The sequence below is a fragment of the Phodopus roborovskii genome, unplaced genomic scaffold (assembly GCF_943737965.1).
Source record: "Phodopus roborovskii unplaced genomic scaffold, PHOROB, whole genome shotgun sequence".
NCBI lineage: Eukaryota > Metazoa > Chordata > Mammalia > Rodentia > Cricetidae > Phodopus > Phodopus roborovskii.
In genome coordinates, this window is record NW_026125474.1 from 17,501 (window position 1) to 119,973 (window position 102,473).

The following is a 102,473-nucleotide window of genomic DNA, read 5'->3' on the forward strand; positions in this document are numbered from 1 at the left end:
TAAGACAGAGCTAGCCGACAAGAAATTAGTACCTGGCCAACAGGTTTATATCTAATATAATGTCTCTGTGTGTTATTTGGGGCTGGCACAGCTGTGGGACCAGACAGGCAGGGAAAACCTACTCCTAACAAGCCCCAGTTAGATGTTTTCTTTTTTAAAGAGTTACCAGAGTCATACTGTCTCTTCACAGCAATAAAACTCTAACTAAGATAGTGGCATTCTGTCTATTGTGTAGAATTTAAAAAACAGAAATGAAAATAAAAACAAGATACCCAGATTACACACACACACACACACACACACACACACACACACACACACACACACACTGTCTCTGTCTCTCTCTGTCTCTATCTATCTCTCTCTCTCTCTCTCTCGGTATAGTCATTTATTTACAATAGCCATCATTTTTGCCTGCTTTCTATTTTTGTAAAGAAACACCATGAGTAAAATTAACTTGGGGATGAAAGGGTTATTTCAGCTTAAGGCATCATGAAAGGAAGTCAGGAGAGGGACTCAAGTCAGAAGCCAGGAAAGAGTGATCTTGGAATAGTGTGGCCTAGAGACTTGCTTCCTGTGACTTACTCAGCCCGCTTTCTTCTACACCTCATGAGTAGAAGCCCAGGTGTGGCACTGCTCTAAGTGTCCTGGGCACTCCATGTCTATCATTTTCAAGGAAATGCCCTGAAGGCTTTCCTACCAGCAATCTGATGGAGGTATTTTCTTGACTGAGGTGCTCTCTTACCAAATTAACTAACTAGCTTATCCCTAGAACTGTGTCTATTTCTGATTATGTCATACATTTTAAAATATAAATCTTACTATACTATATAAGGAAGTAAATTGCTGTTAGGAATTTGTGATGGGTAGGAATCCCCCTAAGGTTGTCCTTCTGAATGTGGTAATTCATAGGGAAAATTACGTTGGGTTACCTGGAATGTACTTAATGAAATAAAAAAAATTCTTAAACATCTCAAACACTGAAGAAGTTTTATCAGATGATCAGTGAGTTTTATGATTATACTAAATAAGGTATTGATTGATGGGTGAAAGAAAAGGCAATTAGCACTCAAAGAGCTTATGCTAGAAGGAAAGCAAAGAAGCAGATTGTTATTACATTTCTCCCAAAAGGAATGCACTCCTAACAATAACCCTTATTTGACCAATAAGACCCAAGTCAGACTTTTAACCACAGGCTTGTAATACATTTGTGCTATTAATCTACTGAACATGTAGTCACTTGTCATCAGTAGGAAGCTAATACAGAACTTGTCTTAGCTGTTGTTCTACTGCTATGAAGATATACCAAGTCCATGGAAATTCTTATAAAAGAAAGCCTTTAATTGTGGCTTGCTTACAGTCTCAGCAGTTTAGTTCATTATCGCCATGGCTGCATACAGAAAGACATGGTGATGGAGAGACTGGAGAGTTCTACATCTGGATCCAGAGGCAGCAGGAAGAGACAGACTCCAGGCCTGGTTTGGGCTTCTGAAACCTCAAAGCCTACCCCCAGTGACACACTTCTTCCAACAAGGCCACAACTACTCCAATAAGGCCATACCTTCAAATCCCTCTCAAGTAGAGCCATTCCCCTATGACCAAGCCTTCAAATATATGAGTCTATGGGGATCATTACTATTGTCTATGGGGATCATTACTATTCAGACTATCACAGAACCCAAGAAAGTATTGTGTTCCTTCCATTGCTAACCAGTGCTTTCAGCAGGCAGTCCAAGAGCTTTACCACTGAGATGAAGGCCCAGCCCTTCCAAGAAAACACAGGGGAACCACACCTGAGCAATGTGACTAAAAAGTCTTAACTAAAGCTTTTCTTTATGCAGAGGAAAGAGGAGACTAGATAATTGCCCTGTACCAGATATTTGGTCTATATTTGTTGTGGGTTTTGTATTTTTCAGATTACTCGGAGGTTATCTAAGTCTTTCCAGGATCTGTGTCTGGGTAAAGAAGGGATTAGCCAAAGGTCTCCAGAATGGGCTATGCCTACTCCTCAGGAGATACAGGAAGATACAGCCATAACATGTTCTTCAGTAACATGTTTGTATAATCTTCAGACAAGAATGTTCATACATGATTCGTTCATGATCCTTTCTGGGTACCTTGGAAATTGATGGAGTGAACAAAGTGTCTGGAGGCTCCAAGTTTTACTACAGAATTGGACAGATAGCCCAGTCTACAAAGTTCTTGAGTTACAAATATAAGGACCCTAGTTTGATTGTCAGAACCCATGAAAAACCTGGGAGTGGTGGAATGTCAGCACTGAGGAGGAGGAACAAGGAAGATTCCGGATTATGGAGTTCTGTTTCCCACCACGAGATCATGTCTAAAAATCAACATTCAAGGATGACCTCTCACCTACACATGCATGAACACCTACACACACATGCACAACTACACACATATGCACAACTATATACACACCTGCACAGGCACAAAAGAGTGAACACACACACACACACACACACACACACACACACAAGGGAAAACAACTCCACAAACTGTTCTATCAGCAATGAGTAACTTTACTATTGTAAGTAAAACAGGTAATAACAAAAAGGAAAAAAAGCAAAATCAAATAGGTAACTAGGTAACTATAGATACAAGAAATGAAACTTTCTATCTTGGCTGTTGTCTTTTATTTTCATAAAATTTTGCAAAGACTGAGTGTCTGTTCTCATTCCTTGACTCCTTTACATACCTTAAAGTTATCGGAGAGAGAAGGTCACTGACATTATCTTAGATGAAATTAACTCTGAGTAAAGTGATGAGGACTCTCCCCATTCCTACCAATACTTTCCAGAAAGATAATGGATCCTGTCTCCTGCGTACTTTCTATTTTCGTGACCACTTAAGTCCATATATTTTACTCTTAGCTTGTCATTTTATTAATTCATAAATTGCCTAGCTTTCTATCTCACAAATTCCCAGCATCTCTGTTGATCATTTTAGAAGCTACATTTTCAAAACACCTTGCGCAATCATTTACCAAGGTCTAGGTAACCTCCCTCACTGCTTTGTTAGTTAAATAACTTAATCGTTTATTTTAAGGTGTATCCCAGGGCCTTGAGCATCTCAAGGGAGTAGCTGTTTCACTGCCCTCCTTATTACCTAGTCAGCTCCTGAATTCTCCACTCGACCTCTACTCCTCTGATGCCACTCAGTGATTTCAATGTTGATAGTTCAATACCCAGGGTCTTACCTCCAATAACTTACTCCATAAGCACAAATCAGCTGCCAACTAGAAGGTTATACTTGAGAACCCTGTGGGCCAATGATGTCTGATACCCAGCTACTGTCTCTCCAGCCCACTCTGCTAGCAATTCAATGGCTATAGGGTCAAATATTTTGAATGTGTGATTTTCTATCTCAGGCATTGTAATATTTCCAAATTTTCTAAAATTCATGTGTACTGGATCATTCACCTTATCCTATATGCAAGACATATCTTCCATCTCTAAAACAGCAACAAATCCTATCCACGCCTTCCCAATACTATCACATCATTTTTTTTTTAGTGTTCTTAACCACAAAAGAGGTCAAAAAACCTTCTCTGCCTTCTTTGTCTTCTCAAGGTTCCTGAATTTATTATTACTCTGAAATCAATGTTATCCTTAACCTCCATAAAATACATCCAGTGAGTATTTCCTGGAACAACTCTGACTGATATAGGTAGCATTTGGTATAGATATTTTCTTTTTCCTCTTTTTTTAAAACTTTAAATTAGAAACAAGCTTGTTTTACATGTCAATCTCAGTTCCATCTCCCTCCCCTCCTCCCCTGCCCCTACCAACCCTCTATCCCATCCCTTTCTGCTCCCCAGGGAGGGTGAGGCCTTCCATGGGAGATCTTCGAAGTCTGTCCTATTATTTGGAGCAGGTCATAGGCCCTCCCATGTGTGTCTAGGCTGAGAGAGTATCCCTCTATGTGGAATGGCTCCCAAAGTCCATTCATATACTAGGGATAAATACTGATCCACTACCAGAGGCCCCATAGACTGCCCAGTCCTCCCAACTAACATCCATGTTCAGGGGGTCTGGGTGGGTCCTATGCTGGTTTCTCAGCTATCAGACTGGAGTCTATGAGCTCCCCCTTTTTCAGGTCAGCTGTTTCTGTGGGTTTCTCCAGCCTGGTCTTGACCTCGTTGCTCATCACTCCTCTCTCTCTGCAACTGGATTTCAGGAGTTCGGCTCACTGTTTAGCTGTGGGTGTCTGCTTCTGCTACTACCAGCTACTGGATGAAGGCTCTAGGATGGTGTATAGGGTAGTCATCAATCTCATTATCAGGGAAGGGCATTTAAGGTAGCCTCTCCACTATTGCTTAGATTGTTAGTTGGGGTCATCCTTGTAGGTCTCTGGACATTTCCCTAGTGTCAGATTTCTCTTTAAACATATAATGGCTCCCTCTATTATGGTATCTCTTTTCTTGCTCTCCTCTATTCTTCCCCCAAACTCAATCTTCCTGCTCCCTCATGTCCTCCTCTCCCCTCCTCTTTCTCCTAACTCCCTCTGACCTCCCTCCATGCTGCCAGTTTGCTTGGGAGATCTTGTCCCTTTTCCCTTCTCTGGGACCATGCATGTCTCTCTTGAGGTCCTCCTTTTATTTATAAAGTACTATCTTCTCCAAACATTTTACTGCCCAGACACCACTCTCTTGATTTCCTATTTATCTCACCCATTCCCAGCTGCCTGCTGTTGGATTTAATAGTTCTTTCTATTGTGATCTGAAAGGGAAATGTCCCCCATAGTTTCATTTATCTGTGCACTTAGTTCCCAGCTGTCTGCAATGTTTGGAAAGGCTATGGAATCTTGAAGAGGTAGAGCCTTGCTGGGGAACCATCCCATTGGTGGAGGGCTTTGCATTGTAAAGTCAGGCCCCACTTCCTGTTCACTCTCTGCACCTGTGTGCAGATAAAATGTGACCAGCCCGATTCCTGCTCCTCTTGTCCCTGCCTGTTCCTATGCCTCCCCCCACCATAGTGGATTCTATCTCCCTGGAATTGTGACTCAAAAGAAACTTTTTATCATCTAAGTTGCTTTTTCTCAGAGTATTTTACCACTGCAATAGAAAGCGAAGCTAAGACACATCCTTGATGGGTTTTGAAGTGTTATGTGCCATCCTTCAGCTCTTGGCCCTCTTTGTCTGGTACGTTCACCCCTTAGATGAACTACTCCAGGCCAAAAACAAGGGATGGAACATTCAGTCATTGATCATGTCCTGATGTCTATCTCCAAGTTGCTTAGATATAAGACTTCAAACTTAATGTATCAAGGAACAAATGTGTTTCTTCATCTCAATAAACAGGAACTCTATACTTATAAGTCCTCAGCCAAAATGCCCGTGGTCATGTGGCCCTGGTTACAAATGGAAACAAAGAGCTATGAATGTGGGAAGGAGATCTGTGAAGAGATTTGAAGATTGACAGGGGTGAGAGGGAGATAATAGAATGTAGGAGTTTGGAAGATTAGAATGTATTATATACATGTATTAAATTTTCAAAGAACAAATTTAATTAAAAAAATTATACCACAGGTCTGGAAAGATGGCCCAATGGGTAAGGACACTTACTGCTCTTTCAGAGAACCTGAGTTAGTTCCCCAAAATCCTTCCAGGAGATCTGACACCCTCATATAGACTCCACAGGCACCTGCACACGTGCACATACATAAACACACATCACAATTCTGCTACAAACCCCCAAACAACTTGGAATCATTGGTTTCCCTTGCTTCTCTTATATACATTCAATGACTGCATAACATACATGATTAATAGAACTCAGTTGGGGATATAGAAGTTGATTTGCATTAAAATAAATCATCAGCATATGTTCTAGGAAGTGAAACTCCCACATACTGAGTCTACATCAGAGACCACTGTTGGAAACTGACAATAGTAGCTCGTACCCAGACAGCGTCCACTATAATTTAGAATTAGATAAGGGGAACTAGAGGTCAAAGACAGAGGTACCAAAGACCCAGAAAGAAATAAAAACGGCCACAAGGAGGAGACATAGGATGAACAGAGGATGGAATTCCTATAGAAACCTGGTTGTAAGCTATCTTGATTTAAATAAAGAATTATCAAGGAATACCCATTGTTTGAATGTGGCTCAAACTTGCATACCCTGTGACCTTTTGTATCAAATTGACCTCTCAGCTCTGTGCATTTTGGTTTTTGTTTTGAACAAGAGCTCACTGTGTTGCCCAGACAGCCCTCAAACTTAATATCTGCCGCCTCACTCTATAGTAATGACATCACAGGCATTCACTACCCAGCCAGTCTCATTTTCCTACTAGTAAAATTTGTATAATACAGCAATGATAATTGATTAAAAAACAAACAACAACAACAACATAGAAACAGTCATCACTGTTTCCCTGAGCTAAGATGGTTTAATGTGGATAATCTCAAAGAGGAAGAAGCCTATACAGCTAGCTGCTGAAGTGAAAACTGATTAATCCCCCACCCGCCCCCGGTCCCCGCAAGGAGTTCAACGAGTTACCGTCTATTATAGTGCCTTATTTTCCTTCTGAGCACTGTGTGTGCAGTTCTGTACATGGTATATGGGTGTGTTCGTGTGCATGGAATTGTACATACGTATGCCTACAGGGGGAAAGCCACAGGGTCACCTCAATAGTTACCCAGCCAATTTTTTGAGGAAAGAACTCTAATAGCTCTGTAGGTCACTGATTGGTCAGACTAGCTGGCCAATAAGCTCTAGGGATATGCTTGTCTCATGCCTGGTCTCGGTAGCCAGTTATCCTGAGGCTCACCTGTAAGGATTCAGGCATTCCACCTGCCTGCCCCTGTCACCTGGCAGAATGCACTCTGGTCAGCCCAGGGTTCCATGAGTGCTAGTCTGCAGGCAGGTGTGAAGGATCCCTTTAAAAGTCAGACCCCGCCCACATGCTCTTTTTTTGCTTTCTCTTTTGCTTTCTTTTGCTCTTTGCTCTTTTTGCTCTCTTTCCAGCTCTTCTCTCTCTCTCTCTCTCTCTCTCTCTCTGCTGCCTTTCCCTCTCTCTCTCTCTCTCTCTCTCTCTCTCTGCTGCCTTTCCCTCTCTCTCTCTCTCCTGTCTCTCTTCTTCCCCTCTCCTCTCTCATCTCTCTCTCTGTCTCTCTGTGTCTCTGTCTCTGTCTCTCTCTCTCTGTGGAACAAAAGAGCAATAGCACCATAGCTCTTGGTTTTTAAAGCAGGTTCTGGAGATCATGCTCAGGTCCTCCAGCTTGGACAGCAGGCACTTTACCTAGGGAGCCATCCTACCACCCAGCTGCCTTCACAGGGTGATGATGAGACGTTATCTTGCCCTCTGCTTGTTTATTAATGTGTTCACCACTTGTTTATTAATGTGTCCACACGCAACCAGTGTGTTTTATTGACTATTTGAGCCCAGAAAACAGTACAGTGACAGGCCCAGTCACAATGATGAGTTTCTCTGTTGTCCAGATGCATCCCATGTTTTTATGGGAGAAGGATGGGTAATAGGATCTCAGAATCTATTCTTGGTGATTTTTTTGCCTTTCCTTGGGATTTTTATCTACCATCTGACGTCACTTAACATTTTACTTAGATGGGATTTTTACGCATGCGACAGCTGCCGCAGCCACTGTGTATTCCTTTTCAATTTTTTCTCTGTTAGGCAACCAAGCGTTCTGCTTCCAGTTGACCTATAACTACCGTAAACTCAGCAACATTTTAATAAAACTCATTTAAATCCACATATTTCAGATTCCCGAAAAACCAAGGAATAAATGTTAATTATGCTTTGTTTCCCACAACAGGAAATCCTGTCGTTTTCCAAAGATAAGCAACATTTCGTTTGTGTGCACAAAGTTAAGAAGCTAAAGGTGAGCCAGCAATTTTAATGCGGCAGGCTAAGGGGAGGGCAGGAAGCGGAGCTGGGGGCAGGGGTCGATAGGAATGCATTGGTAAAAGGCCTTACACTTGGCAGTTAAAATACCTGATCTTCAGCTGCAAAGTACCCTTTCTATTCTCATTCGCAGGCTGTGTAGGAATGTCCACAGTGGTCAGTGCCTCCTGACTTACTGTCTGTCTTTCTCCACAACCCCACCATGCTGCTGCTGTATCTTGATTAGTCTTAGGTACAAGGTTACGCCATTCCCTTTCTGATCACATCCACACCTTGTCACACAGATTCTGAGATCCTATTACCCATCCTTCTCCCATAAAAACATGGGGTACATCTGGACAACACCGAAACTCGAAAGACACCTTACATTCATATTATATGTAAAAGTAAAATTAAATTGAAATGCCTTTGGATTCTTTTTTTGACCCTACAGTTCTCCTATTTGTGTTTTATGCTCATAACATCAAATGCTATGCTTGGAGGATGGAGGCTAGGATGCACATAAAGACAGGCGTATATTTAGTGTACTTTGGATCTACAGAGAAGAAGGTTGTGGCTGGAGTAACTAAGGAACCAAACAGCAGTGACAAATTAAAATGTGAAAGGGAAAAGAATCAATAGAATCCTTTAATCCTGGCTACAGAAAGGAGTGTCCCTATGGTCTGAGGCCCACTCCAGCTGTGTCTTCTTCTGATGCTAAATGTACAGTTCAATGTAGCAATGGACCTGTAATGTAAAGTAAGCCTGGACCCCTATTGAATTATAGGAATAAATAGGACTCTTTCATAACTAATCCAGCTGCCTAAGACTCAGAATATCTGGAAACTTAAACAAAGCAAGTTAATTATTATTTTTAATTACTTAAAGTTTACATTATTTAATACAAAAACCATATACCATCATTCCCTATTCCCTTGGAGCTAGCTCACAGTTCCACATTCAGTTTAATTTACCTGATTACATTTTTCAAATGTATTAATTTTATTTCTAAGAAAAATGGAGTGAAACTTTACTTGATAGGGTTTCTTTACAATTACAGCTCTGTATATGCTTTTTTCTTCATTAAGCTGAAATTATTCATTCTATTACATTGCATTGTTTCTGTATATATTAGGTAAAAACATTGAAGTAAGGCAGTAAAGGAAGAAAAACACCCTTGAACTAAGTTTGTAACATATATGGATAAAGGAAGGAAGAGCTCTAACTGATCCCGTATTTTGCTGGAAGATTGAGTTGTCTATCACTGTCTTCCAGGAAGAGAAAGACCCTTCAGCTAAGGTAAAAGCTATGCAAACAGCAGCAGCCATAACTGAATCATTTGCTGCCTTTGTGGAATCATTTGAGGAGTGTAGGGTAAGGTATTTCAAAATGCAACATCCTTTCAGTAAATTGACAAAAAATTCAGAGTGACGTAGACAGCAAGGAGGAAAAGAAATTTAAAAAGCGTAAAAGACATAAATGGGAACATGGGCAGGCAAACACCTTCCAGCAGGTCCTGTATGGTTCCCATGCCGAAATATGAAGACTGAATTCTCTTAAAAGCAGAAGGCAGTGACGCAATCACTTCTAAGACAAATGAAGGCAGAATGCTTTACTGACCACGGATAATTAGCATAATTACCTGCTCTAAAATTATGTAAGTTCTGCCCTAATGTTAAAACTGGTAACGTTCACACCGATATTCCTACAATAACCACCTAGTTAGTTCTGTATGGTGTGCCTGGAGCTGCTGTCAGCGTAAGCCAGTGCAACTATTTAAAGCCTATTTCTTCAGAGCAGAATGACGAATTGCATTCTGATTAAAAGGCTTTAGAGAACGCAGCCCACTCCTGCATGTGGTTCATTTGCTGGGGAAAAACCACACTCAAAATTAAAGAATGTCATTGAAATTTAGATATTTTTAAATTCAAGAAGTTCATTTTGAAGTGAAATATTACATCATGAGTAATTATTTGATTTTTTTTTCCTTCAGTGTCTAGGATAGGACTAAGCAATCTCAGGTTCACCTCACTTTTTTTTTTTTTTTTTTTTAAATAAACCAACTTGCATTAGATGCTTGAATTTGAGAGAATTCTAGGTCATTCATTGTGAGAAGTAGTCCCTTTTAATGGAAAATTATAAGCATCTAATTTAGCATCAGATCTAATAAATTGATACTGTATTTGCTCTCACAGTGTGACTTGGTATGTATTTACTGAATTTTTACCCATGAGTTTTTATGAGGATTAAGCTCACTTAAGTGATATGTTTTCAGCTTCCCTAGGGTTAAGATGAAGCGTGAACTTTTGTTTTTTGACAGGATACTCACAATGGAACATCCCTTCACTCAGCGTTGAAGATAAGAAAGCAGGAAATGAGGCCTGCATCTACTCTTTCACCACAAGTTATTATTATTTTTGTTTTTAGGTTCAAGTCCACGTATCTCTGAACATCCATGAAAGGGCTTCCTGGAAAACAAAGACAAAACAAAACAAAACCCAAGTGTCCCGATGGCATATGGCTCCACACGGCCAGGAGAGGAGGACCCACTCTGGCAGGCACTGAAATGGTAAGAGTGGACACTGGGTGAGTTCTGCAAGCTCACTGAACTCTGAGCTCACTTGCAGTTCAAGGGGGAGCCATGCAGGATGAAGACGGATACATCACTTTGAACATTAAGCCCCGAAAACCAACTCTCAGCTCAGGTAAGAAGGGTCATTCAGCAGTTGGGACTTTAGGAGGTCAACTCCTCCTCTCTCCCTCCCGCCCAGTGATGGGGCTTAATTTTATTTGTGTTTTCCTGAATGATGCTCTTTCTCTGAAGCATGTGAGTGGGGCCTACGGAGGCTCCCACAGGCAGCAAGGATGGAGGAGAGGAGTTTGCACTAAGACTGTTAGAATGTAATGCTGGGGCTAAGAAGTTAGTGGGACAAAGGGAAGGACAGTTTGAAAACTCGGATGTCTGGCAAATGTCTTCACATTTTAAATTTCATTGGTCGTCCATATGATGGAAATTGGGCATGAGTAGTCACTGAACATTTGTTGAATGACTTACTTAGAAAAAAAAAGAGACTTTTTTTTTTTTAAATTCTGGAGGGAAGGGATTTGTAATCTGAATTCTTTTTATTTTCCTTCTGTTTAAAAACCATATGAAATCTTTGGGTCATGCCAGTTGGTGGTGGCACATGCCTTTAATCCCAGCACTTCGGAGGCAGAGGCGGGCAGATCTCTGTGAGTTCAAGGCCAGCCTGGTCTACAAATCAAGTTCCAGGATAGCCAGGACTGTTGTACAGAGAAACCCTATCTTGAAAAACAAACAAACAAACAAACAAATCATTGGGTCATAGTGTTCTTTAATGTGTAAACATTCTGTAAGTAAACATTTATGTAAAACATAAAATGTTTTTAACCTTTTTCAAAACAACCTCAAATTTCTGAATACCAGAAGACACAGAGTTCTCCACTTGTCTTCTATGAAAGTCATTGTTTATGAGAATGAGGATGCAGGAGAGAGAGAGAGAGAGAGAGAGAGAGAGAGAGAGAGAGAGAGAGAGAAATACATGTGGCCTTGGCAGTTGTATTTCAGAATGTACAGAGAGTATCGAGAACAATCTGTGGGGAGCAGAGATGACAGAGATGGGTGAATGGTGTAAAGCAGGCCACTCTCATTTCGAATGGTCACCAAGGGGATGAAGATAAATAGCCACCAATACTGTTTGTTGTTGTTGTTGCTTTGATTGTGTGTGTGTGTGTGTGTGTGTGTGTGTGTGTGTGTATGCTCACATTCTGTATGCATTGTGAATATGTGTGTGTGCACAGGAGAGCACCTCGCTTGTGTGTTTGTATGGGTGTGTGGTTGTACATGTGTCATGGTACCCTGGGGAAATCAGAGGACAGCTTTCAGAAGTAGGTTCTTTCCTTCTAGCCTGTATTTTAGAAGTTAGACCCAGATTATCAGGCTTATGTGGTGAGACTTTACCTGCTAAGCCATCTCACTAGCCCAAGTTTAGCTGGGTTTTGAGACAGGGTCTCATTTAGCTTTAGAATGGCACTAAATTTGCTTTGTAGCCAAGGCTGGCTTTGAACTCCTGATCCTTCTGCCTCCATGACCCAAGTATGGGGCTGTACATTTTCTCTCCCAGACACAGCTTACACTAGTTATGATGCTTGGAAAACCCTGAGAATCCCAGGACGGCTTAATGGTCTTTTATTGTGTATCTTCATTACTCCCACAGCTGACTCTGCTTCTTCCTGGTGGCGGGTGATGACTTTAATTCTGCTGATCTCATCTATGGGGCTGGTTGTTGGGCTCGTGGCTCTGGGCATCATGTGTAAGTATTGGCTCCTTGCCAGGGCTTTGATCTGAGGAAAGCAATACCCCGGAGTTCCTGGAATAGTCTACTAAGCTAACTAATTGTCTCATCTGTTTGTCACCTGCTACAATTTGTCCTGCATGCGGATGTGGATATAACCTCAGCGAAGGAAAAGCCAGAATGGAGAGCTCGCCCCTCCGATTTGAATCACTTTGAAGTTTTTTCTTAGTTAAATAACTTTCAGGATGTATTGCTGCCATTTAAGGAGCTCAGTATGGACCCAAACTGTCTTTCTGTCTCCCCCTCTCCTTGTTTAATCTAAGGCCCAAGCAATTTGGAATTTTCAATAAAGCCCGTGTCTTGCTGTGTGAAATCTTGTTTGTTCTCATCTCCAAATTTAAATTCTCTTCCATCCCATTTTATTTACTGACACATTGGTTTTCTGTTCATGAATATCTAATCATAGGACTTTATGAGGTCATGCTGTAATTTGTGTTGCTAGTTCATTTATTTTCTTGTTTTTAATGTATTTTAGAAGCCTTTATTCATCATATTTTATGTAAAACATTTTAAACACCATAATGACAATATGTATTTTTTTCATGTTTTAATTAATTACCATTTAAAATTTAAAACATTTTCATAAAGAACTTAAGAATCCACGTAGCCAAATTAAGCAGACTGAAAAAACTATGCATCTCAATGAACGTCTATACAGTTAGAACTGCCATCCCACCATGCATTCTTAGGTGGGCTGATTCAGTGTTATATGTAGAACAGAATAAGAATGATAGGCTTCTCTGGTCTCTGTGAAACCCACTGTAGAGAATATCAGATCGGGTGCCTTCCACACATGTTTTCACTTCAGAACTTTTTCGTCATCAGTCGATTCACGCGCTCTTTTATGCAGCTCTCACTTGATTCTTTATATTTCATTTCTCACTATCCATTGATTTTTGTGTGCCTAGTGAACCCTTCAGCTACTGGCAGGTTTATAGAAATGAAAGGCCACTGAAGAACCCTGCCGTCATCTTTCTGGCCTTGAGACCCAGGAGTAATTTGTCTCCTCTCTACATTTAGCCGTTACACAGCAAAAGTACCTACTAACCGAGAAGGAAAGTCTCTCCGCCACTCTGCAACAATTGGCCAAGAAATTCTGCCAAGAGTTGATTAAACAATCAGAGCTCAAGACAAAGAGCACAGTTGGTAAGTCTGACTTGGAAATTCATCTCTCCATACCCTGTGTGTCTGCCATGGTAACAGGAGGGAGACCCACCAGAGCAGGAACGCTGCACCGGGGGAAAGCTTTGGCCAGACTTTGACAGCCCCAAACTTGGTCTCCCTTTCAGAGCACAAGTGCAGCCCCTGTGCCTCAAAGTGGAGATACCATGGAGACAGTTGCTATGGGTTCTTCAGACAAAACCGAACATGGGAAGAGAGCAAGCACTATTGTGCTGAGCAGAATGCAACACTTGTGAAGGCTGCCAGCCAGAAGACTGTGGTAAGGAGGGTCCCATGACAAACATTTGGGAACTGAAGGAAAACGCTCTCAAAGGAAACATGGAATCTGTTTTTTTTTTTTTTTTCTTTCTTTCTTTTTTAAAATGTGTTTCTTAATGGCTTGCAAGTGGTGCTCCTCTGAGAAATTTAGGAAGCTTGATAACAAATATAGAGCTTAAATATTTAATGTAGCTATAGTCCAAAATACCTCAACAGTGTTTCAGTAAGACTCTATCACAGCAAGAGTGGGTGGTTGGGTCGGACAGGATGAGTCAGCATGGGATGCTCCCATTATATTTACTCCAGTTTGTGTGAGCTTCTGCCCCTCAACTGTAATCTCAGGTTCATAGAGAAGTTTAAAATTAACACATAAATTCACTCAATCAAAACAGGGGAGTGCCTAGCATGTCAACTCCAGTATAAAGAGGTTAAATGGAGATGTGAAACATGCCATGACTCTTATCACTCCAGGCTGACATTACTTGAAAATCTGTAACATAACAAAGAAGTAATATCACTGTTTGTGAAAAAAAATGTTAAATATCAATTTGATTTTTCCATCAACTTCAAAAATGAGGCATCTTGGGCAATATGCATCTATATGGACATGTTCTAGAGAAAAGTGATTGATGAGTTAATGGAAAGGTGGTGGGTGGCTCACACTTTAGGGAAGAGAGAAGCCCAAGTGTCTCCTGTGCAGTGTTATTCTGAATGTTAAACTTCTGTCTACAAGCTCAAACCATTTTTTTTTGTTTTGTTTTGCTTTTGGGTTTTTTTTTTCTTTCCAAGAGTAGATTCTTGTCTGCTCTCCTGGGATGCATGAAGGTATAATGAATATTTGGCTTACTTTTGCTTTTCTTTCCATTCATCACATAGTCAACCCATATGTACTGGAACCACTCTGGGACCTGCATCTATGTACTCAATTAAAACCAAAAGCCATGAACTTAAACAAAATAGCTGGGCAGCCTTTAATTCCGGCACTGGAGATTCAGAAGCAGGTGAATCTCTTGAGTTTGAGGTCTGGTCTACAGAGTGAGTTCCAGGAAAGCCAGGGATACACAGAGAAACCCTGTCTTGAGAAACCAAACAAACTAGCAAAAAGTAAATTATAACCATGCAGGAAAAAGTAAACCAGAGCCAGATATGGTGGTACATGCTTATACAGTCATAGCTCAGGCTTGGATCACACATTTGGGGCCAGCTGGGGCTACACAGTAAGAATTTATCTAAAAGGAGAATGAAAGCATAGAAAAATGTATATTTCAAAAGGTAGATGCATGTTGTTTACTAATTTCTTTGAGAAAGACATTTATAGTTCTCTTTATCCATGCTACTAAAACAAATTAATGTTTCCATGTATAAGACAATCAACAAAGTCCAAGAGCTTAGTCTCAGATACTGTAAAACAGATAACTGTTTCTTGTCATCTCTAGTAGCTGAATCATGTTTAGAGGTTTTCCTGAGTCTCAAATCTCCAATTGCTAGGAAGCATAAGGATACAGTATAATAGCCTAGGAAGACTAGAAAATTACCTATTTAATCCAATTTATCTTTTTAATGTCTTAAAACAAACCAGCCAAATCCTAGACATGAACTGTAACCCATCAGTATCAACACAGATGCGTAATTTCAGATGTTGGCTCAAGGCTTTGTTGGGAAGTTGCGTCACTGTCATTGCACAGTGCTGTGGAGACGTTCACCATTGAATGGATCTGTTTGCAATAGGAATACCTCACGAGCAGGATTACTTCCATCCGTTGGATTGGATTATCACGTCAGGACTCTAATAAGGATTGGATGTGGGAAGATAGCTCAATTCTTCCCAAGAACGTGTAAGTCTCTGGTAGCTCAGATAAAAGGCTTTACCCAAAGCTTTGAGTCTCATATTTCTTGTTGAACACAGGCTGCCTGAAGGTTGAGATGGCTCTCTGCCTCACGGTGGGTCATAGCTCTCAGTCACACATCACTAATCTCTCCCTCTCTCTCTCTCTCTCTCTCTCTCTCTCTCTCTCTCTCTCTCTCTCTCTCGTGTGTGTGTGTGTGTGTGTGTGTGTGTGTATGTAAATTGACCTAATTCCTTTGTGCTTTGAGAATAAATGTATATTTTTCATTATTTTATGGTTGGAGTGATTACCATCAAGATTATTTCCATTATCTTTTTGTCCTGTGGGTCTCCACAAACCAGGCAGATTGCAGATCACAAGGCACTTCTAATGCCACACGATGGGTCTCCACCCTTCTCGGGGGCAGGCAAATGACCTCATTCCATTGAGTTGTGTTATTCAATATGGCTCTGTCGCCCCTTAATTTTTAAAATTTAGTATATGTGTGTGTGTGTGTGTGTGTGTGTGTGTATGAGAGAGAGAATTCCCATGCCACATTGTATGGGAATGTAGGTCACAGGACAACTTGGAGGAGTTAGTTTTCTCCTTTCACCATGTAGGTCCTGGAAATCAAATATAGGTCAGCAACCTTGGGAGCAATTACCTTTCCCCACTGAGCCATCTTGCTAGCTCTCAATATGGCTCTCTAACCACTAGTTTCAACATCTTTTGTCTATTCTGGACAACATTGCACTCTCTCCGTCCAGAATTTTTGATCAAAGCTTATACTTTCCTATCATTATTTAAATAAATAACTAAGCTGGCATGTATTTATTATTTACCTTGTATAGAATCTCAGGACACACAAATACATACAAACCTCATGCAAACCGTGGCCTTTATCTCTCATTGCTTACTGCCTTACTCACAATATTGCCTGTCTGCCTATGTAAAACTTACTCTTCTTTCAGTTCTGACCCGAAGTGAATTTCACATAAACCTATGGTGTGTCAGAGCATGATTTGCCTTCTCCTCTGGACCTTCCTTGTACTTTCATCTGACTTAAACATATTATATCATTATTGGACTTTGCTTGTATACAGCGGACAAAGAGTTTCTCAAAGATAAGAATGCTGTTTCTCCCCCCACCTCAAGTCTCTAGTTTGATCAGCAAAACATACATGTCCCTTGCTTCCTTATGTACTTGTCGTAAAAAAAAAAAAAAACCTGTGCCCTCTGCCTTTTCCATTTGCAGGATTGATCTTTCTGGGAATCCAAGAGAAAACATGAATTGTGCTTATCTTTATAATGGGAAAATCCATCCAGCTTCCTGTGATGACAGGCATTATTTAATGTGTGAGAGGAGGGCCGGCCTGACAAGGGTGGACCAACTGCTTTAATACAGAAGGATGGACAGGATGCCAGATAAGTGCTTGGTCATGCAATAAAAGATCTGGACAAAAGAATTTCCCAGTCACAAAAGTGTTTGTTTTTTTTTTTTTATATCATGCCTATGCCACATATCTGATCCTTTCTCTGTATATCAAAAAGCAGCGTGTGAGCAATCACTAGCTGTTCAGTACTTCACTTTCCACTAACTTTCTTTTTATTTCCTATTCCTGATTTTCTTAGCATGCTGTATGTCATCCACTGCATCTTCAAATGGACACACATAAAATTAAAATTAGATCAAGGCATAGGGATAGTAGAAATAAACAGATGAAGTCTGTAAAATAGTTCAAATGGTATGACCCCTTGACAGAAGAGCAACCATGAAGCAAACCTTGTTCCTTCCTTCCTTCCTTCCTTCCTTCCTTCCTTCCTTCTTCCTTCTTCCTTCTTCCTTCCTTCTTTCTTTCTCCCTCCCTCTCTGACTTGTTTAATCTACATTCCAAGCAATTTGGAACTTTGCTAATTTCATCAATGAAGCCCATGTCTTCCCATGTGAAATCTTGTTTGTTCTCATCTCTAAATTTAAAATCTCTTCCATCCCATTTTAGGTACTGACACATTGGTTTTCTGTTCATGAATACCTAAGCATAAGACTTTATGGGGTCATGCCATAATCTATCTGTCTTTGAAGCTGGATCTCACCACGTAGCCTTATCTGTCCTAGAACTCACTTTGTAGACCTGGTGCCTTCCGATGCCTTCCAAATGGTGAGATTAAAGGCATGCTCCCAGCTAATAAAGCAATTTTGTATTTTGTTTAATGGCAATTTTCTCATACTCAAAATAGGATAAACCAAAATGTGTGTGTGTGTGTGTGTGTGTGCACTAAAATAAAGTAAAATGGGATAATATTACCTATCTCATATACCTCATCAAAAAATAAACTTCAGACTTTTATCTTATCTGTACAGTGAGCACACAGTTTCAATTATCTATACCATTTATATGCTTACTAGAAAATTTCAGGCTACTGATACCAAAAACTCCGTGATAATGATCCCCATGACTTTATTATTCATTGTCTGTGACCAGCACGAAGCATGTCCCTGCCTCAAGGGAAAAAGAAATGTGATTTTCATCCTGGGAGACAACGGTTGCCTTCCTTACTCAACAGTGGTCATTCTCTGTACAACACGGGGAAACTGGAGTTGGGGAGAGACCCCACAGGGTCTGTAAAACCAGTAAGTGGCTTGTGACAAAGCAGTGTCCAGAAGGCAGAAGAAGCAGCAGAAGTGTTTTATCTGTCCTTTTCCTGATGCTCTATGTTTGGTGTTTGCTGAATAACTGAGAAGTATTTATAGGACCTGTGAGGAAGCACCTCTACCAGGATAAGAGGCAAAGTTGGACTTTCTCCCCCCACAGCTTCCTTTGTTGAACTGGTGAGAAAATAGGATCATGAATACTGTTCGTCTTAGATGAGGACTTTGTGGAAATGGAACATGCCAGACGTGAAGGTAGACAGAACTCAGAAGGCTGAGTAGACAATGAAATCTGTTCTTTTACACACATTGCCTGTGACCCTGTTGTAAGCAGTCAGCTCCTAGTACCTTTCGATAAATAGTACTTTAGCACTTACTCCCTATGAGGTTTGGGGCAAATGGTTTAGTCTCTTTAACACTGTTTCCTGGCCTATGTAGTGAGCTGGTCCCCTCATCTAGAAGAGAACTGTGATGATCTTTGATATAATTATATGACTTATTGGTCAGAGCATCAAGCGTGTGATGCTCAAAAAAAAAAAAGTGTTTCACAACTCTTCACAACTCTGTGCACTAACATGCAAATGTGCACTTTGGTTTATTTTAGACTGTTTGTAAGGGAATACAGTTCTGAGCTACACAACACAACAGAACTTCAGGCTCTTGATTGCAAATGTCTTGGTCTTGCAAGATAGAAAGCCTTGGCCTTTTCTCTTTTTCTCTGGAGCTGGGAATTCAGGGATGAACTTCTTGTATGTAACTTTCTAGTTGCAGAAATCGAGTGGGAACTAATAATTCAGAAACTATACAAACATCAACCCTATGCCTGGACTTTAGCGTTTTTCATCTCTTCAGCATGTGAAAGGACATATTTATTTATTTCTAATTTCATTTACTCTCCCTCCCTCCTCTCCCCTCCCCTCCCACAATGCCCCCACCAAACTAACCCCCATCTACTCCTCCCAGCAGGTAAGGGTTCACATGGGAAGTCCACAAATTATGTTGGGACAGAACCAACCCCTTCCCTCCTGTTCCCTTATAGGGAACAGGTTCCAACAAGCTAGCTCATGCATCAGGAATAGATCCTGGTCCTGCTGCCAGGGGCCCCTTAGATAACCCAAGCTTCACAACTGTCTCCCACATACAGCGGGCCTAGTTTGGTCCCATGGAGGCTCCGTAGCTATAGATCCAGAGTTCATGAGTTTCCATGAACTTGGTTCAGCTGTCTCTGTAGATTTCTCCATCATGATCTTGGAAAATTTCCAAGATTCCACAAGGATGTCTCCAGCTAAGACTCTTAGCAATAGTGGAGAGGATGCCCGAACTGGCCTACCCCTTTAATCAGATAGTCTAACTGTCATCATAGAGCCCTCATCCAGTAATTGATGAAACCAGACACAGAGATTCACAACCAAGCACCAGGCCAAGCTCCGGGAATTCAGCAGAAAAGAGAGAGGAGGGAATAGATGAACAAGGGAGGGAAAAGACATATTTGTGTATTACTACAACATATACAGGTTTAGAGGGTGTTATGATATGACCCATGAGGGACCATGGTGGATGGGAGCCAAGAGGCCCCACTATGAGTGAGAGACAGATGAGCCATGCAGACAGCTCTCACATGAAGAGTTTATTGGAAAGTGTTGTGGGGGAGGGGAGAGAAGGAGAGTGCAGAGTCTCCTCATAGGAAAAGGAGAGAGAGAGAGAGAGAGAGAGAGAGAGAAGATAGGCAGAGAGTTAGAGGGAGAGAGGGGGGGCACGGACTGGGGTGAGGGAGAGGAAGAAGAAGAGGGAGGGCAGGCAGGGTTCTGCCTTTTAAAGGGAGGGGCATAGCACATGTGCACAGAGACCACACAGTAGGCCAGGCTACAGCCTGTATACTGAGCATGGCCACACGAGGTGACCTCTGCCAGGTCTCCAGGGGCCGGCCAGGTGTGTTCAGATGCTAACAGAGGCAACATATTTATAATGTCCTGCTAAACATACACAGAAGGTGAATCCAATCACACTGTATCTACAAAGCCTCTTCTCTTCTTCCTAGTAGCCGTGCCTAAAGCATATCGTGGAATGAAAAACTGCCCAGATCCTTCAGTCAGAGCATTCCATCATTCCCTTTCAAACACTCAGTATGAAAGTCGCTAAACGGGCTGACTTCTCTGAGTCCTAAGTAACAGCTATTCTTTCCTCCTGTTTCACAGAACTGTCGTGAGGAAGTAGCTAGTTCCTGTGATCGGGCTTTAAAATCCTTGTTAGGGGTTCGATGAATGATAAACACAAATATTATCTAAAACAAACAACGGCGGCAGCAGTGCAAGCAGCACATGGACCCTTTGTTCGGAGAAACCAAGGACTTGTAGAAATTTAGCAGCTGTGGGTCATCCTGGGAAACACTGCATCCACTCAGGCTTGGGTGTCAGTGCTGGCGAAATGGGAAGAGAAACTAGAAATGAGCAAGGCGCGGATGGAGCTCTGGTTCCCGGGATTAGTTGCGATATTATTTGCTGTTGTGGTTTCTTCCTCTTTTCTCATCCTGGTAGAACTTAGCATATGCAAAGGTTTATCTGGATTTCAGTCATTCTGTTTTCAAACCAGACACAGCCCAGGAAACGTTGGCAGAATGTGCTGGACATTTTTTCATTTGTCTCTAATGATTCCCGCTAGCTACCCCCTTGTGTCTCGGAAAGCTAAATTCAAACGAGTATATTTTCTGGGCAAACTCAGCCTCTGAGACATGCAGGAATGTCAGAAGTATAATTCAGATTCTCTATGCTTCTTGGGGTTGGTAAGGACTGATGTTCCTAGCCCTTGGCTCTAGTGAGGCAGACCCTAAAGGTCCAGTGTCTGCAATTCCTGTTTATCTCCCCTGCTTAGGCTTTCCTATCACCCTTTCCCCCAACTGTAACCCTATTAGTGAGTTCCCTTATGTTACCTCTTGACTGTGCCATTTGTGATGAAGAACTATTGATCAACTGAGACTCTAAAATAACAAAGAACATGCAATTTTGCAAGTAATATGGACTATAAATTACCAAGAAGTGACCTTTAGCCATAAGGACAAGTGGCCTAGAGATAAATGATGTCTAAGAGATCAAATTTCTCAGTACCAGTGCTGTAGTCACAGGATGTGATGAGAATGGCCACCTGTCCACTAAATAATTCATCCCTCCTCCAAGAGGAAAATTACCTCTGGATGCTGATGCCCAGGCAAACCCAAACTTCATGACCAATAAGAAGATGCAATGGATGGGGGAGGCTGTGATTCATATTACTTCTTGGTTATGGCTTTCAAGAAACAAGTGTGAAGATGGAGGTTTCTGTCTGGCCTGGTCCCACAGACACTTTGTCCCAAATAAACACAAAAACGACTTATTCATTGTAAACTGTTTGGCTGATGACTTAGGCTAGCTTTCAATTAATTATTAACCTATTTCTATTAAACCATGTATCGCCACCTGTAATCTGACATGTTACTTCTTTGGCATCACAGTGTCTCCCTTGGCTCCTCTCTGCATCCTCTCCCTAGAATTCTCCTTGTCTGGAAGCCCCATCCATACCCCCTGCCTGGCTACTGGCCAATCAGTGTTTTATTCATCAACCAATAAACGAAACATATGTACAGAAGGACATTTCCCCATCACAAGTGTGTGTTCGTAGGGCATTCCCCCATCACAAGTGTGGGTTTGTCACCTTCTCTTTCCCTTTCCCATGACTCCAATGAATAAATAACCCAGGTCTCTTTTGGGAGAAAACTCTCTGTCAACCCAATCCCTGGGGACAAACTATGAGGAACATGTAAACATTTACAGCACTGACTGGTATTTTGAAGTTTACCTATCTTAGCAGTCAATATTATCCTAACCAATAGACTGGTTAGAAATGAATTAAGTGATGAAATCCTTTCCATGTTTTCTTGTTTGAAAATCCAAAAGTTATGTGCAAGTTGGTTTGCCTAGATTGGGCTGTGTTCATCTTTGTTTCCTGACTCATTTTTGTGCTTCATATCCTATACTAGATAGAAGTTCATCCTGTATACCTCATCTTCAGCGTCTGCTACCATATGGGAATCAGAGCAATGGTACAAATTGACCATAGTCATTATGAGTTCATTCTCATTTCTTCCTTTATTGCGTTATGTTTAAATTCTAGCTTTAATAGTTCCACTTTCTGGATGATGATACCTCTACCCTGCACCTTAATCCCCAGTGCCTTTTACAGCTATGAAAGAGTAGTCAGTTCCATTTTTTTTTTGTACCAATGTACTCCTAATCATGAGAAGGGTTATTTCTGTCAGGCTCCTATGTAGGCTGCTTTACTCTCCAAGAACCTTCAGCATGCATGAGGAAGAAATTTACTGCTCTCTTCAGTGGGACAATCCACCCTCAGAGGACTCTCAGAAATGTCTGTCTGCTAGCAAATGTTCAGGTAATAAATTCAAAATGCTTAATAGAAAACTAGATATATTTTTTGTTCTGTTGGTGTTCCGTGATGAACCCAAGGTGTTTCTTATAATCCGAGGTAACCTCTTTATAGTATTCTAGCATGATTGACATAGTCACTGGCATGGATGAATAAGTAAAGGCGAAAAAGGGCACTGGGCTCGGGAAATATGATATATTCTCTCTCCCAAATTTGTAAAAAGGTCAAATAAATTATACAATTTTAATTATTTTAGTTTTTGCATAAAATGCTCAGCAAATTATCTGACAAACACTAAGAAATCAAGGAAAAAGTTGAAAAACTTGATTATGCTGAAGCAACTATGGTTTCATTATTTTATCCCTATTTCTACATCTTACAGTAATTTTTATTTTTATAACTTTACAGCACAAAATATTTTCAAATAGATAAGCGTTTATTCATTTCTAATCATTTCTTTGATGATTCATCAACTAGATGTCACAAGTAATAGCATACAATCAATAGTTGGGTGAGCTGTAAAAGTGTTTTATTATATTTTCCCAAGTAATTACATGGTTTTGTCTTTAGTACCAACTTGTTACAAATTCACTAATTGAGGCTGACTTTCACATGGCAGATCTCCACTGCCTTCAGAATCTCTTTTGTCACATACAGGGCCATTTTAAGGTTCCAGGGATGACCCACAGTCATCACAGGCAAGGCATTATCTGGCCTATCACAATATGTGAAGATACATTTTATTTTTCTTTGATTAGTGTGGATAACTTAGTAAGCCACATCACTCACTTTTCACTTTTAGTTGGAAATTTCTGTTCATTTTCTAAATTGCTTATTAAAATTAAATAGTTTAGTGAATCACGTTCAAGAGATTCTGAAAACAGATAAGAGAGTCTCGATGTTAAGAATTTAGGGTTGCCTAGGTGGCGTTATTGAGATTATTGAAAAAAAAATAGGTATATAGATAGGTAAGTACATAGATAGATGTAATCGCTTATTAAACTTTTGACATTGTATATTAGGGTCACAGAGATATAGTATAAAGTTTATTGAATTTGGTATTTTCCAGGTCAGATACATCCCAAGCTAAAAGTTTAATTTGAGAGAATTTAAGCAAAGATTCCTCTCCTCCTGTTAGAGTTTGAAATCTTCGTATTTCTCTGGTAGGAAGGGCCACTCCTTCCATGCATCCCAACATCTTTGACGGCTAAGTCTTGTCACTGTTCTGATCCTACGTTTAGGAACATGGTGCGCTGTGACGGCGATTTCCTGTGTGCTCTGTGTGGGATTATTAGCAACATCCATTTTCTTGGGCATCAAGTGTAAGTAAAACAGCGTATCTTCAAAATGACCTGTTTACATAAATGGGTGATGAATTGTTTATAGCTGTATTATTATGTAAAAAGTCCATATGTGTAAATGGGTGAAGATCAATTAAGAACTATTTAAGTGCCCATAAATCTGATAAAGGTACTTTGATTTATATTAAGAGGAAGTTCACAAAGTGAGACAGAAGAATCTGGTAAAATTAATCACCTAAAAGAATGTAATAAATTAATTTTAAAAATGGTCTGGAACCACTAGTAAGGATGTAGAGATGTTGTTATGTTGTTTCTCATTAAAGCAGAAGAGCAACATGGTAAATAAAGGACTCAGAGACAGATGTTGGGTTCGGGCTTCAAGCTGAAGATTAGAAAAGCAAAGCAGCTGGCCACTACTAGCTTTTACCTCTATTGATATTCAGACCAAAGGGGCGATCTTCAAACTATTCTGGACTTCACTGCTCCCCAGATTCGCTCAGACAGCCAGGCTCTATTCAACATAGCTAGAGACTAACTCTCAGACTGAATGCCAGTTCTGAGTCCCTGCTCCTGTCTTATATACCTCCCTAGTGCTGGGATTAAAGGCGTGTGAATTTTTAGGACTAGATCAATTTGATAGTCAGTGTGGCCTTAAACTAACAGAGATCAATCTACCTCTTAACCCTGAGTCCTGGGATTAAAGGTGTGTATCACCACTGCTTGACTTCTATAGCTTCAGCATGAGTTTGCTTTCTAAATTGTCTGGCAAGCTTTAATAAATCACAAATAACATGTCACCACACAGAAGGTAAATGAACTATAGAGACATATAGTTTTCTAAAAATAATATGAAAATTAGATCATATATGCATATGTACTCTGTATATGTGTACACAGGGCTTCAACAAATATAGCCTGAATGTTAACCAGGACTGCTTTAGTGGTCATTTGCAAGGTGTATAGACTTACAATTTTCCCCTTTTGCATTTCTGGTTATAGCAAAAATATTTCCAGAGAGATCAATTTTCCTTGTGTCTTTTCTGTTCATTTTCATTTTTCAAACTCATCATTTAGGTACAATGTGTAGCATCATATAACCTTGTTTGGAAGAGTTAGAAGTATTTTGTTTCATTTCCTCAGGAAATGGAATTGTTCTGTCCTTATTGCTAACTTTTTTGCAAAATAATTACAATTCAAACACCAATAAAGATCAAGCATTTGCTTCCTATGTAGGATGAAACTCCAAGGAGAAGTCTCATTTCCCTTTCTCCTGTCTTATTATCATCTGATGCAGCCCATGCCACCCCGAGCTTAATAGGCAAAGCAGAAATGACTTGAAATCCAGTTTGCCCAGTAAAGTTCATCAGAATATTAAAATTATATATCAGCTTTCTAAAAAGAAGATTATTATATTTCAATCCCTATATGTACCAGTTTATTAATATAATAGAACAAGGAATGTTGGCTTTTTACTCCTAACACTAGGTAGTGCCCAAATCAAGAAAAGGAAAAAGGGAAGGGGAGAAATCCATTCTCTAAATAAGTGCAGAGTTCTTAGATCTAACATCTCATGGGTTATTAATAAAAGTAACAGCTGATGAGATGCACCTACTTCAGCATAAAAAAAGTGGCTGAACACATAAGGCAGAAGAGGGAAGTACTTGCGAACCAGATACCCAATGAAATAGTTGTACCTAGAGTCAGTAAAACTTTCAGAACCCCAAAAGACACCAAGCCATTCAGAGATAAAAAGGAAGAATGACATGACAACATATTTCTCCATAGAATTTAAGAATATAAAGCAAGCATAAAAACAGGGTTCAATATTATTAGCCATTAGGAAAAGCAAGCTAAAACCACAGTGAGACACACTACACACACCAGAAAGCAGAAACTACAAACCAGCGACATCACATGTTTGATGGGTCTCAGAAGCTCTAGCAGGACTGTACAGAGATACAGCTCTCAGAAGTACGGGGCAGTGGTGCTATCAGTGTTGATATCCTAGTTGTGATACTAAACTTCAGTTTTCAAGATAGTACCATGGGGTAGAAATTGGGCTAAGAGCTGACGGAATCTGTGGCTTCTTCTAGCTACATATGAAGCTTCGACTATATCAAAACAAAATTCATTATCTCGATTGCAGAGATGACTTATTACATGAATGTAGGCATGAAAATGAAGCCGATTCTATCATTCAATCGTAGAGATGTGAGGCAGCCTATTCGGTCTTTTATCTAGAATATGCGACCTAAAATAAAAAATGGCAGTGTGTCAAAAAAAAAAAAAAAAAGACTAAAAAATAAAATTCAGCTATGTAAATAAATCAAGCCAAATGTCAAACTATGAAGTGGTCATAGTAGCCTATAGCTTACCAAAATCAACCCTTGAAGCATGTGATATGCCAGCAAATATCTCTAGGCACAGGGCTGGTTGTTAACAGAGACTCACAGTACCAAAAACAACAGGCCTTAACATTTTAGTTTATTGAGAATTTTAAAAGAAATTTAGTTTTTTACATGATAAGAATACAACATAATGACACAGAAGTAAAGATATCGCTAGTAAAACCTCTTATTAGAAGGATCCTGGATAGAGCTAGGAGTAATGACCTAGGCCTGTATTCTTAGCAAATGGGAGGAGGAGAAAAGGGAGGAACAGAAGTGTAAGGTTATCCTTGGCTACATGATGAATCTGAGGCCAACATGGGGTAATGAGATGCTGTTGCAAGACAAAACAGAAAAAGGAAAAGGGGTGTTGTCTAGGGCCAGAGAGCAGGTACATTTCCCTGGCTCTCTTTTCACTATTTCACGACTTTCTGTTGGCTCAGGAATCACTGGTTTTTGCCCAGGATACGATGGTGTCAAGGAGCCCCAGAGTCTTTCTTGGAGATTTTTATGTTTTGCTGATCATAAAGACAGAATTTTGCTGAGACTAGGCAACCTGCCTCAGCATAAAGCCTCTCTCCTAAATTAGGGTCTCATTAAAACCAAGGGCAAATCATCTATCATGCTGTCATCACTAATCAATGCTGACAAGTTAGTCATATTCTGCTCCCCAAATTCTCAGACCCATAGTTACAAGCTGCACCATTAACCAGCTGGCATCGTGTCTTGTCTGAAGGTCATCGCCATGTGAATTTGAGATGCACTGCTCAGCTTGATTCCAGGCTTGATAAGTTAGTTATCACAGCACAAAAAAAGCAAAGCAAAGTACAGGAAAAGCAGCCAATGAGGCTTTGGTGTTTACAAAGGCTATAATCACACATTTCACAGACAAGAAAATACATCCAACTGTTTACATCTGTGAAGACAATTTTAATGTCAAACAGACAGCTGGAAATGCAGATAACTTTGAAACACTGAAAAACGGCATACATTTATAGAGGGTAACTTAGAAATACTGAATAATATTTAAATGTTCACAAACGTTTGATCTAGCAACTCATCTTAAAAATAGTTTACAAATGTGTAAAATGAGGCAAGACTGAGCTTTCCTTTATGTGTGTGGACTGCATGTGTGCTTCTGTCTGTCTGTGTGTGTGTGTGTGTGTGTGTGTGTGTGTGTGTGTGTGATTTGTAATACTTGATCCTTGAATAATTTTAATCTTAAACAAAAACCCAAAGCCAGGCAAATCATGCCCCCATCCTCACTGATAGTTTTCTTTGATCCTTGTTAGGGGATTACTTTATTGTAAAATGTCAGTGTTTTATGAGGAATGTACACCATTGTCACAGTCTTCCAGGTGTCCTCTCTTGCAATGAATCAGCAGGAAAGACTCATTCAACAGGACAGACAATTGATCAACCTCACACAGTGGCAGAGAAACTACACCCTGCAGATGAAAAACTGCCAAACCTTGCAACAAAGACCTCCCCGTTCAGGTAATTAATAAAGGATCGGTATGGTTCTGCATTGATTGTCATATAGGCTAGGGTAGCCAGAACTCATCATGGCTGGTTTCCAACTTGTGGTGACTCTCTTCCTTCAGCCTCCTAAGTGCTAGGATCCCAGTCATGAGGCATCATGCCCAGCTAAGAATAGGTGATCTCAGTGGAGACCCAAATGCATACAGTATCTATGCAAAAGAAACAATTTTGTGTAGCCTGTTCTTTATGGATTCCTAGGGTCTGGACTGAGTGCCGAGACAGATGTGAAAGGTGGAAAATAGTGATGACATGGAAAAAGAAGAGGTCCTTTCCCAGGAATCTGGTTATAACTCTCATCCACAGGGAAACGAGATTCCCAAGCCATTAACTACCACCTTTCTCCTTTCAGCTGGAAACCTGTAATTTTCTAGGAACTAGATAGAAATCTTAAAGGGAAAGGACGGGAACTGAACTCCTGTGCAGCCTTAGTGTCCTGGGTTTTACCTTATCAGATTGTAATTCCACCCAAGGCGTCCCCAGAGCTACCTGATGTTTTCACATAGCAAAATGCAAGGATTTCTTACAAACAGTTTGCGCTGTAATCCTAGAGCCAGCAGAACTGCACACAGGCCTAATGAGAAGGCAATTGCTGGTGGCTCTCTTTGAGGAGCCCACACCCATACTTGGGTCTTAGTTTCGACAGCTTAACCTTAGGGAAAGTGCTTTTGGGTGGCTTTTACTTTTTTCTCAGTGCTTTTCTTTAGCCTAACCCTCATGCTTATTTTAGTCTGTGTTAAAATATCTTTCATAATCTCCTCTGTCTCAAACTGTCCTTTTCTGTGCCCCACAAATCCCAGTTTTTCCAGAGTTCCTGTCTCTGAAAGATTATCTGAATGCTTTAGGTTGCTGAGAGTCACAGCCCTGAGCTTTCTTTGGCCCTCTGCAGCTGCCAAGAATGATGTAACTTTTGTTGCTCTACAGTTGGTTCAGCTTCATCTACATCTCCTTAAAAGTTCAGCTACAAATCTTACAGCAAGATCAAGTGGAATGTGTGTGATCCCTAAGCTTGGCTTTAAAAATCAACAATGTGTTTCACTCAGACACTCAAATCGAGGCCTATTTTCAATTCTAGCTTCAAATGTCCCAAATGTCTGCTTTAGACTCAATTATAGATAGCTAAGCATAAAAATTTGCTGTTGTAAAGACTGGCTTTTAGAATTCAGCAACTGAAGGCTACGGGGGTGGGGTGGGGGAGGGGGGAGGTTGAATAGATGGTGAGCTAATCATTCAATGGACTTTTTATCTGAGGGAGTAAAACTTAATTTTTGGGGCCAGTGCCAAAAGAACACACACACACACACACACACACACACACACACTCACATCTTCAGGATCTCTCTATTGTTTTATTTCTTTCATCTTTTCTGATGTATCCCTCCTATCTCTCTCCTGATGTCTTCCTTCCATCTAACTTTATTTTTTCCCCTTATGGATTATCTACCCCAGCAAAATCTTTCAAGTAATGTAAAGATTGCAATGTGGTTACATTCTACTTTTCAAGTTAATGATTACAATATATACAAATAAAAAAACAGCAAGGTTCTCATTTTCCTTACACGATTAAGCATTTTACATATTACAGGTAAAAAATATTTTGAAGGGCCCACATACATTCATCTAAGCAACTTACTCGATTAATGAAGTGTAAGCAAGCAAGTATTTTCCTCCTATAGTTCTTACACTTCCTGGCTGCATGACATCTCCCATCATTATGCAGTTACAAAAAAAAAAAATCAATCATTTTATTATTTATCTCAAAAGGTAGTCTTATAAAAATCTTTAAACTACCACAAATTTAAATCTTTATGTATAAAAATCAGTCATCTTTAAATCCTCAGGGTGTATACCCACTCATCAACAGTTTTTTAAATTAAATCATATCATAAAGCTGAGGGCAGCAATGGGTACAAGGAATTAATCATCCTCTTTGATCAACCAACCCATCCTAACAAGAAAGCAATAGCCAGGCTGCCATCGTTTTCATTTCTTGACCTCAATGAGTCCCTGGCTCATTAAAAGTGAGCCTTTCTAAACTTTAAATTTTTCCCCAAGATTTTCTATTTCAACCCATTAACAAAAGTGCATTAACCTACCCATACTAATAATTCTACGTATCTACATTTTTTCTAAGTGTGGTGATTGAATCATTAATCTGTTCTAATAGCAATGCTTGGAAAAGTCAATCACTATTACTTTAAGTACCAGTAACACTGCACAGTGAGTGGCTAGAAGCCTTCTTAAAGTTTTTACAAAATGGGAGATTATGAGCTATGCTTAATAACAACAGCATGAGGTCCTCAGGACATGTAGTCCTTAGGGCTCTGTCTCTCCAACACTTCCCGCTCCGCTCCCCAGCAGTGTCCCGTGAGTTCCAAGTGTTTTCTGTTCCTCTTGCAGGGCTCCTGGGGGAAAATTGACTTTGAAAATCAGAGTATCATAAAACTATTATAACATGAAAGGCTCACTTCTAAAAATTTATAGCGCTAATTCACTTTTATCTCATGACTATTTTAAGCCTAAAAATTTTATTACCACCTGTTAAATAGTTCATGGTGACTTAATAATTATTTAGGAAGTTAAATTGCTGCTAGAAGGTACCATTTGAATTTTGAATTAATGTGAAAAAAAAACTATCATTGTTTTCTTTAGAAAACAAGATTTGCTTTTTAAGTGTATGCATGCGTGTGGGAAAGTATCTGTGTGGGGTATGAACAAGTGAGTGCAATGCCAGAGGAGGCCAAAGCATCAGATCCCCTGCAGCTGGATTTACACATAGCTGGGAGCCATCTACCTTAGGTGTTGGGAACCTAAATTGGATCCTTTGCAAGAACGGTACGTGTTTTGAAGTGCCGAGTCACCACTACAGTCTTCATAGTTCCTTCTAATTGGACATTTAATTCAAAGAATTGTTGGCAGAGTCACCCAGTGTCAGGAGTGTTCTTAAATATATCAGGTTATTATAAGCATGAGTCAGTCCCTGCTCTGAACCATCAACACTGACTACAATGATAACCTAGTTTGGAGATCTGCTAATCCATCTTGTTCTCCAACTTTCCAAGCACCATTTCAACGCTAACAACCCCCATCCCACCCCTTCCCCCCACCCTGCCCATGGCTATCATAGCACTCAGCATGCTGATTAGCACTGATTCCAACACACAGGCTACTGAAAAGCCACAAAGGACTCAATATTCCATCTTGGAAACCACGTGTGAAGGGTTTCTCACCTCACATGAGTGCTACTCTCTAATAACCAGACTTCCATGTCACCCTTTATAAGATTCTGCTAGAACCTCTCACCAAATCTATGCTGCTTAGTTCCTCTGTGTGCAGGTCACTGGTTATCTTTTGTGAGTGTATTGTTTATAACACATGTTCCTTATACAACACATTGAATATTGAAGCCTAGGTTTTAGTTATAGTGAAGCCCTAAGACATGCTTCTTTATATGCCCTGTACACACCTACTTGTTTCCAAACCACACTTTTCATATATTAACTGATTTCTCTCTTGTACATGAAATTTTTTCTTTCTTAAGTCTCAGAATTAAAACATCAACTCAAGGCTTACTTCTCGTCCTGGCCAATGGCTCAGTGGTGGAAAATAGACCAGTTTAGATGAAGTTATCTCCACGCTGATCTTTAACTGAAACTAATTATCAGAGAGCTATTTCAGGTATAAATTATATAACTGATGTTGTGCCCAGCCTCAGAGAAGCTGGCTTGGTTGGTGTTGCATCATGAGCTTCATTTGGTTATCTTGAGGGAGTCAGTTTTCCAGTTTCATGCACTGACAATTAAGGAAATGTTTGTGTTTTGAAGGTAGTAACTGCAGCCCTTGTCCACACAACTGGATTCAGCATGGAAAAAGTTGTTACTATTTCTTTCAACTCTGGAAAATGTGGAACGACAGTAAGGAGAATTGTTTAAAGGAGGGCGCCAGTCTCCTTCAAATAGACAGCAAAGAGGAAATGGTAAAGACTCTTCTATGATCTGTGTCATTCTGCAAACACCATGCTATGCATTAAAATGAAGTACAGATTCTCATAAGATAGGATTCCTTAATTTTCCATAGCAGTGGTATATTTGCAATATCCAAAAGTAAAGAGACAATGTAGAGATTCATATAGTTTACTTTCCCTTCAGTTAGAGAAGTGAAAACGAGTTTGGTTTTCCAGAAGTTGAGGAATACAGGTATTTTATGCACAGACAGTGTGTACATATACATCCCAGCTGTAGATTTTTTTTAAATGCATTATGTTCAGTGCTACAGGGAACAGAATAATCATAATTCTCAGAGAGAAACAGAAGTATGAAAACTGAAGTCCCACTCTGCATGTGATGACTCATGCATGTAATTCCAGTACATGGAAGGGTGAGACGGGAGGAGTTCGAGTTTAAGGCCTGTGTATCAACTATGACTCAAAAACAACAAAAGTTACAAGGAAAAAAAACCTGAAGTGATGTCATGAAAAGAACTGGCTTGTAAGATTGAGCACTGGATAAGTGAAATGTTAAGCTTATTAGCCTATCTTACTAGGATCTTGATAAATAAGCAATGCAATGTCTGCTGAAGCCATTCCACCCTTAAATAGAATATCTGACGTAGAATTCTCAGATGTTTCTCATCCTAATAAAAATGTTCAATAGCTGAAGTTCAGTTTTTTAAGAACAATGGGAAGTGTTAAAAAAAATACACAGTAAATAAAGAAGATTTAAACTACATTACAATTATATAAAAATAATTACCCTCTCCAAAAATTTGATGACAAAATAAAACACACTTCATCTAACAAAATGTGTTCACAGTGAGTTGGGGCTGGAATCTCCAAAGCTGCACGCTAAGGGAGAAATTGACTCACATGGTGAACGAAGGAAGTGAAATTTTTACTTTTGATTATAAAGGGTTAATATTAAGACTTGCTTTGCTTTGACACATACTATCTGCCAGACTCAGAATCTATGAAAACTTGAATTCCAGATGCACATATTTTCATGGTATTTAACACACCATATTGACTATACAACAGAAGAATTGTGTTTGTGTGTGTGTGTGTGTTCCCACTTCACTTTAATATCTACTATTTTTTCCCCCAACACTCAAGTTCTCATTGATTTCTGGTTTGGCAAAAATCGTGCTTTATATTGCACAGTAATTTGGGATTTGTATTTACTTTTCTGAATTTATAGTTTGTGTCTTGTTTTTTTTTTTAATAGGATTTTATGATCCCCAGCCTGTGGAATCTCAAAGAAAAGGAGTACTGGGTGGGAGTGTATCAAGATGAACTCAGCCGATCTTGGTTCTGGCTAGATGGTTCCTCTCCTCTCTCTCTGACTTGTAAGTGTATGAAGGAGACATGACAGGGAAACTAGGAATGTGAAGAAGTTTTAAATGTTTACTTTGTACCTTGTATTTCTTCTAGAAGGCACAGAATCATGACACTTTAAGAGGATACTGATTAGAATTATAACTGATATACTTAAGACTTGGCTTTGTTGTTTCTATTGATGAGATGAAACACTGAAAATACCATAACCAAAAAGCAAAGTTGGGGAGGAAAGAATTACTTTAGCTTACACTTCCGTATCACTGTTCGTCATGGAAGGAAATCAGGACAGGAACACAAACAGGGCAGGGACCTAGAGGAAGGAGCTGATGCAGAAGTCATGAGGGGTGCTGCTTACTGGCTTGCTCCTCATGGCTTGCTCAGCCTGCTTTCTTATGGAATCCAGGACCACCAGCCCAGAAATGACACCATCCACAATAGACTAAACCTCCACCATCAATTCCTAACTAAGAAATGCCTTACATTTCTTGCCTACAACTGGACCTTATGGAGATATTTTCTTTATCAATATTCTGTCCTCTCAGATGACTTTAGCATTTGTGTCAAGTTGACATAAAACTATTCAACACAGCTTCTAAATCTTATCCATCAGTTCCCCCTATCACCATCTTCTAGAAAATTCTTGTCATAATTCAAGTGCCTAAATGAGTAATCAAGTGTTAAGAACATTCGTTATATAACAATGCTGAGAGAGCCTTCTGGTCAAGAGACTATAATGACTACTGAGCAATTTCTATATTGAACTTTCCAGATGGTAATGGAGATTGGTAGACATAATCAGGTGCCTTAGTATTTTGAGAACTGAGTCAAGAGAACCACACTAGCTAGAACCTACCTTTATGTAAATGGCTTGGGTTTCTTTATAAGCTGTTTGTTCAAATTATATCAATGCATTTTTATTAAAACTGAATAGCTGTTATTTGAAGGAAGATAAAACCACCATAAAAGAATGCCACATCCAAGCAAATTAAAAATAAATCCAACAGTATCTCTGGAGTATTTCCTTGTCAAATACCAGTGTTACCTTCAAATGTAAACTCTAACCTGGGAATCTAACTTGCTTTTTCAGATTGCCAACAACACAGAAACAGTTATCTGCCAGCCAGATCTGTGGATACATCAAAGACAAATCCCTCTTCTCAGATAACTGCAGCAGATGGAAATATTTTATTTGTGAGAAAAATGCACTTGGATCCTGCATCTGAAAGATACAGCCCAGAGCCATCTCCGTTGCACGAAGGTTTGGGAGAGAGAGGTCAAACAGCAAATGATGTGTGGACCAATAAGGCAAAATTGCTTTTAAATTTGTCTTGGCAATACTCTTGAATGTTTTGCAGATTTCAACTGACCTTGTCCTATAGTATACCAAGAAGAAAATTGATTTAGGACTACAGAAGACCTAGCTCATTGAGAACAAAGAAGAGAAAATCATTTCCTGATTGTTTGGAAGTCCAAAGTGACTATCCATATGACAAAGAAATCTAGTCATCATTGGCAGAGTTTGTACAGTAATTCCTGATTTTTTAAAAAAATAAACTTACCACTATACTTAACAACTGATAGATTTTTCTTCAGCTCAGCTTCCAGGAATTATATATTGTATGCTCACACCTAGAAAGAAGGCAGAATGATTTCCAAACTGTAGTGTTACCACCAGCCATTTCTGGGGTCCCTTGGCGCTAGATAGAAATGAGCAGGATGGGGGACCTCAGAGGTAATTCCTCTGAGGGCCAAGGCCTAGGGGTGGACCTAACAGATATAAAGGCCTGAGGTTCCTAACCCTTGGAGCTTGGGGTCTATTACTCTAGGATCTGCCTGTGCAGGCTGGAGGCTTATTTCTCTGGGATTTAATTACCCATGGCCTCAGCTCTTGACAGCTTTTGAAGTCCTTGACCTTCAGCAGAAGCAGCAGATAGCAGTCAGTGGCAGCAGGCTGCTCTCACTGGTGTTACGGTTCTTGGATGGCTGTTCCCTGAGCCCATTGTTTATCTTCTCTGCTGTCTATACTCAGCCTTGCTTTTCTGCCTTTTCTCCTGTAATCTGGATGTCCACATTCCTCTGTGTCTCTCTGCTTCCGCTTGCTATCCTTTCTGCCATGGCCACTTTCCAGAATTCTTCAGCTGTTCCCATGTCCATCTCTACTGCTCTAGTGATGGTGACAGCTGTCACCATCACAGCAGTAGCCGCTTCTGCCTTTGCTACCACCTTGTGCTTCTGCAACTTCCCTTGTGTTGCCAGCTCAGCCCACTCTTCTAATGATAAAGAGCAAAGGAGGAAAGAAAGGACCATTCAGGGAGTCTTTTACTGGCCCTAGTGTTGCAAGATCAGGAGTGTCAGAGGAGGGGGTCTGCCGGCTGACTCTAAAACTAAACCAAACAACTCAATTAACAGACAAGAAGAGGGTGTGATGGTCTGTGTCAGTCATGCAGCCCCTCAAGGGCTGTGTGTGCACAATTCACAGTGCATACACTTCTTGACACATCCACGGGCCTCCCCTCAGGCCCACAGGTTGGAAGTGCTCCCTCTCTGGCCAGAGTGTGAATAGCTGCAGGATAGACCTGGCCATCTGCAGTTTGCCAAGGAGTATTACTTTCCACAGGCTGTTCCAGCTATGGGTGCAGTCACAACTGGACCCTGTCTTAAGCCATGAGGTAGTGGTTCCCTTCAGTAGCGGGTGTGTCCTCAGAGTAAAGTGCCCAGAGTGCTGGACTGCCATCAGGACAGTCTGGTCAGTTGTTTGTAAAGAGGCTGCTTGGCTGATAGCTTGAATCATTCACAGGCATTAAGAGCCTGTTTACAATAAAGACTTAATGAAACCCAATATATTACAATTCTAATAGCACTTAACCATGCCTATAAAAAATTAACATTTAACAAAGTTTAACTCATGCCTTAGAGATGTAGAGTCATTGACTCCATCTGATCTGTCTCAGAAGGGATGAAGGCTTCTTTATATGTAGAGTTGGACTGTGCTTTTCAGGCTGCAGAGTTCTATTGGGAAAGGAACCCTTAGAACATCAGTGTCAGCATATCCTGCATTATAGGCGGGACCATCCATCTCACCACTCACCAATCAAATAGTCTGCAAGGCCAAGATTAACAACCTAGTGGTTTCAACTGCTGGTCTTCGTGTCTCAACTTCCCCACTACAAAAATCACAGTATGATTCACTTCAAAATACTGCTTAAACAAACTAGGCTCCCTGAACGTGGGTGTCACTTGGACAGTCTATGGGGCTGCTGGCAGTGGAACCAGTATTTATCCCTACTGCATGAACTGGCTTTTTGGAACCCATTCCCTATGGAGGGGAGACTTTCTCAGCCTAGATACACGGGAGAGGGCCTTGGTCCTGCCCAAAATGATGTAACAGACTTTGATGATCCCACATGGGAGGCCTCACCCTCGCTGATGAGTGGGTGGGGGTAGGTGGGATGGGGAGATTATGGGGGGAGTTGGAAGACTGGAGGGAGGGGGTACTTGGTGGGATTGGTATGTAAAATAAGGTTGTTTTTAATAGTAAAAAGTTAATAAAAATATTGCTTAAAATGCAACCCTAATGTTATATACAAACTAAAGAAAATGATGTTTTATGTAGGAAAGTTGGAAGGAAAATACTTGCCATCTAATCTACAGGAAGGAAAGATTTTATTATTGTTGTTATCATATTCCTGTCTGCCATGTGCAATCTCTAAACCTTAATGCACAGTAAGCTCTCAATAAATAGCTGCTAAATTCAATGTGATCGAATTTAGTCTTCCATTCTGACAAGAAGATGCTGAGAGGTACAAGATTTCATCCTTTCCTTCTTATTAAAGTGACATAACTTAGATAAATAATTTTTTTAAAAACCTGATTTACCAAGGCAGCAGAAATTATTAAATTGAAACTAAGCATTCTTTAGCCTGAAGTTCATTTCTTAGTGGCTACGCTCCTGTAGCAAGAAGATGATTATGTCTTTGTCTTGTTTTTGTTTATTTACCTTGACATGACATTTAAAGTCTGCCCCCCCCACACACACACAGGGAGGAAATAGAAATTTCTCTAGTCTTCTGCTGACCCTGGGAGAATAAATACCCAGAGACCTTGGAAGTTGTAGGTTGTTTGGTTTTCACAGCTGGCAGCTGGTAGCTAAATATACTAATCTGGAAAACAGAGAAACAATGGTGATTTTTAATAGTAAAGACTGTTTGTCTCTGAGATTCTTCAAAGGCTTGTCATCGAGCTATGTTTAGAAAAAGGATGGGAAGCATTGATGATTCTTCTCAAAAAAAAAAAAAAGTACAAGGAAATCATATGCAAACATCCTCTGGCTGATGTTATCCAGCGTGTATATATACGGTGCTGGATTTACAAGCCAGAGATTTATCTACAGTGCAGCTGTTATAAGAGTCTGCAATACCCCAGGCAGTCATGCTGCACCTACCAGATGCAAGGGTTCGGAAAATTCTCAGTACAGGTTGCTAGTGATCCAGGATCCTTGTCCTTTTTTATGGTAACTAGCCATAAGAGGATCAATTTCATGTCCCAATCCTACCAATGATGAATTAGGTATTTTTAATCCATTTCACCTCCCAAACTTATTAAAAAGAGAAAATGATAATTACTCTGCAATTGGAAACAGGTTCTGCTACATAGTATTGCACACTAAATGCACCAACTAAATACTGAAATAATAATATTGGTACAGTAATAAATCTGTTGTTAGAGTCTAAAGATCTATTCATACAGTCAGTTTTGTGTATCTTAACTCACCCAGTAGTCTTTGTGTGTCTTTGAAAAACTGCACTTGACTTCCAAACATGAAGGCTGGCCCCAGGACAACCACTCAGCTCTTGTACCTAGTCTGTAATCTGTTTGTATTCTCCAAGTAAAAGCTGGAGAATTACCATTACCCTTCTCAAACTTCCTGCTGTCACCAGGCCCCTGACCTGTTTCCTGCTGATAAGTCCTGAGAGTGTTCAATATCCTCAGGAAAAGAAATAGCTCATTGTGTACCCGAGGGACCTCAGTCTATGGGAAAAGCCATGTCTCCTGTTTGACTCTTCCTGCACTTTCTTCACAATTACCTACATAGTAAGAGACTAGAAAACTGTCTTCTCATCCTGAAAAAGCCAGTACATGTGGTTTCCATTTTTGATTTTCAGCAAACCTTATCTCAAAATTAATTTTGATTCTCATGTCTTAAATATTTGAGGAGGTGATATTGTACCATAGCCCCCCCCCACACACACACTTTCTCATTTTTTGGAATGTTTGTTTATGTCGTTATCAGTATTATCAGGTTTGGATACAGAAAGGAGGACTAAGGGCAAGAATGAAGAATAAGATCAAGAAAGGAACTGTAAAAAATAGAATTTTTCTCTTTTCAACTGAAATGACACTTTACTTGTTATCTCAGATTGTAAATGAGAATGCTATTCACCCTCTAGATAGTTAGACTCTTCCAATCAATGGTAGTTAGAGAGACCGATGTCTTCCCTCTGGGAGCCCAGAATGCCAGGAGTAAGAACTTTAATAAGAGCTGTGATCTTTGTTTACAATTAAGTACATTTTCGACTTTCTCTTGCTGACTAGTTCCTTGTGCAGTAGGTTTATACAACAATTGCTTAATGATGACCTTGATCTTTATTTCTTATTTTGTAGGTTATTGTATGAATTGCTTTAACTGAGCAGGGAAAACAGTTACCATTTTGTAAATTATGAGAAATATTTGAGAATATTTTTTCATCTTTAATGACTACAGATGCATTTGTTCCCCATATTTATATAAGAGTCATTAAACTATTTTAAATATGCTCTATATTTCCCTTGCATTTTCTATTGCAACCTACATTATGAGACTAATTTCACACTTCATTTTTAAGTAACATTGTAGAGAAATTTAAAATATTTCCACTGTTTAATCATCTATATGAAGTGATGTGATTTTCTTAATAAATAAATCAAACCAAGAGAGACCTAAACCCCTCACGTTTTAAAATCACAAGTACATTTCTGTTTGCTTGACACAGTAAACTTGCATAGAATTCATTCATTATTGAAAAAATCCCCTAGGTAGTTAGAAGGAAATCTAAAGGAAAACTTAAGCAGTCTGCCAGTAGCGTTTAGATAAGCAACCATTATCAAATTAAGTTCTATGAAAATACAGAATTGTTCTCATCACAAAAGGGCTAACTGAATGTAATTTCACAATGAAGTAGACGTTTCCTAGATTTTGCTGTTGAAAACTAAGTGTGTGAAGTCTGATACTGGTACTGTCAAACCCGTAATGCTGGTTCATCTATAACCAGTGAAGCCAGCTGACACAGTGCTATTCGCAATGACCCCTGGTGTGGCTTTGAATGTCATCATGCAGTGAAACTCATGTCTAGCCAAGAGTCTCTTTCTCCTCCAACGCCTGTTTAGAAATCATGTGGTCTACCACACCTCGGTTACTCAAAACACCAACTTCAATGTCATGATTTTGCCACAATCATTTCACTTTAAGAATATCATAAGTCCATCCTCTTGAAAATGATTTGCTTTGCACGCTTTCTTATCCTCAGATATCCCATAAGTGAAACCATCAGAGTGGCCCCACCAATTGCCAAGGTACAAGCAGTCGAAGCATTCACTGAAATCACAAATCCGTTCTAAAACAGCATCTGTTTCACATTCTTCACACTTATTATTATTAAATATTCAGTACCTGAAAAGTAGAAACACGGTTCAAACAGGATGGAGGAAGAAATCAAACTACTATCTATGCATGTAAAGGGAATAATTTTCATCTGTACTCCAGTCTCCTTGTTGGAGTATAGAGACAGCAACTCTAACTTAGATCAGAGTTGACATCATCTCTTTCCTAGGAGATCTGATTGATTAGGGAGAGAGACACACTTGATGAAATGGAGACTGACATAATGAGAACCATCTCAGTTGAAGAGGTGGCCACAGCATAGCAGGGGAAATCATTGCTGAGAGCCTGGGAAAGGCAAAGTGCAGTTGGTAACAAAATGGATTAGCTGTGTGAACACCACAGCAGGGGGACAGCCACTAGTTCTTTCGAACTGCCTGTTGGGAAAAGGGACTCCTCTTCAATTTTTTCTGTTCTCTGTGTTGCTTTGATCTTCTCCTTTCTTCTTTCTTTTCTCTCTTGTTCTTTCTTTCTGTTTGAGAACTGGTTCTCATACAGCCTACAATGGCTTCCGACTTGCTACGTAGCTGATGTGGCCTCAAACTTTTCATGTCTTGTCTCTACCTTCCAAGTGCTGAGAGACAGAAGGCGCCAGTCCTTGCGTGGACATCACCACGCACAGTTAGTGGCTTCCTATCAGTGCCTCTATTTTCTTATGTGTCTCTCTTTTCCTAGTGTAAGGGAGGCATGGATAAGAGGGTGAAAACAGACACCGAGAAGGGAGACAGCTGAAAGGCTTCTGTAAATCAAGGAGGACGACTATCTTGCTTACCGGGGCTAGTTGGTGGTTCGTGGGTAAGAATCCTTTGACAGGCACATATGTGCAAGAACCCGGAACTCAGTTACGGGTGATGCAGAATCAGAATGAGAAGAACCTCTCAAGCAGCGGTCCCAGCAGCTGCCCCAGTGTTTCTCAAAGCTTTGAATGTCCTTTGCGGTGGCCACACTTGACTCGGCCCCTTTGCTGGCTGGCATTTGAAGCTGACCTGTTGGCCCGCACTGCTCAATGGCTCATGCCACCTGCTGAAGCACCTCGGGTACCACTCTCCCTGCCACCCGCTCACAGGCACACCTTCTCAGCTCTTTGCAGTCCTTTGAGTAAGCCTTTCCATTGAAGATGGTCATACAGTCCCTGTTTCTCAGGTTGGTGGGATCGATTATAATCTCAAACCTTAAAGAAAAAGAAAACAATTCAATTTAATCAGAGTTTATTTCTTTTTTAAATTATTTTTATTAAAATTGAAAACAATCTCATTTTACGTAATAATCCCGGTTCTCTCTTTCTCCTGTCCTCCCATTCCCCCCACCAGCCTCCCATCCTTCCTCCCCATCCACTCTGCAGGGAAGGTAAGGCCTTCCGTGAGGGATCATCAAAGTCTGTCACATCATTTGGGGCAGGACCTAGGCCCTCCCCCATGTATCTAGGCTGAGAGAGGATCCCTCCATAGGGAATGGGCTCCCAAAGTCCATCAGTGCACTAGAGGTAAATACTGGTTCCACTGTCAGAGGCCTCATAAACTGCTCAAGTGCACCCTCCCCAATTGACACCACATTCAGGGGTCTGCTTCGGTCTGATACTGGTTCCCCAGATGTCAGACTGGGGTCTGTGAGCCCCGCTTGCTCAGGTCAGCTGTTTCTGTGGGCTTCCTCAGCTTTGTCTTGACCCTTTGCTCATTACTGCCCCTTCTCTACAACTGGATTCCAGGAGTTCAGCTCAGTGCTTGGCTGTGAATCTCTGCTTCTGCTTCCATCAGCTACTGGATGAAGGCTCTATGCTGGCATTTAAGGTAGTCATCAATCTCATTATTGGGGAATGGCATTTAAGGTAGCCTCTCCACTATTGCTTAGATTCTTAGTTGAGGTCATCCTTGTGGATCCCTGGAGATTTTCCTAGTGTCAGATTTCTCTCTAAACCTATGGTGGCTCCCTCTATTAAGGTATCTCTTTCCTTGCTCTCCTAGAGTTTATTTCTAAAGTCGTATATTCAGAAACCACAGAAAACATTCCTCAGGTGACAAAGATCATGATCTATATCCCCAGGATGTCTTTGCTGGAGAGATGGGGTCAATGAACTCAATTTTCAGCCACTCAGTCACCATTTCATTCTTAGAAGTAACCTACCACTCAAAACAATAAAAATTATTCTTAAAAAAAAAGCAGAACCACACTCCAAGTTCACTGATAATTTAATGTTAAAGTTCAGCTTACTTAATTAAAATGCAAATGATTACATTACTATGCCTTGTTCTACCACACACAGAGAATGGAATTTGCTCTAACAGAGCTTTAATTGTTCATCCAAAAGACATTATCTCTCCCTCCTTATTACCCTGCTTCTCAGAAAAATGACTCCTAGACACTGCTGAAATCAAGCAGGAAAGCACCTGCTGATATGCGATGACCCTCTCTCTCCCTCTCTCACCCACTTTTCTAAGTCATTTCAACACAGGCACCTCTGGGCATCCCCCTGCCAGCACACTGTGCAGCACAAAATAGGTTGTCCATAATTACTGCTGAACCGCTCTGCTCATCTTGCTTTATGAAATGCCTCTTGCACAGAATGTTCTGAAGGCTTACAGTTCAAAGGAGTACGGTGTCCCATCTGTCCACAGCCAGGCTTTGCCACTGCCATTGCGGGAGAGCCCTGTCCAATAAGAGTAGAAAAACTCAGAGTAGCTCTGAGGCATGGCAAAATCCTGTGAAAGGCACACAAGAAAACGTTTAGCTTTGAGATGCTTCAACCAGGAGTACGGGGACAAATGGGATTAACATAGCTTCGGGAAGAATAACATGGAGACCTCTTAGAAGGCCAGAGAGAGAGAGAGAGAGAGAGAGAGAGAGAGAGAGAGAGAGGCAAAGAGACAGAGATACAGAGACAGCATTTTAAAAAAGTGGGTGGTCTGAGACATGGCTCAGTTGGTAGAGTGCTTGCCTAGCTTGCATTGAGCCTTGTGTTCAATCCCTGTATCCAAATATAATTAAATGCTAATTACTTAATTAAACATTAAATGTTATTGCCATTACTCTTGATTGATGAGTTAAAACAGAACAAAAACAAGTGGGAAAAATATTTACGAAATAAGTGAAATTATTTTGGAGATACTTTAGTGTAAAAAGAAGTAAAGGGGATTTAGAAGGGTGACATGAAGCCCACACTAGGAAGAAGGAAAAAATGTAATTTTTCATATATGTATATGTATATCATCCCTACACATATAGCCATACACTAATATATGACAATTTTTCCAATATTCTGATGAAGAGACAAGCATCATGTGTTTATTTCATATTTGAATGCTAGCTCTGAGTTGAAATTGGGATACTCAGAAGGGAAGAAATGAGTAAGCGGCCAAGGGGAGATTTCAAGCAAAAGGAGATAGAAAGCAAGTGATATGAAGGAGAGAAATAGAACAGGAAGGGTTAAATGGGATGCAGGTGGGGATGCCAGGGGAGAGGACAGAATATGAGATGGATAACTAACATTAATGACCTTTGAATATGCCGTGTACTTCTGTAGAATACTATTTTTTAAAATGTTACTTTTGCTTATTCTCTGGAGTATTGGTTAAATGATAATATGTTTGATTAAATGCACCTGCAGTCAGGAGGCTGAGTCAGCAATTAGCTGACAGGAAGTTGTAGGGAGGATCCAGGTGGAGAAGGGTTTGTAAGGATGGGTGAGAAGAAGCAAGAGGACTTCTTGGAGACTCTAAGAGGTGAGTTAGGGGAGCTGCTTGCTATTCAACTTCTCTGCAAAACAGGATTCTACCTCAACCTTTGACTCTTGAGTTCTTTAGTGGGACAAAGATTTCAGTTAAGTTTCCTTGGTAGATTTGAAAGAGTTGGTGCTGGTAGCTGTGGAGATGCTGAAAAGGATAGCTGTCACTTAAAAGACAGCAACCATTAAAATTAAACAGTTAAAAAAGAAAAATAGCAATGTACAAATCTACTACTTTAGTATCTTCCTAAATACATGCATGCCCATACATGAAAGAGTTTAAATGGAGTTTAAACCTATAATGGGGGGTAATGCCTCTGCCAGACACCATAGGCTCTCAAACAAAATGGCAAGTATCAACAAGACTTGGAATGTAGTTTAGTGGTAGATTATTGTCTGCCCTGCATTCATGAGGTCTGAACTCAATCCCCAGCACTGAAAAAAAATCCTATTTCCAGGTCTGTCACCTTCTTTTAAGCTGTTGGTCAATGAGGTTCCAGAGACATCTAAATGTATGAACTATTGTAACTATACTTGTATTTGCCTTGGCCAACCTTCTGGAAAGTGTGTGTGTTTGTGTGTGTGTGTGTGTGTGTGTGTATGCGCACAGCTTACTATAATTATTTGATGGGATATTTTTTAATTAAAAGCCTTTAAATGTTTACAATGGAAAGGCAGGCCATAATATTATCACTTTTCTTAGATTGTACCAATATTCTTATCTTTCTACCTGATCTCAGGTAAATTATGACATTTTCTACCTGCCTGTTGACTGAAAGGGAGTTGAGCTGTTTCTCATATTTTTGTGTAGTAGGTATTTGGGGAGAACATAGCTTTTATCCATTTCAGGGGTCATTTGAAGTAATTGGAGTATGCCTTGGGCTTCTCTGTGAGCAAGTGAGAAAATCTGTGGGTCAGAAACCTGACTCCTTACAGTGTTCTTGCCTTGTTCTTTTAGGGGAGTCCTTGAAATACCAAGGCTCGGGAACTCACCAGCTCTTCCTGTGTGCTTATCTTCAGCATGGTGGCATTGTCAGTCAGGCAGAAATATTCACATCCCTGCCAGCTTTTACTCTCTTTATAGAAGTGGTAGCATTTGCCACCATGCCACTTCCATTTTTCAGGGCATGGGCTGCATCTGTGTTCTTGGAAGGAAACAAACAACTGTGGTCAGTTATCTTCTACCTGGATCTGCTGTGTTTCCTCTTTTGGAAATACATAGTGTCTGCTCTTCCAAAACTAATATATATCACCTAAGAATTTGAGTGAGCAACCAGGAATGATCTATAGCTGGTGTTGAACATTCAGTGAAAAGTAGAAGTACTGCATCTGGTGATGAATGGCTGAAACTTCTGTACCTATGCTGTACAGAATGTGGACAGAACATTCCATCATGAGGGGTCTCTTGTGACTATGCAATGGTTTGAAATTCCTCCCATAGGCTCATAAGCACTGGGAGCATAGTTTTGAGCTTTGGTGAAGTAATTGGATTCTGAGGGCTTTGATATCATTAATAGACTGATTCCTTGATTGGTGACAAATATGATGGCTTTAGTAGGAGGTGTCGAAAATAGGGGGCTAAGCTATAGATTGGTCACTGGGGCATGTTCTCGGGCTGTATCATACATATCACTCTTTATGTAAGCCCTTTTCTCTGCTTCAAGTATGACATGTGTGGTGTAAGCTGCCCTGCAGTGGTTTGAAGAGACAACCTTCATAATGGAAGAACATATGTGTAATCTACCCACATAGAGAAAACATTCAGAATATGTGAGAAACTCAACCCAAAAATAAAACCTCCAAGTAATCCAACAACAAAAAATGGGTAAACAATGCATGAGACATTTCCTCAAAGAAAGACATACAAACAGTAATGAAAAGCTGCCAATTGTGACTAAATCAGCACAAAAATGAAAATCAAAGCCACAATGAATACCACATAATCCTTGTGAATTAGAATGACAATCAATTAAAAACTGAAAAATAACAAATACTTAAAAGAAAGCATAGGAAGGAGAATTCTTATATAATGTATGTGAAAATGTCAATTAGTTACACACTATGGAAACAAATATGGAGATGTCTCAAAAAGTCCAAAGTATGACTAACATGTAATCTGATAACCAGACCATTATGCATTTATCCAAGTGAAATCCAACTATAATATTAAATATATATCTTTACCCCCGTGGTTATTATACTACTATTCATAGTAGTCAAGAAATGGACTAGGCCAAAATGTCCATGAGCTGAAGACTGGATAAGAAAGTAAAGCATATATATGCAATGGGTACTACTCAGCTATTGTGATATAAAGAAATTATGTCTATTTCCATGCAAGTTCATAGACCTAGATAATATTGTGCTAAGTGGAAAGAAACAATCACAGAAAGACAAATACTGTATGTTTTCATTCACTTGTGGGAATGAAAGCAATGATTTCATAGAAGAGATAATCAGGTAGAAAGGAGAGGGACTAAAGTCTGAAACTGTTGTGTGAAACAAGAAATGATAGCATGGAACTAAAGACAGAAAGAGACCTACACCATTACATCTGACTTAGAATTTAACACTACTTAGGTAACTGGAAAAGTAACAGTAAGGGGCTAGAGTGATGGTTCAGTGTTCATAGCACTGGTTGCTCTTTTAGAGAACCCAGGCTCAATTCTCAGCACCCTCACAGTGGCCCAGAACCACCTGTGACTCCAGTTCTAGAGGACCTTTTGACACCCTAAGAGCACCAGGCATGCACCTGGTGCATACACATACATGCAGACAAAATGCTCATGCACATAAAAATAAAACAAATCTAAAACAAATAACTTTTAAAAGTGCTTTTAAAAAGTTTCCCCAGGACCCGGCACACACAGGAATACTATAAGTACAAGCACGTATACATAAGCATGTTTCAGGGGAAATGCATGCTTTCGATCAGCTAGATGAATGCTCGCCATAAAAATGCATGGCTTTCAGATGTTTTGTTCACAGTGTGTAGTGTACTAGTGAAACCATATGGCCATAGAATTCCCAAGCTCACCGTGAGTGCTCCCAGCAAGCTCCTCCTACAAAGTCCCTGTCTATGTAGAAGGCTTCATGTGCCAATCGCAACAACATGGTCAATGTATCAAGAATGTACAGCAAGGCATCTCTCTCGGGCAAGTCAATTATTTTTTTTTGTTTGTTTGTTTATTTTAAGACAGGGTCTCCGTGTGTAGCCCTGGACATCCTATAACTCACTGAAGACGAGGTAGGTCTTGAACTCACAGAGATCTTTGTGCCTCTGCCTCCTGACTACTGGGATTAAAGGTGTGTGCCACCACTGCCTGGTTGAGACAGTCAGTTTTATGGCACATGGAAACCCTATAATCCAAAAATATGTGGTCACTTTCTGTTGTTTATTTTCACTAGGTTTTGAGCACATAGGATATTAGTCAATCTATATCTGTGAGCCAGACTATTTTTCTTGCATATTGAACTCCTCACAGAGCATTCATTCCTATCAACTTGCATTTAAACTGGGTATGACTTATTTGCATAATTTTGTAAGAGCTACATGAGAATTCCAGTATCCATTGTTTTCAGAGGTACCTCGATTAACTTTTTCATAATGTAGAATCCTAAAAAAAAAAAAAGAAAAAGAAAAAAGTCCACTGGGCTGGCAGAGAAGCAGAAGAGAGAGAATTACGGTAAATGAGGTCACTAGTCCTGTGGAAAGTAACCGCTTAAAGAAGTGCACCTTGAGACACTGTGTACCAGGAAAAATCATTCACTCATTTTGTGCTTAAGGGGAAGTGGTGTGGGGAGGGATGGTGATGAAACTGTGGTATTTTAGAGTTTCTAAAAGAGAAACCAACGAGGACTGCAAAATGTAGGTTGCCGCCTCTGCTTGTGCAGTGGAGAGGGCAGAGGAGGGGGCTGACTTGGATACAACGTACTAGGAGGAAACCTTCAAGAAGGGAGAAGAGTAAGACAGAGTGGGTCGCGGGGTGGGTGGGGCACTGGGGTGATGTTTGCAGTTGTCATCAGTGATGATCTTGGTTTGGCCATTACAGTCCTTTTCATTACCTTTGTTGTTTTGTAAGATTCATATTTTTGAACAGACAAACAAGGCATCGTGAACTAAAACAACCATGATTTACTTCAAGGTCTCTGAATTTTGAAACTAACCCCTGCATGAGTCTTTTAAAAAAAATGAAAATTAAAGTTAGAACATCCCCAACACTTTCATTGTGTTGGGTTTGCGTCTGCCGACATGATTAAGGCACATCCCTGTATTAGTTGCTGACAGTGTTGTTTAGGTCATTCTAAGTTAACTATTTTTCCTGTTTGAATGGCTGAAATTTGAAGAATCCCTTCCTGTATGGGGACACAGGTGTGTATAAGCAGTTATAACCCAATGTCTGATCATGATTAGGTAGCTCAAACTGTTTGCTGCCGTGGCAGGAAAAGTACTTCTAAAAGTACATGGTTATAGTTACCCAGAAGGATAATTCAAGTCCAGATAGAACAATTTGCATGGTCTGAGAGTCAGGATCTTGCTCACCTCCACTTTTATTGTAAAGTTCGCGACACAGTTTGACAGCTACATGCTGCAGAGTGTCTGTGAGTCTCCTGTTCTGGCTCTGGAGGGACTGCAGTTGTCGGGACAAGTTTCCCAGTCTTTCCTCCTGTTCAGCGATGTTCTCTTGCTGGGTATTGGAGAGCTGGTAGAACTGAAAAACTAAGTCGTGTGATCAAGTCAGACTGGACAGCTCATTTACCTGTATCTGTTTTCTACACATGGGGGAGGCAATAAAGTATATAATTTAATGTCTTAGTGCTGAGAGCTCACGTTGCTATTTCCAAGGGCGTAGTTAATTGCATCATCTCAGGCAAATTTGTACATCCACCTCTGTTGGAAAACTGTAAATCTACTCATCTATTGACTACTTATTATATTGAATAATGGAAGACTGGCACCATCCATTATTCACTCCATTATTAAAATGGTCATACCTGATTTCCATATTTTTGTACATTTGTAGTTAGGGTCTGTGAGGACAAGTGAAGTCTTTAGTGCCACTCAACTAAAAAAAAAAAATTCAACACAAGTTTGAACTTCAGTTTTCTAAATCTAGAGGAATCTGTCATGAGTCACATGAGTCACTTTACTTTCCGAAGAAAAAAGGCGATTGCAACATAGTGTTGTATCGGAGTGATGGAAATTTGGGAGTAGAGAGAGAAGTAATAGGACTTTTTAAATTCTTAAATTTAAGTTTGTAAATTTAACTTTTGCTTCAGAGAAACTCAGTATATGACCCCCTGATCTGCTTCCCTGTATAGCTTTTGCCTGGGTCACCTTCAGCAGTTCAAGAAGGGGCTGTACATTCTTACCGAGTAGATCGAGAACACACCATTGCTGCTTTTAAATGTTTTATACATGCAATCTTCCTTGTTTGACCCTCCCTTTTTGTAAAAATAATAATAATAACGGTATCATTTCCCAGCCTTTTTGATAAATACAGTGACTTAGCATGCTTCTCTGCTCCTTGTGCAAATGGTGGATGTGTACAGAAACCCTAACCCTGCACCAGTCCACTGTAACACCTGTAATCACAGCAGATACCAGGACTTGCACCAGTGGAGCAGGGGAGAGAGAGAAACGGTGCAGACTCTCTACAGTGGTGATTTATGTACTCACATGTAAATGGATACAATGCTTGTCTAACAGGATGTTTCCTTCTAACTGGAAAATGCTTGCTGGATTTCAACACACCAATTCCTAGTCGTTTAAACAGTTGCCTTCAGAAAGAGGACATGGCTCCAGAGTTAGGGTTTTAAGACACTCATAGCAAGAGTTTCTCCTCCTGGACAGACCAAGGGATTAGGGACCTCCTGCAGGGTCAAGCACAGACTTACACACAAGGCCCAGGGCGGCCAGGCCGATGAGAAGCACCACACACAAGGTCAGCAGGGTCAGGGCCACGGGACGCCAAACTGAAGAGGGAGTCTCATTCTCTGCAGGGAACAAAAAGAAACTAAAGGTGGCCTTTTCTTTCTCTTGGATTAAAGACACAGAGGTTGGGGGACCTTCTACATGCCAATTGAAGGCAGTCAGGACTTTACCCTCTGTCCTCAGATTCATGGCCACAAAACCCACTTAAGCCTTATTTTTATATCTAGGTCTTTCATAAGCCCAACCCCTCTGATGTCTCCCAGAGGCCACCACACAGAGTCACATTATGCATTACAATGACATTTAAATGGTTGTTTTTAGAACCTTGTGCTTGTCAAAATTCTGACTGTGGAGACCAGTTGTGGAGAGGCATACCTTTCTTTAATTCAAGCACTCAGAAGGCAGAGGTAGGAAGATCTCTGAGTTAGAGGCCAGCTTCATCTACATAGCAAAAGGTAGGCCTGCCAGGGTTATATTGTGAGACCCTGTTTCAAAACAAGCAAACAAACAAACATAGAAAAAAAGGAAGGAAGGAAGGAAGGAAGGAAGGAAGGAAGGACGATGCGTGTGTGAGTGTAAAAAACTCTTACATATGTCTAACATGAGACTGGGCATAATGGTAGACACCTATAATCCCAGCATCGTAGGGACAGAGAGGGGGTCTCAGGAGTTCAAAGTCATCTTTAACTGCATTAGAGTTAGAGATTAACTGGTATTAACAAAAACTCAAAACCTAAGAACCCCAAACCTTACCAAGGAGCAACTTTTTACTTCATCAGGAAATCTATGCAATTAATTTGTTCTTAATTTTGCAAAATATGCCCTGACTCCAGTGTTCCACCTATGTATCTTTAGGAAAATAAAATAAACATTCATCACCAGAAATGATGGTTTATTATTTCTTGGGGGGGGGATTCTTATATGAGAGTCCTAACTTGTAAGAATGTTACATAGTCATTTACTGGATTTATATCTTCCCCAAACTAAATTATAAAGGACCATGACCATCATCTCTCAAATGTAAGTATTGTAAAGTTCACATAAGTTAAACAATAAATGAAAACAGAGAAAGGAACACTAGGAACAGCATCCTCTTAACTTTTTTTCCCAGTAAAGTAGCCACAGTGCCACAAGGAAACCTGTCACCAGGTGAAATCATCTATTTGGGTTATGACCAAAGGCAGCTGACAGATTTGAATTCTCCTCCAGTGCAGATAACATCTGCGGTTTGTGACTAGAACAGAACAAAAGCAGAGTGGAACCAGAAAACTCTATACTCCCCATGTTCTATTTAATTAAAAATTCAAGTCAGGTTCTAAAACAGAAAAAAAAAACATATACAAATTCACTTCTGACTCACTGGAGGCCCACCAGCTACACCGGTCAGGGAATTAGGCAAGCCATCTTCATTTTCCAACCTGTCCTCAAATTATAACCCCCCAGCTCTGTAGCAGATCACTGACTGGCCCCTCCTTCCCTGGTCTCAATGTATTAACCCACATGCATTGATAGTGTAAGACTTAATACCTCGCACTTGCCAGTAGACAAGACATTCAGACAAAACTAAACAACCAAAAAATGATGATGATAAATGATGTCATAAACAAAATGGACTTAACAGCTGTTTTCAGAACAGTGCACCCAAACACACACACACACACACACACACACACACACACACACACGTTGAAGACCCAGATATAAATTGACACACCTGTGGACATGTGATTTTATAAAGTCAGAAATACACACTGGAAAAAAAAAGACAGCATCTTTAACAAATGGTGCTAGTCAAACTGGACAGCTACATGTAGAAGAATCCAAATGGATCCATACTTATCACTTTGCACAAAAATCTACTCCACTCCAACCAGGTCAAAGAACTCAACATAAGGCTGGATACACTAAATCTGATAGAAGAAAAAGTAAGAAATAGTCTTGAACTCATTGGCACAAGGAAAGACTTACTTAACACAACACCATTAGTACAGGCACTAAGATCAGGCACTAAGATATTTAGGATCTCACAAAACTGAAAGCTACAATCCATATAACCAAAGAAGTTGGGTATGAACTAAGGAGCTAGATGGGAGGAATGAATCTCCCTAGGAAAGAGAAATGGAATAAATAGGTATAGACAAGGTGGGGGGCCTGGAAAAGAATGGTCAAATGGGGATGGTGTGGGAAGAGGGGGCAGAGGCGAGAATACAGGGAGGGACAGTTAAAAATAAGTGCCATTTGAGGGGTCACATGGAAACTTAATATAATAGAAACTTCCTAAAGTATATATACACATGAAAGCAATCTAAATGAAATCACCACATAATGGGGCCATGGAGCCCCATTGGACATCTCTAGTCACCAAATGAAGCTTCCCGTACCAGGAATGGATCTTATCTGGTAAAGTTATTGGCCCTGTGAATGTCCCCCAAACAACCCAGGCTATTGCTAAGAATATTGGTTATTCTCTGCAACTGATGGTAAGGCCCTATTGCTGAAGACAATGCCTACACAACTCTGCTGAACACAGAAAATTTGAATGAAAAGGCCAACCTAAAGCCTTCACCCCTACTGACTAGTGTCCATGGTACTGGAATGTGTTCTTCAGTGTAACAAAGGACAAAGGTAAACACCAATAGCCCGGTTAAAAACCCTTTGATCTACAATGATGAATCTACAAGATTCACTGGTGCAATTATGGCCCAGAGCTGTGATAGTAACCAACCAATATCTGACTGGCTTTAAAGCCCACTTCATAAGTTAGAACCCCAACAATGCTCAGATGGCTAAGAACCTGAGACTAGATAGGTCAGAGATCGAGGGCAAAGCTAAATACTACTTTTCTGCTAAAGGGACACACAATAAAATGACTCCTAATGACATCCTGCTATACTCATAGATCTGTGCCTTGCTCAGCCATCATCAGAGAATCTTCTTCCTGCAACAGACAGGAACAAATACAGAGATCCACAGCGCAGAGAATGAGAGATCTTGGAAGAGTCAGTTCTAAATGGGATGCCTCCATCAAATCCCTCCTCCAGGGTTCAGGGAACCTTACAGGAGAGGAGGCAGAAAGAGCGTAAGAGCCTGAGGGGATGGAGGACACCAAGGAAATAAGGAATTCTAAACACTGCTGGACCAATGCACATATGAACTCCCAGACTGTGGCTGCGTGCACAGGGCCTGTATGGGTCTGCACCCAATGGGATTCCAGCACTGAGCTGACAAGTGGATACATATCCCCCATGCTTAACTCTCAGTGGCCATGTCAGAGGAGCTACAGTCAGCAATGGAACCTGTGGAATATAACCCACCAGATAGCAAAGCTGTGATGGGTGCATCCTAGAGAGGCAAAGCCCTGGGATGATTGTTTCCAGAGTGCCCCTTGCTTCTGTTAGGCCTCCTCCTGCTTGCTGATGTCACACTCCTGCTGTGTTTAATACAGTAATTCCTTTCATTACGTTGTGAAAGGATCCCCTGTATCTCATATAGTGTGATATTTCCATGGGAAAATCCCACTCTTCACTGAGCAATTTGCAATAATCATAATGAGGATGATTTTTATAAGAGCAATGATGCTTAGTCCAGTCAATGATTTAATTGAACTTTCTGAGTCAGCCTAAAAGATAAAGATGGCTAAGACAGTGGAGATGATTAGGAAAATGGTTTAGGTTATTCTTGTAATTGCTCCAATAAAAGATACAAATATGGCAAAAATAGACTGGCAGCCACCTTCCCCTTTGTTAGATGTAAGATTTTTCAGATGATGGAAAATAAGGACATTTCATGCATTATAGACCAATGAATTCTGCCTGTTGATCAAAGGCTAATGATCAAAGAAACCAATTACATCCCTACACCCAAGATTAGGCCTGAGTTCCCTGGTCATGTAGTTTACAGAATTAATAATAGGTTTAGATGTGCACCTTGAGAAAACAAAGTTGTGAAAGGAAATTAAAAGACCTTATTATCTGTAAAGAAAAATAATTGGCTAGCTAGAACACTTATTTAAAGTATTTGTAGGGTAGAAATAGGATAGGAATCTGCTACATTGAAACTGCAAACAGCTGCCTGCCAAAACAAAAAAGGAACTTGTTGAAATATATTTGTTTTGCTTAAAACTTTATTAATCAATTATTAAAGAATCCTTGCTTTGGGGTGAAGATGTTATGATTTAAAAATTAACTCAAAGAGAAGTGTTTATTTCTGGGCTTTTAAGAAAAAGATAACGTGATCATAATATAATTTCTTCCTATTTAAAAATTTTAATTTGTTTTGGAAAGTATGTAACTTGTAGTTGTGATATAATCTTTTCTTGCATAGAAATCCTTGTCTTGGGAGGCATAAAAGTGTTAAGAGCTGAAGAAAAAATAAAATAAAATGAAGACTCAAGCTTTACCCTCAGATAAACTGTGTGTGTGTGTGTGCCTAGAGTGTGTGTCTGTCCAGCAGTTCTCTGACTCCTCATTTCCTCTCCAGTTTCTCTGACCTGTTGGGAGCTGCTTCTCTCAGTACTTAACCCAGAAGTTGTCTCCAATTGATAATCATTTGCAAATGAAAAGTTAGTTTTCTACAGTGGAATCTCATTGGGAAAGCAAACCACTCTTAAGATCAGGCCCCATGCTCAGAAGTAGTTGCCAACACAAAGTGAACTTAATGGCTACTTTGGGAGTTCATTGTCTCATAATGTTTAGTTACAGCATTTATTTTGTTTATTATAATTATAACTACATTATAATTATTAACTACTATTACTTAGTTTACAGGTTCTTTGCATATACATTACAGCTTTCCAGCTCTGTGTTTTTATGTGATTCCTGTGTCTGTGAATATATGTTGTCTATGGATGTTTCTTGTACTTTTTCTTTGGATTCTATTCTCACATTTGGTATTTCCTATTCCAATTTGTTTGTTTCTGGTTTTTCTTGTTTTATTTTATTTTACCATTATTATTTAGATGCATGTTTGTTTTCTGAGAGACAGAGAGGGTGTGGATTCATATGGGAGGGTAGAGAGAAAGGCTCTCAGAGGAGTTGGAGGAGAGACAATTGTAATCAGTATAAGAAAGATCTATTTTCTTCTTTCTTTCTTTCTTTCTTTTTTTTTTTTTTTTTTTTTTTTTTTTTTTTTTTTTTTTGAGACAAAGTTTCCTTGTAACAGCCCTAGCTGTCCTGGAACTTGCTTTGCAGGCAATGCTGACTTCAAACTCAAAAAGATCTGCCTGCCTCTGCCTCTGCTTCTGCCTCTGCCTCTCAAGTGCCACCATACCCTGTCAAATCTATTTTCAATAAAATCAAAATAGAAAGAAAGAATAACTTCCTTCCCGAGTTGTCATCGAGGCATCGTATATATTTTAGGCACATGGTGTGAGCTATCCACTGTTGCCAAAGTAGATCAATAAAGACAGTGTGGAGACAGAAAATATGATTCCTGTCCTCCTGAATTTATATGGAATAAGGAAAATAAATCAAAACTCAAACAGGAGATACATGGGTTATTCTATTTTGTATTTTAAAATGTAACTTATGTTTCTTAACAACCATCTCAATAGATAGTTCACATTCTATTTAGAAGAAATTTAAAGGGCTTTTTGTAGATTATAGCAATTTCATTATGCTCCACCTGATTTAATGACTTGCAGTAGCTTTATTGCAATTGAGACAAAAAATCCCAGAATACACTCTTTCTTGTCATACCCTGCCCTGCTCTTCCTTTCTCAAGTGACCTGCTGCCCCTCCGATGCTCCACTCACAGAACCCTTCTGTGCGTCCTTGCGGCCCTCAGACTGAACTCTCCCTCATTTCCCCGTGTTCAATCTGCCCGTGTCTGCAACCAAATCCCCATGATGGAAGATGGAATGGCAATAAACTTTCCAGTTCCACTTTTTTTTCTGGATGTTGTTTTCCCTTCTGGCTGTTTTGCTTCTTGCTGTGAGTCTAAAGTTTCTGAACTCTGGCCCAAATTTTCCAAGCTGTGGCAAAACTTCTCTCTAGGGACCACTTCCTTCTTAAAAAGAATTTTTTTTTCCACAAGAATCAGCTGCCTGGGAGGTGCTTAATTTGGGTTTGCCTTTCTTGTAGTTTGGGGTTTTAGAGAAGAATCCCTATGCTCTCTTGTGAGGCATGTTTAGAAAGAGATGTGGATGGGCCAAACACTGATATACACATCACCCACCAGGAATGCAGAGATACAGAGAAGAGAATGCAACCTTCCTGTGTCCCTTGACACTGCTATGCTATAAAAACCTGGAGTGCCATTGTCGAGTTTTGACAAACCCCTTTGTTGTTCCATGAAACTTGGCAGATGAAGAGTATTGTCATACATGATTAGTTATTCTTCACCGGGCAGCAGAGGAAACCTCCACACTCCCACAAACGGAGAAGAGAGCACACCGGAAATGAAACAGACTTCACTACATGAAGCCCACAAGCAGAGCCCTGAAGGACAAGGGATCTTGAAAGCAGGGAAAGAAGCAGAACTTAACTTCAGCAGTTTCTACAAGGCCGTGCTGGGTACTTGTGGCAGAGCTGGGTGAGCTCATCGTGCTTAGTCCTGTACGTTGAGCATTCCTGGTTAAATAGGAATCCCAGGGAAACGGGTCAGCATGTCTGCTGAGGTGCACAATGTTGCAAAGACTGCTTTCTGAGCCGTTCACACTATTGTACTCTTGATGGATTTCAAGGGTGGATGGAGCATTTCTAGCCCTATCTGGCTGCTGGCTATATTTTTTAAGTTTAAATGTTGTCATTTCTGGAACCTCTTTTTATTTTATTTAGTTATTGTTGTCACCCACTTTACACAGTGACCACTTCATGGGAATCTATGAGGTTGAAGGCCCTTTTGTGTGTGTGTTAAATAACAACAGAGAGGCAATTAGTCTTATAGATCTATTTTCGTCCTCTCTGCATATAAATGGTGCTACCCTTCCTATACTTTACAAAGGCAAACATAGGGCCTACCTGGGTATTCAAGCCATAAGGATGACTGAAGAGTCCCGGATAGGAAGCAAGCCTAAGAATTTACATCTAAGAACAAATAGCAATTCCAGAATATCAAAGAGGTTCTATTCTGTAGTGAAATGCATTACGTTCTTAAGTAAACTATGAGTGAGTCCATTTTATAACCTAATGAAGTTATTTGGTTAACAAAATACAGTTTAAATATAAAATTATTAAGCCAGGCATGGTGGCATATGCTTCTCTTCTCAATCGTAGGAAATTGGGGCGAGAGGATTGTTGTAGTTTGTGGCCTACAGAGGCTAGGTGGAGAGCTCAGTGGCAGCTTGGGAGACACAGCAAAACCCTGCCTCAATAAACAAGCAAATAAACAAAAACTATTAATGGTGGCTGCCAAAAAATTTAAATTGCCAAGATAAACGTCTTAGATGAATCGCCTCATCTATTTTCAGGAACACTCTCTAGAAGGGATTATTATTCTGTTTTGCAGGGTTGCTCTAGGGATGTTTGCTATCCCACAGAGAAACACACAATAATAGTGCAGGCTTTGTATATATTGTTGTATTTCATTGGAAGGCTTCCCAGTTATTCAAGTGTATAATTGCACTAAATCCTTATTTAGATAAGAAAATGGTTGTCCAGGAGGTTCCTCCCACCCCAAGTGTGTGCAGAGAACAATGATGGTGCCTGAGGTACAAACCACTGAACACTGCCAACCATAACTGTCCTTCCAACTTCATACATTAATATTTAACCTTGTATGGAAATTCAATTTGGAATTACATAAAGACCCCAGTGTCTGAGGGTTTGTGACTTCTCATTTCTACATTATAAACTATCACAGCTAGGATTATAAGTCATACTTCTCCATTCTTCCAAAAAGATTTACTTTGTAAAATACGAATATAATCATACCTTGTTTTTCTTTACAGAAAAAAAGTGCTTTCCACCAAATCATTTTTAAATAAAATACATTAGCAATGGCTCCAGACTACTGGTTCTGTTTTTAAACCTCTATTCCTTCCCTAAATTCTCTGCATCCATTTCTTCCTCTGAGGACTTCCCATTTTCAGCTGTAACCCTTTGTAACAAGTTTTGTCATGATTCTCAAAGCCAATTTATGCTGGTCTAAATCCTAATCCAAAATTAGTACCAATAGTTTTCTTCCAAATTCTTATTTACCTGACATTTTGTACCAGGCTAGTTGTTTCTTTCTAATGTCACCTCCATACTGTCATCCATAGAGTAGAAAACCAATGCTCTAACTGGGAAAACTCACAGCTTCTTTTAGGATGCACAAAGCAAAGAGTCTTTCTGTGGTCTCCAATGTGTCTTCAACAACACTAAGGTCACTACTTTTCTTTTAACTGTTGATTTTGATTATTCTGTAGTTTCAATTGCCTCAAAAATTAAAAAAAAAAAATTCCCCAGTGGCTACTATGGTGTTTAATATTTAGTGGGTATGCCTAAAAGATGTATGAGATCATGCAAATGTGATTGTGTCTTGCTGCTTCAATGCAGATATGTTAAAATGAAACTAAAAAGCCAGAAAATGTGTGACAATATTGCAATAATAAGGGCAGGGCAATGCAGACCTGGTATTGATTTTTTAAATGTGTTTTTCAAAGTATCATTAATAAAAGTGTTTTTTCCTTATCCTTTTGGTAGAATAGCATTCCCACTTCAATAGGAATCTTGGTCCTTCTTCGAGATCATCTCCCTACCCTTGATGTTGTTCAGGTGAATGGCCGGCCATCAATGGCTTCTTTTAAATTTACAGTGTGGCTAGAATCTCTCCCTTAAAAATTAAATTAAATTAAAAATGTCCTCACTCAATCTTGTGGTACCTTGCAATAACATACTATATTTCTTTAAAGAAAAGAAAAATGGGGCAAACCACAGATAGGTCTGCTTCTTCGTCAGCCCATTTCTGACATACTGCTATAGAATAAACCAATAGCCTGACCAGCATGGTGGCACACGGCAGTGACCCCACCTCTTGTGGGGCTGAGACAGGATGAGTTTTTAAGTTCAGAACCATTCTCGGCTACGTGGGGAGTTCCAGCCTTTAAAAATCGACAATTAAGATGATAAATAAGCTTCCATTTTTCTCATTGTTGAGACAATAAGCTGTGTCGTCTCCACTGATCTACGGTGTTTGTTATTGTTAACATTCCAAGATTGCTTGCCATCAGCTTCCCACCTTTTTTTTTTTTTTTTTTTTTTTTTTGAGTTTACTCTCCAAATGTTCCAGAAGCTTCTTTCTGCCAGAGTCCTGCTTCCTCCTTCTCTGTTGCTCCTTCCTATTAGCCTCCCATTGAGCCTTCTTGTTCTCCAGACCCTGTGGCTGATACTCCCTGGATTCTCTCCTTTCCAGTCCATTTTGTTTTCTAGATTTCTGGCTATATATCCCCTCCCTTGGTGATCTGATTCACTCATATCAATGTTTAATTTCTATTCATATCACTTAAATGATTTATTCATTTATCGTGCCACTGATTACTACATATATATTTAGCTCAAATTTTTACCCTGAACCCATATTCTTCAAATATATGAGTCTTTAGACAATTCCAGAGGCATTACACTTGCAGACCTTTGGACTCAGGCTGAATCCCTCACCCTATGGTTCTTCCTGTAGTTTCTATTTCAGGTCATGACAACACCTCCCACACCACATCTGACAGTAGACTGACATCTCGTTCCTGTCTCCTCACAGGTAACCCAACCCAAACCTTGAAGCTCCTGTCTTCAGTATCCATCCAATTGCTCTCTCCTCCTCCTTCTAACTCTTCTTCCTCAGTTGAGGATTCTTACCTCTACCTAGAGTACTGGAGGCATTGGCTCTGTGGATTGTGCTCCAGTCCATCCCAGCATAGCTTAGACATACTTCTGAGAATACATTATTTGTCTCTCTGTATCTTTCTTTCCCCTACTGATTTCATTTTAACTACAGAACAGAACTAAAACATTTCAGATGGCCTAAAAGACACTATTTAGCTCTCCAGTCCTGCTCCTCAAGCCACCCCTCAGCTCTGCACCCCAGCCATACTTACTGCACACAGTTCTCTGAATACAGAGGTCCTCAAAGTCTCCCTCATGTTCCTTTCATAATTCTGTCTCTGTTGAGCATCCTCAAGTCTGGACACTCCACTCCTGGTTCTTTATAATATAGAAAATCCTAAAACCAACTCAATGCAATGCCCAATCTCTCCAGATCTTTCTGGGTCTCCTTTAGACCCTTAAATGACCAGGTTTCATGTGTCTCCTGCACATTCTCCAAGAGAGCATGTAATTATATGTGAAGCTGAGTTGAGAACCAGCTTCCCTCACAGCTCATGGCTGAAGATCTATCATACCTGTCACTGTGTGGCAGTCTTTTGCTCATCCTGATCTGAATGTGTGGAATTTGTGTGTATGGTTATTTATTTTATTCTTGATATTCTCTCTTAACAGTTTGGTATTTTAGACAAACCTGGTTTTTATATGATTAACATTAAAATCCCCAAAACACCTGCAGTGAAATGAAACAGTTAAAAAATGCCCTCTCCTATTTTGTCACAGCCTCATATCAAATCTGAAGTTGCCAGAAAACAGAAATAAGATCTCTACTGTTGTTTGTACAGCTAAGGTGTATCAGATATGTTTTCTTAAGAAATATTTGAATATCACAAGATGAAATCGACATAGCACACAGGCAGGCTAAGGAAACCTTTTCCAGATGTTTGACTCTGAGCCACTTCCTTGTAACCTTCTCTCCCACTGTTCCAATTTCTATTTCTTTCAAAGAGGCTGCCAAATGTTGTACCAAGGGCTTCATCTTGCCCCACCTCTGTCTCCACCCATTAATCTTGAGGGACTTACTTGTACACACTGTTCCTTCTTATGCAGGTCATTAGCCCATCTCTAGGCAAAGGTGAAAAACAAAATTGTGCATGGTCCTCTTGAGACCACGGCCCTGTGGACTGATGGCTGCAGGAAGGCCTTTCCATTCCTGCCTGAAGCATCACCCATACCCTGCCTCTTGTAGCCTCGTAGCTCCAAGTCAAGGAAGTTGGAAATCCCAATACCCTTTAAATGGCTCTCTGTGTAGTTTAGTGGGAAAGCAAGCAACCATATCAGTAGGCCTCAGGGAACAATCATTTACAAACAGAAGGTGTATGAAACAGCTTTATAAAGGAAAAGGAGGGACACTGAAAGCTATTTGATAAAAGAGAGAACAGTTTAAAAAAAATGTGTCCCAATTCACAGACGTGAAGAAACGCTGGATCTGGTCACAAGGCAAAGTAAATAAATGTCTTGAAGACACAGCCAGAGAGTAGGTGCCACTGATGGAGACTGACACAGAAGTGTTAAACAGAACACTCTAGGAATTTGCAAAGGATGGAATGTTGAGAGAAACATTTCTAGAGTATGTACCTTTGTCATTCTTTATACTCTTAGATGCCTTGTAGAGAAGTTGTGTTGCTTCTGTTCCCGGCTAAAGTTAATATGAACAAATGTGCAAAAGGTACTTAAAGTAACCCCAAGCCCAGAATATACATTAATGCCCATATCCCATCATTAATACTTTATAAACAATGAAACAAAAGCCTCAAGACATTAATATTACTTGGTATAAGAACCTGAACATGGCTTGCTATCTATCTGTAATATGGATTGGGGTTTTGCTCTAGAACCAAGTCACATGTCTGCTATAAGACAACCAAGCATCTACTTGTGTGAATTATAAAAATAAGTGGAATGGGAAAGTGCTATTCTATAATAAGGCAAATAATAGTAAAGAAACTAGTACGACACAAGCTAGATCAAATGTCTTCTAAATAAGATACAATCATGTCAATATTCTGAAACCAACAGAGCAAAGGGGCAGACTATGATAGTGCATGCCTATAATCCAGCTACTGGGGAGACAGAGTGAGGAAGGTTGCATGTTTGAGACCAGTCGGTAACTTACTGAGATCTTGTCTCACACTGATTAAAAGGAGTTTCTACACCGTATCTCAGTGCTGTTCTGTTGCTATCATGATGAAGACCCTATGTTCAACCTCAGAACCAAAAGAAAAGGCTTGGGGTCCGGTGAGGGACTAAGAATTTGATGCAAATGAATCTGAGCTCTGTATTTAAGTTAACAAATCACAGAATTTCAGACCTAAGGAGACACATTAGGGAGGCTTTGCTTCCTTCCATTGCCCTTGATATCACAGAGGATAAAGCCAATCCCTGGTGCTAACATGACTTCTCCAAGGTCTTGCAATTTGAGATGCACAAATTCTAACACATACCCGACTTAATTAGCCCACTTGGAAATCTCTCAAAGTCAAGAGTGTAAATGTGAAAACAAAAGGTCATTTTTATTAACCTAGATTTCTAAACCACATCACAGGTGCCAATCCGCACGGACAATGACAGGCCGTGAGAAAGGAAAGGGAAACAGATGTTGCTTTAAGGTATAGACAATCCCATCTTTCCCTGCTATACCTAATCGGAAAATCCATATCCCCCTCCTTGCAAACCAGAGACAGAATGTTAGGGAAACAAACCCCTGTGTGAATTTCCATTTTCAAATGTTACATGCCTGCAGACAAGTTATGGAAAGTGCAGTTACTCCTCAGTGTAAGCCACAGGAAGATTCCCTCCTTCTCTCTGCCTCGCACATGCCTAGAAAAAGTGCCTCATCTCAAGAATTTCTCCAGGGCTCTGGTCTGTTTGTGATCTAGGAGACAGGAGTAAGTACCTTGGTGCCTGGGCTCTGCACGTCTGGTGACAGTAGAAGCTCCAGAATACAGGCTTACAGTGGTGTCATCCTCATCGAGCATATCCCTCGTGCTGCTGTATTTGGCCTGCATCCTGATTCCTGCAGAGATGCGGGTGAGATGTGCTCAGAGTGCTCCGGGCCCAGTGTCTAACGTCAGATACCTCAGGAAACCAGGCACGGGGAGGCATTCCTAATGGTCTCTCCCTGCAGGCAGCAGGGGAAGCCTCTGACTCCAGTTCCTGCATGGAGAGGCCCAGCCCCTCCCCTGTGAGCTTGTACTCAGAATGCCAAGTTGGTCTGACTGAGGGGAAATCGCATGTTTTCTGGCTGGGCGGTCCCTGAACAGTTACTACACTATCTGCATTTTTTCAGACCCATGTGTGTATCTGTTTACAAGTCTTTCGATTGCAAGGTGGGGATGACATGCCCACCCACAGCAGCACTCAGGGTCCTCTGACTAAAGCATAATCAGAGCTGGACACAGCTTCTCACCCAGCATGCATTACGGGATGATTACTCACCTGTACCTTTGGGGACTGAGAGGACACTTCCTGTTTCCAAGGGCAGAGTGCAAAGCATCATTCAGGGGAAGTCCGAGCAGCGGGCCCCCTGAGAGAATCCAGTCGATTCGGTTCTTACATTTTACTCACAAAGAAATGAAAAGCTATCTAGGCGAAATGCGTTCTTTAGGTTCTTTAGAAGTCACAAAGCTGATCAGGGTCAGATTAGCTCTGAAGGGTCTCTCCTGGTGTCAACTTCATGCTCTTCCTTCTTAAAGTATCTGGACTTGATTTCACATTTTGTAACACACCAGGCACATTGTAATCATGAGCAATCCTTTGCTCTGGTAGCAGTCCCAACTTACAGCACTGTTACTAACCACTGTGCAATTCGGGGAAGACAACTAGCAATGTGTGCCCACACTTGGTAAGGCAAGACATGAAAAGAGAAAATTGTCTCAGTGTCCAGCAGCTCCTCCCGAATCAGTGCACTTTAATTCTCTTATTTGGCTGGTTTTTGTGTAGCAACAACAGAATCCCCTAAGAGCAGATAATTCATACATGCTAAAAATAATTTCTCATAGTTCTGCTTCAGGATCAAGATGTTGACACATTCAATGGTGAGATGAGGGATGCAACCTCTGAGTGCTACACTGCGGCCATCAAATGATGGACGGAGTGATGTCAAGGCACTAAACACTCTCTCTTTCTGTGTGTGTGTGTGTGTGTGTGTGTGTGTGTGTGTTTATGCAGGCGGGGGGTATAAATGGCTGGCAAAGACAAGCACACTAAATACCAGCTAGTGTTCAAACAGAGTTAAGGCTGCCGGAACCTATAAGAGACCATCAGAAACTACAGATGGTGAGTTAACATATGTTTCAAACTGTATGCTGTTACCCTACTGTTATATAAGATGAGTAATGATGGGAACCCTTTATTGAATAACAACTAGTTAAAAAGTCGCAGGGCTTTTGCATTGGGCTGAGTATCAGAATGCTGTAGAGGGAAGGAGGCAGTAAGGACTCTGAAGGTCAAGGTATGTGAATTGCAGAGGACGTGAAGAAGCTAGAGCGTTAAAAATTACAGAGCAGCTGTGGTAGTGCACATCTGTAACCCCATAATTCACAGGGATCACAAATTCAAAGTCAGTCTGCACTTATAGAAAGACTCTGGAAAAGGGGAAGACAGAGTAAAAGGAAGGGAGAGAGATGGGGGAAGGAGGCAGGGAGCTAGGGAGGAAGGAGGAAGATAAGGGGAGAGGAAGAGGGAGGCAAGGGTGTGGGAGAGACATTACAAACAGAACAGAAACATAAGAGGGGGTTCCACTAATTATGCTTCTCATGAAACAGTAAAACGGTAACCAGAACTGTTTGTCGAGTTGTGGTTATCCAAGTAGCTCCTTGCTGATTTTTAACCACACGTACTGACATTTGTACTATGTCCCTTAAATACTTATTTCAACAACGAAAATACTTTTTAAGCATGCTATGCTGTAGATACAAAGACTTTTGGATACAAACACCCCCGGCTTTTTTAGAGCTTATGTCCTATGGAGAAAATTCGTCTGCTGTAAGTGTTGAGGCAAATGTACAAAGGGCCAAGAAGTTCAAGGAAGGCAAAGGGAGAGGCTGATGGTTGAAAACAGAGTAAGCAGAAGATGCCTCATTGGCTTAGGAGGTGAAATGCGTGCAGACTTAGGAAACAAGACTCTGCAGCCCTCTCAGTGAGACTCTCAGTGAGACGGAAGAGAAACACAAAGATTTGAGAAGGAAACATGCAGATGGGGCCAAGAGAAGCCAGCAACCTTACTGGAGAAGTAGAGGGGTCAGAGGTACCGAGAAGGATGAAGGGACTTAGAGCACATGAGGTTTTAAGGCAATTAAAAAGGCCCCTTTTGCTATTATAGTTTTGCTTTCGCTCGGAAACATGTTAAGCGGTCAATGAGAGTTTGGCTTGGTTCAGCTGCCCCTGTAGATTTCTCCATCGTGATCTTGGCCTCCCATGCCCATATGTTCCCTCCTCATTCTCTTCGCCTGGATTCCAGGAGCTGGGCCTGCTTCTTAGTTGTGAATCTCTGCATCTGGTTCCATCAATTACTGGATGAAGGCTCTATGATTATAGTTGAGCTCATTCACCAATCTGATTATAAGGGTAGGCCAGTTCAGGCTCCTCTCCACTATTGCTAGGAATCTGAGCTGGGGTCCTCCTTGTGGATTCTTGGGAATTACCCTAGCACCGGGTTTCTCCCTAACTGAATAATAGCTCTCTCTATTAAGATATCTCTTTCATTGCTCTTCTACTTCAAGCTCTTCCCAATTTAGACCATCCTGTCCCCTCATGTTCTCATTTCCCCCCCCCCTTACCAGCCCCCACCAGTTTTCCCAGGAGATCTCATCTAATTTCCGTTCCTAGGGTGATCCATGTGTCCCTCTTAGGGTCCACCTTGTTACCTAGCTTCTCTAGGGTTGCGGATAACAGTCTGGTTTTCCTTTGCTTTACATCTAACATCCATTTATGAATGGGTAAATACTGTTTGTCTTTCTGGGTCTAGGTTAGTTACCTCACTCAAAGCTCATGGAAACTCATGAAGTCCAGACCACAGCTGTGAAGACTCCATGAGATCGAACTAGAACCAGCCCCCTCCCCCCCGTATGTGGGAGTCAGTTGTGAAGCTTGGACCATCTGAAGGTTTCCTGGCAGTAGGACCAGGATCTAACCCTTGTACATGAGCTAGCTTGTTGGTACTTATTCCCTATGGTGGGATACCATGCTTAGTCTTAATGCATGGAGAAAGGGCTTGGTCCTGCCCAAACTTAATGTTCCAGACTTTGTTGACTCCTCATGGGAGCCCTTACCTTTGAGGAGGCATGGCCTGGGAAGGGGGTTGCTGAGGGGAGGTGAGAGGAGGTGGAAGGAGGGGTGGGTGGGAAAACTTTGTTTGGAGTTCAAAATGAAATTAAAAAGTAAATGTATAAAAAGAAGTCAATGGGAGCTTTTAGTAGAGACCTAGCATGACTATTTTAATTTAAAAAAAAAAACAAAAAAACAAAAAACATTTTATAGATTCTTTGTGGATTCACGTCACGCATCCCAATCCCATTCATCTCTCCATCCTTTCATATCCATCCTCTGCCCTGTTAACCTCCCTCCCCAAAAGATACATTTTAAGGGAAAAACAAAAACAAGCAAACACAGAAGTCTCATCATGAAAGCTGTAGTGTGAACACACTGAGTCACACAGTATAACTTTAGTCCATACATACATCTTTATTTGTAAGTATTCATGGCTATGAGTATTGGTCTAGTTCGAGGCCTCTGTCCCCTCCATACTGGGCCCTCACTGGGACTCCTCTTGGACATCCTGTTGTTGCCTTGTGTCATAGAGACCCTGGGCCCTCACTGGGACTCCTCTTGGATCCTTGTGTCATAGAGACCCTGCAGCTTTGGGTCTGTAAGTCTGTCTCCTTTGCATTCTCCAGCAGTTCACAGATGAGATGGATGTTGGGGTAGTCCAACTCATAACCCTGGTTCTGGGCCTGGTGGTAGCTGTGTTGGCCAGCCTGTCAGTTGTCCATCGTTGACACCACCAGGAGGAACTCTCCAGCAGAGCCCTGGCTAGCTCATCTGCTGCAGTAGTTTAACCAACCTACCCTGCTAAGTTTGAAACACATTGTGCGGATATAAAGACAAAGATTATGGACAACTCCCCAAGTTATTGTGGTGTTCAAGGCAATTGAGTATAGGAGTCCTTCCATAGATGTTTCCTCAGAGTTAACCATCTGGAATTCATCCTTCAAAATTGAGCCCAGCTAGCAGCTGCTGTCCCATCTCTGTCCCTTGAACAAATGTGTGCATTTCTGTTCACATGTCCATTAACATGTAAGTGTTCATGTAAACAGTCTGTCAGCATGTCAGGTAATAGTACACCCTGGGCCCCCTAGAGCAGTGTCCTTTCCCCATAGCTCTGGTCCTACTTGACCTTTTACCTACATACTGGAGGATCTCTCACTGACTGTACTAGTTAGCAACCAGATTTATTTTCTTTGATGATGGCTTCTTGAATTTATCTGTCAGGACCCAGAAAGAGCCAATAATCAAATTGGAACTAATATTAAAGTATTTGCTCATTAGGCTGAGGAGGTGGCTCAGTAGATGCTATGTAAGCACGAGAATCCAAGTTTGAATTCTCACTGTTCACATGGAAGTTGTGTACAGTGCTCCACATCTGCAATGCCAGGCTTAGTGACAGGGGAAAGCAGGTGGGATCTAGGGACTGTTTGATCAGCCAGCAGAAGGGGACAGTGAGACCGTGTCCCAACAAAGAAGTTAGTGGACAGTGACAGTGGACAACATCAGATGTCTGATCTCCAAGGGTACACAGGTAAGTGAGCATGCATGCACACGTACATACATGGCCTTAAGTGTGCACGTACAAAGCATCCAAGTCTTCTTTGAGTCCCATCCTGTGCTCTAACAAACTACTTGAGCCAATTAATCACACTCCGCTCAGATTTATCTCTGTCCCCTCTACAGTATTTCCAGACTTTGAAAATTCAGATTTGAATATTAAAAGATGAGTGCAAACTTCACAACAAATGTATGTTCTCCTCTGACTTTTCAAAATGTTCAAGAACCCAAATTTGTGATTCAGTGTAGAAAGATCTTATATACATATCCCCTATCTAGCATCAAATTAATCAACCCTTTTGGGGAGAAGGCAAAATTTTGTTAGTGATTACTACAAGTAAGTAAGCAGGTTACTCAGAGGCCAGAGATATTCGAATAAGCAGTTTTTGTTATGTAAAATCAATAATTTTTCAAGTGAACAATTCAGCAGATTTAGCACAATTTCTGCCCACCTATTAATCAGCCTGAGGAAGCTACAAATGGCTCCCCAGCCACTTGGAAATCCCCACTGGAAGTGGGAGGGGTGTTATTGGAAAGGATCAGAAGCTAGCAAGACAGATCACACGGGGAAACAGTCACATTCCAATCATCCTTTTGTAAGGAAATGGCGGAAGAATTGGCTGTTAACTGCAAAATAGTGTTGAGAACAGGCAACAAGCAATGCCATTTTGACTTCAGACTCTATTTTACCTGTAGGATGAAACAAATTTTAAGTTCCCAAGCCCTAGGGGAGCTGGGAAACTTCCAATAGCTAAGCAATCTCCTCTGTGAACCATAGACATGGAGCTTTCCAGAAACATAGTTCCTAACAACAGAAGGAACAAATGAATCTGATTGGTTGGACTGAAAGCTTACATTATATATAAGTTGACAAAGATGGAACATTCAAGGAAGTCGCTAGTCTCTAAATCCTGATTGGTAAAAATTCTAACTGGAACTTGGAAACAAATGTTTGTGATTTTTGTGCTTAAATACTTGATTCAATTGACATTTAGGGTCGAAGTTCAGCTCTTTTCTATAGCCCTGATCCCTTTCTCCCCTTGCTTTGTGCTGCCCTGCATTAAATTTTGGCATGTGATAAATTCTTGTGTCTACTTGGGTTGATTAAGGGGCTTGGACCACATCAATTCTATGTCATAACAATGACAAAACATGTTCTGTGTTCCAAAACACTAATCCTGATAGGATGCTTTTTAATTGTTCATTATCAGATCCACTTTATCTTTTGAAATATAATATTTAAAGAGGATGCTTCCTGTAAGGGCAGTGCTTCTATGACTTCATGTTACACCAGGTTCTGCTATCATATATGATAGGCAGATTCTCTGGGTTATCGAGTTGAGGAAGAAGTTGGAGTCACTCCTTTTGTGTGATGGTCATTTTAATCATGATCATGTGGATGAAAATAACAGCCCTATTTACAGTGAAGATTTTCTTCCCTCACTTCTTTGCTTATCAATTTAGAAGTACATTTTGCCTTCTGTCCATGTCTGATAGACATTGAACAAATCACACAAACACAGTGTACACTCCAGTAACAATTTTTGAGTAACATACGTATATATGTATGCGTATATAGCCTACTAATCTACGGTGTTACTGGTCTGTACACATGTTTAGTGCTGACTACTTGGGGTGTAGTAACCCATCAGGAAGCTCTTCCCCATTTCCAGCAGCATTTAATCAGCTCTAGTTCTTTATGTGGGAGATGGGACTTGGTGAAATGTCTACATTCATGTTGACATATAACTGAAGTTGCCATCATACAGGTCTTATTTAATAGATCATATTGTTGACATTTCATGTGTACAGTGTCCCTGTCCTGACTAGAAGACAGTAGCAGTAGGCATCCTGGTCCTCTGGCTCTCACAGTCTTCAGCCCCCTGCTCCTTCACCCACACTATTTCCTGACAATATAGGGGCTTTGTTATGATTGTACCATTTAGATCTGGGAACGTCATGTTCACTCATTCTGGGTATTTCTTGGCTGTCTTACTCCATGTCTAGCGTCTTACTAACTGGAAGATAATATGACCCTCTTTACGAGGCTGACAAGTATAGAAGCCTCACCTTCTTCATCCAAGTTCTCAGCTAAAGTTCAAATTTAAAAAGGTCTCCTAGCATTTCAGGGTTTGCTCTGATTTTCAATATTCATCTTTTCTGTTCTGTTTTTGTTGTTGCTGTTGTTCATGGTGGTGGTTGGTGATGTGTGTGTTGGGGAGTATCCTTACAGTCTCACGTATTTATCTCTTCTTTATCTTCATCCTTACATTTACAGCTGCTTCTCACAGATACTGAATGAGGAAATATTACAAACTTGGTTGTAGACCTCTGACCCATGAATCCATACACAGTTGTGCAGTAAACTTCCCTGGGAAGCTGTGTCTCTGATTTGAAACCTGTTAAAAGAAAATACAATGCGACAATTAAAGCAATCAGAGACCCAGAGAGACCTTTAATGGAGCCAGAAAGTTTAAGGACATTGTTAATAAAACAGTTTTGAGGCATCTAAATTTTAATTTAGATTGTATTAATTCTCAGATGGTAATGGATTTGTCTTTAAAACGAAGGTAAAAATTGATTTCCCCTAAGAAATGCTACTATTAATCGTTGCATAAAATAGTCATGCCAATTTGTCACACTCAAGGAACATTGTTGGCCATAGTACAAAAGCCACTACCTGGTGCAGTTTACCTTGAGTGGCTGCCTCTTCTTGCCCCTGGGGTTGGTAGATTAAGAAAATCTGTTCTACAAATGATGAAGGCTGAGATCAACCACCTTGACCCAGGCCTTTGGGAGGATTCTAACCTGTATTTTCTGAAAATTTTCCTTAAACTGGGGGTGGAGGCTGGGGGGATGAGGATGGGATGTGGAGGGGATGGGGGGGGGAACAGATTCAGCTACTGCCATACTTGAATCCAAGGAGTAGTAGCATTTTAAAATGTTAAGCCCACTTTGTGAATCTGCAGAGAATCATCTAATTTTAAGCTTACAGTTGAAAACAAATTATGATGAGCAGATGCTACAGAAGAGGAAGAAGTCTGTTCTGTAGATTATTCATGAATTCTCTTGGCTTGGATTAAAGGAAATGAAGGTGCTGAGCTCTGATGATGTGACTCCAGGGGAGAGAGGGAAGGGGAGGGGTTTTTCATTCCCACCAGTACCTACAGGAAGCAAATTAAATGCTACTCTGAGAACTTCAGATTGATTTAAAAACCCTAAACAGTTCATCAGGCAATGTTAATAAGCACTTGTCAAGCACAATTAGGTGTTTAAGAAAACAGACCAACATGAACAAAACACGGGAGAAAAATGAAATGCACACAGAGTTAGCAGGTGTAGATCTTAAAACAAGCATGCTAAGTGGATTCTAGGAGTTAATAGCTAGTATTGAGAATATTGGACGCGAAGCAGGAGTTGCAAATTGGTGACAGGAGTTCACTTGTAAAAGAACTAAGCTAAATTACAGACAACAAAGTTTAAAATGAGAGATGGGTGACAAAAACATCGGGCAAACTGGAAAAAAAAATATGAGAAATAAACCCAAAGATTAAAATAAAAATCAGTATAATAAGAAATTAAGAAAAACAGAAAAAAGAAAGAGAGAGAGAAGGGAGGGAAATAGGGAGGAAGAAGGAAGGAAGGAGGGGGAGGAAGGAGGAAGGAAAGAAGAAAGGAAGGAATAAAGAGAAGGGAGGTGATATTTAATAGGAAGATGCAATTATTTTAAGTCTACGTATGCCTATTAATATGGCTTGAAAATATCAAGTGAAATTCTTGAAGAAATATAGGCAGACACATGTGGGTGCTTCTGATACAAATCTCTGCACTGAAGGAGGGAACCACAATCACATGAATTATGCTCTCTGATTGCAGAGGAACAAAATCTGAAGTCTCAAGGACAAGTAGGAATGTTAGAAGCACAGGTATGCTTGTAAATTGAGGAATGTATTTCTAAGTAATGCATGGGTCAAAGAACAACTAACAATGGAAATCAGAAAGCATTTTGAACTGAATGACCACAAAGCAAAAGAAAGACTGGAGGTAATGAGTTAAAAATTCAGTATAAGAAGTTAGAGAGAGAATTCAATTAAGCACAAAGAAATTAGATGGAAGACAATAATAAATATGAGAAATGTCATTAACCAAAGAAGTTACAAAAGAGAAAAGGAAACACAGTAAAATTAAAATATCTTTTAAAAAATTATTAAATTGAATTAAACACATACTAATATTAATGAGAAAAATTAATGTGAAATGCATGCATGCATATGCATTGGAAGGGGGATGTAATTTCATATTTACAAATATTAAGGAACAGATGAATAGAAATTGCAAAGACACAATGCAGGGCACAATGAAGAAGAATTAGTAATAACAAAATTAAGAAAGATGCATTTAAAATTATATCATAAGTCATTTCACATTGGATGTGTGCAAAACACTCACGTTAATGATTGTATTTTCATGCCCTTTATGTCACCATTCTAAATGAGAGCTATTCTTTCTACAATCAGTTTTGGATAAAGAAAATGGCATTCTAAGAAGCACAGAGATTTTTTTTTTTTAATGTCACTTGTCTGGTGAGTAGATTAGTCTTTGAGGTCTGACCTCAAAGGCCACGCATGTTCTTAGTCACAAGGCTGCAGGGAACAGCAGGGCCTGCCTTCACCTGGACCAGATGCTGAGGGAACTCCCGAGTCAGCAGCACCAGTTGACCATCCTACTCAATTTTCTTATACCCCTTTCTTTCCGTCCCTAGCTCGCTTTCTCCCTCTCCCTACCATGACTTGCCCTTTTTCTCACATGTGACCGGGAAGCAGGTTCTTAACCACATGGCAGACTTCCACACGCCTCTACAGGAACTTACGAGTTGGGAATAAATGATGAGCCATCCTCCCAGAGCCATGGCCCTTCAGTCTCTTTACGGGAAAGGCCTATCCAAAATGAGTTAACACGGTGAGAAGATGTTTGGTTTTCAATGAATTCCTGTAGTAAAACAAAAATACACACACACACACACATCAGGAGAAACCTAAGACAATTCTATAGGCATTGTGAGATAGTTAATCCATTTAAAGAAGAATGTAATGTAAAACAACAATCTAGAGAGGTCTTCAATCTTTGAAGATCATTGAATGTCTAGAGAGATGGACTTCCTCGTTTTAGAGCCACTGTCAATTTCCTCATTAAGAATAGATTGATAATGTTAGTAAAGAATGTGGGCTAAGGAGATGGTTCAGCAGGTAATTGTTTGCTGAAAACACACAAGGATCTGGATTTGAACTAAGAATATCCATGTTTAAAACCAGATATGTCCATGCATGTATTTAACCCCTGTACTATAGTAGAATATTGGAGAATCCAGAGGCTAGCTGGTTGTGAACCTAGGTCTCTCTCTCTCTCTGTCTCTCTCTCTCTCTCTCCTTCCTTTCTTTCTCTCTCACACACACACTACACATACCAAAACACACATAAACACACAACAATGCATACACATGTATGTGTATATATACACACATATGCAACACACACACCTACATGCACACATACATATAAGTGCTCATAAAAACCAAAAGGGGAAAACAGGCTTATTAGATCAGTATTCTGCCCCATTCAACAAACCACACAAAATCCAACAAAGTCCAGCTCCCTGGCAATTTCATGGGAAATAAACCATCAATTTTTGCACATGTTGCAAATATAAATTCATACTAGCTTTGCCAAGAAACACAGTGCTGGGAATGAAGCCCAGTGTCTGGCAGGTGCCAGGTAAGCATTCCACCACTGATCTGCATCCCCAGAACTGCAATGCATGTTTTATGAATAAATAGTCCAGATTTCAATAAAGACTGGAATTGGTCACACAAATGAGATGATCCTTTGCAAATTACAGGTTGGTATCAGAAGCCATGTGGATTTCTAATATGATTCTCTTCCTTGGCTATATTCCTGCTTTTGTTGACTTTAGCAAGAACTGCAACTATTGGGTGTAGCATTACAGACTGATAAAAATGGAGTATTGAAGATAGAATGTGTGGATTAGAACTGTGTTGTGGGAAGCTTTCCATTGCTCCCTTATCACGGATCATTTGAATCCAACTGTTCTGTCAACATGGATGGTAAGTCCTCCTGTTTCTACAACATGCATGGTACATCCTCCTGTTTCTACACAATTTCTTATTAACAGGGACACCTCTCAACTCTCAGATTACTTGTTATTAATATGACCATATGTTAATAACATATTAACAACTACTGTTTCTCTTTTCAACTATATATAGGAGGGTTAGTTTTTAAACCTCTTTTCCACTTATAAGGAATTTGAGGTCAGTCTTGGCTACCCAGTGAGTTCCAAGTCTGTCTGGAATAGAAACCATGATTCAAAATTTAAAAAAACAAAACAACAACAAAAAAAAGACCCAAAAGACAAAACCTACCTCTTTGTCTTTCTTAGTATTTTGCAAAGAACAAACAATTCATAAATGTACAATATCACTGCTGATTTCTCTTTTATAGTAAAAATGACTTATACGTCAATTTTGAAAACTGAAATGCAAATGTACAAAAATTCAGAGCCCTTACCACTATATTCAAACAATCATGAAGTTAGTTTTGAATGATTTGTTTTAATATTTTTACATTTACTTCTTTGTTTTATGCATTTGTGTTGTATGCCAGGCCACCGTGCTCATATGGGCATCAGTGGGCAATTTGTGGAAGTTGTTTCTCCCTTTCCATTGCATGGGTTCCTAGGATCAAACTCAGATCAAGTTTGGTGGCAACTGTTACCTTCCAAGACCTGGAATCGTTTAAAGTAAAGTTTGATCCCTTTTCAAATTAATTAATTAAAATATAATAATGAATTTCATACTTTACATGCCTATGGTATAATTTTGTAGTTATGTAGAACATTGATATTAACATTGTTGGTCCAAGAATCTCTTTTGTTCTGCTGAACATAGATCACGGGTAATTATAGCCCAAGCTTGTGCTTACAAATTCTCTTGGGTTATCTATCTTCAGTAGATGAGCACCTAGCTGCGAGCAGTGTCTCTTACTTCCAGCCCAGGAATTTTGTGACATCTTAAACAAGTAACAGCTCTTCTCATGTACAATCCAATTAGGAGGGCAAGGCCCAGAAATAAATCCTGGAAAGAAAAGATAATATCATGACGTCCGCTGTGTACCAATTGATTCTTTTAGTGCATTTTCATGGGTACCTAATAATGAGTTTTCATTAGCATATACTTCATTAACATATATTTAACTTTTGACTCAAATAAGACAGTATTTTTACAGAATATATTAAAATCCGTTTGTTTATTAAAAACTGAAATTTGGGGCTGAAGAAATTGTTCGGTGGTGAAGAGTACTGGCAGCTCTCCCAGAGGACCTGAGTTTGATTCTTAGCACAGCTCCTACAACTCCAGTTCTGGGGGATCTGACACACTCTCCTGGTCTCTGAGGTTACCAGGCATTCAAGTGATATACAGACAGATATGCAAGCAAAACACTCATACACATAAAAACCTGAAATTTAAAATCAAGTGGGTAACTGCCATAGTTAAATAGGCAACTATACTTCCATTACTTCAAATTTAATCACAGACTCAATTTCTCTACTGCCCTTCCCTAAAACAAACACACTCAAACTCAGTTGCTACACGCACTAGCTCCATTTCGATTAATTCATCTCATGAAGAGGCATACATGTAATTATATTTCAAGGACTCATGTTTCATTAGCTAAAAAACGTGGGTAGGTAAGTCCAGAGATGGAATAGTGAGGGGAAAATAATGCCAGTCAATTACAATCCAATCAGAAAGACAGACAGCATGTAGAAAAAAATGTTTTGAAATCAATTATTAAATGTGTTTAACCAGAGTTTTCAGAGATGTCTGCATCTATCTGGTCTGTTTCTTCTGCGTATTCTTATTAGTGTTTACACTCTTGTCTTCAGTCACTTCCTCACTTTTCCCCGACATTCTTTTTCCCTTACGTCTATCTGATCCTAACAATATCACTGTAAAAATATCAGCTCCCTACAGGCAATGAACACCGCCCCTTCCTTTGCATACAATTATATCATTTCCGGTAGGTCTTGCCACACAGCCAGCAGAGACAAAAGCAGTTACTGATGCTGTTAGCAAGAGCTGTGGACTTGTGATATCACTTTGTCAGGTGCCTGACAGGATATGTCATGCTAAGGAAATACTGTTATGCATGTTTGCCTGGAATACACTGCTATTAGACATAAACATCTTCCCCACCGCATGCCTCAGCACCAGGAAATGGACCTCTGGAATCCAGGATTCTATTCCTCCTTTATAAAGTTCTGCCCTTGCCTGTGGTCTGGGATGCCTTGGAAGGAGCCACCTTGTCATCTAAAGATGGTTTTGTGGGTTTGTGGTTCTCTTTATTTCTTGACGGGAAGTTTTCTTTCTCTTCTGGATGTCTCCCTGAATTGAATCTCCAAAATGCTTCATATTTCACGAACAATAATAATGACAGGGGGAAAAAAAAGAAAGTCATTCTACTGTGTTTGAAAACTGAAATTCCAGCACCCATATTTTATGAATGCTAATAGGGGATACCTATTAATTATAGATTAATGATAAATCAATGATGCATTGCTGATAAAAAAAAAAGACAGTCTGATGGTTGATACATGGATGATTGATCAAATATATGGAAAGGAATAAGTAATTTCTATGAAGAAGGTAGCAAGAAGAAAATGACACAGACCTAGCTGCAATTATAAGAGATTTGTAATAATAATTCAATGACAATAACACTCTTTCTACTTTCTTTTATTATTTAAAAAGAGCAGGTTTTTGAGAATTACCCAGCTTGTATCACTGTTGTACTTACTAAGCATTTGACTAATTATGAGCAATGAAGACTTTCGGAAAGCATCACACAACTGTATTGACACAGGATTCTTGAGATATAAAATCCTAAAGAGATCTATTCATCTGTCATAAAATATCTGCTTAGTATGTTTTAAGTACCTCAGGCAATACTTTGTAGAGTCAAGATTTTTTTTTATTAAATATCATCTGTAAGATAATCTCCATGTATCACAAAGCTCACAAAATTACACACAACTCCTTTAATACAGCTATGTCCTAGGAAAGGTAACAGCATATTATGTTTCCTTCTCCAGCTCTGTAAGTTCCCCTCCACTAACTTACCCTTTAAATTCCTCTTTTAAAAAAGTAAGCTATCCACGTGGAATAGGACAGCAATATGGCTAAGAATGTATGTTTTATTAAGCAGATTGTCTACAATCTACTCATGACCCCAATTTATAACGATGGGATAGTCAATCTTCCAGTCTGTTCATTCTTCTGTAAGTGAAATGGAAATTAACAGCAGGAACTCAATGGGATTAATGTACAGATTAATTGTCTGTGACTACCATCAACCTCCCTCATCCATACTCACCTAGGACCCCCAGGACTACAGCAACCACTAGGGCGACCAAGCACAGGATTCCCAAAGCCACTGCAATGGGACGCCAAGGGGGAGATGAAGAGCAGCTTCCTGAAAGCCAGAGAGATGAGAAAGAAAATAAGGAAAGTCTGTGGAGCCCTTTAATTGTTCAGGACACTGGAGTGGGGGCAGAGATCATCAGCCACTAGAGTCCCAAGAGTCTAGTCTTGCAGTATTGACTCTCCTTTTTCCCCCCAGCTTCAGGACATCTCTTCAGCTGCTTTGCTGTTATCCCTTTAGCATCCTGTATATCTTGTACTGTTTCTGTTTTAAAATCTGCCTTCTGATAATGGGACATTTTCATCTAACATATGTTTTCCATCACTGATGTACCAACAACTGGTTTTTAAAAATTCAAATTAACCTTTTCCCACAAAAGTAGATCATATTTGGGATTTAAAACCCTATGTCTCCTGGCTATGCCTTGCTATATGTGCACCCCTCAACTGCAGGTACACATGCTAGTCTGGATGCTATTCATTCCCTGAAATCCAACTTTTTCACAGAATGAGCAGCTTTCTGTAGGAGGAACAGAAGCAGTTATTAAGGGTAGCTTTCCTTTTTCATTTAATTGTTGCACTATTTGGACAAACTACTTTCTCCATCCCCTTCTTTAATTTTTTAAGTTTCCATTTGTGAAACTGGATCAATAGCAACTTAAAATACTGTTGGAACTAAATAATCTAAAAATGCACAAAACACACCTTCCAGAAACTGTGAGCACTTTGTAGTTTACACAGCATAAACACATAAGCCTTGCCCCTTCCATAACTCAATTTTCTACCGTTTTCCAAGCAAATTTCACAAGAAAGGAGTTGTGTAAGTGGTTATAAGAAGAAAATAATTGCATAATGTGAGCACCAAAAAGCAGAAGAAAGCAAATTGTGATGTCAGAACCCATTAGTCATCTCTTCCTTAATGATAGCACTGAACTGATTTTGTATTAAGCTTACCACACCAACAGCAGAAGCCCAGGTCACAAGGATGCCCAATAGGAGACCCAGAAAGAGAGTAAGACACCTAACCTGTGAGAAGAGAGACCTTTAACATCCTGTATAGCTTGCACTGTTTTCATTTTAAGAATCTCCTATCTCCTGCTAATTGGATATTTTCTTCTAGCATATGTTTTCCATACATGGTATGCCAACAACTAGCTTTTAAAAATTCAAATTAGTCTCTTTCCACAGAAGTAGATCAGATTTGGGATTTAAAACTCTGTGACTTCTGGATACTTTTGGGTTTCACCAAAGATGTATTCATTTTTGTTTTTCCATGCAATCCTCTATTATTTAATACCTTGCCCTTAGTAAGGTTATACAGGTTTATTTACACTATGTTGAGTTTCCTGGCCACCTCACAAGTAACAAGCGACTCATTAAAGTTCTTTTATTTTTGTCTATCGCTCATGTTACCAGCCCCACTTCCAACTGATGAATAGTTTCTAGGAAAAGAGATTTGGTGAACATTCAAGGGATCTGTGATAACCTCTAGCAGCCTATAAAACATACATATACATACACATACACATACACATATACACACATATACATACACACACATACACACACACACACACACACACACACACACACACACACACACACACACACACACATATATATATATATATATATATATATATATATATATATATCCCCGGGTCTCTATCCCGGGATAAGAATGAAGGTTCTGTAAGAAAATGAATACCTTTCTCTGATCCCACAGGTCTTTTGAGGATGTCTCTAGTCCTGAAGTCCAATTGAGTGTATCCATCTTCATCCAGATTCTCTAGATGAGAGTTATATTCCATTGTTTCATAGGGCCTTGGGTAGGCAGAGCACTTGAATGTTTTTTCCAAGTAAAATAACTGCCAGAATGAGGCTTTCAAAGCCAAACCCTGAAACAGCTCTTTGCTGAGGTTTATGGAGCACAGTGTAAGTAGTCTAGTCAGTGCTCAAAGCAGGAAATGAAAGCTACGTTGGAGTAATTTCCCATTTTTTGCCTCTAGATCCTGTTTTTGAGCCTGTAAATTCTGAAGAAACTAAAGCACTGTATAGTACATGGCTGTTGCTTGAAATCAATGCTACGACTGATAAATAGCTTGGTGTCTTAAAAGGCTTCAGTTACACTCTCCATCAAGTTGGCATGATTAATTGTTGTGACCTATAAAAACTGTTAAGCAGTTTTGGTACCTTGAATTCACCATTGGTCTGTTAGAATTTTGCTTGCATGCACACATCTGTACATGTGTGATTCTGTAAGTACACATTAAATACTTCACAACTGGATGAGCTGGATGTTTGCAGAAAGGTTATCCACAAAGAAACTCATTGCCGATTGCAGGAAACTACAGGTAAGTATCAAAACCACATTACTCCAGCAACAGAAAGCAGATGATTCTCTCTGAGGCTTGTCATCAATTCAAAATATATAGTAGTAAATATTTATTGGTAGTTAAATGCTTTCTCATTTAATCTCAGACCTCTAAGGATTCTATGTAAGTATGTGTTAGCCCTACTATTTTTAAATGGGGAGAAAAAGACATGGATACTCACACAATGGGAATTTTAAAACCAGAACAAGGGACTGGAACAAGGTCTTCTCTGTCTTTAAGACTTGGAATTGCTTTCTGCTGCACTGTCTTTGTTTTTATGGTCTTTTAACAATGCATGCAATAGTTTAGGGACAATCTAAAACTTAAACATAAGGTTAAATGACTGGAAATTTTTCTCTTTCTCTCTTTCAATTCACAGGTTAACACAAAGTGAAAAAATTAGTACAAAATTTGGTTTCTATCATTTGATTACTGTTATAGGTCAACAAGGAGGACATCAAAGTAACAAGGACAGAGTTAATTTAAGGATTGCTATTGCAATTAAAAAAAAGAGAGAGAGAAAAAAGGTCCGCAAAACAAAATCAGAAGGCTTTCTTTCCAGGGCTGGAGTGTGCTAATGAAGTTGTCGTGTTATGGTGCTGAAGTGATAGCCAGAAGGATCCTTCATCAGGCCTTGTCCGTTTGCACTCGTTAAACAAGAAACTTCTCATCTTTTTGTCATGAGGCAGTGGCAACCTTCGTACCTTGGTATGTAACCCCAACTCCCAGAGACAGTGAGGGAGAACAAGGATGGTCCTGAATGTTTGCCCTTGAGGAAACTGTTCAGGGAAGTGGAATTATTACACCAAGGTTAGAGAAAAAATACTGTATTGCAAATTCAAAAGGTAACTGCTGTAAACTAGATTCACCTACCACGACTGCCAAGTTGGTTTTTTTTTTTGTTTGTTTGTTTGGTTTTTTTGTTTGTTTGTTTTTTTGCTTTGTTTTGTTTTGTGTTTTGAGATAGGATCTCAGACACTCATCAATAAACTTACCTCTGACTTAAGCTATTAGCACTACCAGCATCAAGCTTGCTTGTATAGGTACCTCAAGCTATTGGACCCAGGTCCTTAGGAATAAGGCCCTCAGTTACTTGGAAGTCTTGGTAGGTCTGTCAGGTGTGCTGATGAGGTTAGGGAGCACTCATTATATGATAACTGTATGATAATGAGTGCATACTTTTCCAGGTCTAACAAGGATGGAGATGATAGAGCCATTAGTGGAGAGTAACCAGGTGAGATTCTGATTCTTTCCTGGTCTGCCACAAAATTCTTACTGACTATTCATGGATAAGTTATATAGGGTTCTTTTTTATCTATTCTCAACATCTATTAGCCATTCAAGTCATGATGCAATCTTTGTGAAGCAGTGTGATGACATATGGGACATTCTACCCCGAGATAAGGCATGTTGACTGATGTCTGAGAAAACAAGACAAAGAGGAAGATCACCCCTGACACAGGCCATGAGATCTTCATGTGTAAGAGAGAGGGAGGGGGGATCCTCTTTTACTGTCTAGATGAAAGGAACATCCTTATTTTACACCAAAATTTATGTAAGCCATGTAATTTATGTAATTTATGTAAACTCTGCTGAGTTTCCTTCAGTCTTCACTAATCAACTAAACTCAGTGGGTGTTGTGCAATATTAGTTTAAGATGTGTTACATTCTTGTGTGCTGTGGAATATTTGTTTCATGATGCAAAGATGTGTTGCATTGTTTTATGTTTGTTGCATTTGTTTAACTCTATGAAGCTGTGTTACTTTGCCTGCTTAAAACATGTGATTTGTCTGTCTAATAAAGGGTAAACTGGGCTTCCAGGCAGAAAGAATAAGTGGAAGTCAAGATCTAGGCTTGATAGAAAGGGAGAGCTAGGAGCAGGAGCGAGAAAAGGGGGAAGGAGAGAAGGATGCCAGGGACAAGCCAATCAGTAAGACAGCCAACCATAGATTAAGAAGGAAAGAAAGATAAATAGAATGTTAAAAAATTTTAAAAGCCAAGAGGCTAAACATAGTTAAATAGAAATGGGATAATTTAAGTTAGAAAAGCTGGCTAGATACAAGTCAAGCTAAGGCTGGGCATTTCTGAGTAAGAATAAGTCTCCATGTATTTATTTGGGAGCTAGATGGGGTGGAGGGCCCCCAAAAAGTAAAACAACCACACACACACACACAATTACAGAAGGGTCACACATGAGAAGAAGACGTGAAAGTATGAGATAGTTGTTAGAATACGGGCTCCTGTGAGGGAGGATGGAGTAACAGAGGTGTATGGGGCATGAAAATAACTAAATTTCAAACAAAAAAATTAAAAACTGCTCCAAAGAGCTAAGCATCTAAGAAGTTAAGAATTCTTATTCATCATAGGTTTTCAATAAATATATATTGAATCAATGTGTAAACATATTTATGTGTCTATAAATATTAAAGAAAATATGCTGTAATATGAAAAATAAAAGACCCAGAGACTGATGTTGAGGTTCAAGGTTAAGTTTAGAAAAGCAAAGCAGCCAGCCACTAGCTGTTTCCTCTAGCTTAGGCTGAAAGGGCTGATCCAGGAGCTCTTCACCAAGCCTCAACCTGCTGCCTCTCCTCAGTGTGGCTAGAGAATGAATGCCTCAATCCTGAGACCTTGCTCCTGTCTTACATGCCTCCCTAATGCTGATATTAAAGGTATGTGATCCCAGGTGCTGAGATCATCATTGTGTGAGCTGTTTCTCTTGAGGATTGGATCAGTCTTGTGTAGAGCTGTGTGGCCTTTGACTCACAGTGATCTGTCTATCTCTTAATCCTGAGTCCTAGGATTAAAGGAGTGCATCACCACCTCCTAGCCTCTGGATGCTGGGATTAAAGGTGTGTGCCTAGCTTCTATGGCTAGTGGTTGACTTTTCTTTTTGAGCCCTTAGGCAAGCTTTAATAAATCATAAGTATATATCCCTACAATATACTTTAAAAATCAATAACAATTATTATTCTTCAGTTAGTAATTTTCTTTTTTCTCATGTTTATGTTAGCCTACAAAACAATGGACTTCATGAAATTTCTGGACATATGTGCCATTATACTTTTTTTCTCAGTTGTAACCCTTCTTACTCCTCTCTGGTTAGAAGCCACCACTAACCTGAGCTTGGTGTCACATACTCGTGACCTCAGCACATGAGAGATGGATATAAGAGGATTGCAGTTTCAAGGCCAGCTTGAGCTACACAATGAGAGACACCTAAAAAGAAAAAAGTCTGTCTATACCTGACATTAAAAAAAATAAATGATAATGTTTCAAAAGCAATAACTTATAATCTCCTCTGTCTTCACCTAAACTCCATTGTCTGCTACAGTCAATGGCTTTGTGTGGTTCACTCTATAATCCTGAAAAGGAAAAACATTCTGTCTTTCCATGTATTCTGAGTTCTATGTCCAGCACAGTGTCTGGAGCCAGACAGGAAAGCAACCCTGCTTCTCATAGAAGTCATCATGCCAAACTATCAACAATTCCAACTTCTGTCCCAATTACAACTTCAGAAGGCAGGGGGGAATTGAAAAATGGAAAATGCTATTTTCAAGGAGGAAGCATTTTATCTATTTATTTTGGTTTTGTTTTAGTGGAAATATATATGTAATTCATTTAATTTTAACCTTTGCCCTACATTTAATTGAAAGTCATAGTATGATGTGATGTTTGGACATCTGTGTACAGCATGGAGTGGGTTTTTCTTGCGTATTTATTTTGTGCTTTGGATAACCTATACAGTTTGTCCTTCATCCTTCTGCTCACCACCATAGCTCCTCTTTGTTTTTTTGTTTTGTTTTGTTTTTGTTTTTCATTGCATTTACTTTTCATACATCATTGGCCATCCATTGACTAGTCAGACACTTGGCTTTTACTCTCTGTGCTTTTAATTACAGAATCTTACTTAACAGAGTGTAAGTGGGATGTAGTGCCAGATGGCCCCACGAGGGTCTCTGTACTGTCCTAGTTGGGTCAGCAGCAGCACCGGTAGCCTTTTGTTCTTTGTGTGGGAATTTTATACAGTTGTATTTAGAATAAAGTGACTGAGCTTAAAATATTGGCAGAAATTCACAAGGCGTTTTTACAGATAGGAGTGGGCATCACAGTGTAAATAAATCTCCGATGCAACTTCTAAATTCAGGATCCAGAGACACAGCACGAGGTGGTGCCCTTTCCCCCAGGGACTGCTGTGAAGCGACTGCCTTTAAAGTGTTTCAGTTTCTGATCTGGCTTCCTCCTGTGAAAATGTCTGTTGAAATCCATGTGTGCTGACAAAGAGGCAAAGCTGATTCCCAAGAATAAATCTCCTATGAAGTGTGGTCTAAGCCAGGCCTGAAGGAATAAACCAAAATCACACAATCACACAGCAGTGGTCAAAGTGAGGGCGCCATCTACAGCCTTGTTTTAAGAGTTTCAAGGCAAAACAGAAAATAAATCTCATCAGCTTGGGAGTCGAATTGCAGAGTTTAAGCAGGAAGAACCCGGATTGAGGTGAACAGCTGCTGTTTCCTCTTCACAGCCATGGCATTTAGAAGTTTTTGTTTGTTTTTAGACTCGTGTGGCTTTCTTAGTCATAGCTGTGTATGCCTATTTTATTTCTCATTTTCCAATGACCACTATCAATTTACAAGTTTTCACATTGAAAGAATTTTGTCTATTATTGTCTTATTTGTTGTCAGTTCCAAATATCTCAAGTAGTTGCTTCCCTATGTTAAATGAATATAATTGTATTCAACACAGACTCTGAGAATCGTGAGAATAGTCTCTGGGCATCTTTACTACCACCTACACTGTTCATGTTATAGAAGGATTCTCTTTAGACTTAATTCTCACTAAACGATCATTTGCTGAGTGAATGAATGAATAAATTAACTTAAAAATGAAAGAATTCTTATACCTTTGGTCAAGGCTAATTAGAATAACGGAAAAGCAAACTATTTGGTACAATTACTTTGATATCTAAGTTTACTGAAGCAAATAGGTTTTTTTTGTTTTGTTTGTTTGTTTGTTTTGTTTTTCAGACAGAGTCTCACTACATAGACTTGGCTGGCCTAGAACTTACTGTATAGACCATGACAGACTGAAGCTTGTAGATTTACACCAGCCTCTGTTGCAGGTTACCCTTGCCCCTTGGGGGATGGGGCAAGAAGATGCAGCACCAAGGATTCAGGCACTGGGAGTCAGTGAGTAGCAGAGTGTGCTACAGACTCTTTCATTAAGGAAGTTAGGCCCGCCTTTATCCCCCCTCCCAAGGTCCCATTGGCTCAGGCAGCTGACTCTGCTGCATTATCCTTCCCTCATTAGTGTCTTTGGGTCAGGTGTCTCTCTTCATCAGCAGTCTCTGGGCATAGAGGCAGGCTTGACTCAGGGAGAACATGCTTGCCATGCTTGCCATGCATGCTCATGCAGGCTGGCCTGGACATCTGGGCAGGGCGACTCCACCTTGGGTAGGCTGGCCACAGTTTCTCCTGTAAGCCTCTGCATCCAAATGCTATTTCTATCGTTGCTGAGACAAGGTCTTACACTGTAGCCCAGTATTCTAGTTTTCTGTTAGTTGCTGTTAGGGTGATTTAGGAGAGGACAAGGTTTATTTGGCCTACAGTTTCAGACTACTGTCCATCATTGAATGGAGTTAAGGCAGAAACTTAGGCAACTAATTCCATCACAGCTATAGTAAAGGCAGAGAGAAACAAATGCATCTTGCTGTCTGCCTACTTGCTTTCTAGCTGTCTTATGCAGTTCAGGAACCCCTACCTAGGGATGGTACTGCCCACTGTGGGCCACCCCCTCCTATATCAATTAACAAGCCCCCTTACTAGAGAATGGTACTGCCCACAGTGGGCTAGGCTCTTCTTCATCAAATAACAAGCCCTCTTGTTAGGGAATGGCTCTGCCCACGGTGGACTAGGCCCTCCTACATCAATTAATTAGCTTGCTAGGACAATCTGATCTAGCAATTTCTCAGTAAAAGTTTTCTTCCCAAATAACTTCAGATTCAGAATTGACAGTTCAAGCTAGCCAGGACACTCAGACTGGCCTGGAAATATGTTGCCCAGGTTGGCCTTGAACTCAGAACTCTCTTGCTGTTTTATTCTCCTGAATTTAAACATTGGAGGTCTGTGCTCCCATAACTTGCTCCAGACTAGTTTTAAAAATCACACATTAAGCACTGTGTGTCGTTTCTAAAATATTATGACTATTAGGTATTTTTTTTAACTACTCAACCTTGAAATTGAAGCAAAGCAAGATAGTGTTTTATGGGCAATGTTAACAAACAGCTTAGCAAAAACAAGATTTGACACTTATGAATATTGAGGTAGATTCCTGTTGCTAGTGTTATGGGATGCTGTACTGGGCTTGAATTATTCATGGTGCTATTGATTTGCTTATTCTCTAAATGTTAAATTATAAATGAACTGTAGGGTGTGCTCATAACGAAGTTAGACAACTTAGGAAGTGCTGAGGCATGCAGCTGTTGGCTGACCCTTAACACAGACCATTAAGTTTCAATATGTTGTAACTGAAGGCCGGATTAATAACTGTAAAAGCCCAGATTGCTCCAAGTCCACACATAAGGCAATGAATAACCCAACCTTGTCATTCCTTGCAAGCCAAAACCCTCATTGCTCCCTCATTTTTTCCTATTTGCTTTCAGAAAACTGGAATGCTGTCAGACTCTGTTGCCCAGGCTGGTCTAGAGTTGATCAGGTAGCTCAGGCTGGCCTGAAACTCACAGCAATCATCCTGCCTTAGCCTCCCAAGTATAGCTTCAAGATTGAATTTTTCAGTGTACTCAGTGTATTTGAAAAGTTATGAAAATAAATTAGTGGCCAGAGGAAATGTAGTTTTTCTGGGTGAAGTTCTCTGAGACAATTCAGTCTTTGAGGATGTACCATCTTTTCCTCTATGGTAAAGTCCTAAGAAATCGCAGCATAAACTATGATGGAAAATAAAAGAGATGCCCCCCCATTTTTATGTGCAATGTGCATGACAGTATCTTCCAGGGCACAATGCCACAACACAAGATTCCTAAATAACGCTTATACACAGAGTTAAGCCCAAGTTAGTATCTTCGAGTTCTTTGTTCATTGTGCATAAAAGTTTTAAAATCTGTCAAAAAAAAAAAAGAAAGAAAGAAAGAATATCTGTAGAATGTGGAAAGACAAAAACCAACTAACAAAGAAATAATGTAGAGAGCTAAGATTTCTGGAACTCACCAAACTCTAGGCACTGGAAGTACTCCACAAACTTTATAGATTCTCAAATAGCTATGAGGTAGCAAGTAATATTCCTGTTTTTCATCTGAAGACATGAAAGCACCATGACGGTCAGTAAGTTGCCCTTTATAATAGAGGAAGTCAGCAGCTGAATTTGAACGCAGATAGCCTGACACCAGAGCTCTGTGCTAAACCAGCATGCTCAAATCTTCATTAAGGAAATGTGCACATAAAAAACAACAAATTTACACTAGCAGTCAGTAAACTTTCTCTGAAAAAAATTAACATTGAGAGTAAATGTTTATAATTTTACAAGCTACTTACCCTCCACTGCATAAGTACTTTTTGTTCTACTTTTAAAAATGTATGTAAAAGAATAGTCTCAGCACACAGGACATAAAAAAGCCACAGGGAAAGAGTGGTAGTTGAGAACTGATTTAAATAATGTCAAGAATAAGAGCATTTCCAAAAGTTGGAATCAGTCAGTATTCCGTGTAGGAACTAACCAGGGATAGCCCGAGTGTTTCATGTGTGAACCATCTGGGATGGCCCAGATCAGAGACGCCACTTCAGAACAGAGGCTCGAGGAATGATGTAAAAGGTTCTATGAAGACTCCAGGCAACATGAGTGTGGGTTCATGTGGCATCAGCAGGGCTCCAGAAGACAGTTCTGTCATCAGTTTTGGAACAGCAACTATACCAAACAGCTATGAAATCCACCCTTCAGTATTAGACTCCAGTGTATTTTTTTTCCAGCTTATTTATATTTTCAGCAGGATGCATTTGTTCAGTACTCACTCCCCAGCTTAAATATGGATTTACCTTGGACTTTTTCCAAAAGCCAGGATGGACAGTCCAGTATTGCGTATGCCTTCCATTCCGTTCAAAACTAAAACGTGAGCTGACGCAAAGCAGTCATTTTCAAAACAGTGGATGAAAGTTAGACTTGACAACAAGATGGAAAAGAAACAAAGTAGGCTCTGTGGCTGTACAAACTTAGCAGGTTCAGAATGCGGCCAAGTCACCAAGAGGGCAGGAGGGGGGAGAGGATGTTGGGAAACTCCCTGAGCTGAGGGCTATGGAGAAACAAAGACACGAAGAGTTCATACATAGGCTAGCGGGAGAGGAGAGAAGGAAGAACACAAAGACCGTGCAAGGTCACCAGAGCAACCGGCAATACAGAGAAAAGTCGAGGAAGGGGAAGGAAAGAACGCGAGAAGCAAGATAAAGGGAAGGAGGAAAGAGGCGAGGAAGCGGGGGAGGAAAACAGAGTGAGCTACCGGTCTGTCAATCTTCAGTCACTGTAGAAATGGAGGTACCACCCTCTGAAGACCTAGGGGGTCCCTTCCCACCCTTCCCTTTTGTCTTGGACTCACACCTAAGCCCTTCCCAGACTTGTTGCTCTCGGGCACCTCACTAGGAATTGTGATTGTGCTCTGGATGAGCTTGAGTTTTATATTTCTAACTGAAGTTTGTATTTCTAACACCCTTGGATTTTTGTTGTTCCTGTTTTGTTTTTATTTTTAACATGTTTGGTCATCCCCTAGTAGAAGAATTAACCTTAGGGGGAGGAGTGACCATGGTAAATTATTTGTCACAAACACTATAGTTGTGAAGGCTAGGAGGAGGCTATGGGAGGTAAAATGTTTGCTATGAAAGGCTAAGAGACTATGTCTGCATCCCCAGCAGATGTCACTGACCTGTAACTCTGGTGTAGGAAGGCGGTAACAGGAGGCCTCCTGGAGCTTCCTGAGCAGGCAGACTAGTCAAAACCAAAGCCTGGGTCCAGTGGGGAAGTGACTGAAGATACCCAACATCAACCTCAGGTCTCCATCCTTGCGCATCGCATCTGCACGGGTGAGCCCCTCCTACCCCTAATACACACCAAGAACAGAAATGAGAGGACTGAGAGCAACTTACATTACAGAAAGAAAAGGATGTTGATCTAGGCTTCTGTAGTCACAGAAAAGACTTTCACAGATGGTTGTGAAATAATGTATCAAGTGTACAAGAGTAAGAGGGTTTCCTCCTTAGCAGACTTTCACTGCAGGGGGGGGGGAAACCCCTGATCTGGCAAGATGGCCTGAGTCCCATGCCTGGAAGTACATAGTGGAAAGAACAAACCAACACTCCGGAGTCTTCCTCTGACTTTCATATGCAGACACATACACAAGCACACACACACACACACACACAGAGAGACACACAAACACACAGAGAGATACACACACACATAGGCACATACTTCACACACACACACATAGATACACACACACACAGAGTTACATACACAAGGAACAGCAACATGCTCATAGTAAATAATCAGGGGGGAAAACCTTTAGAAAAAAATACCTCATGATGAAAAGCCTTATCTTGATTTAAGAATGGATAGCACATGAAATGACTACTAGAGTTCAGATCCCCAGCACGTGTATAAACACTGGTCATGCTAGCATGGGCTTGTACTGACCATGGCAGGGTGGGGAGAAGGAACAAGAGTATACCAAGGGCTTGCTGGACTGCCAAGCTAATTTGTGAGCTCCACATTCAGTTCAAGACTTTGTCTCATGAACTAGAAAGTGGCAAATGAAGACAAGCCTCTGGCCGCTGTAGGCATCTGAATGTGCCAGTATTCCACATACAACATGTGTGTATTCACACAAACAAATGTATACTGCACACACACAAACACACACACAAGTACACACAAACTCACATGTATACATGCAGAAACACACACGCTAATAAAATAAAACTGTTTAAAAAAATAACTTCTTAAATTAACAAAGACTACCTATGTAAAATGAATAGTTGACACCATACTTAAAGTTCACAATCAAAAAGCAGTCATTATGAAAGCACGATGTATTGAATATGTTTAGATTACTTACACTGAAAATCCAGCAGCATATAGAAGAAAAGTTTTGAGGACAATGGAATGAGTTTACCAAGGCCTCAAAGTACAACACTAACATAAAATCCATTGCTTTTGAACACTAACGACAAATACTTATAAATCAAATTTGTAGGTGGTAATTCTATCTACAGCAACTTGAGAAGTATGAAATACGTAATGATAGTCTATAATGTATAAGATATCTGTACAATATCTGTACAGAAAATACAAAACATCGTCCAGAGAGAGCAAAGGGTGTGTAGAATGTGTGGATAAATATTTGCAAATCAACATTCTTTTCATTTTTCTTATTTTATTTTGAGGTAGGATCTCACTTTGTAGTCCTGGCTGGCCTTGAATTCATAGAGATGGAGTTGCTTGCTTCTGCATAATGAGAGCTGGGTTGAAAGGTGCGCGCCCACCATATCCGGCTATGAATTAGCTTTTTAAAAGGTTTTAGCTTTCTTAAAATGTATCTATAGATTCAAAATTCAAAAAGCGTTTTATGGAGTTGATGAGCCACTCCAACACTGAATATGAAAGTACAGAAGCACAAATCAACTGAAACAGCTTTGGGAAGACTGTGGTTCAAACATCCTCACAGCATGATTTCAGTGTTTATTATAAAGATCCAGTATTCAAAACAGTGCAGAGGCCACAGTCGAAAAATGTACAGAGAAGCCCCTGGGACAGAGCATGCAGAAACAGTTAGGCAATGTTAAGTAGCAACAGCAACCTCACTAGGCTGTTGAAACAATTGGGTATCCACACGAGAAACGAGGAGCTTCAATGCATGACTTGCAAAGAATCCAAAGCGAGTCATCGACCTCAAGGTAAAACTTGAAACTAAAGACTTTCTGGAGAAAAAGGCACAAGAGAAAATTTTGTAGTGTTGAGTCAGGCAGTGAGTTCTTAGACTGGTGCCTAAAATAGGAAAATGGAGTTTATCAAAATTAAAAATGTCTGTTTTGTGACTTTTTTTTAAAAGACAAACTGTAACCAAACAACAAGCAAACAAATAAACTGTGGTAGTTTAAATTTACTGATCCCCATATGCTCTTGAGGAGTGGTACTGTTAGGAGGTGTGCCTTTGTTGGAGGACCTGTGGCTTGTTGGAAGAAGTATGTCACTGTGGAGGCAGGCTTTGAGGCCTCGCCTATGTCCTATGTCCAGGCATGCACACTGTCTCAGGCCTTTTCCTGCTGCCTGCAAATCAAGATGTACCTCCCTTCTCCACTCTCAACCCCTTTTTCGGCACCAGGTCTGCCTTCACACCACCATGTTCTGCCATGACGATAATAGATTAAACCTCTGAGACTGTTAAATGTTTTCCTTTATAAGAGTTACCGTGGCCATAAAAATAGAAACCTTAACTAAGAAACAAACAAAAACTGCACCTTTGAGCTGGGCTTCTTCGCCTTCTTCTATGCCTATTATTTGTAGGTTTGGCCTTTTCATGGTGTCCCACATTTCCTGGATGTTTTGTGTTAAGGATTTGTTGGATTTAAGATTTTCTTTGGTCGATAAATCTATTTCCTCTAGTTTATCTTCAGCGCCTGAGATATAGGTTTGAAGAGAAAACTGACTATAGAGAAATGCCCAGAGACCTACAAGGAAAACCCTAACTAACAATCTGAGCAACAGTGGAAAGGCTACCTTAAATGCCCTTCCCTGATAATGAGATTGATGACTAATTTATCTGCCATCATAGAGCCCTCATCTAGTAGCTGATGGAAACAGAAGCAGACACCCACAACTAAACCCTGAGCTGAACTCCTGGAATCCAGTTGCAGGGAGGGGAGAGTGATAAGAAAATGGGGTCAAGACCAGTCCACAGAAACCCACAGAGACAGCTGACCTGAACAAGGGGGGGAGGCATGGACTCCCAGGACTGATAGCTGGGAAACCAGCATTGTACCAGCTCAGACCCCCTGAACATGGGTCTCAGTTAGAAGGTCTGGGCGGTGTAACGGACCTCTGACAGTGGAACCAGGATGTATTCCTGGTGCACGAAAGGATTTTGGGAGCACATTCCCCATGGAGAGATACTCCCTTAGCCCAGAGGCAGGAGGGAGGGCCTAGTCCCTACTCCAAATGACTTGACAGATTTTGTTGATTCCTTCTAGAAGGCATCACCCTCCCTGTGGAGTTGGGGGAGAGGGTGGGATGGGAGGGAGGGAGAAAGAGGGAACTGGGATTGATATGTAAAATAAGAAAAATTTTAAAAAACAAAACAACAACAAAACTGTTGTTCCATAGCCTTTTTTATTCTCAAATATGTAAATCCCTCAGATTTAAAACCCAAGAAAATAAAATCTCCAAAAGACGTACCCAGTTATTTCATCATAGAAAACATACAGACAGTAAAAAATTACATTAAAATAAATACAAGATCATTTGCCACTTAAGAACTTCAAATGAAAACTGCAACTATAGACAGGTATATACCTATAAGAATAGCTAAACAGTTGGAGAGATGGCTCAGGAGTTGAGTGCTGGCTGTCCTTCCAGAGGACCTGGGTTCAGATCCCAGAACCTTACAGGATGGTTCACAATCATTTGTAACTCCAGTTCCAGAAAATACAGTGCCCTCCTCTGACCTCCTCTGGTGCCAGGCATGCATGTAGCACATAAACATACATTTAAAGAAAGAACTATTACAGATAAAATAAATAAATCTAAAAATTAAGATTTTTCCAAAAAAAAATGGTTAAAGTTATGATATTGACCATACTGGATTACGGTGAAGATGAAGAGGAGATGGGTCACTCTACACTCCTGGTGGGAATGCAAAGTGCCTTAACTTTGGCGAAATGTTTATTGGTTTCTCAGATCACTAACTATATGTCTATGTACTGCACGAACTGAACATCACACTTATAGGTACTTACCTGAGAAATCAGATCCTGGATGTAGCCAAAGACTTGCTCATGGACATTCATAGTAGCTTTATTTGTAGTTAAACCCAAACTGAAACAACCCAATGGCACCAACAAGTACACAGATAAACAACTAGCAGTATGTGCCCATACTGGAATGCTCAACATTTAAAAAAGAATGAAGAACTGATAAAAACACTGAGATGGAGATGTATGCATGCCAAAATAATAGCACCAAGTGAAAGATATTAGGCCAAAAACACATATTATGTAATTCCATTCATATAAACTGTAGAAGTCACATGTGACAATGCATTCCATTAACCTTAGAACTTGTGAGTCAGAGGGAGGACAAACTCTGTGAGTCAGAGGTCAGCCTGGTCTATAAAGTGAGTTTCAAGCCAGCCAAAGCTACATAGTGAGATCCTGTCTTACACACACACACACACACACACACACATACATACATACATACATACAAATATATACACTCTGTTCATCATCTTGGCTATGGTGATATGATCACCACAGTTTATAGTGTTACAGATTCAATTTATTGTAAGTTCATTACACAGAAAAACTACCAATGAAAAGGTAATCCCTGTCTCATCTTCCTAAGGACCCAAGGATGCATCTATCGCATATAAACACACACACACACACACACACACACACACACACACACACACACACACACGACTGTTGGCCTAGAACAATGGAACATTTCCTTCAAAGTGGAAGTGTTTGGAAGTTTGTGGGGAAAATGGAGGCTTTGAAAATAGAAGTTTCTTAGCTCATTTGTTACAATAGAACACTATTTTTATACCCAGATCATGTTGCTCTTAAGAACTTTTCCTAAAATTTAGTTTCTTTCATTTTGGTCACATGTGTTTCTGAATTGTAGCATTGCATGCCAGGATCAAAAAAAGGTTGTCTACAAGGAATGTGTAGCTTACGGGGGAAATCTGGTTTTGCTTTGGGGAGTCACATGCTATATGGTTGTAACAAACACTGTTTTAAAGGGCTAAAGCCACAATACTGTTTGGTAGAGGGAAGAGGAAGAGATAACTTATGTAAGAACCCATCACAGGGGTTGGAGAGGCAGCTCATGATTAAGATTACTGGCTGTTTTTCTATGGGTCATGAGTTCAATTCCTAGCACCTACATAGCAGCTCACAACCACCTGTAAATTCCAGTTCCAGGGGATCTTATGAATCAGGCACTTGTGTGGCACATAGGCAAAAACCCCATAAACACAAAATAAACATGAAATTAAAAATGTAAATGGTGCAGTATGGAAATGGACCGCATTTACGAAGGTGAAGCTGTGGCTCCTGGCAGGAACGTAAGTTCCTTCTTGCAGTGTGGCTTTTCCTCTGTTCTGATTCTTTGCCTGTTGCGTCACAGGCGTATTTCCCTTTCTGAACCCTTTGCCTGCACTTGAGCAGGTTCTCCACATTCTGTTTTCCATGCAGCTCCCATAAGGCACACTGAGGTATAGGAGACTGAACAGAAAGCAGGAGTCATCATTTAAAAACAAGAAAGAGATGCAGGATTGCAGGGTGGCTGGGAGGCTGGGGAAAGGCAAGGCTAATACATACGGATAAACAGTTGAACTCACAACGTCTGATACAAAGATGTCCAACGACTGGATCCCCAGTCCCTGCTTCTGTTCACTTGCCTCTGCTGAGGCGAACTGATGCTAGCAGTTAGCTGACAGCTGTCAGGAAATCATGTTTTACATTCAAGTGAGCAAGAATAGCTTAAATTTCGTAACAACAGTCTAAGGTCTGTTCCCTTCAAATTGACTCTGTTAGCAATAGCTTTGCCCGCTTCTCGCATATGCTGAATGCAGTTAAAATGCAGTGGTCAGCAAAAATAGCTCCATTTTGAATGTATACACAGGTGCCTGATGGATGAGTCTGGGAAGGAATTCCTCTGATCTTAAATCTGCAGGTGTAGAAAAAAAAAGAAAAGAAAAAATGACATGTAGCATCTTTGTGCTAGAAACCAATTCTTTCTCCAAGCTTGGGAAATCAGCAGTAATGTGAAAGGAAATGCCAGCAAAGGTCTAAAGGGGCAAATAGCAAACCCTCGTGCGACTTTCAAGGATTCCTCACTCTTCATTCTGATAAGGAGAGGACACATGTGGACTGTGACAGTGACTTCAAAGCATGTCCAGCCAGGAATAGAACACTCACAATGGGCTCCAAGATGAGAAATGAACTTACAAGTGAGGACGCAAAGGAGGGCCATTCTCCCACAGCCATGGGTCGTTTTTTTTCTTCCGGTGCAATCCCATCCAGAATGGCGAGGTGGAGTGAGAAGTTGCTTGCAAGATGTAGTTCTGTGGAAACACACCCCTCTGACTTCAGAGTAATTCAAACTAAATATCACAAAGATCTTCAGCATCCCTTGGTTGTTTGATGGCAATGTTTACAGAAGCCTATGGAGACTCTATGTTCATCCTATAAGCCCAAGGCCAAGTATGCAATCAGATCAGGGAAGGGGGTGGGGGAAACAGCTATTTTCCCTCTCAAACAAGTATTCCTCCGTGTGGTGACCTGAATGAAAATGGCCCCCATGGAGAGTGCAGGTGTGGCGCTATTGGTGTAGGTGTGGCTCTGTTGGGAGAAGTGTGTCACAGGTGGTGGGCACCGGGTTTCAGAAGCTCAAGGGAGGCTCAGCATCGCTCTGCCTGCTGCCTGGGAATTCAGATGTAGAACCCTCAGCTCCTCTTTTAGCACCAAATCTGCCTGTGTGCCACCATGCTGATAATGAACTAAACTTCTGAAATGCAAGCCAGCCCCAATTAAATACTTGTCCTTATAAGAGTTGCCATCCTCATGGCACTTATTAATGGCAATAAAAGTCTAAGACATCTCCTCCCCCAGACCTAAGCCTGATTCGTTATTTTTTTACTAGCCCATAATCTATCCCACCATCACCCCCAAATGACTCACCAGATCGTCTATGCTACTAATTTGTAGCAGCTGAGCATCCAAAGACAGGCAGTTTTCTTGACTCTTTGCCCAGTAAGACTGTGTATAAGAGAACAGGTAACACCTTTCTTTATGCCATAACCAGTCTTGTGGACAAGGACCTAGGAAGAGTTAACAGAACACATGAGTTCTGAGCAAAGGCATTTCTTCGGTTCTTCCTTAGAATGATACCCAGATTCGACAAATACCAGAATGGCAAAAATCTTTATGTCCTCATTGTTAAATCCCTTTTTTTACATTTTATTTTTATTGTATGAGTTTTTGCCTGCATGTATGTATCTGTGCCACATGCACGTGGTTCTCTCAGAGGCCAGCAGAGGGCGTCAGATCCACTGATCCCAGAGTTGCAAACAGCTATGAGAGGCTACATGGGTGGGCGGATCCTTTGGAAGAGCAGCCAATGCTCTTAACCACAGAACCAACTTTCCAACCCTTGTTTTCCTTTATATCATTTTTCTTCTGTTGAAAAAGGGGTGGCTTTTCTTTTTTTTTTTTTTTCATACAATAGATTTTGATTATGGTTTCCCTGCCTCCAACTTTTCCCAAGTTCCTCCTCCTGTCTTTTATATTTCTTATATTTCTAAAGACAGAAAGGGTGTTTTGGGAAGAAGAAGAGCTGAAGCATCCTGATTTTAGTAAACTGGGTTGACTCTCAATTTACCATTTCATTTCCCTTCTCAAGAGACAAAGTTTGTATGCAAGTCTGTACTTTCATTTTTTTTTTTTAAAAGTTTTGTTTGAAATTACAAAAACAAGAGTTAAAGAAATGGATTTTATTGGGTCACTCGCAAAGATAGACATGCATTAAAAAAAAAGCAAAAACAAACAAACAAACAAAAAAAAAAAAACCTTTCTGATTCTGTTCTATCTCCAAATAACAGAATTAGTTCTGGCTACTTTATCTCCTTTTATCCTTGCGTTGTCCAATACAGTTGTCAATGGGGCTTCTGAAATGAGGTAAGTTTGGAGTTACCTGTGTTTGCATTTAAAGCACACATGTGATTTTGAGAGCTTCATGAGACTAGCCCATTGAGAACCTCACAGGTTCATGTTAAATGAGTTTTTCAGATGTTTTGGTTAAGTAAATTATGCCGGCACAATTATTTCCCTTTGCTTTTTTTTTTTTTTTTTTTTTTTTTTTTTTTTTTCTTTCTTTAAACATGTTCATGGTAGAAAATTTACTGTCACATAGTAGCTCACATTCTTTTGGACAAGTTTGATTTAGGTAGAATGTTGTATTGGTATAAAATGAGCGCTCTCAATCTCAGTAAATAAGATACTCTCAGCAGCAAATTTTCTGGGGGATCCAGCAAACTGGTCTATGGGAAAAGGCAGTAAGTAGCCTGAGGTGTCAACATCTGCATGCTGACAACTCCCAGGGAGAAATAACTTACAGCCTAGACAGATGAACACCAGCAAGTTCCACAGGATGCCCCACATCCCACCAGCAAGAGAGTGTTCCCCACTCCTCCACAGACCTAGTTCCATAGGTCACTTCCCGCCCCTGGCTCCACCCCCCAATGGGCGTGACTAGTGCCACAGAAGCAGACAAAGTGAATATCTCACTACAACCACCAACCTCAATGTGATGGTGACACACAAGAGACTGCCTTTTCCTCTGCAGTGTAACCAAAATGGGGAAAAGTCCTTAGGAAGAGTAAAATTATGACTTCAGTTGTCACTGTGGCACAAACCCGCCTGATAATTTTATGCAGGCAAGCTGTACCCGAAAGGCAAAAAACTAATATGGTAATTCCTGCCTGCAACCCCAGTACACAGAAGACTAAGGCAGGAGAAATCCCTTGAGTTCAAGGCCAATCTGTTCTAAATAATGAGTCCCAGGTCAACCTGGACTACAGAGAGAGAATCTATCTAAAACAAAAGAAACAAAACTACAGAACAACAAAAACAGAGAGAGAGAGAGAGAGAGAGAGAGAGAGAGAGAGAGAGAGAGAGAGAGAGAGAGAGAGAGAGAGAGAGAGAGAAAATGTTAAGCCTACAAGAAGGAGAGCTCCATCAAATTAGAGGTGTCCGAGACTTCACGCAGGCTAGGGTGGAAATGGCACTGTCAGAGAGCTTGTGTAGAGCACTCCGAAAGGCGTGCTCTCTGTGTGGTGTGGGAGTTTCACAAAGCCTACCTAAGACTGAGAAGAGAGCCCACCACCATCCCTCTTCACTGCCCCTCCCCTGTACCTGAGAAGTTTGCAGCTCTCTGCAGGGAATTTTGGAGGTTCAGGTTTTGCTGCACAAGCTCCTCCTGCTGTTTGGTTTTCTCCTCCAGCTGCCAGGTGAGGGTGTCTATTGTGTCCTCGAGTTCCTTCTGTGAAGCATTTGCTGCCTGCTGCTGGGCTAAGATCTGTCCCTCCAGGATATGTTTCTGGTGAGTAAGGTTTGCTTGGTATTGCTTTAGGAGGTCAGATACCTGGAGTACTAAATCACAGAGAATTAAGACTCAGCCTCTGCTCTCCAGTGCAAATGCTGCCACTGGATGATGCCCAGGACATTAAAACACACACTCAGTTAATCTATCCTGACAACAGATGCGTGTTGACAGAAACAGTTTACCCATTCGAGCAACAATGGAGGAATAAATGTAAAGGAATGAATGAAAGGCTGCTGCAGCACAGGACTCAACAGAAAATCCAGAGTTAGAGCTTACTAGACTTTTTTATCTGAGGGAGGTTAGGGGGGGGAAGACACACTCTCTTGATTTTTTTTCAGACCCCCCCTTCTTTTTTCTTCGTTTGCATCCTCTATGCTTTGTTTTCCTGGTGATTTCCTTCTCTCATTCTTTATGTTTCCCTTCTAGTTCCTTCTGTCTCTCTCATTGTTGATATTTTCCATCTAACTCATTTTAACTCTGTCATTCTTGATGTTTTTCTCCTAGTCTATTTTAACTTTGTTCTTTGTCTATTTTAACTCTATCATTATTCTTTTTCTTACAGCTTGTATACCCCAGCAAAATCTTTCGGGCAATATAAAAATTACAATGTAGTTACGTTCTGTTTTTCAAGTGAATGTGCACAAGAAAAAGGCAGCAGGTTTTCCACAAAGACTTCACATATTACAGGTGAGAAAAATTATCCAAGAACCCACATACATTCAAAACTAAGCAACTTGTTATAGATTAACCATATAGGCAAGCAAGATATTCTTCTTAGTCTGGTCTTTTACTGGCAAACTGCAGCTTTGCAGTTACAAAGAAATGGCCAATTACTTTATTACTTATCTTGAAAGGCGATCTTATAAAGAATCTTAAAGGAATCACAACCTAAACTTTCATATATGAAAAAGAATCCATCAACTCTACTTTAAATCTTTTTGGGTGTATAGCCACTCATCAATAGTTTCTTACAACAGGAGATTGAGGGCAGGGATGGATACAAGGAATTAATCAAAACCTTGGATTGGCAACCAGTTCTAGCAAGCAAAGTATGTCAGGAAGCAACAACTGGGCTGCTTTATATTTTTGATCCATGAATATATAGCTCAGCCATGTGTCCTTGGGGACTTTAAATTGTTTTCTGGGATAAAAATCAAAGCTATTATCAAAACATCTGATCTAATCCGAAGTTATTTTAAAGCTTTGTTTCAGCTAATGATGCACACCAAAAATCTGTGAGTGCATCTTTCAGCATTAAGAGAATTAGAGCCAGCCTGGCTCCTGGGTACTCAATCGTTTTCCTTAATCATTAACCTGAACTGTGACCTGTGCAGCCTTTAGGTGAAATTCATAGGTCCTAGCTGTGTTGCATTTATTTTTATTCATCAAAACTCTATAAACTAACATTATTATCAATCAGACAGTACATCTTAGCAAAGAATCATCTTAATGATAATCCACAGGTAAAAATGCCCAGTAGAACTGTATGTTTCCACGGGATAAACACACTACATTACAGGCAGTGGGGGATCTCCAGATACCCATTCACACCATGCCAGATACCAGAGGAAGATGGCAGGGGGGAAACATTAAAAGCACAACAAAAGGAAAAGACACCTTCTGGTCAATGATCTCAGGCCCTTGCCTATCTGAGATTCACCCAACAAGGATTTTACTCTTCGTGGTCAGACACCCTGAAGTCAATTGCAATCTGCTGTTCTTGTGACATGGCCACCAGGATGACACTAGTCAAAGGTTGGTCTTTCTGAAACTTTCTGATGATTTTTGCAAAGTTAAATTACCCCTCTGATACTGAAAGCATTTTTTTTATTTTTGTTTGTTTGATCTTTCCATGTAGACCTGCCTGGAACTCGTAATGTACACAAGGCTAATCTTGAACCCAGAGATCTGCTTGCCTGTCTTCCAGTGCTAGGATTAAAGGCATGCCCTACCATGCAGGGCCTGAAAAAACTTATAATCTGAGTAACTTTACACCAAACCACCCATTATTATTATTACCAAAGTCTATCCTTCTCTCAGTATTTTACTATACAATGAAGGGATGGCTATGTATTATTATATAATCTTTACTTAACAAAATCGCACAATTGAATTGTTAGCAACACAAACAAAAGTTGGAGAGATGTGATGTTGAATGGCACTTAATTGCTAATCCTGAGACAAGCACCCTTATCCGTGCACTTCCCAAGAAGGGACATCTGACTCTGGCACACCTAACTCTGTAATTAGAAGGCATACCTTACTTAATTACACAGTGAAGGAAAAACTCAATAACACATAAAGCTTCTGGGCTAGTACACAACCTGTTCTTTGCCTGCCTGCCTGCCTGCCTGCCTGCCTGCTACATTCTGAATCCCTATAAACAGATGAAATCATCTCAATTCCTATATAAACTCACTCTTACACTTCTGTTTTTTATGGATTCTGAACTACCTACCTACACCTTCCAAGTCAACTGACCTCCACTGCTTGCACTTAGACAGATGCCGTGTCCATCCAAGAAAAAAGTGTCCCAGAATGAAGCTAACATGGGAGCTGGGGTAAAGAACTGCAATGACAGGAAGACTCTTGAGGGCAGGAAGCCAGCCACTGAGAAGCATTTGGATGGAAAATAACACACCTGTGACAGAAGCAGTAACGGGGTGGAATAGGATGGCACTCCCACACAAATCTCAAAGCTACAATTGAAAAGAAAGAGAGAAATGGAGAAAGGAAGGAAGGAAGGCGAGAGCGAGAGAGAGAGGAAAATGTTAAGCCTACAAGAAGGAGAGCTCCATCAAATTAGAGGTGTCCCGAGACTTCACGCAGGCTAGAGTGGAAATGGCACTGTCAGAGAGCTTGTGTAGAGCACTCGAAAGGCGTGCTCTCTGTGTGGTCTCTGTGTGGTGTGGGGAGTTTCACAAAAGCCTACCTAAGACTGAGAAGAGAGCCCACTACCATCCCCTCTTCACTGCCCCTCCCCTGTACCTGGCAGTTTGCAGCTCTCTGCAGGGAATTTTGGAGGTTGCAGGTTTTTGCAACTGCACAAGCTCCTCCTGCTGTTTGGTTTTCTCCTCCAGCTGCCAGGTGAGGGGTGTCTATTGTGTCCTCGGAGTTCCTTCTGTGAAGCATTTGCTGCCTGCTGCTGGGCTAAGATCTGTCCCTCCAGGATATGTTCCTCTGGTGGAGTAAGGTTTGCTTGGTATTTGCTTTTAGGAGGTCAGATACCTGGAGTACTAAATCACAGAGAATTAAGACTCGGCCTCTGCTCTCCAGTGCAAATGCTGCCACTGGATGATGCCGGCATTAAAACACACACTCAGTTAATCTATCCTGACAACAGATGTGTGTTGTCAGAAACAGTTTACCCATTCGAGCAACAATGGAGGAATAAATGTACTTGGAAGGCTGCTGGGGAATTTGCCCAAAATGATTCAGAATTTATGGACTTAAAAGTTGTTCAGTTGTATTTTAGTGATTCCAATTCTATTGTTTGATAAAGTGATATGTAGAGATTTCTGAATAAAAAATGCACATTTATTTTGTTTGGTTTTCCAACAGTGAAAGTAAGCTGAGAATAATATAGCCCAGGTAGCAAGTCTCGGCCAGGTGAGATATTGTGTTTCAGTTAGCAGAGGACTTAGTCATCATGCCAAAGCCCATGGGTTTTTAAAAGTAAAGAAAAGGATGGGGTATAGCTCAGGGATCCTCCCCCTGGTGAGCACAACTGGGATGGCTGCTGGAAAGTCAGCTTGTTTGCTCCCTTGGATGTGGCTCCTGTGATACCACCCATGCTCAGCAGATGACACACATCCATGTGCATTATAGGCATGTTAAGTGGTTTTAAAAATTAGAAGCAAGAGCATAAAAATTCAGAGGAAACAGAGGGTGTAATTGTTGGGGGAGGGAGATGGGAGTAGGTTTCTGATCAAAATGCATTATATACATGAATATGAAACCTTGAATAGTAATAAACCAAAACAAAAATTTTAAGATAGCGACAAGGTAAAAACTAATATAATAGAACAAATATAATATTGGCAATCTATAGTTGTTGCCTCTCCCCTAGGAGGAATTGTCATTGCCAATTTATTCTGCTTAATTCCTCTTTAGCTCCCTCCTCCCCCCCTCCACCCTGTCTACACCGCAGACAATTTATTTAGGAACTCTTGACGTACCTTCATTTTTGGGACAACACACCATGAAATATTTGTAAATTTCTGTATGATGTCATTGAGAGTGGATTCGTTTTAGCCACACAACAGTTTGGGATGGTGGAACAGAATGAATGTTGTACAGTCAGCAGAAATGAACTCTGTGCTAGGAATTCAGCTCACCGTTTTGGAGCACAGGTCACTACTGCCCCTTTGCTTCAAGGCCTAATCTGGGCCTGCTAGATGGTGATGGGCTCCTTACTTGCAACTACTGCCATCGAGTGGTATGCCCATCATTGGGATACCCCCTCATTCAGGAACTAGTGCCCACAGATATTAGCAAAACAAACAAACCAACTTATTACACTGACTTAGACATGTCAGAAGCAAGTGGTACTTCTGGGGCTTTACATCTTGGATCTGGCTGGCAGAATAACCCAGCACCAAAACCTGTTCACTGTGCAGGCTGATGCAGGAAAATACTATCTTCCTTTTAGCCATTCTGGTCCTTTTTGTCATGTGTTCTTTTCCCTTCCCCACATGTTATAAACTCAAAGTACATTTTGCTCTTGGTGTTTTTCTTATTTTAATGGAACAATTAATTACTGATTCTTAGCATCTAGTCAAATTCATCAAAACAAAGCTGAGAAGTATTCTTTTCCTGCTTGGGTTGCTCTGATGACCCTATGTATTAGAAACTTGAGTTATTATCAAATTATTCTGGGATGTAAACAGCATCTCATACTTAAAATTATGAAGCAAAACAAAAAACACTCCTATGAGTAGTCTTCATTCCAACTGCCCTCTCCAGTGGAGGGATGAACATAATATATCCATTAAATACTTGGCTTCTTCTCAAAGCATCTTCCCAAACTGAATCTAAATCTAGAGCTGATCTATAGTTGCTATGAGTTGTGTTCATAACCCTCATTGCACGCCTCCATTTCCCTATTTCAACACTTACATTG

General features: G+C 40.3%; 4 protein-coding genes and 1 pseudogene across 8 annotated transcripts; 2 read left to right on the forward strand and 3 right to left on the reverse strand.

Moving 5' to 3' along the window:
- The first annotated feature begins 7,102 nt into the window (after positions 1–7,102).
- Positions 7,103–16,987, forward strand: LOC127215555 (C-type lectin domain family 1 member B). Of its 2 annotated transcripts, XM_051175965.1 has the most exons (8): positions 7,103–7,300; positions 7,799–7,864; positions 10,294–10,435; positions 12,102–12,197; positions 13,260–13,385; positions 13,529–13,680; positions 15,408–15,514; positions 16,761–16,987. In XM_051175965.1, exons 4-8 carry the CDS (start codon positions 12,131–12,133, stop codon positions 16,903–16,905), a joined length of 597 nt encoding a protein of 198 aa, XP_051031922.1. In that variant the 5' UTR covers positions 7,103–7,300; positions 7,799–7,864; positions 10,294–10,435; positions 12,102–12,130; the 3' UTR covers positions 16,906–16,987. The 2 variants fall into 2 exon arrangements, with proteins under 2 accessions (XP_051031922.1, XP_051031921.1); XM_051175964.1 differs by lacking the exons at positions 7,103–7,300; positions 7,799–7,864; positions 10,294–10,435 and adding an exon at positions 10,506–10,571.
- Positions 16,988–22,483: 5,496 nt separating this feature from the next.
- Positions 22,484–34,658, forward strand: LOC127215551 (C-type lectin domain family 9 member A-like). The gene is made up of 7 exons (XM_051175956.1): positions 22,484–22,574; positions 23,810–23,890; positions 27,607–27,753; positions 31,620–31,771; positions 33,015–33,135; positions 34,164–34,177; positions 34,231–34,658. The coding sequence occupies exons 1-7, from the start codon at positions 22,484–22,486 to the stop codon at positions 34,348–34,350; spliced, it is 726 nt and encodes a 241-aa protein (XP_051031913.1). The 3' UTR covers positions 34,351–34,658.
- A 5,358-nt stretch (positions 34,659–40,016) lies between these two features.
- LOC127215552 (C-type lectin domain family 1 member A) lies at positions 40,017–62,477 on the reverse strand. 2 transcript variants are annotated; one of them, XM_051175957.1, is made up of 6 exons: positions 62,168–62,475; positions 49,438–49,536; positions 48,083–48,259; positions 44,533–44,684; positions 42,399–42,517; positions 40,017–40,992 (listed from the first exon to the last, which is right to left on the reverse strand). In XM_051175957.1, the coding sequence occupies exons 1-6, from the start codon at positions 62,277–62,279 to the stop codon at positions 40,833–40,835; spliced, it is 819 nt and encodes a 272-aa protein (XP_051031914.1). In that variant the 5' UTR covers positions 62,280–62,475; the 3' UTR covers positions 40,017–40,832. The 2 variants fall into 2 exon arrangements, with proteins under 2 accessions (XP_051031914.1, XP_051031915.1); XM_051175958.1 differs by having other exon boundaries at positions 40,842–40,992; positions 42,399–42,465; positions 62,168–62,477.
- Positions 62,478–65,948: 3,471 nt separating this feature from the next.
- On the reverse strand, positions 65,949–78,537 carry LOC127215553 (C-type lectin domain family 7 member A-like). 3 transcript variants are annotated; one of them, XM_051175962.1, is made up of 6 exons: positions 78,301–78,537; positions 76,546–76,644; positions 75,444–75,578; positions 74,095–74,246; positions 71,966–72,084; positions 65,949–69,494 (listed from the first exon to the last, which is right to left on the reverse strand). In XM_051175962.1, the coding sequence occupies exons 1-6, from the start codon at positions 78,401–78,403 to the stop codon at positions 69,368–69,370; spliced, it is 735 nt and encodes a 244-aa protein (XP_051031919.1). In that variant the 5' UTR covers positions 78,404–78,537; the 3' UTR covers positions 65,949–69,367. The 3 variants fall into 3 exon arrangements, with proteins under 3 accessions (XP_051031919.1, XP_051031917.1, XP_051031918.1); XM_051175960.1 differs by lacking the exon at positions 75,444–75,578 and having other exon boundaries at positions 78,301–78,536; XM_051175961.1 differs by lacking the exon at positions 71,966–72,084 and having other exon boundaries at positions 78,301–78,536.
- A 15,141-nt stretch (positions 78,538–93,678) lies between these two features.
- On the reverse strand, positions 93,679–101,535 carry LOC127215549 (oxidized low-density lipoprotein receptor 1-like; annotated as a pseudogene).
- Between the last annotated feature and the right edge of the window lie 938 nt (positions 101,536–102,473).

What these genes read in the sequence shown, in the direction of transcription:
- LOC127215552 (XM_051175957.1), bottom strand. Translation starts at nt 62,279, where the DNA reads ATGCAGGCCAAATACAGCAGCACGAGGGATATGCTCGATGAGGATGAC. An exon ending in TGCAGAGCCCAGGCACCAAG is followed by an intron (nt 49,537 to 62,167) that starts GTACTTACTCCT and finishes TGTTCCCTGCAG; the next exon opens with AGAATGAGACTCCCTCTTCA. An exon ending in ACACCGTACTCCTTTGAACT is followed by an intron (nt 40,993 to 42,398) that starts GTAAGCCTTCAG and finishes TTTTTCTTTAAG; the next exon opens with GTTTGAGATTATAATCGATC.
- LOC127215553 (XM_051175962.1), bottom strand. Translation starts at nt 78,403, where the DNA reads ATGGAATATAACTCTCATCTAGAGAATCTGGATGAAGATGGATACACT. An exon ending in TAGATAACCCAAGAGAATTT is followed by an intron (nt 72,085 to 74,094) that starts GTAAGCACAAGC and finishes GTTTTACTACAG; the next exon opens with GAATTCATTGAAAACCAAAC. An exon ending in TCATCATTTATTCCCAACTC is followed by an intron (nt 69,495 to 71,965) that starts GTAAGTTCCTGT and finishes TTCTTTTAACAG; the next exon opens with GTTTCAAATCAGAGACACAG.
- LOC127215555 (XM_051175964.1), top strand. Translation starts at nt 10,508, where the DNA reads ATGCAGGATGAAGACGGATACATCACTTTGAACATTAAGCCCCGAAAA. An exon ending in CGTGGCTCTGGGCATCATGT is followed by an intron (nt 12,198 to 13,259) that starts GTAAGTATTGGC and finishes CTCTACATTTAG; the next exon opens with CCGTTACACAGCAAAAGTAC. An exon ending in TCAATTCTTCCCAAGAACGT is followed by an intron (nt 15,515 to 16,760) that starts GTAAGTCTCTGG and finishes TTCCATTTGCAG; the next exon opens with GATTGATCTTTCTGGGAATC.
- LOC127215551 (XM_051175956.1), top strand. Translation starts at nt 22,484, where the DNA reads ATGCATGAGGAAGAAATTTACTGCTCTCTTCAGTGGGACAATCCACCC. An exon ending in GTCTGCTAGCAAATGTTCAG is followed by an intron (nt 22,575 to 23,809) that starts GTAATAAATTCA and finishes TCCTACGTTTAG; the next exon opens with GAACATGGTGCGCTGTGACG. An exon ending in CATTTTCTTGGGCATCAAGT is followed by an intron (nt 23,891 to 27,606) that starts GTAAGTAAAACA and finishes CCATTGTCACAG; the next exon opens with TCTTCCAGGTGTCCTCTCTT.